General features: G+C 54.7%; 1 protein-coding gene across 4 annotated transcripts; it reads left to right on the forward strand.

Annotated features, from left to right (window-relative positions):
* The first annotated feature begins 10,221 nt into the window (after positions 1 to 10,221).
* On the forward strand, positions 10,222 to 102,121 carry SYNE3 (spectrin repeat containing nuclear envelope family member 3). Of its 4 annotated transcripts, none has more exons than XM_066344395.1 (18): positions 10,222 to 10,239; positions 51,851 to 52,008; positions 59,500 to 59,672; positions 60,976 to 61,285; positions 67,688 to 67,849; positions 69,691 to 70,038; positions 73,043 to 73,179; positions 74,512 to 74,686; positions 77,482 to 77,664; positions 80,075 to 80,218; positions 81,064 to 81,198; positions 84,568 to 84,729; positions 84,858 to 85,030; positions 86,093 to 86,282; positions 87,721 to 87,882; positions 89,501 to 89,650; positions 90,693 to 90,731; positions 100,929 to 102,121. In XM_066344395.1, the coding sequence occupies exons 2-18, from the start codon at positions 51,865 to 51,867 to the stop codon at positions 101,127 to 101,129; spliced, it is 2,988 nt and encodes a 995-aa protein (XP_066200492.1). In that variant the 5' UTR covers positions 10,222 to 10,239; positions 51,851 to 51,864; the 3' UTR covers positions 101,130 to 102,121. The 4 variants fall into 4 exon arrangements, with proteins under 4 accessions (XP_066200492.1, XP_066200491.1, XP_066200493.1 ...); XM_066344394.1 differs by lacking the exon at positions 10,222 to 10,239 and adding an exon at positions 11,088 to 11,162 and having other exon boundaries at positions 100,929 to 102,120; XM_066344396.1 differs by lacking the exon at positions 10,222 to 10,239 and adding an exon at positions 11,088 to 11,162 and having other exon boundaries at positions 86,093 to 86,222; positions 100,929 to 102,117.
* The last annotated feature ends 19,378 nt before the right edge of the window (positions 102,122 to 121,499 follow it).

The following is a 121,499-nucleotide window of genomic DNA, read 5'->3' on the forward strand; positions in this document are numbered from 1 at the left end:
TTATCCAATCTCAGTGAGCCAGAGTTTCAAAGAGTTTTAATAAAACACTTACAAACTAATGATACTGTTTTAAAAAAAAGTAAGAGGGTCACTTTGCATAGACCTCACTTGCTAAATTGGGTGACCACGAGAATTCTGTATTAAAGGCCTTGAAGAGAAGGTGCCATGTCGGCTGGCCTCCCCTCCGAGACAGACACGTGCGTTGTCCTGTGGCACATTTTAGTGCGGTGACGTGTGTATGTCAGTTCAGCTGGTGGAATGCTCCCATTGGTTCCTCTTCCTCAGACCACGCAGCTGCAGCTCCAATATTCACACGTACTGCTGGCTGGCTGGGGACAGAGCCAGTAATATCCTCTGGAAAGGATTTTTTGCTTGTGTTAAAAATTAACATCGTATTTCAAAACCATTGTGTCTTGAGAAATGGAGTATTTCATCATGAGCCTCTGCTTTACCCTGCAAGACAGGTAGGGGGCACTAGTCGATTTCACTTAGGAAGCAGGGGCAGCGAGAGCCAATAACTGCTGTCCCTGTCATGACAGACAGTGTCTGGGAACTAATCAGTGTGCCACATTCTCACAAGACCCTCAGTTCTCATCCGAGGCCTGTTCATAGCGTAGTTTCCTAATGTTACAGCCACAACAGATTAGAAAAAGTAAATTTTAAAAGTTTAACATTAAAAGCAGGAAAAAGCAATGACTAATAAGTTAATAGGAGATTTTAAAAATTAAGAAGACACTCTGGGCATTTTTTTTTTTTTGAAAAGCAGCATTCCGGGAGCATTTGCTACAAGCAGGGGCCAAGGGCCCTCACAAGACATATTCCATGAGCATTAGAGCCTTGTGTAATAAAATGGAGTCACCAAGAAAAGGAAATGACAGCCCATGTGCTCTGAGTAAGATGTCAAAGAAATATATATATATATATTGATTGCCAACAAAAATTATACACACTCGTGGCTTAAAGAGATTATGTTTAAAAATAAATAAGTAAACCAGAGGAATACATTCTTCCCTCATTAGGCCAGATAAACAGTTTTATTCTGCTTCTGTTACAGACTTTGAATTAGTCCAAGGTAAACACCTTAGAAATAATTAGGTGGTGAGGAACTGAATGACTTTGGCATAAAGTTGGGTTTTTGAAGCTGTGTGAACCCAGTGCTGGGCTTGAGAGAGATCAGCCCTGGAGACAGCCACCCACCCATAGAGCAGTCCTCTGAACGCTGACGTACTATCCAAACCGGACGCACAATTAGAGGGGCAGAGAATATACCCAGCCCCATTTCAAGGCTGTTGGTGACCAAAACCCTTCAGGGGCTTGTACATGTCATAGTTTCTTTTTCCTTTTTGTTTTGTTTTGTTTTGTTACCACCCTACCCCCCCACCACTAGACCGGCAGCTTAGAGTCTGACTGAATTCTTCTTTGCCCCCTGGGTCCTTAGCGCTATTCCTGGCACTTAGCATGTGCTCAATGCATGATTCCTGAATGGAGAGCATGTAACATGGTGACAGTGCAGGACAGTGTCCCAGAAACCCCACATTGAGTGGAACTCATAGGCCTGTGCTGTAGGAGGGAAAGGAACACCCCGTCCCTCCCCCAACTCTGTGTTGAGTGCATAAGACACCCCCTCCCAAGGTCCCTCCAGGCATGACAGGGACAGGTGCACAAACAAACGGCACTGGTACTGGAGAAGGGTGGGCGTGGGCTCGGGCACAGCAGGCTGCAGCTTTAACTAGATGTTGACAAGGGTATGAAGTTGCTATTTAAAAGGGAAGTACTTTCAAGCAAGAGGAAACAGCCAAGGCAGAGGCCCACGAGGCAGACCTGCAGACAGTGCTTAGGATTTTGTCTTTGGGATGAGAGGGGGGTCACAGAAAGGGCACAAGCCGCAGAGTTCCTGGGAGAGGAGCTTGCAGGACAGATGAGGATGAACTGGAGATGGCAAGACCGCGGGGAGGCCGGTCAGGAGACCAGGACCCAACCACCGCCAGCCTCTGGCTGGCACGGTGCAGGGGTGCAGGCGTTCCCGACAAAAGGTAGGAATGGCAGCATTTGGCAATGGCTGGATGTGAGGAGAGGGCCAAGAAGAAGAGAGAGGGACTCGGGCTTGTCCCCAGGTTCCTGGCTCAGACCCTGGTGGCTCCTACCTGCTGAGGCAGGGCTGACAGGGAGGGGGATGGAAGGGGTGAGTCAGGATTTACTTTTGGATATTGAGTTTTGAGGAATCTGAGGCACCTGAGTCATCGGGTTGTATCTGAAACATAGGGAAGGAGTGTTCAGGTCACTGAATTGCATCTACAGGTCTGGAGCTAATGATGAAAGAGGTTTGGGCAGGAGGAGCAGGAAAAAGAAGAAGATAGGGAAGGACTCTGGGGAACGTGTGCAGTTGGGGAGGGACAGGCCCGCAGACGGAAAGGGGCAGGACGGGGCACAGGGTAAAGGGGTCCCAGGAGAGGCCCCGATCTCGGCTGTCAGAAGCCACAGAGGGGCCAGGCAAGGACGCGAGTGTCTCCTGGATTCGGCCATGCAGGTAAGCATGGCTGTGGGCTGGCGCAGTCAGACCTCCCTGAACCTCTCACGGTCTCTGGGGTAGGAAGGAGTGGCCCCCAGAATTTGCCCAGTGCCTTTCGGCTGGTGTGTGTTTGCGTGCATATGTGTCTGTGTGTGTGCGGGTACCTTTGTTTTAGGCCGTCTTAGAGTGGAAACCCAGCAGGCAGGGCCCAGTCCTTTTGCCCAGATTCACCAGTGATGCAAACAAACATTTCAGTTTGGATTGATGCAACCGCCTGGATTGCTGGCACGGGAACTGATCCCAGGGCCCCGCGCCAGCAAGGACCTTTTAAACACCCAAGGACACGGGGCTGGGCATGCTGCCTTCTCTCCTGCCTGTTCGTGGGGCCGCTTCTGTCTGCTGAATCTGGCTTTTTAATTGGACGCGAGGTGCCCTTACAGCACCTGCAGTTTTTTGGTTTTTGTTTGTTTTTTTTTTTTCTTTTTGCACACCAACTCTACAATATCAAGACATTCAGGATGAGCGTTATTTAAAATCTCAGGCCAGGTCCAGCGGCTCTGCAAGGACCTGTAGCCGGCCCTTGGAAAGCGTTTGCTCTGCCTGTGTCTGGGGCCCGTTGTCGGCAGCACGAGTCTCAGGTTTTGTGGAAGGAGACTCCATCAGTGAAGCAGACTTCTCTGCTGCAGAAGCACGCGGAGCCACCAGAGCCACACATTGCGCACAGACGCAGGGACCTATCTGATGTATCCCCTGCCACTCCAATAAAGGGCTCGGCTGTGTGCCAGGTGTGGGTTTCTCCAAAGAGCAGAGCCCACCTGCTCGCAGGGCGATGGTGGGGGTGGCAGAGATGCCCGACGTGGGCTCCGTTGCCCTAACACAGGTGCCAAGGCCGGGCTTCTGCCAGTCTGCTGGGCAGGGCTCAGAGCCTCCCCCGGCTTCCTGGGCACACTGCCTATCACACAGCTCTGCTAATATTATCCCATGTGCAGGATGACCAAGTTTGCCCAGAGCAAGGCGAGAACACTCTGGCAGCTTTCAAAAACATGTCTCCAGGGAGCAAAACAACGCAAGGCTCCTCTCCTTCCTGGGGGGGTCTCACCCACAGCCTTGTCCTGCGGTGGGTTCTGTGGCGAAGTTTTGTTTGAAAGCACTGTAAGCGATTGGAGGGTTTCTTTTTTTTTTCTGTATTTTTCTGAAGCTGGAAACGGGGAGAGACAGACAGACTCCCGCATGCGCCCGACCGGGATCCACCCGGCACGCCCACCAGGGGCAACGCTCTGCCCACCAGGGGGCGATGCTCTGCCCCTCCGGGGCGTCGTCGCTCTGCCGCGACCAGAGCCACTCTAGCGCCTGGGGCAGAGGCCAAGGAGCCATCCCCAGCGCCCGGGCCATCTTTGCTCCAATGGAGCCTTGGCTGCGGGAGGGGAAGAGAGAGACAGAGAGGAAGGAGGGGGAGGGGTGGAGAAGCAAATGGGCGCTTCTCCTGTGTGCCCTGGCCGGGAATCGAACCCAGGTCCCCCGCACACCAGGCCGACGCTCTACAGCTGAGCCAACCGGCCAGGGCCTGGAGGGTTTCTTTTCCAACAACAGCACACATTTGCTCACAACTGCAAGTTTGTCTGGACCACATGGTCCTTATTCCCTGAGCCTCACGACTGCTCCTCCAGAGAGGACAGGGCACGAAGTGGCCCCATCTTCTAGACATGGAGACATGGAGACATGAGGAGGGGATGCTGCGCACCCAGCCCAGCCAGCCGAGGAACACGCCCGCGGGGAGAGAGAGGCCCTGAGCAGACTCCCACCCACGGCGCGGCTGTGCCAGCCCACAGCAAGGTTGGCAACACTGGCATCATCGAGGCTGCATTTAGGCTTCTAAACAAAAACAAGCCAGGCTCCTAAAGGGCTACTTGTTTAAACCAAAATGATGATGCTGGAAGGGCGAGCAGCAGTCAAGGCTGTGATGCAAGAGTAATCGTGCAGCTCACGTGTTTAGTAACCAAGGAGATAGCTGAGCGTGGACGCGACCTCCCTGGTACCGTACACAGCACTTCAGAGGACACAAAACCACCCTCATTATCTGACGTGGCTCAGCCAGCCCTTGTGCGTTAGGGCTCAGATAAAGCTGCAACTCTGACGCTGTTCCTGCAGCAGACCCAGGTCCTCAGCATAACCGGAGGGCTCAGCCCCGCCGCTGCTTACACACACACACACACGCACACACGCACGCACACACACTCACACACGCACGCACACACACGCACGCACACACACGCACGCACACACACGCACGCACACACACACACTCATACACACACACACACTCACACACACACGCACACGCACACACGCACACACACGCACACACACACACGCACACACACACACGCACACACACACTCACACACACACGCACACACACACGCACACACACACACACACACACTCACACACACACACACTCACACACACACACATACACACACTACCACCAGCCTTCTGAGCTGCTGCTCTCTCTCTCACAACAGCTGTCTCACCTATTATTACTAAAGCTGGTGCTGTTCTTTGCGAAGTACATTTATTTTTCATCATAACCTTGACCATAAAGAACTCATCACATTAACGAAGCCAGAGGTTAACATGTTGGGTTCCGTGTAACTCTGTGTAAAAATATAACCTAAGAAACGGGCTGGAATTTCATCAGGACCAGAAAACGGCCCTCCACAATTCCGCCATTGCTACCAGACAGACAGGGTGCATGGTGATTAAGAGCGTGGGCTGAGGCCGAGTGCCTGGGTTTGCGCCCTAGGTCAGCCACGTGATAGCTGTGTGGCAATAGGCAAGTAATTACCCTCTCTGTTCCCTCATTTGTAAAATGAGATGATAATTATAACTAACCTGTAGGTGGTGATGAGGATTAAATGAGTTCATATAAGGCTTAGGATAGTAAGTACTTGGCACTACTAACCCTTTAATAGATGTTAAATATTATTATCACTCTCCATCATTCAAAACGTAGTTCACATCTCACCTTACTCAGGACCCTTTTTCCCAAACACTTGCCTTTACTCCTGCCTCCCATTCCTGGGTTCCTAGGAGAGTCCCTTCTTACCATGCAGTCTTGCATTTGATGACTTGCATTATTGTCTTATTATTTCAGTCTGTCAGGCTTAGTGTTGCTTCCCCAGTAGATTGGAAGTTCCTAATGGTAGGAACCATGTAGTTTGCTTTTGTTGGACTGCCAAAGCTCCTGGCCCAATCCCAGGCAATCACTGGACACTTAAGCAACCTTGGGGCATGTTCATCATTCTGAGTCAGCAGGTATAAATCTGGTGGTGTGGTATTGTGTATGGGGACTCTGAGAGTTAACATGTACAGTGGCAAAACTCATGTCGACACTAAAATCCAGTATCAAATGTTTCTAGCAGCTTTATTCATAATAGCCCCAGGCTGGAAAGAACCCAGGTGTTCTTCAACAAGTGCATGGCTGAACTGTGTGTGGTCCATCCATCCTGTGGACCCGACTGGCAGTAAAGAGGCACGAACTCTGGATACGCAAACAGTCTGGTGGGCTCTCTAGTGAATGACGCCGGGCAGACACAGCCAATCCCCAAACTTTACGTACTTTAGGATTCCATTTATTCTTGAACTGGCAAAAATATAGACATGAGAACAAACTAACCGTTGCCAGAGGTTATGGAAGGGCTGAGAGCAGGAGGGAGGAGCAGCATGAGGACCGATGGTGATGGAAACGCTCTGGATCCTGATGTTGCCCGTGTCAATATCCTCATTGTGACATTGTACACACAGTTTTGAAAGATGCTGCCATTGGAGAAGACTAGGTGAAAGGTACAGGGGATTGCTCTGTATCATTTATTATAACTGTATAATCTACAATTATCTCAAAATCAAATGTTCAGTTAAAAAGACAACCACTTAAGGTATTCCCAACAGAAGCAGAGAGAGTAGATTGCCCACTCACAGAAGGAATATGGCAAACCTCTTTTAGAAGTATTTTACTTTCTAGGAATAAAGTCTGCCAGTTGCACTTTGCCATTTTTGAGTTTATTGTACTTATTCCTTGGAGTATAATATAGCAGTGTTTTAGTCATACTAAATGATGTTATTGTCTAATACAGCGATTTTAACCAGTGTGCCCTAAAAATTTTAAAACATGCAACACCTGACTATTTAGTCAGGGGTACTGACCTGTCTTTCCTTAAATTGTCCAATAAAAAGATGACAACAACCTGACCTGTGGTGGCTCAGTGGATAAATTGTTGATCTGGAATGCTGAGGTCGCTGGTTAGAAACCCTGGGCTTGTCTGGTCAAGGCACATATGGGAGTTGATGCTTCCTGCTCCTCCTCCTGTTCTCTCTTTCCTCTCTCTCAAATAAAAAATGAATAATAAATAAATAAATAAAGATGACAACAGCCAACATAACAGGAGCCATCCAGTGTGAATGAATCAAAATTATACTCATTTTTTTTGTCAGATCAGCAAAAAATATATTTCTGGTGTGCCGCAGCAATTTAGTAATTAGTTTGCATGTGCCACGAGATGAAACAGATGGAAAATTGCATTAAGATTCATATCGTTTTTTTGTTTTGTTTTGTTTTGTTTTTTTAACTGGGAGAAGTAACTTAGAGGTGACCTTTTTCCATTGTCATCTCACAGAATCAGGGACTTGGAGGTGACCCACAGTTACACAGCTGAGACCAGCACTAACAAGAGGAGAGCCCAGCCATCCCCAGGCCTCGACCTGTGCTTCCGACACACTTTATACTTTTATTTTACAAAAGCAGCATAACTAGTGTGGGTAGAAGAACAGCCCCAATTACTCTGGTTCTCAAGCTTGGTGCCTGAGCTGACTCACTGCGTCCAGCCCGGCTGCCCCTGCGCTGTTACTGGGTGGCAGCTGCTGGCGGCAGAGGCCACCCATCCGGAGAAGTCCAGGCACCAGCCTGGGGGACCGGCTCCCCCTGCAAGCAGGTCATAGGACCACAGTGGGGAAGGGCACCCTGGTACTTGGAGAATTGGCAAACAAAACAAAACGAAGAAAGAAGCTGAGAGCAGAACCAGCTCTCCCGCTCAGACGAGGACGCCCCTGATGGGGGCCCCCAGAAACGGCGCCCAGGGTGAGATGCTCATTTCCGGTTAGCCAACGGCTCTTACTTATTTCCTCACTAAGGGGGATGCCAGGCTAGGACAGAGAAATGGGAACATAATTTTCCAGAATACGAATTACCACCCTGGGACTCTGGGCGGGGTCCCTCCTTCCGGCTCTCTTGCCTCAGTTTACCCATTCATGCAACAACAGGTTGGATTCCAGTAGAGCTAACCCCGCTTTTGTCCTCATCTTCCTGTGGAGACTGAACACACAGGCAGCTGAAATCAGGTTTACAAAATGTTTCTGCCGAACCGCTGTTGGAGCTAGCTAACCAACTGCAAATGGGAAACAGACCCGGATGATTTCCCCAGCTTTATTAAATTGGCCCTGCTTCCGCGAGCGGTGGCGGAGGTGCCGGCGGGGGACACGGCGTGGGGAACGCGCAGTAGAAACTCCGCTTTGGGGGAGACGATCTGCACGTTGCACAAACAGCTCCCACTGCCAAATGAGTCAGAGTTTCCGAATGGCATAATTTTAGGGCCTTTTTGTGGTTCCCCCTCCGGGCCACTTTTGAAAGGGAGGCCTTGGGGCGGGGTTTCCTGTGCTCGATTCCAGAGATGACAAAGGGGCTCTCCCCCACACTCTGCCAGAATTTTCTTTCAGATAAGTTTTCATTTCCACTCCTTTCTGTAGCAGCGGGGGATGCGGAAGTCGAGCTGAAGTTTTTGCGGTCTTCTTAGGTGCCAACCCCGTTCTCCTGCACCGCACTCGCTCGGCTTTCTTTCCCTCCCGCGGACTGTTTTGCAATGGCACGAAGCTGCCATGTAATTGACGAAAAATAAGGTCCTGTTTTTATGTCAGGCTTGAGGAAAACGATGGGAGAGTGTTCTGAAAAGCATCAAGCCTTGTAAAACTAAAGATAACAATAGCAAGAAAGCTACTAATATCTGCATGCTGTTTTGTGGTATATATACATATACTGTATACATTTACCACATGTAGTCTTACCTATGAAATAGTATGGCTACCCCCATTTAACAGATGAGAAGACCAAGGTTCTAAGAGGTCGCATGGCTTGCGCTGTAGTTACGTAGCAGAGCTGGGCCTGGTATTTGGGTCTCTCAGCTCTGACACCGGTGCTCTGGGCCACATGAACAGTGAGAGTGACAGTCATCTCTGTGTACCAACACTGCCCTGTTCAGGTTCCAGCCTCATGGACACAGAATCATTGCACTATGTGACCTGCCTAAGGGTGGCAGTCTGTGCCATGCTCTTCTCTGTGTTCCCAAGAACTAGCACATAGTAGGTGCTCAGGACATGTCTGAGGAAAGACTGGATTGCTAGCTGTAGGCCAGAAACTGTAGTGATCACGCTCTACCCAGAACAGCTCACAACACCAACCACAAAACCAGGGGAGGTAGGTTCCTACCATTAGACCCATTTCGCGAAAGAGGAAACCAAGGATGAGTCATGTGCTCACAGCTGCAAACTTCAGCCTTTTGACACCAGAGCTGGAGCTCCTCACTCCCAACTGCACCAAACCTAGAGCCAGTCAGGGGCAAGGATGGGAGAGGCCCTCTGTGTATAACGCCTATAACCCTGTGAGTAATTTTAACTTAATACATAGGTTCTAAGTTTGAAGGTCTGGCTGAGATTGGCATTTTAACTCAAGCTAGGTCTACCCAGTGTTAACTCTAGGCTTGGGCATCCTTCTGCTTTCCCCCACTGTGTAAAAGACACGCCTGCCCACGCACACATACACCATCACTATGTGGTTCTGTTTTGCAATCTAATCTTTCTTTTTTTTTTTTTTGTATTTTTCTGAAGCTAGAAACCGGGAGAGACAGACAGACTCCCGCATGCGCCCGACCAGGATCCACCGGCACGCCCACCAGGGGCGATGCTCTGCCCACCAGGGGCGATGCTCTGCCCACCAGGGGCGATGCTCTGCCCACCAGGGGGCGATGCTCTGCCCCTCCGGGGCGTCGCTCTGCCGCGACCAGAGCCACTCTAGCGCCTGGGGCAGAGGCCAAGGAGCCATCCCCAGCGCCCAGGCCATCTTTGCTCCAATGGAGCCTCGCTGCCGGGAGGGGAAGAGAGAAACAGAGAGGAAGGAGAGGGGGAGGGGTGGAGAAGCAAATGGGCGCTTCTCCTGTGTGCCCTGGCCGAGAATCGAACCCGGGACTTCTACACGCCAGGCCGACGCTCTACCACTGAGCCAACCGGCCAGGGCCCAATTTAATCTTTCTTTTAAGACATTGATTTCTACTCTGATGTATTCAACACACCTTGATAGAGGGCCTGCCAGCCTCGCTAAAAATCGAAACAGGAAAGCACCTTGAGGGTAGCAATAGATCTGGGCCAGTGACTTCACGCCTCAAGCCCAGCCTCCTTTTCCCCACCTGCAAAATGGGCGTAGCCACACCTGATCTGTGAAGACAAGCCCACCTGGCACAGAGTTCTACAACCTGTATGGGGTTGGCAGCTGCTGTCCTTCCCATCCAAAGGAGGCAGAGCCGTTCGTGGAAACTTGTTATTACTGGGACCAAGATCAGGGCTGGGGCAAGGACAGAGACAGGGCTTGCACGCGCTGGGAGCGCCGAAGCCCAGAGGCAGATAAGGTGAAGGAGTGGGAGTCGGAGTCCCTGGATGGAGCTAGCGGACTGCAGGGAGGATGTGTCCGCGGGGGGAGTGGACGCAGGAAGAGAGAGGGAGGCATAGTCCTGGGCCTTGCGCTTGTGGGAGGTTTGGACTAGGCGTGGGATTCGCACTCCTTGTGGCCCGTTCCTAGCTGCCTTCGTTTCTCAGCAGCCGGAGGAGTCCCACTCGAGCCTGGGGCCCGGAGATCCCGTGCGTGGTGGCTCCGGGGACCGCGTGGTGCGAGGGGCCGGACGGTGCGCGCCCTCTATTTGGATTTTGCGCTTCCGGGAGGGGTACCCCTGCCTTCGCCCCACCTCGGCTTTGAGGGGGCAGTCCTGCCAGTCCCCCAGCCTTCTCCCCAAGTCTGGACGCGCTGAGGAACTCACTCCCCTGATTCAACTTTTCCGGGAGAGAGACAGCTCTGCGCCATCCCCGAGGGTCAGACCCGGGAGGACGCAGGCGGGTGCGGGGCAGGGGGCGGCTCCCGGGCGGGACAGGGCCACCTAGGGGCTGAGTATGGGGAGCAGCCCCGCGCGCTCCCTCCGCCGGGGGGTCTAAGACAGGGAGCCCCCGGGCCCCCGCAGAGCGCACGGAGCCGGGCGGGCGAGGGGCGGCTCCGGCGGGGCGGGGGCGGGTGCCAGTGTCCGGGCCCCGCCCCGGCCCCACCCCGGCCCCGCCCCGGACCGGCCCCGCCCCCGCCCCGCCCCCGGCCCCGCCCCCGGCCCCGGCCCCGCCCCGGCCCCGGCCCCGGCCCCGCCCCGGCCCCGCCCCGCCCCCGGCCCCGCCCCCCGCCCCGGCCCCGCCCCCCGCCCCGCCCCGCTCCGGAGCCGCCCGGACGCCGGGAAGAGGAGGGCGGCTCTGCCTGGACTGCCCGCGGCGCCCGCTCCTGCACGCTCCGAGCCGGGTGAGTGGTGCGCGGCCCGGAGGCCCGGCCGGGGGGTCCGTGGGGTCGGGACCTCAGCGCCTGGCCCAGCCCTGACGCGTCCGCTCGGGGTCAGGGTCGCAGAAAGTCGCGGGGACCCGGAGAAGAGCGCCCGGCGCGGGGGCGGGGGCCCTGGCGTGACAGCTGCGGGCGGGCAGATATTTTTAGTTTAAACCCAGCGGGTCCCCGCCGCCTGCGAGATCCCGAGTCCTTCCGCTCCCCAGCCCCGGGAGTTGGGCACCCCGAGAAAGCCCTGAAGCCGTGGGCAGCGCGTCCGTGGCGGGCCACGCGCCGCCCCCGGTCTTCGCTGTAGCCTCCGCGTGGGGCAGGCGGACCTGTCACCGCGGGCCCGCATGTCCGGGCCTGGGCAGTAAGCGCAGGCAGAAACACCCGCTCCGGGCGACCGCGAGCTGGCTCCACGGTGCCTGGCGGAGCCCAGAGCTAGGTAGGGAGACGGAGTCCGTCCGGCGGGCTGTTTCATTCTGACATCTCCTGGCTGTGCAGCGTTGGGCAAGCCGCTCACCCTTTCTGAGCCTCATCCGACAGTTCCAAAGGAAGTGGTAGTGAGGCCAAAGATCTCCCGTGCGGCCTGAGGGATCCCCCCCAATGGATGCTGACACCTCTTAGGGTCTTCACAGCATCGCTGCAAACAGTGGACCTGGTGGATGTGACCCCCTGGTCGGTCCGGGAGCAGTGGGCACCACCAGCAGCCCAGCTGACCTCTGCTTCAAAACTCTAAGGCAGGGGACTTCAGCTGGGGTGGGGGGATAATGACCATTACTATTTTCTCACTTTGGCCTGGAAGCTCTGGCCCAAGGCCGCCTGGGGACCCTCTCCCAGGTTCCTGGTCCCTTTCACCTCTGAAAGGTTAACTTCCTCAGGTGCGACTTAGGGCTGCCAGCAGGGCATCCTGACATGCCCGGGGACATGCCTCACTCCACCTGAACGAGGGCAGGAGGAGACAGTGGGGAGAAGTGACTGCCCTCCCAGGAAAGGGAGCATGCCACGAAATCCCTGCCCTTCTCAACTTGGCGGGACAGCCTCCTTCAACCACTGGGCGGAGAGGAAGCAGGCCCAGAGAGGGGGAGTGATTTGCCCAGAGCCACACAGCCAAGAGCAGAACCTGGCTCTCCTGAAGGAGAGGCCCTGCCTCCTGCACTGGCTCAGGAACTGAAAGGCGGGAGGGGCGCGTCGGTGCCAACAGGCTGTTTTTGCTCCGCTTCCTGTAACCGTGCCCCAGTGGGGCTCTCTGACACGTGTGGGTCTGTGCATTCCTCAGCCAGGACCGCACTGGGCAGGCCAAGAGCCACAGCTGCCAAGCCTGCAGGCCCCGAGCAGAGCGCTATTGTCGGCCAGAGAGGCCCCTCTGAGGGCAGCTGGAGCAGGGAGTGGGTGGGAAGGCTTATTTCAGGAACTTGTGCCTTGTTGGGGTCCTAAGGAGAAGTCTCCTGAGGATTTACTGGTGGCACCAAGCAGAGTGGTGAGGATCTGAGTCCAGGTTTCTGCCTCAGGGTGGCCTCCGCCCTCTGCAGGCCCCCTTCAGGGTGAGTTAGAGCACCTTCCGTCTCCATGGGAACAACTCTCTAGCCTAGGTGCTTTGCATATTCTGCTGGAGCTGAGGACTCACCCGTGCCTGGGCAGCTGGGCAGTCCCTCCACCTCATGATGCAGGGACCCGGGCGAGGGCTGTTGGGAGATCCTGGCTCGCCTGTAGGGTGACCTCCCCTCTGGGGAGGGAAGGCTGGGCAGGTCAGCACAGCGCCAAAGCATCTTGGAGCCCCTGGCAGCCCGGAGGGCAGTGGGCCTCCCTAGCCACCAGCTGTTGGATGGGCGTGGCCAAGGCAGAATACCTGGGTCCAGTCCTACCATAGCCTTTCCTAGCTGCGTGACTCTGGGGACCACACTTCACCTTTCAGAGCTTCGGTTTCCTTCCCCACACGAGGGGGATAACCATGGCACCTGTATCGTAGGGCACATTAAATGAGTCATCCCGCCAACAGCTTTTGTATGGTGTCAGACACTGCACATGCAAGCAGTTGTCACAGTTTGGGGTGACGGAGCCTGTTCGGGACACCTGTGTTCCCTCCCTTGCAGAGCTCTGCCCTTTCCCTCTCTGCTGTGATGTTCCCATGTCTCTCAAATGGTGGGTGGCCTTCAGTTACCTCCCCCAGAGCCCTTCCAGCGCTGAGAGCTGGCCCTGCCCCGAGCTGAGAGATCTGGGGCCTGCAGGGGGCCCCATGTGTCTGTGGGCCCTTTAGCAGCATTTCCCGTCTCTCACCTGCTGTGGCTCTGACAGCAGAAGGGCTGCCATCGTGGGCCCGTTTAGAGATGAGGAGAGCAATTCAGAGCAGGAGAGCTGGAGTAGTGCAAGGATAGTGTCATGCACTAATCATCGGGAGAGAGTACTGACAGGCAGGCTCCTGGTCATCAGTAACACAGTGACATTTGCTGGAAAATGTGGATTCCAAACATTTTTCCCCTGTAACATCTGAAAGTAGTTCAGGAGTCACCAAGAGAGCAACCTGGGTAAAGCAGTTGGAAGTTAGGGAAGTACCCGGCAGAGCAGGTGGATGTTAGGGAAGTACCCAGGCAGAGCAGGTGGACGTTAGGGAAGTACCCGGCAGAGCAGGTGGAAGTTAGGGAGGTACCCGGGCAGAGCAGGTGGAAGTTAGGGAGGTACCCGGGCAGAGCAGGTGGAAGTTAGGGAGGTACCCGGGCAGAGCAGGTGGAAGTTAGGGAGGTACCCGGGCAGAGCAGGTGGAAGTTAGGGAGGTACCTGGGCAGAGCAGGTGGACATTATAGAGGTACCTGGGCAGAGCAGGTGGAAGTTAGGGAAGTATCCGGGCAGAGCAGGTGGATGTTAGAGAGGTACTCAGGCAAAGCAGGTGGAAGTTAGGGAGGTACCTGGGCAGAGCAGGTGGAAGTTAGGGAGGTACCCGGCAGAGCAGGCGGAAGTTAGGGAAGTACTCAGGCAGAGCAGGTGGACATTACGGAGGTACCCGGGCAGAGCAGGTGGAAGTTAGGGAGGTACCCGGCAGAGCAGGTGGAAGTTAGGGAGGTACCCGGGCAGAGCAGGTGGAAGTTAGGGAGGTACCTGGGCAGAGCAGGTGGACGTTAGGGAGTTACCTGGGCAGAGCAGGGGGGGACATTAGGGAGTTACCTGGGCAGAGCAGGTGGAAGTCAGGGAGGTACCCGGCAGAGCAGGTGGAAGTTAGGGAGGTACCTGGGCAGAGCAGGTGGAACTTAGGGAGGTACCCGGCAGAGCAGGCGGAAGTTAGGGAAGTACTCAGGCAGAGCAGGTGGACATTACGGAGGTACCCGGGCAGAGCAGGTGGAAGTTAGGGAGGTACCCGGCAGAGCAGGTGGAAGTTAGGGAGGTACCCGGCAGAGCAGGTGGACGTTACGGAGGTACCCGGGCAGAGCAGGTGGAAGTTAGGGAGGTACCTGGGCAGAGCAGGTGGACGTTAGGGAGTTACCTGGGCAGAGCAGGGGGACATTAGGGAGTTACCTGGGCAGAGCAGGTGGAAGTCAGGGAGGTACCCGGCAGAGCAGGTGGAAGTTAGGGAGGTACCTGGGCAGAGCAGGTGGAAGTCAGGGAGGTACCCGGCAGAGCAGGTGGAAGTTAGGGAGGTACCCGGGCAGAGCAGGTGGATGTTAGGGAGGTACCCAGGCAGAGCAGGTGGACGTTACGGAGGTACCCGGGCAGAGCAGGTGGAAGTTAGGGAGGTACCTGGGCAGAGCAGGTGGATATTAGGGAGGTACCCAGGCAGAGCAGGTGGACGTTACGGAGGTACCCGGGCAGAGCAGGTGGAAGTTAGGGAGGTACCCGGGCAGAGCAGGTGGAAGTTAAGGAGGTACCTGGGCAGAGCAGGTGGAAGTTAGGGAGGTACCTGGGCAGAGCAGGTGGACGTTAGGGAAGTACCCGGGCAGAGCAGGTGGAAGTTAGGGAAGTATCCGGGCAGAGCAGGTGGAAGTTAATGAAGTGTCTGCTGACTGCCCCCCACCCCCACCAGCACCCCTGAGTATCTATACTTCAGGACTTAGGGATGATGTTCCTGGGGTAAACAGCTGGAAAACAAATGCAGCAGAGTCCTGGCAGCTGAAGCCTCAATTTTGTCACCTCTACAATAGAGATAAGAGGCCCAACACCTCCCTGTGTGTTGTTGAGAGGATCAATAAGACAATTGGGGACAGTGCTCAGCAGAATGCCCAGCATGGCAGTGACATCCCATATGTAGATGGCCGTCATCATGCCTTTTATTATTACTAATCCTCCTAGTGGATCGTAACAATGTGGTGCAGCCTGTGTCTTTCTTGCCTGGATTTCCAGTCTGCAGTTAGCAAGGGGAGTCCCAGCATCTCCAGAATGCTTGGGAAGATGCGGCAGAGACCAGCGAAGGAAACCTTGATACTGTGTTGTTTAGTGATACATACATGGGAAATAAAGGGATGACAAAAAGCCAGAAGGGGTTGCCTTAAATAAAAGTCAGATATCACCTTGGTTGGGGGTGGGGAAGGATTGGGATTGAGAGGCTCACGGGGGCCATCACTAAGGAATTCACCTTGTAATTATTTACAAGTACACCTATGTTTTATGCATACCTCTATACATAGACACTGTTTCACAAATTTAAGCGGGATTAAAAAGGGTAAAGGAATGATATTGTAGAATCAGGGTGGTTATCTTCAATGGACAAGAGGGTACAGGATCGGGGTGAGGGGAGCCTGGGCCACGTTAGTGCGCTCCATTATGCTCTGCTTCTGCGAGTGGTGGGCTCCTGGACCTTAGTTTAAAATAACTTCATGCTTCATTATTTATAAATATATACATTATATACTATATACAATGTATAAAAATACTGTATTTTATATATACATATTATATACAGTATATGTAAACATTGTATATATTTCTTTATATTATATATATCAAATCTTATGTAGCCCTGGCCGGTTGGCTCAGCGGTAGAGCGTCGGCCTAGCGTGCGGAGGACCCGGGTTCGATTCCCGGCCAGGGCACACAGGAGAAGCACCCATTTGCTTCTCCACCCCTCCGCCGCGCTTTCCTCTCTGTCTCTCTCTTCCCCTCCCGCAGCCAAGGCTCCATTGGAGCAAAGATGGCCCGGGCGCTGGGGATGGCTCTGTGGCCTCTGCCCCAGGCGCTAGAGTGGCTCTGGTCGCAACATGGCGACGCCCAGGATGGGCAGAGCATCGCCCCCTGGTGGGCAGAGCGTCGCCCCATGGTGGGCGTGCCGGGTGGATCCCGGTCGGGCGCATGCGGGAGTCTGTCTGACTGTCTCTCCCTGTTTCCAGCTTCAGAAAAACGTAAAAAAAAAAAAAAAAAAAAAAAAAAAAAAAAAAAAAATCTTATGTACAAATTAAATTAAAAGATAATGTGAAACATTTTCACAAAGGTCTCTTAGAAAATAAGACTCTACCCACAGATTCAAACATTAATCTGGCAGGATTCTAGAAAATCAAATAAACAAATCCTGTTGTATAACAGACACATGATTTTTCATTCAGCAGGAGTAATCTCCCTCTTCTCTCGCAGTCATACAACAGGAGGATATTAACACTCGAGAGCTCAGGTTCTCAGCGGGATTACTTCAATTCCCAGCCTAATGATTTATGCTTGTGAATCAGACGAGTCTGGCATTTTTGCGTTGGGAGGAACCGCAGGGCTCCTGGACCAATCTGATGGTTTTATGGAGAGGGAAGTGCCTTGGCCAAGGACAACATTAGCCACAGAAGTAGGGAAGATGGCTCCTTCTGGGTGCCACACCTGCATGATTCTCATCGGGGCACCGCCCAGCACAGCCGTGCCACTGCTGTGACGGGGACTACGGCCTCCCCCTTGGGACAGGCAGGAAAATAGGTGAGATGCCTGAGATTAAACCGATGTGATCATTTTAATTTTAAAAACTCAGATGAGAGCTACAACCTGTGATGGCCGCACAGGTCTAGAAGGCACATGAACAGAAGCATTGTGAACGGAGCTATAAAGACAGTGCCTAGACTCTCCTGTCCCGCACGGAGCCCCTCAGGATGGTGGCTGCGCTCGGAGCCCCTTAGGACGGTGGCCGGCACGCCTCCTCTTTGCTGGGCTGGCTCAATACATTTATAGGTTATCAAAATGGTCATAGTCGTTTTTCAGGTGGGGAAACAGGTTCAGAGAGGTTATATGCCTTGCCCCAAATCACACAGCAGGTAAGGGATGGGATGGAGGGGGATGCTCACCCAGAGGGGGACTGTTGTCTAAGTGAGCTGTGTTGGGAACACACCCTTCCCTCCCCAGAAGCTGCAGCTCTGGAGGGTCGGCCCAGCGTGGCGGGCCACGGGGACACGCTGATGCTGAGGGTAACAGTGCTCTCAGCTGTCAGATCCTAGCAGGCCCTCAGGGCTCCCGGGGCCATGCTTCCCTCCTGACCGGGCTTGCTCTGTGACCAGCGCAGCGGTGGGCTGAGAACTGGGGGGGTCTGTCCCCTTCGGGGCTCTGGTACATTCAGGACTCACTTCTATTGCCGGCCACCTCCTGTTAGCCCAAATCAGAAGTGTTCTTCAGGCTCTCCCTCTGCGGAGGTGCCTGTCAGGGGCTCAGAGGGCGGGCGTCCCAGGACTGATGCCGCAGGTGGTGGTTTTACTGATGCGAGGTGGGCACGGAGGCAGCCGTTGTACCCGGGCATGCATGCTCACCTGGGCAGTGGAGCCCTGGGACCAGGTCCCTGCTCTGTGTCCTGGGGCCAGTCACAGTGCTGTGCACCGTCCCCTATCTGTCTGATGAGGCCGGGGATATGGCTACTGCAGGGCTGGGCTTATGTGAGAAGCTGATGGGAGAGAACTTCCCGCAAGAACTCTCAGAGACTGGGAAACGTACCCTCACCGCGTGCCCCGGGGCGGGGTGTGCGGTGTTCGGTGTTGGAGGAGCATTTAGATGTGGCAGCTGCCGTGGGGGGTGAGAATGCTGGAAGCAGCAGGAGCCCTCGGCCGAGCCTGTAACTTCACCCGTGGGGACACTGAGTCTCTGCAAGCCGCCGTGACTGGCCTCAGTCTCTCAGGAGCCTTTGGCCTGTCTGGGATTTGAGACTGTGTCTTCTGGTCCCTGGGCCAGTATCTTTTCCCTTACAGTCCCCTCCCCAAAAGCCTGTGCGTCATCAGCATTCACAGCACAGCAGGCTCAGGATGGTTACACGGTGAAAATGGGGAGGCCGATGGGGTCGGACCCACCGGGCTGGCACCAAAGCGGAGGTGGGATAGGGTAGGCTGCTGTCGCTGGAGAAACTCTGATGGAGCCAAGTGTTTCATCTGAGCTCTGAACAGGGCCGGGCCCCTCCTGAGTGACATTGCTGAAATAAAATAATACAGCACGCTGACTCACTGGGGGAGCCTCTTTCCTTGTTGTTTCAAAGAGCTTGGCCCTTCTGCGGCGATGGGAGGGGCTCGGAGTTTCACAGCCACCTTTGACCTTCACCTGGGCCAGTCTGTTTCCTGCCCTTTAAAATGGGAGGTGGAAATGAGATCTCTCAAGGTGCCTTGAAGTCTGAATGTTCTCCAGTCCCAGAGCCACAGCCTCCACATAGGTGTGATCTGCCAGTCCCCCTGTCCCCAGGAGGAGCCAAGTCACTGAGGCAGGTGACTCCCTGCCTATCTGCCCCCACTTGCTCCCTCTTGCGCTGAGGATTGAATCCCAAGCCCCCTGTCAGCCCACCTGGTCTTTCATGCTTTTCACCACCTGGGCTACCTCCAGGTCCCCCCACTCCCAGGTCCCAAACTCTTCCTGATCTCTGCCACCCCCAGACCTGTGCTCCAGACCTCTGCCATTATCCTCCCTGCTCCTCCCACCAACACCTCGCTGTACTACACCTCCTCCTAGAAGCCTTCCTAATCTCCCCCCAAAAGGTTGGTGATTTGCATCTTCATGTTCCCGCTGCACTTCACACATGATATTTAATGTTGAGTTTTTGTGTCCGAGTCCCCACTAGACTGTGATCTTGAGGGAGGAGACACAAGCTTATGCATTCTCTCGTCCCAGCCAGAGAGAGGTGGTTATTATCATCATCATTGTCATTGTTTAATTAAAAGCCTTTGTACTTTCAAATAGGTTTTTACAAAGTTTACGGGTTGCTGGTGCTCACAACCCCTGAGGGAAGTGGGCAGAGCAGATCCTAATGGCTCCCAGGACACAGAGGAGGGAGGTGGGCTTCGAAGGCCGGGCAGAGAAGGGGTGACACCTCCCTTTGTGGTCTCTGGGAGAACTCCATTTCCCTGGGCTCTCCGGGGGCTGGCCCTGGAACTTGGGACACATCTCCTGGCCTCATAGGGACTCATGTCTGACATTTGTTCTCACCCTGAGCTCCTGTGCTTCCTTTCCCCCCTCGAGTCTTCCTCTCTGCTCTCCCCTCTGCTTCACCCAGATCTCAGCTCACAGTCACAGCGTCCCGGGGACCGTCCTGCCCCCGCAGCAGCCCCCCCGCCCCGTCCCATCCCTGCCACAGGTCCCCTGTCTCATTGTCTCTCTAGCATTCACCACTACCTGAAATTACCTTATTGATTTGCAGTCGAGTGGCTTGTCTGTCTCCTCCTACTAGAACATAAACTCCACAAGGGCAGGGATTTTCTTCCCGTCCCCTTAGCCTAGCCGGAGTAGCTGCTCAGTACATATGGATGGATGGACAAATGAGTGAATGTATAAACGCAGGTGCCACCTGCGATTCCTGGCCCCGTCGACCGTACCAGCTGGCGCCTGTTGTGCCTTGATCGGACGCCAGCACCTCTCCAAGCACCCCCTGCCTTCTCTGCCTGTATCCTCACAACTGCTCAGGGGGTATGCTCTGATGCTCGCGTTTGACCGAGCGCTTAAATAACCTGCCCTCTGCTACTCAGCCATGGAGTGGGGAGCCGAACTCGGATTATCTGACCCCGGAGCTCAAGCAGGTGACACCACCTACACTGGCCTCCGCATGCGGGGCGTGCGCTGGGCAGGACGTGGTGAGTCAGACGTAGAACTCGGCCCCCTCCCCAGGCATCTAGTTCTTTCTTTGCAACCCCCAGTGGCCATTCCTCAGAGGAAATCCTTTCTGTGTGGCTGGCGTCACGGGCTCACTCAGAAGCACCCCGCCCTGTCCACACCCTGTTGTCACTTGTTTCCAAGGAGCTGAGTCGATGGCTTGCTCACTAGCTGTCAAGAACTTGATGACCACAAGCCAGCGGTTGGAGGTTGGGTGTGAGCCAGGTGGGGTTGCCAGGTTAAATTCCTTTGTTCAGGATACTGGGTGGTGATCGAACCCGGCCTGCTTACCTTGCCTATTTACCTGTCGGCTGATTTCAAGCACAACTTTGCTCAGAAATAATTTTAGAAAACCGATTTTTTAAAAAATGCCATCTTGTGCTGTCTTTTGTCCTCACTTCCTTCTGGGTAAAACCACTTCAGCGCCTGGTGGTGTGCCAGGTGGCCGGGCTCAGGCTTTGCCTGTCTGACTGTTCCTCTGCTGGGGTCTGGGGGTGGCCCTGAAGTTCCTACGTTTGTGCCCGACAGGAAGCAGGGGCGTGAGTCACACAGCTCCTGGCCGCAGCCAGCTCTGGATTGGGAGCCAGAGAGGCGCATGCTTGCGGCCGGGCCCCTGGGCTCTTCCGCCCGAGAAGCTGCCAGCCTTGGGCAGCCGCATTCCTTCACCGGCTGACATTGACCCTGATGGGCAGGAAGGAGGACACAGAGGCACGTCCCTGCCCAGCGGGTGGGAGGACTCTGGGGGGTGAGGTGGGTGCTTTAAACAGACTGACCCGTCCTGGGGGACAGTGACTCAGGAAGAGGGAAGTTTAGGGGAGGGACAGGGGGGGGGCAGGAAGGACTCTTTAGTTTTGACAGAGAGCAGTTTTCCTGGGCCTCAACCCCCGTCCCTGTGAGGCGGGGGACTGTGCCACACGCCCGCCAATCCGTGACAACGTGCAAACTGCACGCCCTCCTGGAGCTGAAGGGGCCCTGTTCAGTTAGCCCACAGAGCGTGGTGTCACCTGTCTTCCTGTGTGAGGGACAGTGAGTCTGTCCAGTGTGGTCGGGTTCCTCTCTGCTCCTGATGCGGATGCTGGGGTCAGACAGACGTGGGCTGGGACCCTGGTGCTGCCAGCTGGGCTGCCATCTCGGCAAGCCCCAGGACCTCCGTGGGCCTGGCCACCGCACCCGTTTGGTGGGGCTGGTCACACCTTCCCCTGCGGAGTCGGTGTGAGCAGCAGATGGGATGTCAGATGTATTAGTTCCCACCTGCGACTGGGTGCTTGGTCCCAGAAATTCTGGCTCCTCCATTCCCAGCTGCTCCGGGTACTCCTCACTTTCCCGAGGCGCTCACTGGCTGCGGAGGGGACGTGGTGACAATGTAGGTCACCCTTCCGCCTGCCTCTGCCCCTAGCGCTCTCAGTACTTGGATCCGACCCAGCTGTGGGTGAGGTGGCCTTGGCTCCGGTGTTCCTGGCAGAGAGGCGCCCGTGCTCAGGAAGGTCCAGGCGGGCGATGGGCTGGAATCAACCCAGCCCGGCCCTTCCCCACTGCAGAACTCTTCTGATGGGTGTACAGGGTGCAGACCCCACACCTGGCTCACTCATTTCCCTCCCAGCGCCCAGCCATCCCTAATGACCGATGCGACTTTCCTCTTTTATTGACAACGCTGTCACCACACCGTGCCACCACGCCAGGCCCTCACGACTTACTCCCGCCCTGCTCCGCAGGGTCGTCCTGTGCAGTGCAGGATCACAGGGTCAGATCTCTGAGTTTGGACGGGAGCCGCTAGTGATTGACAGGATGAACGGGGTGGCACAAGGTCAAGGGCTGGAGGTAGGGACAGAAACTTCCTTCTCCATCGTGCTTTTGACTTTTAATCCTTCTGATTATGTGATGTCCTCACAATCACGGGGGATTCAGCTTAGGCCAGTGGGGGGATGCTGCCCCTGGGGCCACTTATCCCGTGTTTTAGTCTCCCCCGGGGACGGGTGCGCAGGGCTGGCTGTGAACCACCGTGATTCGTCGGGAGACCATCTCCGTGTGGTCCTGGTCTGGTTCCCACAGCCCCGCAACGCTCCCGGTCTTTATCTGAGAGCTCGGGCGCGAGCGAGCAACAGCCCCTGGGAGAGTTAAGCGTACATTGTTGTCTTTATTCTTTGTGACGTTCTATACACGGCAATTGAACCTGACCCTGGTTTTCTATGTAAGGTCAAGATAAGAAGTTTCCTTTGAAAATAACCTTAAGTTTAAATGGTCGAATTAGAAAAAAAAAAAAAAAACGAAAAAGGAAAAATAACAGTGCAGGTGTCCGCACATGTGGCCAAAATCGGGGATGCGAATCCCAAATGGCCAAAGTGTGTGAAAACATGAACTGGGTGACCTCTCAGTGCCCCTCCAGGCCCGGCATCCTGGGGGGTCAAGGGGCGCTCGCCCTGGGCTGCCTAACAAGATGAACAGAGAACCAGGACTGTTTGTACCAGCGTCGGGACCCAGGGCCAAGCCGGGGCTGGCAGGTTCCAGGTGACTGTGCATGACAGAGGTTTCCCCACCCTGCTTTCCTCCGTGACACCCCCTACCCCCGCCCCCACACATGGGCAGTCCAGCTGGTTCTCTCTGTTGCCACACACTTGCCTGTCTCCCCCCACCCCATCAGGTCACAGCGGCAGCCTGGGGGGCTCCCTATCCAGCGTTCAGGGATATTGTTTCAGAGATGTTGCTGCATAAATTCAGGGGATGCAAAGTTACAGGACCTCAGCACCTACCGGGCCTCAGCACCCCCAGGGGCACACGGGTAAACCAGGCCCCACCGAGAAGTGAGGAGCCTGCCGTCTTGGGCAGCGCCCAGCAGGGCTGGCCCTGAGCCGGACGTCTCAGACCGAGAAGGGCCCCCATCCCCTGTCCCCTGTCCCCTGTCCCCGGACCTTAAACTCTCCAGAAGGGAAACAGAGGCAGAATTTCAGGCGAACAGACGCTGCCCGGCCCTGGCTGGCTGTCTGGTGGCACCGTCCTGTAGTCCCCGGAGAGGGGACCCGCGCGCCTGCTTTCTGCGTGACTGTGGGAGGTTCCTGCTGCCTTCTCACCAGCGACGCCTCTTCACTCGGATTCACAGCAGGGCCCCCTGGGGAGGCGGGGAGCCCGATCCGGGATCCAGACACTGTCTCGGAGGCCACGGGTAGGTGTCTGCGAGGAAGTCCTCGCCGGTCGGGGAAGACCTCGGCTACTTGGCAAACACCACGTAAAAGTCCGTCCGTAAGGAAAAGTGCAGAGGGCAAGCACGATGCAGCCACAGCCCTCAGCACCGGGAAAACTGCCTGCCCAGCCCATTCCGTGTACCAGGGACTGGGTGCTGTTTGCTGAAAGGAATCGGGTGGGATTTCCTGGATCCCCAGGCCCAGCCCATTCCGTGTACCAGGGACCGGGTGCTGTTTGCTGAAAGGAATCGGGTGGGATTTCCTGGATCCCCAGGCCCAGCCCATTCCGTGTACCAGGGACCGGGTGCTGTTTGCTGAAAGGAATCGGGTGGGATTTCCTGGATCCCCAGGCCCAGCCCATTCCGTGTACCAGGGACCGGGTGCTGTTTGCTGAAAGGAATCGGGTGGGATTTCCTGGATCCCCAGGCCCAGCCCATTCCGTGTACCAGGGACCGGGTGCTGTTTGCTGAAAGGAATCGGGTGGGATTTCCTGGCTCCCCAGACCTGGAGGAATGTGCCGTGCTGATATTTTCCTCGAGCTGATTAGTTGCCTTTGGTCCCTGGCACTTCTAGAACAAAGGTCAGCAATGTTTCTTCTGTAAAGGGACAGGTAGTGAATATTCTGGCTTTGTGAGCCACACAGGCTGCGCTGCGTTACCCAGTCCTTCCACGATATCTGGCAAACAGTCGTGGGCACCGTGTAAATGAACGGGCGTGACTGCATTCCAACAGAGCTTTCCTGCGGACACTGGAATTTGAATTTCATGCATAAATGGTTTGCAGGTCCCCTATTCTAGAAGCCCTCTCCGTGGTGGAGGGGTGGGCTTGGCAGATTTGAGCAAGTCATTGTTCTTACCATGTTCGGTTCTTCAAAACGGGGTTCCGAAACAGGTCTCTGCCTGTGTGTGCTGGTTAAATGAGAAGCTGGCGTCAATGAATGAGTCCATTCACTTAGCAACTATTAACAGTCTAGAGGCAAAGAGGGGAGGACACAGGAGGGAGGACACTTGTCCTGTGCTGGCTGGGGAACCGTGGGCAGGTGGCTTAGCCTCTCTGAGCCTCAGTTCTTTTATCCATGGAGGCAATAATCATGGCACCTGCCCTATCAACAGAATAATCCATGCAAGACTTAGTGTACTCTTGGCACGTGGCGCGCTCTCCACGAAGGTTAGCTGTTTCCCCTCTCCTCTATAAAGAGTTCAAGAGTGAGGACGATGGCTGTGCTTTGTCCCTTTCTCCAGCGCCCCTGTTCCGGTCTTACTTGGCACTTCATAGACCAAAAGGCCCCACAAGTTATAGAACTTGTCCAAGGTCATGAGATGATAATAAAGGGCGGAGCTAGAAGACTGTGTGACTTTCCCTGTGACGCCCCTGCCGGGGACCTGAGGGGAGATGCCACCTAGTTTATTTCTAGGTGCTTATGGGAAGGCAGGGGCAGTAATTCAATCATTAGCTTCTTTATCGCTGGAGCACAGCTCTTGTAACTCCTCCGTGCCATGCCTCAAATTCTTGGGGAGACCAGCACTATTTGGGTGACCTCACAGACCTCAGGCATCTCAGGGAGGTGCTGAGCTGAGTGAGGGGTTTCTGTGAATAGCCCAGTGGGAAATTTGGTGCACTGCATGGAGCTCTGGCTAGAAGTCCCAGCCTAGAAACAGCCACCTGGGGAGGACTTTTCCAGAGGCCCCTTGGGAGAGCACGTCTGTGGTGTCAGTCTCTGCAGTGCTACTGGGAAAGGCTCTAGAAGGTTTGAGAAAACAGGATTCAGGGTAGCTGCATTTAAAGAATAGAATCATCAGGGTCTTGGGGGAAAAATGACCAGAGATGAGTTCAGTTTTTTTTTTTTTTTAATTTCTTTTCCATTGATATGAGAGAGAGAAAGAGAAGCATCAACTCATTGTTCCACTTAATTATGCACTCATTGATTGCTTCTGGTATGTGCCCTGACTGGGGATTGAACCTGCGACCTCAGTGCACAGGGACAATGCTCCACCCATTAAGCCACCCAGCCGGGGCCTGACCAGTCTTATGCATTAGTTTCCCCTTCTGTGAAACAGGAGTAAAATGGCCTAGCTAGTTGCCTGTTGCCTGAGCCCAGCTCCTGCTCATTTGGTGCCTACAATGGGCCTCCCTCTGAATGCACAGAGCAAGGCCGGGGAGGAAGGTGACCTTGGATGGTGGCGGCCTTGGGAGATACAGCTCAGACAGGGACACGATGGAGGGATCAGAGTCTACAGCCGCTGCGATCAGTTGACCAGCAGGGACAGTGGGCTGAGCACCCCTCGCACTGCGTGAAGACCAGACCAGAGCAGGGAAGACACCCAGGGATTGCACTCACCGGCCTGCTGTCCCTCGTAACCTGCAGCATCTCCTTCTCGGTTACCCAAGGAAAAGCTGCTCTTGGCACAGGCCGCTGGACACCCAGCTCCCACCTATGAGTGGCTGAGAGGTTGGGGTTGCAGGTGCCAGGAGTGGGGGGTGAGTAATTGAGGAGAGTACATGCAGGTGGAAGTGGGTGTGACCAGCTGTCCTTATTTGCCTAGACTGAGGGGTTTCCTGGGACATGGGACTGTCAGGGCTAAAGCCAGGAAAGTCTTGGGTATAGCAGGGCGAGTTGGTCAGCTTAGATCAGTCAGTCACACCACTGTGACCGTGGTGTTGGGCAGTCTGAGTCATGGCTGGACAGTGCAGCAGGGGTCATCTGTCCCCAGAGCCTCGTGCTCCCTCAGACCTGGCTGCCCCTCCTCCCTCCTCCCAGAGCCCCTGTGCACAGAGAGTCACTGCTCTGCTGTCCCCAGTCTGTGAGCAACCTGAGGCAGAAACCGTGCCTGTCCTCAGGCCAGCCCCTGCCTGTCCCCGAGCGCAGAGCCTTTAATAAATGCTGTTGGAGGAATGGATGACATTTTCCACCTTCAGCTCCATGCTGGAACACTTACTCGGGTGCTAATTCTTGCTTTGCCCCTTTGCACATGCTGTTCCTTCTCTTGCATGCCCTTCCCTCCCTTGGCCGCCTCTAATGTGACTCTTCCCACCTCTGCCTTGTCCCTCTGAGCTGAACCTTGCTCATCTCCCTAATTGGACTTTGTTTATGCATCCACCCACTGTGAGCTCATCGGGGGAGGTTGCCAGCCTAGTGCTTTCTCTGCCCCCCTTGGCACCAGGAGTCGCTCTGGATGTTGTTGAAGGAATGAATGATTGAACACGTAGAGCAGAGATCCACTCATTCACTCACTGACCACCTCCTTGCGGTGGACCTATTGTGTGCTAGGCAGTGAGATGGGAGCAGTGAACACGACAGGCCAAGTCTTTGCTCTGAGGGAACTTACATTCTAGAACAGGGGTCTCAAACTCACGGCCCACGGGCCGCATGCGGCCCGCCGAACAATTTTGTGCGGCCCGCAGACTAATCCACGAAGTTCAAAATATTTTGGATAAAATTAAGTAAGCCTAGGGGCCTACTTGTATTTTTCATTTCTCTAGCATCCTAGCTAGATATTAGCTTAGTTAACAGCAGTTGTGATGGGAACTACAGTTTCTGGTCCTTTTGTGACACTGAGTAAACTGCATGTACGATTGTGCTTGTTGTACTGATTTTTTTTTGTTTTCAACTGCAGTGAGGAAAGTGTTGCATAACAGTTGCCTTTTGTAGACCTAGTGCGGCCCGCTGAACGGCTGTGATCTTGCTCTGCGGCCCACATGCTGAGTTGAGTTTGAGACCCCTGTTCTAGAAGGTTCTAGAGTCATGTACATTCAACAAGGTCTCCTGTGCTCTGAGGAGAATGCCAAGGAGAAGGCAGGGGCTTGGTTGCTCATAGGCTGAGGGTGGAGGCTTTCCCTGCACGGAGGGAGATGGCTCAGGCATCCTTCCTATGGAGGGTGAAAGAATGCCCCAATGCCCCTTCCCCGGGGTGGGGCAGCCCTCCTGGAGTGCGGTCAGCTCAGGGGGGGGGGGGGCTTTGCTGTTCACGCACAGCCTGTGAGCTGTCAGTCCCTTCAAGGAAAGCCCTCAAAGCCAGCGTAGTGTGTGAGGAGGGGAAGCACACTTTAGAAAGTCCAGCGTGTTTTGTGCCTGGCGTGGGAGGCTGAGCACGTGTTGCCCCCACACCCCCTGGCTGGGAGTACAAAGACCAGGCTCATGCTCATGTGCTGGCCTCTCTCGTTTCTCTCCCCCAGCTGCGTGGGTGGCCTCTCTGGGGCAGCAGCAGTAAGGGACATGGGCTCTACTAAGGGACTGTTGGGGAGACCCAGGAACCCAGGGTCCTCCCGTGGGACAGAGATTAAGCTCCGTACTGGCCCTGGCGGGGGCGCTGCAAGGGACAAGGTCAAGCGGGATAATGAGGGTAACAGTGCTCGGTCAGCTGCCAAGTGCTGCACACAACAGTGGAGTATTGTCCTCGGGACTGACGGGGAGCTCAGCCCCAGACACGCTCCCCTCCAGGAGGGAGGATGTAGGCTGCGCTTGGGAAACACGCCCCTCCCCGGAGCTCCAGCGGACGGCTTCTCCCTGCCGCCTGCTGCAGGCTGCCTCTGTGCGGAGGCTGGGAGTTTAGGGTGGCGCCTCTGAGTCTACACTCACCCCTTGCTGGTAACACCCTCATGTTTTGACCCCAGAGAGCCTGGCCAAACAGCTCCTTTGGTTAGAGCATTGTCTGGACACCCCAAGGTTGTGGGTTCGATTCCCAGTTAGGGCTCATACAAGAATCAACCAATGAGTGCATAAGTAAGTGGAACAACAAATTGATGTTTCTTTCCCTCTCTCTCTCTCTCTCTCTCTCTCTCTCTCAAATCAATCAATCAATCAATCAAGTGTTAAGAAGTTAAAAGCAAAGATCAGCCTCAGGCTGGGTGCCCTCGTCTTTACACAGACACATCGTAGACCTGGCGTCTCCAAGCCCTGGCAGGAATGGGCGTGTACTAATTATAATCTGCACAGCCTGTTAACAAGTGACCTTAGACTTCAGAGAGGTGAAAGTTCCTGGAGGGAGGGGGTGTCTCAGAGGTACTCTAAGGCTTTCAGGTACATTTAAAGCAGGAGTTAGTGACGCAGAGGACGGGACTCTTTTAGATAGATAGATCAGTGGACATCACCTTGCACCAGCAAAATGGGGATGATCTTAACCTCTCGGGCTCTGCTAAGGGACTGCTGGGGAAGACAAGCAGGGTTATTTGCAATGTAACCTTGGGCAGTTTACTTAACCACTTTGAACCTTGATTTCTTTATCTGTAAAAAGAAGACAAGCATTCGCACTAAACAGTGGCCACAGACCTCAGTTAGCTGATATGTGTAAACACCTAACACAATGCTTGTACTTAGCATTGTTATTTCCCAGGGGCTACCCCTGAAAAATCCTGGAGGGCTTCCTGGAAGCAGTGATGCCAGAACTGATGGTGAATGTAGCCAGGTGAAGAAGAGCATCAGGGGGAAAAGCCCCAGGGAGCTCATGCTGCAGGGAGAGGCTGCAGAGATGGATGAAGGCCTTCGACTTCAGCTGTCTCACTAAGCATCTAAACATCGTGGACTTTCTTGGGTGGGGACTATGGAACACTGGAGGGTTTAAGTCAGAAAGTATCTTGACCCTGACCCCTTGAATGCTCCTTTCTGCCAAAAAGAGAGGCTTTTGGTCCCTCTGCCTCCTGCAAGACTGGCGGGATCCCGGGGAAGGAGTTGACGAAGGCTGGCGCCTGGGCCTCCAGAGCCGGGCTGGATTTGGCTCTTGCAGGGCTGTGGGTCTCCCCAGGGGTTAGTCCAGCCACGAGAACTCACTCCACCCAAGAACGCCCACATGGAATGGACCCGGCCTTTCTCGGGCTGTTCTTCCTACATACAGCTGGAGTGCCTTTTATTAACTGAAAAGCAAGGTTCAAATTGTTCTGTGTCATTTTATAAACCAAACCGGAAAACTGTGTGAGGGCATTTTTCTTAGCTGGAAAGTACAGCGTGCTGGAGATTTTCTAGTCTGCCTGGTTTCTGGTGACAACATCGGCCCAGCGTCTGCAGGATCTGGCCCATGTGGGTCCATGTGGGTCTGAGAGGCAGCTTCTTTGCATTGGGGCCTACTGTGCCCCAGGCCCAGTGCTAGAGGGTACCACTGTGTGCTTGTGAGGACCACTGCCATCCTCACTTTATAAACAAGGGAACTGAGGAACAGAGAGGTTAATATACTTTCACAAGATTACACAGCTAATAGACGAAGAAGCCAGATTCAGTCCCAGACTGGCCATACTTCAAAGTCTCTACTTTTTCTGTATAGAATAATATGAACACTAGGCTTTGTTAGCATAATTATATTCATTTAAAAAAATTTTTTAATTTATTAATTTGAGAGAGAGAGAGAAAGAGAGAGGGAAACATAGATCTGTTTCTGTCTGTGCCCTGACCAGGGATTGAACCAGCAACCTTTGCATATCAGGACGATGTTCTAACTAACTGAGCTATCCAGCCAGGGCTCATTTTAATTTATTTTGAAAGTCTAATAGAACGGCGAAATCTCTTAATTTGTTATTAGAATGTATGTAATGTTAAAGTTCTTTTTTTTTTTTTTAAGAAAAACTGTTACTACCACCTGAAGGAAATTGAAAATTTAAAATTGTACCTACGATTCTATTGCTTTAAGAGAACTCTTTTTCCAAACTCCTTTAGATCGTCGTCTTTTTTGACAGTTTGTGTGTAATTTGCACAGTGGGTTGGGGGTTGGCAAACTACAACCCACTGGCCAGATGCCCATGTGTTTGTAAAAAAGTTTCTGGCACATAGCCAAGTTCATCATTTACATATTGTCTCTGTTTTCGCACCCCAAGTGCAAATCCGAGTAGCTGTGACACAGACCATATGGCTGCAAAACCTAAAATACTCCGATCCTTTCCAGGAAAGGCTTGCCGACTTCCGGCTGAGTGCTCACAGAATTTTGCAACATACTTTTTTACTTTTCCTCTCATTAGCCATCATGTTAGTCCATGGTGTTGCCACATTTCTCACTGGGAATGCCCAGAATATTCCACGGAGTGGATATCACAAGATTTTCCTTTTTGCTGGACTGTTATATCACATCTTTATTTTTTTTTACTCAGAACCAGAGGCGGATTAAGGTTGGTTGAGGCCCCAGGTGCAGAAGAAAATATTGGGCCCCTTAAAAAAAAAGAGAGAGAGACAGGGAAAATAAAAATATCTGTTAACTATATTTTTAAATAAATAAAAAATATTATGTGCTATTAATGTTAAAATTGCACATATGAAACCAAACTGGGTGTCATTAGAAAAAAGTGTAAAGTTGGGGTTACAGAAGTCGGGGCCCAGAGCGCGCGCCTGGTGTGCCCGCCATTAAATCCACTTCTGCTCTGAACAGTCACCTTGGCAAGGTGATTATTTATTTGAAACACTTAAAGAACGCCTACTCTAAGCACTTGACCACTGTAACTCAGTGCGCAGGTCAGCGGTAAGAAGTGCATGTTATTACGACCCCGTTTTACAGAAGAGAAGGAGAAGTCAGAGGCGTTACATCCACCTGGCTCTGCCTCTGCCTGGCAAGCTGCATCCTGGCGTCAGCCCCTCTTTAGGATGCGTCCCAGAAGAGGCAGCACTTTGTAAAGACTCTGGGGTAGGGTGGGAGTTCAGGGCAGTGACTCACCAGGAGGGAGCCCCTCCGTGCCTGGCCCCACCCAGCCACCCCACGTGACCATCACCCAGATCTGGTTAAATCTACGGGCCTCCTTGGTCCAAGCTAGGCAGCGAGGGCCGCAGGACCACAAACTTTGTTTCTTTGTGGATAACGGCACAGGGAAGCAGGCTGGCGGCTGACACTGATGAGAACACGCAGGGCCCGAGAAAATGCTGGCCCTGGTCGGGAAATCCCGCCTGGGCGTGACACTGCACGAGCAGACCGGGGGCGCGACTTGGTGGGCGGAGGGGTCCAAGGCTGCTAGGCTGTTAGAAGTAACAGGTGCAGGCCCTGGCCGGTTGGCTCAGCGGTAGAGCGTCGGCCTGGCGTGCGGGGGACCCGGGTTCGATTCCCGGCCAAGGCACACAGGAGAAGTGCCCATCTGCTTCTCCACCCCCACCCCCTCCTTCCTCTCTGTCTCTCTCTTCCCCTCCCGCAGCCAAGGCTCCATTGGAGCAAAGATGGCCCGGGCGCTGGAGATGGCTCCTTGGCCTCTGCCCCAGGCGCTAGAGTGGCTCTGGTCTCGACAGAGCGACGCCCCAGAGGGGCAGAGCATCGCCCCCTGGTGGGCAGAGCGTCGCCCCTGGTGGGCGTGCTGGGTGGATCCCGGTCGGGCGCATGCGGGAGTCTGTCTGACTGTCTCTCCCCGTTTCCAGCTTCAGAAAAAAAAAAAAAAAAAAATTCAACCTAACTGTCTAGCAAAATGGAAAGGACTAAGGAAGGAAGGACACTCAACCCATGGAATTTTCTGGGTCATTTACAATGAGAAATTTTTTAAATTTTCTTTTTTTTATTAATTTTAATGGGGTGACATTGATAAATCAGGGTACATATGTTCAGATAAAACATCTCCAGGTTATTTTGACATTTGATTACATTGCATACCCATCACCCAAAGTCAAATTGTCTTCTGTCACCTTCTATCTGGTTTTCTTTGTGTCCCTCCCCTCCCCTCACTCCCTCTCTCCTTCCCCCCTCCCCGCGGTAACCACCACACCTTTGTCCATGTCTCTGAGTCTCATTTTTATGTCCCACCTATGTATGGAGTCATATAGTTCTTAGTTTTTTCTGATTTACTTATTTCACTCAATATAGTGTTATCAAGGTCCATCCATGTTGTTGTAAATGATCTGATATCATCATTTCTTATGGCTGAGTAGTATTCCATAGTGTATATATGTACCACATCTTCTTTATCCAGTCATCTATTGAAGGGCTTTTTGGTTGTTTCCATGTCTTGGCCACTGTGAACAATGCTGCAATGAACATGTACCTCAAAAAATTAAAAATAGAACTACCATATGACCCAGCAATCCCTCTACTGCAGTGGTTCTCAACCTTTCTAATGCCGTGACCCGCAATACAGTTCCTCATGTTGCGGTGACCCCAAACCAAAAAATAATTTTGGTGGCTACTTCATAACTGTAATTTTGCTACAGTTATGATTCAGAATGTAAATACCTGATATGCATTATGTATTTTCCGATGGCTTTAGGCGACCCCGCTGGGGGCGCGACCCACAGGTTGAGAACCGCTGCAGTCTACTGGGTATGTACCCCCAAAACTCAAAAACATTGGTACATAAAGACACATGCAGAGAAATTTTCTTTTAATGTTTATTTTATTGACTTCCGAGAGAGAGGGAGGGAAAGAGAGAGACAGGAACATCGATCCGCTCCTGCATGTGCCCCGACCGCGGATCAAACCGTCCACCTCTGTGCTTCGGATGATGCTCCAACCAACGCAGCTATCCGGCCAGGGCTGCAGTGAGAAATACTGACGAGTAACAGCACCATGGGTCGCCCGTGGCAAGCTCGTTTGCAGTCTTCTCGGAGTCAGGGGGCCTCTGGGAAGCTGATGAGACCCGTGGCCTCCCTGGGGGGCTGAGCACACACAGGGTTCCGGGGGCTCGTGGAGCCCTCCTGCCAGTCCAGGGCCGTGCACACATCAGGGAAGGCGGGTTTAAGTCGTTGGTCCGCAGAGACGATCTGAAAAGTGAATTTAGTGAGTGCTGCCCATGGAACGTCTGTGACCTGTGGATGCCGGCAGACCTCAGGTTGAGAAATGCCACGGTGTAGAGATTGGGGGGGGGGGGGGCTGCTCTGAACGCCGGGCCCATCTTCCAAAAGAGGAGAGGGAGGCTGAGGGGTCGAGTCACCCAGGAGCACCCGATTTGACCCGATTTATTCATCGCTATGATCTCCGGCACCAACCTCAGGGTCCAGCGTAGAGTAGCTGCTGAGACAAGATGTGTCGGAAAGGAATGAAGCGTCTCCCAAGCTTTGGAAGGGAAGGAAATCGGACCTGGTGTGGTTCTGAGTGGAAAGATGAGATGAGCCCAGTCCACCTCTCTGCCTGCTCACTTGAGGTCTTGGAGGGACGCGCCCTCCACGTGGGTGGGATGAGAGGGCACCCAGCGGCAGAGAGTCAGAGCGAGCTGGGTTTTTCTCAGCCGTCAGTTCTGTAAACCCCAGGCCCAGGGCCCCCTGCAGCTGGGATGGGTGTGGCTGTCCAGCCTGATTCACCCCGGAGACCTGGCTGGAGGCATCGCCAGGCCCGTCAGCAGTGACCCCAAGCCGTGCTGGCCTCGTGGGCTTGTCCCCATATCAGGCCTGCTCACCGTGGAGGGAACAGCCTGGCCGGGCTCCCTGTGAGTCTGAGCCACTGGGGTTTACCCCCCACCCCACCTGCCTCTGCTGTCAGTCGGGTGTGTGATGGGAAATCCTGTCTGACTCAAAGAGGAAGCCTCTTCTTTTGCCTTCCTGACTGACTTCCTCATTCTGCTGGCCACCCTGTGGTGTGTTACAGGACTGGGGCCCGATGGGACCGCACTTGTGCCCGGCTGTGCACCTCAGTGGCAGGAGAGTGGGCCCCTCTGAGCCTCAGTTTCCCCACCTGTACGGTGGTGCAGCCCCCTCCACCTTGGTGGTTGGCGGGTCAGGAATACACAGCCTTTGCCCAGTGCCTGGTCCAGGGCAGGTGGCCTCACATGAAAGAGCTTTTGGTGACATTTTTCCCCAACCCACAGGAGTCTCCTTTGGCACTTGAAGGTCAGAGACCCAGAGTGACCTTGACACCCATGCAGGGTCTGATGAGCCTGGTGGGGACAGGGTAGGAGCAGACGGGACATTTATTACCCACCAAACAAACAGCATTGGCCGTGCTGCAGGCTGGGTGTTTGCTGGGAGCGGGCGGGGCCATGCGGACAAGCTTCCAGGACAGAGACTACCGTGTGTGTGTGTGTGTGTGTGTGTGCGTGTGTGTGTGTGTGTGTGTGTGTGTGTGTGTGTGTGGTCAGGGGGGCCGCTCTGCACAGCTCATCAGATGTTTGCAGGTTCAGTCAGTTGTTGAGAAAAGATCCTCTGATTTGACCTCCTGGCCCTTTCTCTTCCTTTTTGTTCCTTCCTTTCTTCCTTCCTTCCTTCCTTCCTTCCTTCCTTCCTTCCTTCCTTCCTTCCTTCCTTCCTTCCTTCTTTCCTTCTTTCCTTCTTTCCTTCTTTCCTTCCTTCCTTCCTTCCTTCCTTCCTTCCTTCCTTCCTTCCTTCCTTCCTTCCTTCCTTCCTTCCTCCCTCCCTCCCTCCCTCCCTCCCTCCCTCCCTCCCTCCCTCTTTCTTTCTTTCTTTCTTCTAATTTCTTCCTTTCTTTCCTTTATTATTATTATTATTTTTTTATGGGGTAGGTTTTCAATAAGAAGGATGCCTTATGGATGATGGATGGCACTTTACAAGGCATTTCCTAGCATGCGACCTAAGGTGTCATGTTGCAAGGAGCCAGCTTGGTCCAGTGTGTTCCCAGGTTGATCAGATGCTGCTTCGGGCTGCTTGTGCGTGTGTCACTGACTAGAACATGCCACTCCCTTGCTCCCAGACCCTCACTGGCTCCCTGCTGCCCACAGACCGAAGCCTTGCACCCCTCTGAACCCCCTGCAGTGCAGGCCTCCCTGCCCACCACTCCAACGCTGCTTCCTCCGGCTCCCTTCGGCAGTTCCCCGAACTGGGGCTTTGCACTTTCTCACCTCCCAGCTTTTGCTCATGCTGGTCCATCCACTTGTCATGCCCTTTCCCACTTCTCATGTTATCCAGACCCTGCTCATCCTCCACCTCTCGGCCAGGGTGTCCCCTCCGCTATGAGCTCCATTCTCTGGGTCCCCTGATCAACATCACCGCTCCATTCTCTGGGCTCTCAGAGCTTGGGCGTGTCTCTGCGTTTGCACACCCATCACAGGAACCTCATTTAGAGTCACGCAGGCCAGGAGCTTTGTCACCCGCAGGCGCCTGGCTCGGCACCCGCGCATCTATGTTGAAGTCAGAGGGTCTTAGATTTGACTCTTTGTCTCTCAACCACGAGCTTGAGCAAACCATGAAACTTCTCTAGTCTCGGGTTCCTCCTCTGTAAAATGCAAGTGAATATTAACACCTCTCTGTCAAGTATAAAACATGTTTTTATCATTAACTCGGAAAATGCTGCTGAGTTGAATTAAAGAGCATCTCCCAGGGATTCCGAATACCAAAGGCGGCTTCCCTGGGCTGGGAGCCTGTCGCCCAAGGCCACCTCATGCTTCTGAGGGCCTCCCTGAGCTTAATTTCCTCTGAAGCCGCCCAAGGTCAGTGGGCTTCCCGTGGTCAAGGTCGTCTTTGGAGGCCACGCCTCCCGCTCCCAAGCCAGCACTTGGTCTGTCTGTCCTATCCGGCTTCCTTCTGCCTCTCTTCTGAGAAGTAGAGTTTGCTTTCTGTTTAATCCATTGCTTGATCTGAACCTTTCATGCCGTTTATATACTGCCTGTAAGGCCTGTCCGGGCCCCAGGACAGTGTCAGGCTCTCCGAATCAGCCTGGCTAAAAGCAGCTGGGTCAGCTGTAGCTGGAGTCCAACGGTCCCAAGTTCAGTCCCAGCTCTGCCTCTGGAGCAGTCACAGTGACCAGCTCTGAAACCTCAAAGTCAAGTCGTTTCACCCCCCTGAGCCTCGGTTTCCTCATCTCTGCAATGAGGACAGGGACCAGGACCTTCCAAGCTGCCTTGAGGATCAGGCGAGGCAGCGAGTGCCTGGAAGGGGAGGAGCGTGTTGACTGGCACTTAATCCAGGCTCAGTGAGTGGAAGGCCTGCTCTCTGTTCTGAGAAAGATCTCAGGTTGCCCCTTAGCCCCCGGCGTGCCAGCTCACCATCGGTAAGGTACGGAACAGGCCGCCTGGGGTGGGTAGCACACCTGCTCGTGCACATCACTGGGGTGTGCGAGTGTCTCGGAAGCCTTTCGGTGGGTATATTTTTAAGGAAATCCAAGCAAAGATGGTTGGTTAAAGTAGGTCACTTTGCATGGGCTTCGGTTTTAGGATTCTGATTTTTTTTTTTTTTTTTTAAGAAAAACAGCCTTATTGGGCTATAGCTCACATAACATACAATTCCCCCATTTAAAGTGTGTAATCCTATGCCTAGTTTATTCATAGAGTTATACAACTATCACCACTATCATTTTTAGAACATTTTTATTACCCCTAACAGAAACTCTGCACAGCCCTGGCTGGGAAGCTCAGTTGGTTGGAGTGTCATCTCAATATGCCAAGGTTGTAGGTTCAATCCCTGGTCAGGGCACATACGAGAGTCAACCAATGAATGCATGAATAGGTGCACCAAGCTGATGTTTCCTTTTCTCTCTCACATGCTCTCTTCCCCCCTTCCTCTCTCTATAAAATCAATAAATAAATTAAAAACAGAAAGAAACCCTGCACAACCCCTGCCCTAGGCAACCACTGACCTACTTTCTGTCTCTACCAATTTCCTGTTATGTGGAATAATTTCCTGTAAATGGAATCATAAAATGTGGTCTTTTGTGGTCGACTTTTTCCTTTTAATATAATGTTGGCAAGGTTCATCCATGTTGTAGCATTCATCAATATTTCGTTCCTTTTTATGGCTGGATAACATTCTATGGTATGGTTATAACACATTGTATTTGTCCATTTATCAGTTGATGGACATTTGGGATTTTTTTCCAGTGTGTGTGTGTGTGTGTGTGTGTATGTGTGTTTTGGTCTTTTTCCCCCCTTTTTTTGATTAGCATGAATATTTGTGTACAAGTTCTTTGTGTGAGCATACGCTTTCATTTCTCTGGTAGACACCTAGGAGTAGGATTGCTGGGTCCTATGGTAACTATGTGTTTAATCATTTGAGGAACTACCAGGCTGTTTTCCAAAGTGGCTGCACCATTTTATATTCTCACCAGCAGAGTTGAAGAGTTGCAATTCTTCTCCTCCTCACCAACAGTTTGTTGTTATCTGCCTATTTCTCAGAACCATCCCAATGGGTGTAAAAGAGTATCTCATTTTAGTTTTGATTTGCATTTCCCTGAAGGCTAGCGACACTGAGCATCTTGTCATGTGCTTATTGGCTGTTTGTATGTATGTCCACTGAAGAAATGTCTATTCAGATTTTTTTTTTCTCATTTTATAATTAGGTTATTTGTCTTTTTCTGGATGCAAGTTCTTCATTAGTTATATGAGTTGCAAAAATTGTCTCCCGTTCTATGAGCTCTCTTTTCACTTTCTGGTGTCCTTAGAAACACAAAAGTTTTACATGTGATGAAGTCTTTTTTCTCTGTTTTTTTCTTTAGTTGCTTGACCTTTTGGTGTCACAGCTCAGAAACCATCGCCTAGCCCAAGGCCGCAGAATCTGCGCCTATGCTTTCTTCTAAGGTTTTTATAGTTTCAGCTCTTACAGGTTGGTTTGGATCAATTTAGAGTTCATTTTTTGTACTTGGTGTGAGGTAGGGGTCTATCTTTATTCTTTTACATGTGGCCATCCTGTGGTCTCAGCACCATTTTTTGAAAAGACTATTCTTTTAGTCTTTAAGACTAAATGACAACTTTAAGTTTTATATTGGCACCCTTGTAAAAAATTAATTGTCTACAAATAAGAGACTGGTTTTTTAAAATATGTGGGTCACTTTGAAGAAATATAATGTTCCCCATTAGAGGCACGGGATATCTTTATACTAAGATGAGTCCTGGCCACAGGTCTGGCCCTGAGCTGCTACCGGAGCTTGTGTGGGTCTTTTTTCTTCTCTGAGCCTCAATCTCTCCATTGATAAGACGGCAGAGCTAGATAAAAGGATTTCTAAGAAGTGCTCTAATTGTGACATGCTGAGACTCGACTCAGGGAGGTTTCTACAGGACATTTCATTGGGCTCCTTGAGGTGTTCCATCACCCCATGAGGGTCAGCCTGAGATAGGGAGGCAGTCTCAAAGCTGGGGGCACTTCCAGCAACTCCCTACCCTGGCCTGGCGCAGTGAGAGCCAGCCCTGCCTCTCCAAGAATGTTGGCATTGTTGAGCATGGTTAGTGAGCAGCACTGTCGTCCTCCACACTAGCTGTGCTCCCGGCCAGGGTATAGGGAGCAGATGACACACAGCCTCCGCCCTTGGGGTGACCATCTAATGAGAGGACAAACACATCAACAACAGTCAGGGAGCTGAGTGGGGGGGCGTGGGGGCTGGCTGCAGCTGCAGTGGGTGGATCCAAAACACAGCTGTGCAGATGAGGCCACCTGTGGACACTGGCCCGAGTGTTAACACTTATCTTCACAGCTGTGTTAACACTCGGACCAATCTGAAGACTGCCAGGTTGAGCTGAGGGGTATCACCACTGTAGGGAACCGTCCACAGCTCTTGCTTCCGCCATCCAAGCGGCAACAAGACCTTCCCCACTCTAGCTCCCCAACCAGCCCTGACATGCTGGTCAGACCAGGTGGGTGCTGACCACCTGTCTGCAGCCATGCTGCTGTGGTCACAGGGAAGCCTCGTGAGCCAGACTAGCCGAGTTTCCGTCCCAGTTCTGCATGCTTTGGGGAAAGTTATTTAACATCTCTGCTTTGCTTCCTTATCTGTAATATGGGGTTAATAATAGCCCCTACCTTATAGGACATCTGTTTCCAAAGCACTGTAAAGTTGGAAGTGTAGCTTGGAACAATGTAGCATTGACTCCAGCATGCTGTATGCCCCACTGTGGGTTATTATAGCCCAGGGCTCTTGCATGTTGTAATAATTGCCTTTAAGTTGGCAGAACAGAAGATGATCATTACAGTCCTATGCATCTGATAGAGCTCCGAGTTGCCCCTGCTAACAGGAAGCGCTTGTTGGGAGCTTAGAAAGCCCCACCCACCCCCTGCACACAGGAGGGACTCCATTCATGTACCTGTTTTTACAAGCTCTTGGCTGTTGGTCCACGGTGCCTGGTTTTGTTTTCAGAGAACCACCTATTTAAGGAGTCCTCTGGCAGTGTCCTTGCGATTGGAGCAAGTTCCTGTGGCCTGTGCGGTCTCCCTGTCACTCAGTATCTCCCAGCTTAGCCTCCCGTTGGAGCTGAGCACACCAATAGCGTGACAGTAGGAGGAGCCTGGGAAGTGATTATAGCACAGAGCCTGGGAGCTCAGTTAAGGGTGTCCTGACTTACCTGCGCCAAAAGTCAATCAGACAGTTCTCCACCCGGGACAGCAAGTGAAAACCACAGTGAGATATCACTGCCCTCTGATTCGAAGGGCTGAGATTAAAAAGACACCACAGGGGAACGTGCCGGAACCAGAACTCCCACACTGCTGGTGGGGGTGTGAAGGCGGCATGGCCACTTTGGAAAACAGTCTGGCAGTTTCTTAAAAATGTAAACATCCTCCTATGGGTGACTCAGCCCCGCCACTCCTAGGCTTTCTGCAGGAGCAAGGAAAAGCTATGTCCACACACGAGTGTTCAGAGCAGCTGTATCTGGGATAACCCCAAACAGCCCATCAGTGGGTGAGTGAATAAACAGCATGCAGTCTGTGTACACTGCGGAATATGGTTCGGCAACAGAAGGCAGCACACCATTGATACAAGCAACAGCATGTCTGAGTCTCAAAGTAATTATGCTAAGCGAAAGAAGCCAGAAAAAACAGTGCGTACCGTATCACCCCGTGTGCGTCCAACCTCCAGAAAATGCAGACTAATCCCTAGAGGCGGGGGGCACGTCAGCGGGTGCCTGGGGCAGGGTGCGGGCAGGCGGGACGGATTAGAAATGGGTTCAGGGAACTTTTGGGGTGGTGGACGTGTTCTCTGTTTTGATTGAGGTGATGCTTTTAGGGGTGTATATTATGCCAAAACCTGTCAACTTGTACAGTTTAAATGTGTATATTGTTTCTCAAAATTATACCCCAATAAAGCGGTTAGAAGTAAAAGCCACCCATCGCTAGTCCATCAGTCACTACGATGAGTCTGACTGTGCCCTCCTTCAGAGAACCTGCGGGTTTGTGCCAACAACAGGCAGAGTGAAGTCCAGACAGTGCAGTCAAAGTGCAGCGTCCCGTCCTGGGTCCGTGCTTATGGACCGCTATGCCCCTCCCCCCGGGGCACCAGGCTTCTCACCGTGAGGGGGGACCAGTCATTGTACCTGCCTCCTGTGGCTGTCGTGAGGAGAACGTGGGGGAATCCACGTAAGGTGCTCGGTAAACATGGGAGAAACGGCAGCTGCACAGCCCCATGGGGACCCAAGGAAGGGAGGCGCTGTTTCTTTGGTGGTGGGGAGCGGGAAACGGTCCCCCTCTGAGTGGCTGCATCTTGAAAGGGGGACAGGGAGGCGTCTTCCGGAAGGAGGTGTGGAGGGGTGGGGTGGGGGAGGACTTACCAGGCAGAACTAAGCTGCGGGGGCAGCACCCAGATTCCAAGCATCTGGAAACATCGTCAGCGTGGTGCAGCTGGTGCACGGGGACCAGGAGCACCCTGGCGAGCTAGGGCCGTGGGATTAGGTGGGCACTCCATCCTTGAGGGTCCCGGGTTTACAAGTGAAAACCACAGTGAGATATCACTGCCCTCTGATTCGAAGGGCTGAGATTAAAAAGACACCACAGGGGAACGTGCCGGAACCAGAAGTCCCACACGGCTGGTGGGGGTGTGAAGGCGGCATGGCCACTTCGGAAAACACTGGCTTCAGCCTCCAGGACGGGGTTTCTCCAGCTGGGGTCTGAGGAAGATTTCTCCAGAGAAGTTTTGAAATTGTCATCCAGTAAAAACAAACTAAATATTAAAAAGCCCTATATGATGGTGCAGTGCTTTTGAGTAAAAAGACAAGTCATGTAGTTGAAAGCTCTCATTTCCAGGGTCTTCCTTGAGAAGAGTGAGACTGAGAATATATTGTTTCAGCCATAGTCTTATTTTATTATTAGTAGTAGTATTATTATTATTTTTAAATTTTTTCAAAGTTAGAAGTGGAGAGACAGACAGACTCCCGCATGCGCCCGGCTGGGATCCACCCGGCATGCCCACCAGGGGGTGATGCTCTGCCCATCTGGGGCCATTCTAACACCTGAGGCGGAGGCCATGGAGCCGTCCTCAGCAGCCAGGCCAACTTTGCTCCAATGGAGCCTTGGCTGCAGGAGGGGAAGAGAGAGATAGAGAGGAAGGAGAGGGGGAGGGGTGGAGAAGCAGATGGGCGCTTCTCCTGTGTGCCCTGACTGGGAATCAAACCTGGGACTTCCACATGCCAGGCCGATGCTCTACTGCTGAGCCAACTGGCTAGGGCAGCCATAGTCGTCATCGTTTTTTGTTGTTTTTTTTTGTATTTTTCTGAAGCTGGAAACGGGGAGAGACAGTCAGACAAACTCCCGCATGCGCCCGACCAGGATCCACCTGGCACGCCCACCAGGGGCGACGCTCTGCCCACCAGGGGGCGATGCTCTGCCCCTCTGGGGCGTCACTCTGCCGCGACCAGAGCCACTCTAGCGCCTGGGGCAGAGGCCAAGGAGCCATCCCCAGCGCCCGGGCCATCTTTGCTCCAATGGAGCCTTGGCTGCGGGAGGGGAAGAGAGAGACAGAGAGGAAGGGGGGGGGGTGGAGAAGCAACTGGGTGCCTCTCCTGTGTGCCCTGGCCGGGAATCGAACCCGGGTCCCCCGCACGCCAGGCCGATGCTCCACCGCCGAGCCAACCGGCCAGGGCCCATTGTCTTCTTTTAACAAGGGCCGTTCACATGTTGGATTCAAGGGCCACAGGAGTGTGGTGAGGTGTGTGTGGTCAGACCTGCTTCCTTGGGCTGCGGCCCAGACGTCCAGGGCGGGGGGCGCTGGTTCCACGGAAGATGCCAGGCGGCCAGGCAGGTCTGGTGGGTTCAGGGATGACTGGCTGTCCCGTGTTGAGGATTTCTACCTGAGAGAAGGTGTGAGGCACTGAGGCTTGGCAGGTGGCTCTGATTTTTAGAGCTAGTAACAGGTATGGAGAGGGACATGTGGGGACTTCTGTCACTGCCATGCTGTCACGGACACTGCTGTGGGTCACTAGGGAAGGAAGGTGAGGGCAGGTGCAGGGACAAGGCGCTGACATGCTGGAGGCTCAATCTGATTATCTCAGGAGCAGACTCAGGGCTGGAGTGGGACCTGAACTAGCTGAGTCACAGGCCAGGGGAGCGCTCGGTACAGGTGCCGAGTGCAGGTGCCGGTGTTCTTGCTGAGTCACAGGCCAGGGGAGCGCTCGGTACAGGTGCCCGAGTGCAGGTGCCGGTGTTCTTGCTGAGCGCGGAGCTGGGCCACCACCCACAGTACAGAAACCCAACACCAGCCTAATGCTCGCTTTTCTGAGTCAGAGGCCGGCAGGTGCTGTGACTGGACCGCCCAACCTCACACCTGCGGTCAGAGGCACTCAGTGTCCCGCCAGGCCCAGACCGGTTCCCTGATGTCTGTCCAGAGCTCTCTGACCTGCAGCTGATGGCCAGTCCCTGCCTCCCAGACTCTGACTGCCCCCACCCACACTGCCAGCTGCCGGCTGTGACCTGTGGCCAGTACCCCCCCACACACTGCCAGCTGCCGGCTGTGACCTGTGGCCAGCCCCCCCCACCTCCAAAGCACAGCAGGGAGCCCTAGAGCTGAGGGCCCCTCCCTTTGGTGCCTCTCCTTTCTGGGCAGCCTGGCCTCCACTCCCCTTGCTGACCAGCCTCCGTGTCACCCCCTTCTCTTAGCTGTCCTGTGTCTTTTCTCCCCTCCCAGACTTCTGGACTTGACCATGCATTGCTGGGCACAGCATTTCCCGGGCAGAAATCTTGTCCCTCAGACTCCGCCCTTTGATGGAGAGGGTGGGTTTAGCTGATTTCAGTGTAATTGGAAATGGTGTTGTATGGTCAAGGGACACGGGGAAGTCGCTGGGCCAGGGAGTAGCTGGCCCTCCCCGCCCAGTATCGTTTATCAGCGGCAAAGAGCGGATTGAAAACCCCCGTCAGCCCTTGTCGTGAGAGCAGCCACTGGCCCACCCCCTTTGTGGTGGACTGTCACGTGGCCTGTGTTTACAACCCTGTTCCAAAGCAGGGTTTCTGCTGGTTGCAAGCCAGTGGACAGTGGGTGGGTTGTGGCGCCCAGCCATCTGTGTGCCAGGTGCAGCCTGTGGTCACTTCTAAGATGGGATACACCCTGGTCATTGTCCCCAAGTCTGGATTCAGCTACCTTGGAGGGTTGTTGTAAGATTAGAAAAGACGGTGTCAGCTCCTGGTCTGTTGATGCATCTGGATGCTGCTGCCACAAGTTCTTGACTTGCCTTTTTATACACTTTGCTCTCAGAGTCTCCTTCCGTAGACACCACGTGACGGAGAACCACCCAGGACCGTCCTGTGCTCTGAGCGATGGTCTGAGCGGTGGCCTCTCCAGAACATGGTCTGCTACGAGTAAACAGAAACGACCGGCCCCAGAATGCACTTGGAGTGACTGTTGGGATTAAAGCCAGCTGCGCGCTCAGCTCCTGAAATTCCATCTGCGCGTGTGGGAGCGTGGGGACGGGAAGCATGGAAACTGTGTGGCATGGCAGGGCTGAGTCACGGGAAAGCCGAGTGAGTCATGGGATGGGGAGGACACCCGGGCCTGGCCAGGGGGCCAGTGTGCGGTGGGGGCCCCTGGCCAGGTCGGCGGAGCAGGCACACCAGGCTGCCGCTGCCTACGGGGCCTGCCACGGGAGCTGGGGTTTGTGTGGCTCTGACTCCTGAAGACTTCTGGGCCCCGGGACAAAATGCCACTGAGCAGCAGGGTTGGCACAGGGCCTCCTGGCCAAGGTACCGTGTGACCGAGGCTGCCTGGCAGCTGGGAACTCAGTTATTGTCTCCAACTCTGGATTCGTAAGCGAGGCCCCGAGTTATGCCCAGAAGATGGCTTTCTGGAACTTAGATGCTCGTGGATGGGAGACAACCACAGAGGGGTGGCTGTCCCAGGCTCCCCACACGGTGTGGGCAGCTCCCAGGGGGTCCTGGGGCATGCAGGCAGGAGTGTGGAAGCCAGGTGGTGCCATGGTATTTAAGAGCAGGGCCTCTGGACTCGGGCTGCCCTGAGTTCAAGTCCTGCCCCTGCTATTCAACATCCCTCTGACTCTGGGAAGGCTTCTTATATGGTTGATCCTCAGCTTTCTCAGCGGTGAAGTAGAGATAATAATAAGCATCTCGCTGGGTCTTTACAGGATGAATGAGTTAAACCTTTATCATGGGTTCAGGCGCACACAGAATGCCAGGTACACGCTGGCCGTTAGGGTTAGTTTGGTTAATCCGGGACCCGCCCCTTTTGGCAGGAGGCTACTGGCTTCACTGAGTCTCGGTCTCCATCTTTATAAAGAAGAACCGGTGACACCGACCACGTAACAGCCACTCTCTGAACCTGGCATGCCCCCCTCTCTTTGCTGGGGGGGGGGGCGGTTTCTGTGTCCTGTGTTAGGACTGTTCCTTAGTGGGATTTGTTTGGGTCCTAAGCAGGATTCTTGGAGTGTCTGGATCACCAAATGGCAAGGTGGCATTGTGGTATTTGCACATTCCCCAGACTGGGTTAGAGGGATTGAGGGAGGGGCAGTTTCAGCCTGCCCTTGTGGGGTGTCTGCCCTTACTGGTGACACTGCTGTGCCAGGGGGGACCTCCAGCCTGCAGCCTCAGCGTCACAGGCCCAGGAAGGAGAAGGGGTGGGGGAAGCGGCCGACCCCCAGGGTGCAGTGTCCTGAGCCTCAGCTGGCAACCGTGGCGGCTCCAGCCTGTGATGGTCAATGTCAGGAGTGTTTTGTTGGTGCCAGATCCCTGTTGTTTTTCCTGCAAAGCTGGTTCCCCAGAGACCAAATTGCAGCTCAGCCAGTTGCTCAGGGGGCCCAGAATCAGGGCAAAAGGAGCTGCTTCCTTTGTAGTTTCCAGATGGACCGCCTGTGTGGTCCTGGCCCAGGGGCCCTCACATCCACTGCTGCTGTCCCTCTCCCTGCTCTGGTCCTGGGAGGGTCAGCCCCTGGGGACGCGGAGCCCAGGCTCCTTGTGCTGGCCCAGGGGTTTCTCCCACAGCCGGACAGCCAGCAGCCTCCCTCCCACACCCCGGGCCAGGGCTGTGTCTTCTGTGGGGCCCCAGCTCCTGCTGCTCCATGGCTTGCAGCCTGAGTCTGGTAACACCACCTCTGCTCACCATCCCTCCAGCCTAGAGGGGGACATGGCTGACCTCTGGGTTCCTTTTTTTCTCCTGTCAGCTTTACAGCTGGACTCAGCCTGGTTGGACCCTGACCTTGTCCTCCCAGCTCTTCTCGGTGCCCCGTGGGCAGCAGAGTGGGACCTGGTTTGGGAGTCACTGTGGTCAGTGAGACGAACATGGGCTTGGGAACCCAAGAGAACCAGGTTCAAATCTTAGTGCCGCCACGATGGCTCTGTGTCCCCTGGCCGGCAACGCCACGGTCAGTGTTCTTGTCTGCGGTCGGGAAGGGGACGGCAGCCCTGCCCCCTGCACACCTGTGCCTGACCAGGTGCCCCACCAGGCCCCGCAGCATTCTGAAAGGACGGCGCTGGTGGAGAGGAGGAGGCGCTGCGGGGTCCCCCACTCCCACGCACCTGCTCACCCGACAGGAAACGCCCCCGGCCCCCTCTGCCGCCTCCTTCCTGACCGCGGCCCGCCTCTCAGACCCTGGACGCCGAGGACTGAGTGGGCGACGTGTAGACCAGTGCCAGCCCCGGGCGGGCTGCCCGTCATCGTCTTGGAAATGCCAGCGCCTCCTCTTCCCTGGCGGCTTTTCGGTTTAGGTCCATGTCACGTTTTCCCGCACCTTTCCACACACTGCACTTTTTAAGTGACATTCCCGCCGCTTTATCCACCCTGAGCCTTCCCTGTGACTCAAACTAAACTCTCCCCCTTTGAGGCGATGACTCAGGCTGGGAGCTCAGATTCTGGAAACTTCTCAGCCTCCCCCAAAGGTCACTCGCACCATCCGTTCCTGGGGAAGCCGTGTCCCCAGCCGCGCCTGGGGGTCTTGCCCGCCTTCTCTGAGTGTGTCAGTCCCAGAGGCTGATGGCTTTCGACCCAGGTTTCACCAGAGGGCGTGCTCTATATTGACCGTGCCATCGTCTGCCCTGACCCAACTTCTCTGTTATCAGGAAAAATAAAATCATTGCTCTTCTGGCTGTCATTTGTTATAACTTCACGGCTGCTGAAAACCAAGGCTGTTTCCTTTCTAACCGTCTCCTCCATCAGCCCGATGCCAGCCTCGACCAGAGCGGGCTGCGTCTTCCTGCCCGGCCCTGGCTGACTCCGCCGGGACACCCCAGAGACACGCCTGCAGCCACACCCAGGGCTTCTTCTAGAACTTGGAAATGGAAATAGCCTTTTTTTTTTTTTTTTTATTAAGCCTTGGAACATATTTTTTTCTTTTTGCTGAAATGGTTGGGACCCAGACCAGCAGGAACAATACAAGGTCCTCTGGCTTCAACGCCTGCCCTTGCTCCCTGCAGGCCTGGTTGTGGCCTTGGACCATCTATAGCGAGGGCCGTGGCCGGGCCGTGGACGACAGCCCGTAGGCCACATTCAGCCAGCAATCTGTTTGGGTGAATATAGAACGATTTTTGCGTTTTTAAAGGGTTATAAAATCAAAGAAGAATACGCAACAGAGACCATATGTGGCCTGCAAAGTCTAAAAATATTTACAATCTGACTCTTAACCAAAACAGTGCAGCCCCCTGCTAATGTGAATGGTCCCCGGGGGCTGCTTCCGTGGAGGGGACCTTGGCCTGCCTTAGAGGGGGGCAGGTGCTGGCTGACAGGGGGCTTCCTGAGGAGAGGGGGGCCAGGGACAGATCAGGCTGACAGTCGGAAGGCAGAACCCACTCGCCCGGCCCAGCCCAGGGACAGGCTTGGCTTGGTGCTCAGAGCTCAACCCACAAGCCGGGCGGTCCCTGGGAGACCCTGGGCTCACTGCTCACAGGGTACAGCTGGGAACGCTGAGGCCCAGAGAGGCCAAGGCGCTTGCTGCGAGTCCAGGCTCCCTCCTCCTTTCCCTGTCTGATTCTGGAAGGCTCTCCACCCTGCTCAACCCAGGACTGCACGTTGTTTGCTTTGCTCGCTCCTTTCCTTAGTTGAGATTCCCAAAGGGCTGATCACTCTGCTCACTAGCTCAGGGTGCAAATGGAGGAAGGCACCTCAGGGCACAGAGGAGGGTGGGTGGTGGCCCCAGGTGCGCTGGGGAGCCTCACTGGAGTGCAGTGGCCTGGGGAGGGAGCTGCTGCCAGTAGCCAAGGGACAGATCCTGCAAGGTCCTGGCCGTGTCAGTGAGGAGGCTGCTGGCTGAGACCTGTCGTGGGCGTGGTGGTGGCGAGCTGGAAACCGGGTTGCGCTGGGGGTAGCAGAGGGACAGATCCTGCAAGGTCCTGGCCGTGTCGGTGAGGAGGCTGCTGGCTGAGACCTGTCGTGGGCGTGGTGCTGGCGAGCTGGAAACCGGGTTGCGCTGGGGGTAGCAGAGGGACAGATCCTGCAAGGTCCTGGCCGTGTCGGTGAGGAGGCTGCTGGCTGAGACCTGTCGTGGGCGTGGTGCTGGCGAGCTGGAAACCGGGTTGCGCTGGGGGTAGCAGAGGGACAGATCCTGCAAGGTCCTGGCCGTGTCAGTGAGGAGGCTGCTGGCTGAGACCTGTCGTGGGCGTGGTGGTGGCGAGCTGGAAACCGGGTTGCGCTGGGGGTAGCAGCCGGTCAGCAGACCGCGCCACCACCGGTCATTGCAGCAGGGCAGTGGCCAGCTGGATTTGTGTTCTAGAAGCCCCATCTGGCTGCCACCTGGAGGAGGCATGGGGAGAGGGCCAGAGGCTGACTTGAGTTCACTGAGGACCAGGTGTCTTTCATCAGAGAAGGCGCTGGCTGTCCTCTCTTTGTGGGAGGGTCCGGCACCACCCGGCTCACCTGGCCATGGAGAGATCTGTCCCCTCGAGCCACGCCCGGGCTCTTCCAGAGTTCCCTGGTGAGTTTCAGGACGGGACCTCGGGAGGAATGCCTTCCTGTTCCTTAAATCAGTTGCGGATGGGTATTTTCATGAGTTGCTCCTTTGGTTTTTCATTTCACCTTCTCACCGCATGTAATGGAGCAGGCTCTCCTTTCTATTGGCTGTCAGAAGGCTTTAGAGCAGGGGTCCCCAAACTTTTTACACAGGGGGCCAGTTCACTGTCCCTCAGACTGTTGGAGGGCCAGACTATAAAAAAAACTATGAACAAATCCCTATGCATACTGCACATATCTTATTTTAAAGTAAAAAAACAAAATGGGAACAAATACAATATTTAAAATAAAAAACAAGTAAATTTAAATCAACAAACTGACCAGTATTTCAATGGGAACTATGGGCCTGCTTTTGGCTAATGAGATGGTCAATATCCAGTTCCATATTTGTCACTGCTAGCCGTAACAAATGATATGACGCACTTCCGGAGTCGTGACGCGTGCATTCCGCAGCACTGGAAGTAGTACTGTATGTGAGCAACGCTGTGCTTTGTGATGCATCCTATGCTCCTCTCACTGACCACCAATGAAAGAGGTGCCCCTTCTGGAAATGCGGCGGGGGCCAGATAAATGGCCTCAGGTGGCCACATGTGGCCCGCGGGCCGTAGTTTGGGGACCCCTGCTTTAGAGCGTGGTTCTTACCCAGGTTCTGACAGGGAGCCACGGCGAGGACGCAGGGGCCTGTGAACTCAGGTAGGAAACTAACTACATCCTTACTGCTTCTCGCCTTTATCGGTTAGCAATCCCTTGAATTACGCCCGCGACAGAACCAAGCACAGTGCGCTCTGGCGTGGCCCGTGCCGGCGCTGGGTCAGTTGCGTGTTTGAATTGCCGTGCAGTTGCAGATCTCCTGAAACTCCACGGAGACCCGTCACTGTTTCAAAGTCGGTAGACCCATTGTTAGATCTTGCAATGTAATGTGTTAATAAAAAAGTGTGTGCATGTGTGGAGGGGCCTCGGGGATTCGATGTTCAGTATTTCGATAGCTCCATATCCATGCGGTCAGTTTCCTTTGTCATCCTTTGCATTTTATTCTCGGCATTTCAGGCTCTTACTCCGAGAAGGAGTATACAGAAACAGTGAGGAGTCCGTCCCACTCCACTTAAAACCCCCGTCCGGCTTGCAGCTCATCCACCTGCAGCCGCCACTCATGTTCCACGGGAAATTCCTCTCCTGGCTGCGTCTCACACCGGGGTGGGCCGGGGTGGGGCCGCCCTGGCTGCGGCGGTTGTGGGATCAGGCCAAGCCAGGAGCACGCGCTTCCCTCCTTCCTGTGTGTTTGGTTGAGCGGGTGAGAAATGGTTCGGCAGAACAGGCCAAGAAGCCTGTCTCTTGAACTCTGCCTGCAGCCCCACCAAGCCCACAGTTGGCATGTCCGTCAGCCGGGACTGATCCGTGGGTCCGAGGCCCACCTGAGCCCGTGGCACCCGTTGGACCCGTGTGTTCCATTTGCTGTACCTCAGGGGGTCCCCAAGCCACCACACCTCACAGGCCCCGGACATTCCCAGCCGGGAGGGAGGGTCGGCCGACCCGTGCTGCCTCATGGTAATTAGAGCCTCCCCGTGGCTGTGCTCTCTGAAGCTGGGAGCCCCGATCCGCCTCTCCCATTTCTCACTTTTATAAAAATAAAAGCTGAGCTTTTGGAAGCCAATCAAGTCACACACTAAACAAGAGATTAAAGCCACAATGAACCAATTTAAAGGCCTGCACATTCTAATGGGCTTTTTCAAATGCAGCATTCAAAGCCTGGGAGTGGCTCTGGGCAACATATTAAATTGTTAGAAGAAAAAAAAAAGAAAAATCAAAACAGCTCTGAAAGGAAAACCACAGGTTGGAGCCTGGGCTCTGAAGGGGGGGTGGGCCCGGGGAGCCGAGCAGAGCCTCCCACCCCAGGTCATCTGCTCCCCCTCACTGGCTGGGGGCACCCTTCCACCGGGGTCTGATGGCAGAGCCTGCCCCGCACGGGCTCAGGGAGGGTGCCCAGACTCCCCATCAGCGCTCGTTGAACAACCAACTGATGACTGAGAAGAACGGCCAGCACACAATCCAGCCAGTGTTAAGAACTGTTTGTTTTTACCGTAACGATAGTCCTTCCTGGGAAATTCACAAAACACCTAACCAGAAAAACAGGGACACCAACCACAGACAGTTGTCCGAAACCAAGCGGCCTCCTGGGACGCCGTGCCAGGGAAAGAGAGGCCTGAGGCCACGTGGGAGGCGGCGTCGCTCATTCTGCCCACACACCCTCACTCCAGTTTGGTCACATGAGCGCTTTAATGGCAAGACTGCCCAACCCTTTTCTATGAGCATAGTTTTCTGGTGGTTGTTGTTTTGTGATTGCTTTTTGTTGGTTGTAGAGTTGTAACTACTAAATTTTGTCTCCTTTTTTGGTATGATCATGATACTCTTAAGAACTCTCCACCACAGATTCCTTTAAAACATACCTTTGTTGGATGCAGAACATTCGGAAGTGTATGTGTAGCATGCTTTATTTATTTACGTCACCACCTGTTACTGGGCATTTGGATTATTTCTACTTTTGTTTTGTTCCGCCATTTTAACTAACGCTGTGGTCGTTTTTTGGTGCATTAAAACTTTATACCAACTCTGGACAATTTCAGTGACATTTGCAGAGGGTTTACTCTGTGCAAGGCATTATGGGAGGTTGGAAGATAAGCTAATCCTTCCCATAAGATGCAGATATAAATAACTTCAATCCAAAGTAGTTTAGCGTTCCCGTAAACAGACAACAAGGATGGCACACAGAAAGAGTCCTGCCTGGGCTTCAAGGGGCGTTTGAGAAAGTTGCACAAGAAACTCCGAAACCTTGCCATGCACAGCTGGAAGGTCAGGGCGAGGGAGGAGCGGGCGTTCCGCAGAAGGGCTGGTTTCGCTGGGAGACCGAAGGCAGGCGTAGCGAGCGGGTCTCATCTCCGGTGCTTGGTCAACGGACGGTCGGCAGCTGCCAGGGTAGATAGTGTGTGGCTCAGTGGAATTGGTGTCTGCTCTGGACCCCCAACGGTGGGTAAGCAGGGACAGGACACCTAGTTAACATGCCCCTTCCCAGTCTGAGACGTTCATTTCACGTAAGTTTCAGGGGCTGGTGTTGGCTGGGCCTTGGCCAAAGATTGTGTTTCTTAGGTTAAGGCTTTTCATTTGTTTCGATCAAGATCGATTATCCGTCGCTGACGTCTCAGGCTGTATGTGTGTTTCAGGATCCTCGTTGGGAAGGGCTTCAACCCAAAGACACAGAGGGAGGTGCCCCTGTGTCCCAGGGTAGGGTGAGCACAGAGCAGGGAAGCTGAGAGATCAAAGAGAAACTTTGCCAACCTGGCACCCTGGGCCGCAGTCCGGGCTCAGTCACAGGAGAGCCCACACCTCTTTTTCTTTCCTGCCCGATTCCTGTCCTTTGGCTCTTTGACAAACACAGTCACCCCCGACTGTGTTGCCCCAGTCCAGGCCCAGGGTGGGGGCGGACCTGTGCACAGTGTCAGTCTCCCACACCCTTGCTGGCCGCCCCGTCCGTCAGCCGGCCCGGGGCGCCCGCATTCTCGCTCACCTGCCTGGTCTCACGTGGTCCTGTCTTCAGCCCCTGCAGGTGTCATGACTCAGCAGCCCCAGGAGGGCTTCGACAGGAGCGCGGATGATGCCCAGGCGTGGATGAAGGCCGTGCAGGAGCGGCTGCAGATCAACGACAACACCCAGGGGCCCCGTGCCGCCCTGGAGGCCAGGCTGCGGGAGACTGAGGTAGGCAGAGGCCCTGGCCTCCATGCCCTGTGGCCTTGGCCCTGTCCTTCCCTCTTAGGCCTCAGGCTTCCGGGCTGTTAAATGGCAGGGGTGGGAAAGACCAGTGTTTCCCAGACTCCGATCTGTTTGAATCTCCTGGGGATTTTGGTTTGAGTGCAGATTTTGATCCTGGAGGTCATGGGGGGGCCAAGATGTGGCATTTCTGACACGCCGCAGCTGACGCCATTGCTTCCGGCCCTTGGGCTACACTTTCATAGCAAGGGTCTAGAGCCCGCCCCCTGGCCGTCCTGTCCTGGCAGGGCGCCATGCAGTCAGGTGGGTCCCCAGTCCAGGTGGCCCAGGCCTGGCTTCCTAACCCCGTTCCCTGTGGCTAGGTCTGGATTGGCCCAGGTTGGCCTTCAGGGGAATGGGGAGAGGGCTATGCCCAGTGAGGAGTGACTCCTCTGGCTCCTCCAGGGCCAGGGTTCAGCCCTCCCCACACCTGGCACAAAGCTGAGTTCAGTGCAGGTGGAGCTACGGTGACCGGAAGTGCTGGTGCTCAGTGCCGGGCCCCGCGTGGTGGTGCGAAAGAGCGCTGGACTGACAGTCAGAGAGCTGAGTCATGGTCCCCATGCTGATGCTAATGCTGTGTGACCTTGGCCAAGACCCTGTCTGTCTCTGGGCCTCAGTTTCCCATCTGTGAGCAAAGCAGCTGACCTGCACATCTCTCGAGTTACACCTAGCGGGATATTACACAATTATAATTTATCGCCAAACAATGGTTTTAAGGGGAGTCTTACCTTCTCCTGCACAAGCGGATCCCCAGACCAGGCTAGAAAAGATGCTGCCCGCCGTCGGTTGGGGATCTGTCCAGAAACAATGCTTGGTGAACCGGTTAGAGCCCTGCCCAGTTGTCACGGCAGAAAGGAGGGCGACCACTCTTGAGTGACCCGGTCACAGTCTTCCCATCCGGATGGTGAAGTGAGCACAGATCCCAGGACAGTCAGGGAGTCCAGAGGGGGCCACGTCCCCTGGCCTAGGTGGGGGTCAAGAGAGACCTCTGGGAGAAAGTGACTTTGCTGCTTAGGCGTAAAGGAGGAGCTGGTCAGGTCAGGGGATGCAGGGGAGGCTGGGAGGGAGGGTGCTCCAGGCTGAGGGGACAGCGAAGAAGTGCCCTGGGGGTGGGGACAGCTGGGAGCACATGCCAGGAGCCCTGCCAGGGTTGGTGTTAGGGCAGCGCTGATTGTCAGGCAGAAGCAGGGGACAGGGCCAGAGAGGCGGGCAGGGGTCGGAGGGTGACAACCTGGAACACCCAGCCAAGGAGCTCGGACCCCTGTTCTGTAAGGGGAGGGAGGGGATTGGGAATGAGGAGAGTCAGGGACTGAAGGGGCAGGACCCTGTTCTGTAAGGGGAGAGAGGGGATTGGGAATGAGGAGAGTCAGGGACTGAAGGAGCAGGACCCTGTTCTGTAAGGGGAGGGAGGGGATTGGGAATGAGGAGAGTCAGGGGTTGAAGGAGCAGGACCCTGTTCTGTAAGGGGAGGGAGGGGATTGGGAATGAGGAGAGTCAGGGACTGAAGGAGCAGGACCCCTGTTCTGTAAGGGGAGGGAGGGGATTGGGAATGAGGAGAGTCAGGGACTGAAGGAGCAGGACCCTGTTCTGTAAGGGGAGGGAGGGGATTGGGAATGAGGAGAGTCAGGGACTGAAGGAGCAGGACCCCTGTTCTGTAAGGGGAGGGGGGGGGATTGGGAATGAGGAGAGTCAGGGACTGAAGGGGCAGGACCCTGTTCTGTAAGGGGAGGGAGGGGATTGGGAATGAGGAGAGTCAGGGACTGAAGGAGCAGGACCCTGTTCTGTAAGGGGAGGGGATTGGGAATGAGGAGAGTCAGGGACTGAAGGAGCAGGACCCTGTTCTGTAAGGGGAGGGAGGGGATTGGGAATGAGGAGAGTCAGGGACTGAAGGAGCAGGACCCTGTTCTGTAAGGGGAGGGAGGGGATTGGGAATGAGGAGAGTCAGGGGTTGAAGGAGCAGGACCCTGTTCTGTAAGGGAAGGGAGGGGATTAGGAATGAGGAGAGTCAGGGACTGAAGGAGCAGGACCCTGTTCTGTAAGGGGAGGGAGGGGATTGGGAATGAGGAAAGTCAGGGACTGAAGGAGCAGGACCCTGTTCTGTAAGGGGAGGGAGGGGATTGGGAATGAGGAGAGTCAGGGACTGAAGGGGCAGGACCCTGTTCTGTAAGGGGAGGGAGGGGATTGGGAATGAGGAGAGTCAGGGACTGAAGGGGCAGGACCCTGTTCTGTAAGGGGAGGGAGGGGATTGGGAATGAGGAGAGTCAGGGACTGAAGGAGCAGGACCCTGTTCTGTAAGGGGAGGGAGGGGATTGGGAATGAGGAGAGTCAGGGACTGAAGGGGCAGGACCCTGTTCTGTAAGGGGAGGGGAGGGGACTGGGAATGAGGAGAGTCAGGGACTGAAGGAGCAGGACCCTGTTCTGTAAGGGGAGGGAGGGGACTGGGAATGAGGAGAGTCAGGGACTGAAGGAGCAGGACCCTGTTCTGTAAGGGGAGGGAGGGGATTGGGAATGAGGAGAGTCAGGGACTGAAGGAGCAGGACCCTGTTCTGTAAGGGGAGGGGGGGGATTGGGAATGAGGAGAGTCAGGGACTGTAGGAGCAGGCCAGCCCGGAGGAGGAGAGGAGTCGGCAGCCCGAAGCCCCTTCCCTTGTCAGACTTGTCATTGGTATTGTCACCAGTGGGCATTTATCAAATGACTATTCTGCCCGGGTCACTGGGAGAGGGGAGCAGATGTTCATCCCACACCCATTTTTTTTAAAATTTTTTTAAAATTTTTTATTCATTTTTTTTAGAGAGGAGAGGGAGAGACAGAGAGAGAGAGAGAGAGAGAGAGGAGACAGAGAAGGGGGGAGGAGCTGGAAGCATCAACTCCCATATGTGCCTTGACCAGGCAAGCCCAGGATTTTGAACCGGCGACCTCGGCATTTCCAGGTCAATGCTTTATCCACTGCGCCACCACAGGTCAGGCCATCCCACACCCATTTTGTGCTCGAGACGCACTAGCGGCTTTCCTGTTTCCTCTCACCGAAGCCTGGGAGTGTGGTGTTATTGTCCCCTCTCTCAACAGCGAAGTGCATTCTGAGACACAGGGACGGGCCAGAATTCAAAGCCTTGATCTGGTTAAGGCTTGAACCCAGGGCTGAGTTCAAAGTGTCACTGGCTATTTCCATGAGGGGACCTGGGCAGTGGAGGTGGAGGAGACACTCCCTGCTCTGGGGTTCAAAGCATAACAGGTGGCAGCCCTGCACATCATCCGGGCGTGTCTGAGGAACACCCATAGCGTGGGTCTCATGATGTTCTTCTTCTCCTCTAAATCTTTCCGTGGCTCCCTATTGCCCTCCAAAGAAATACCAAACTTTACCTGGCACCAAAAGTCATTCACTATCTGCACAGCCATGTGATCCAACTTCACTCCCTACCCCCACCCCCAAATCTCACCTTCCAAGTACGTACCCCTCCCACTGGCAGCGCACTTCCTCGATTTTCTGTCACCAAGCCTTTGTCTGTGCTGTTGTTTCTGGGTGGCACGCCTTGTGGATTGGGTCTGGGCGTGCATGTGAAACGAAACGCTCCCTTGTCCACGAGTCTCTGCTGCCCCCTGCCCTGCCCGGCTCCTGGCACTCTCGGCACGGAGACACCACCGCCCTGCGTGTGTTCTCGCCGTGTTAGGGGGCGAGTCCCTTCGGAACTGGCACCCCTGGCTGGTGGGTCTGGCGTAAGCGCAGGCAAGGGTGGTCCTTAGGAAGAGCCGCTGGCGAGGCAAGGGGGAGTGGGCCCTGGAAGCTGGAGAGAGCCTTCCATCGGGGGGCCCCCAAGAACTTGACCAGGAGCCTGGGACAGGGGGGTCGTGTCCTGGGTGCTCCACCCCTCAGCTCTCCTATGGGGCTCGATCAAGCACACTGATTTTTTATTTGCTTTGACATTTCAAAGCTAATGTCACCATAAGAAAACATTTCCCTCCTGGCATCTGGTGAAAGGGAGGGAGCAGCTGGTACCTCCTCCTCGGTCCTGATCTGGGGTCCCCCTTGTGGTCTGTCCACCAGCTGAGTGACGCACCTCCCGAGCGCCTGTTTGTTAGGGTGACCGGGATGGGAGTTCCCATCCAGCTGTGGTGCTGTGTGGGCAGGAGCAAGTCCCATGCCCTCCCACGACCTCATTTCCCATCGGTGAAATGGGGAGGAACCCTCCCCCGTATGCCGAGATGCAAGGACCCTCATGGGGGTGGAAGCCATCTGTGGAGGGGGACTGGAGAGGGGGCTGCTCCTGGAAAGCGGGACTCCCAGAGGTTGAGAGCTTGGGTCTGGGGCCACAGGCCTGGGTCCGAATCCCTGCTCTGGCCGCGGCACCTTGGAGGAGCGTTTCGGACTCCAGCGCTTCAGGCCCCTCCAGGGGAAAGTGAGAGTTGCTGTCTGGCAGGACTGAGGGCTAGAATTTACTGGCGTGCTTGGCACAGCGCAGGGCACGCTGGCAGAGCCGGCCCAACGAAGGGGGTTGTTTCTTGTGGCTTTGATGTGGGGCTACAGGCGTGCCAACTGTCCCTGCCCACGTCCCAAGCCTCAGGAGCTGCTCTCCTAGTCCCAGCATCTCATCTCTTCGTCCTCTGGTTCCCAGCCTCCTGGCCGGGACTCGCTCGGGGCCTGGTCACAGCTGGGCTGCCTCCTAGGAGGCCGGGACTCGCTCGGGGCCTGGTCACAGCTGGGCTGCCTCCTAGGAGACTGGGACTCGCTCGGGGCCTGGTCGCAGCTGGGCGGCCTCCTGACCAGCTTCCGGGCCCCTCTGTGGTCAGGGCCATGCTGGAACTTCCGGGGCCTGGCTTCTAAAGCCAGATGCGCTGTCACCTTTGCTCAAACCCTTCTCAACTGTCCGCACATCCCTGAGGTTCGGAGCCAGTGCCACCTGCTTAGGAAGCCTTCCTGGATTTCCCCACATCCCTCCTTGGGGCTCCAATAATCCTTTGTGGTCTCGTGGCTCTTTCAGAGTCGCCTGTGCCCCTGTCTGCAGACCCCACCGCAGCCTGCAAGCGCCTGGCCATGTCTCTTTGTCCTGGACTCCAGTGCCCAGAACAGTTCCCCCCTTAGGCCCCAGCACGGTGCCCAGCACAGTGCCCTCCTGGTCTCGCTGCCTCAGGGAAGCCCTGACTACCCCATTCCTCCAGCTTCTCCCCCTAGAGGTCTGCCCTCCTCCCACCGCCCCCTGACGGACGCCTTCATTGGCTTCTTCGCAGAAGCAGTCGTATTGCAGCTGCGGCTCAGATGCCCTCCCGGCTGCCAAGCAGTCCTGGATGACAGCCTTCCTGCGATGGGCTATACAAGAGCCTGGCAGCAGCCAGAGGGCGCAGTCACTGGGGCAGTGGGGAAGGGTGGGATCTGCTTCTCCAAAGCTGGCTTTGCCAGCCCAGCCACTGCCTCCCACACTCGGGGCCCGTGCCCACGCAGATCTCCCACTGGCTGGTATCTGGGGCCAGGTGTTCCTGCTCCGGGCCAGGTGCTCCGCCCGCCTGTGGGACTAGCCAGTCTTCCTCTCATTGGCAGGAAAGCAACACTCAGTCCCCTGCGAAGGGCAGAGGGTCCTGGGTCTTCCGTGTCTCTCTGTCTACCAGGGGTCTCAAACTCACGGCCCGCCCACCAATTTTGTGTGGCCCGCAGACTAATCAAACTTTGTGGAGTAGTCTGCGGGCCAGTCTGCGGGCCGCACAAAATTGGTGGGCGGGCCGCATGCGAGTTTGAGACCCCTGGTCTAGCCTGTGTCTCCCTGGCCTGCAATCAGGAGGGCAAAGTCCAGAAGCCTGGAGGAGGTGACCAGATCCGGACACTGGGCTTTGGGGAAGGGCCATTGCCCCCACAGGGATGTTCTGTGCCTGGCTGGCTCCTTCTGGGTGTGGCAGAGAGAAATCAGACTTTTCGGAAACTGTTGGCTGCCTTGGTTTGCGGAGCGGGAGTCTGCCCAAGCTTCAGTCGGGCCGCCTGGGAGAGGGAGGCTCTCTGACTGCCGCAGGGGATCGTTCTGCAGAGCTCGGGGTTTCTGTCAGTCCCTGGCACCCTCGTTTGTAAAACTGGAATTACTGTGGTGCCCACCTTGCCAGTTGGGCAGTGGGCACGCAGTACAGTGTACTCCACAGCTTGGCATCAGAAATATTTAGGCAGGGTAGTTAGAAGCCAGGAAAACCCCTTGGTAAGTGGAATGGGGAAAACGAGACACATAGTTGATTAAAACGGTTCGGCAATTTCCAGCCAGATACAGAAGGTCACCGCCCATCCAGAGACAACATCTAAGCTTCAGTTGTATTTTAGCTCCGGGCCCAGAAAAGCAGCTGAGCTAGGTGCCGATGCCAGATCCAGCTGCAGTGACTAATAACCCCCTCCTGAAAGGGCACGCCTGGAGAGCTAATGACTATTCTACTGAAGTCCTCCCCCACGCTCGCTCGTGCTCCCAGCTTGTAGAAACCTCCAAACAAAGGACCCAGTCCGGTGCTCCCCCTCCTGGGAGCAAGCCTGGCCCTTCCCTCCCCACTCCCCATCTTCCCCCGTGGGCACGCATGTTCTAAGAGCTAAGGGTCCCCACAAGACGTGCGACCAGGGGAGCAGTGGGTGGCGGCAGCTCGTCCCGAGCTAACCCCCTGAGCCTGGCTCCAAGGCCCCCTTTATCTGAGTTCTCAGGGAGCCGAGAGCAGCTCCACCTGGACTCACTTTCCTATAACATTTAGAGAGCCAGAGAGCAGCTCCACCTGGACTCACTGTCCTATAACATTTAGAGAGCCAGAGAGCAGCTCCACCTGGACTCACTTTCCTATAACATTTAGAGAGCCAAAGCAACCCCCTTAGGCTCTGCTGCTGCTTCTCTCTGAGGCCCTTGTTTCCCTGTCCCCAGCTTTAATAAACGTCCCCTCCAAATCACCTGGACTCGCGTTAGGACAGCTTTCCGGCAGGAAGTCGAGAACCCACACGCTACCAGCTGGCCCCAGGCTGGCCCGAAGGGCAGGTCCCCTTTCCCGTAACAGCCCTAGGTCAATCCCCCTCCCCACAGAGAACTGAGGCCCCACACTGTGGCACATACCTTATGTGCGTTTTCTCACTTAATTCTGCCAAAAAAAAGAGTTTGAGAGCAAAGTGCTATGAGCATCCCTATTTCACAGATGATTAAACAACATCCATGGAGGTAATGAAACCTGTCTGAGTTCACGGAGCTAAAAATGGGCCACATGGGGAAGGGAGGGAACTCTAATCACTGGGCGACGGCGTTGGTCCCTCTGTGCTTATTCGAGGCGCCTTGCTCCCACCCGTTAGCAGGCTGCCACGGCCACCGGAGGAGGGGGCAGGGGCCACTGCTTGAACCTGGGCAACCTGGGCTCCGAGTCCTGGCTCTTTTCATCAGGCCCTGCTGTGGCTCTGCACTTTGGCACTTTGTCTTACCCCCGGAACCTGGCTTGTGTGCCCGTAACAGAAAATATGCCAACTGGAGCCAGAGGGGAGCATGAAGGTGGAGCTGGTGCTGCGCGCGGCGGAAGCGCTCCTGGCGTGCTGCCGCCAGGACCAGAAGCCCGAGATCCTGGCCCGGCTGAGGGACATCAAGGCCCAGTGGGAGGAGACCGTCACCTACATGACCCACTGTCACAGGTAGGGCCGCTGAGGTCTGGCCAGGGCTTTCGTCTGCAGTTGCCCCTGGCCCTGCTTGTCCCCTACCAGGCTGGCGTGGGGCCTCTGCCAGGGGTCACTTCTCCGGTGCTAGGATTTCGGAGAACAGGATGTTCTCTTGGGATTTCAGCCAGCCCTGCCTGCTTCCTTCTAATTATAATCAGCCCAATGTTGATAGACAGTTTGAGCCATCTTGTTTTGCCAACAATTAATTCTTGGTCAACTTTCATGTGCACATCCGGCAGCGGAATCGGCAGGTGTCCCCGGAGTAAGCAGGCCTGTCGCCTTGCTAGCACGTTAGCCCAGATTCTCTGCCCTGTAGTGGGGAGCCAGGCGGGGGCGGGATGAGGGTCAGACAGAGGGACCCCTCTGGCTCTGACGGCTACTTGCTGTATGGCCTTGGGGAAATTACTTGACCTCTCTGAGCCTCAGGCTTCTCACCTAGACAATGGGTATAATCAAGTGTTCCCTGAAGGCTGTTAGGATAGAAGGGGGAGATAGCAAATGTTAAGAGCAGGGCACACAGTAGGCCCTCAGTAAACAGGAGCGGCCACCTCCTCTCTGTCCTGGTAAAGCCAGAACGTTGAATAGGCACGGGGTGCGGGGGTGGGGGTGGGGGTGGGTTGCTGTGCTCAGTGCTTTCACTTTTCACCACTTTTCACTTGGAATTGCAAATGCTGGATGTGCCCGGACAAATAGGGCCGTGCCCATGTTACAGATGGGGAGACCGAGGTAAGGGAGGAGGCAGCGTTATGCAGTGAGTTTAGGGAGCCCTGGAGCCCCCATACATAGGCCCCCGCCTTCTGTCCCTACTATGCAGTGACAAGTCCACCGATACTGTTGTACCCTGCAAATTATTAGACACACTCCCAGTGGCATTTTTGGCGTCTGTTTGTGGACATGGTAAGAGTCCGGGTGACTGTGCCAAGTCTCGCCACTAGAGAGATATGACTGGGGACCCCTGTACATTAACAATGGGGGTTTAGGGCAGGACTTTGGGGTGCTGGTAGCTAGAGCTCCATACACTACATCAGCAAGGCTGGTGGTGCTCAGAGCAATCTGCAGTCTGAGCCCCCTGCTCCTCAGCCCACCGAGGAGCTGCTTTAATGGACACAGGATCTTGTCCAGCAGGACTAAGGCAGGCCCCAGGGTCCTTACTGTCACCGAGCTGCCCGGGTGGCTCTGAGGGCCAGAGCGGGATCAGCATGTTCCTCTCCCACAGCCCCGCAGTAGCAGGGGCCAGGTGGGCGGCCCGCTCACGGCCCCGTGGCCTCTGTGCCCACAGCCGCATCGAGTGGGTGTGGCTGCACTGGAGCGAATACCTCTTGGCCCGGGATGAGTTCTACCGCTGGTTCCAGAAGATGATGGTGGTGCTGGAGCCGCCCGTGGAGCTGCAGCTGGGCCTGAAGGAGAAGCAGTGGCAGCTGGGCCACGCCCGGGTCCTGCTGCACAACGTGGGCAACCAGGCCGTGCTCCTGGACCGCCTGCTGGAGGAGGCGGCCTCGCTCTTCAACAGGATCGGCGACCCCAGCGTGGACGACGCCGCCCAGAAGAGGATGAAGGCTGACTATGACGCTGTGAAGGCCAGAGCCCAGGTGGGTGAGCGGTGGGGGGCAGGCCGTCTCCTGTCCATCCGTTTGTCCACTTTATGCCTTGATTTTTACACCCATCCAGGCACCTACCCATCTGCTAACTAACCATCTCTCTATCCATCGACTCACCACCCAGCACCCACCCACCAGCATTCAGTCATCTGTCCACCCTGCTGTCCACTCACCCATTCATGTCCCCACTATACTACCAAATCTCCCACTCACTGTCCACCCATTCACCACCTCCTCCCCTTAGCCACCCAACCATCTCCCCAAATACCCACCCTTCTATACGTTTGTGTATTCACCCATCTACCTCCCACCAACCTAGCTAATCTGTTCATCTATTACAGTGGTTCTCAAAGTGTGTGCCAGGGCGCACTGGTGCTCCCTAGAAGATTTCCAGGTGTGCCCTATGGTATTCCAGAGAAATATGTGCCTGTTGGGGACCAAAATACCAACAGGGTTGTTGGAGTTTAGATTTTTGGGGGACAGAGGTGTCAGGAATTGGCTGTAAGCTGACAGTCTGCCCAACCCCCCACCTCACTTGCCTGATTAGGTTGCAAAAGGCTGTTAAGCTGTGGTGGTGGACTGTTTACACTACCCCCCACATTCCCCAGAAAGACTGGAGACAAGTTTCTTCTATCCTTTGTTTGGTGTAAAGTTAAGATGATATGTATGGTGGGGGTTTTCTGCACTTGGTAAAATTCTTGGGTTGCCTTGGAAATGTGATCAGAGACCATTGATTTGCTAATGGCCCACTTTGCCCTATAAATAAAGCAAGATGCAGTTTTTGGGTGCACTTTGTTCTTGCCAGCAGCAATCACAGGGCCCTCCTGACCCCGTATTTTCTTAAGTCCGCACCATTCCAACTCTGGACTTGGAATTATGTATACTAGCTGCGCTGGTTCGTGGCATGTGCCCAGATATAAAAATAAATATAGTTACTCTATTATACCATTTCATTTCGGAAATACTACTCTTTTTGTTAACATATCATTATTATATTTATTATTAACACATCATTATATTATTTATGTTTCTTATAAACACAAGAATGAGAAAACTTAACACATTCGAGCCGGGACCTGCCGAACTTACTAAATCTTACTAAGAATGTATCTATATATATAAAAAGATAATTTTTTTTATTTTTAAATCCCTCTTTTTTACAAATTCTGAAAAGCATAACTCAAAAATGTAACATAAAAATGTTTTTTAATGTCAGAATAAATTTAATTTTGTCATATTTATTTTGTTTAATTACCATAAAAGCACTCTTGGACTTTATATTTTTTCTTTAATATTTGACTTAGTTATTGTAACATATTTCTCATAAATTTGTATATAGTGTGCCTACAATTATTTGTAGGATTTTAAATGCATCCCGAGTTCAAAAAGTTTGAGAACCACTGATCTAGACAACCACTCCATCACCCACCCAGCCATCTAGCTTCTCCTTCACCTACTTATCAACCCGCCCACCTCTTCACCCACCCAACCATCCATCTCTCTAGTATCGACTACCCACTACTGTCCACCCCTTCAACTGCCTATCTACTCACTCACTGTCTACCTGTCACCCATCTGTTCATCTACCCATTCACTGCCTCACCCCCTACCCACCCATCTTCCATCTACCCACCCACCCACCCCTCCCCCACCCTTCCGCCCTCGACCCGTTGTCTACCATCTGTACACGCAGTGTCACTCAGTGCTCTCTGTGCATGGGTGTGGCTGACCTGCTGACGGACAGGCTAAGGCTCCCCTCGGCTGGCGCCCCTCCCCTCCCCCTCTCCTTCCTCTCCCCTCCTCCTGCCCTTTAGCCCCTCCCCTCCCCCTCTCCTTCCTCTCCCCCCCTCCTGCCCTTTAGCCCCTCCTCTCCTGCTCTCCCTTGCCCCCCCTTTGTCCCTAGGCCCTCACCTCATTCTTGCCTCGATGTTTACACTGTCCATTGAGTGATTAAGTTCAATTTTTTATTTTTAAAGAAACCCTGTTTCGTTCTTTCTTAGGTCCACCATTCTTTTCATTGGCTCTTTTCGCCCTTATGTTTGGGACCCCATCCAGACACGGGTTATATCCGTAATCCTTCCAAGCACACGTGTTTTACAGTCTCCATCAGAGGTGGCCGGTGGCCAGGGACCAGGGCCCTCGGACGTTCAATTCAAACTGTCGCGGGAGTGGGCTTCTGGCTGGGAGAGGAGCCGTAGCTTCCATCAGATTCCAGAAGGTGCCGTGACCCTCAGAAGACTGAGGAGCTACTGAGAGGGGCGGACTTCTTCATTGCCCAGCCCCCGAGGTCCCCATTAGTAAAATGGGTCCACGTCCTGGGCACACGCCAGCCTCCCTGCTCTGCCCTCCTCCACTCTGAACAGAGGAACACGCTCTGGCTGCATCCTGAGCAGGGTGCTTACCACCACTGTCCAGTAGCCCCTCTGGTCCCCTGCTCTGTACATGTGACAAAGGCCTCACCTGGTACAAAAGGCAGATGGCCGAAATCCTCCCCAGTGAGGGGACCCAGGCCATGTAGAAGTCCCCAGAGGGCCAGCCTCTCCTCAGAGTGGGGATAGACTCCAAGAGGTTGTCTTAGTCTGCCTGGGCTCCCATACAGAGTCCCCAGACCAGTGGCTTTGGCATCAGGAACTTATTTCCCACAGTCTGGAGGCTGGCGGTCTGAGGTCAAGGTGCTGCTGGCTGATTGGCACCGGCTGACTCAGTGTCTGGTGAGCGGCCTCTCCCTGGCTTGCGGACAGCTGCTTTCTCACTGGTCCTCACAGTGCAGAGAGTTCAAGGGACAGCAAACACTCTGGTGTCTCTTCTTTTCAGGGCTCTAATCCCATCATAGGGATCCTCCCTTCCGGACCTCACTTAACCCAAGTGCCCCTGCTAAAGCTCCATTCCCTCGGGGCTTCACACAGGAACTTGGGGAGACACAGTTCAGTTTGTGGCAACACTGTAGGTATTTCAGCAGTTCTCAGGATAGCTAACAGGCTGTTGTTTTCACCTCTGAATAGCCATCTTTGCCTTCCAGTATATATTAATTAGCAAAGTCTCTGGTGTCCCTGGGGCCAGGACCACAGAAGCACTGTGGGGGCCACCTCTGGATTAGTGGCCTTTGTGGCCAACCCCTGGAGGGAGATGCGTGCTTAGGACACCTGGCCCAGCCGTGGGGTGAGCAATAGCACACTGTCAACCCAACGCATTTGAAAGTCAAGGGGAGACCGAGCAGGCTGCTGGACAGTAGGTCTGGCTTGTTTATTTTGTCTGAGTGTTCTTAATCCGTTTTCTGAAGGGCCCCGGGAACAGTAGAGTCCTCCTCCCCCCCTACTTCCCGCCCTCAAAGGAGGCGTGTTTGCCCCGCCCCCCAGCGGGCTGTGGACCAAAGTCCTCCGCGCAGGGCTGCCCGGCAGAGCGCAGATCCGCGCCGCCTCGGTTCCTTGCTTGGATTTTGACAGTCCTGACAGCTCTGCCGGCCACAGATGGTTTAATTGCTCGGTCTAAGGAGAGAAGGTTGAGCACCCTCCCATTTGTCACCCTGTCACTCCGCCCTGCCTGGCCTGGCAGCGGCTGAGCGGTGCTCTGAGATTGCTGCGCCTGGCACAGCGCTCGTCTGGACGGCTGCCCCGCTCAGCCGCGGGCCTGGCCGAGGCCTGCTCCCTGTCACCGAAGCTTCTGTTTACTCTGGGTTTCCCCGGGTGCCAGCACCTCATCGCTCACGCACGGAGCAGCCGGCGGCGTGCTCGTTGGAGAGGCCGCTTCCCTACGATGACATTTATAACCATCAGGATCAACCGGGGCCCGCATTTATTCTCTGCTCATTAGTCCTGACCCACTTGGATTCATAAATGAGCCTTTCCTGTAGATGGAGGAGGCTCTGGGCGAACACAGATTATGCTGAAGGAAGAGGGAGCCGGCCAGGGCGACGGGAAGGAACCGGTCACCGTCCCTTGGCCCACTGCTGGGGTTTAAACAGCAGTGTCTTTATCTCCTGGGCCGCCGTTGAAGCCCTGAGCCTCGCTTCCGTTAGTGAGAGGGTTCTCGGGTCTTCACTCCAGGACTTGCTCCTGTACCTTGGTTTCCCCATCTCTAAAATGGGGATATTTTCTCCTATGTGCCATGGTTGTAGCAAAGGTTTCAATGAATTCATTGGTATTTCTAGATTGGGCCAGGAGCTTCTCAAACAGAAGGGCAGGCTTGTGCAAATAGCAAGGAAGTGTTTGACTCGGGGTCTGTCCACCCTTCCCAGCCGAGAACTTGTGACTTTGTCTTGCACACACTCAGGGCCCTCCTGGGCGTGGCCTGGCTCCGTGGCTGAGAGCAGAGGTCGGCAAACAGTGGCCCTCAGGCCAGCTCCAGCCCCCTCTTGACTTTGCATGGCCTGTGAGCTGAAAATGATGTTTATATTTTTGACTGATTGTGGGGAAAATGAAAACCAGAACATTCCACAACATGTGAAATTGAAATCTGAGTGTCCCCATTTTGGCTTTATTAGAATACAGCCAACCTCTGTGTGTTTGCCTGCGGGTGCCTGTCTGAGCTGCTGCCGCGGGCTGGTGCTTGGGAGATGGAGCCGCCCACCGGAGGTGGAGAAGCTGTAGCAGGAAGCACAGGGCAGGCCAAGCCGAACCGACCTCAGCTGGGCTGGCCGACCCCTGGTCGAGCGCTGTGACTTGGAGTCCGACTCATGACATTTAAGTCCCGTCTCTAAGGCTCTGCAAGAGTTATGCGACCTCCTCACATCAAATTTGGACATTTGCATAACGGGAGGGTTTTGTGACTGTGGTGAAGACGAAATAAGATGTTTGTCAAGTTCCAGGCCCACAGTCAGTGCTTGCTAAATGGAAATCCCCTCTTTCCCACTCCTTGACTCTCCTTGACCCCCTCCCCTACAGACTCTCGATGTGCACTCTTCCTGCCCTTCAGGAAGCATTCACAGAGCCTGGCCTGGGCAACAGACAAGAAGGGGCCGCCAGCCTGTGGGGAGCCCTTGTTCCCGGGCCAGTATGTGGGGAGCCCTTGTTCCCGGGCCAGTCTGTGGGGAGCCCTTGTTCCCCGGCCAGTCTGTGGGGAGCCCTTGTTCCCCGGCAGCAGCCACAATCAGAGGGAAGGGAAGGCCGTCCCTGCAGCCCAGGCAGCGGGCAGTTCTTCAGGAAAGGAGGGTGCTGGTCAGCACTGCCAGAGCGCAGAGGACAGCAGGTGTCAGTAAACCACAGCACACAGTTATTGAGGGCCACCAGGCTGCCTGGTGCTGTTCTGGGGTTATGTGAGCTCTGACTCACTTAGTCCCACTGTACCCCAATGGGGCAGGCTCTGTTATTAGCCACACCATACAGACGGGGGCACAAGGGCAAGGAGGTGGTTAATGACATGCCCAAGGCAGGACAGGGCTCAAGTCACAGGCGATGGGCTCCGAAGCCCAGGGTAGACCCCTGGGCCACAGTGCCCAATCATGGCATCTGCCCTTGACCTGAGTGGGGGCAGTGGGGAGCCATGGAGGGGTTTTAAGAGATGGTGCTATCAGCAGAGGTGTGCTTTGAAAAACAGAGCCCCTAGGCACACAGTAGGTCTTATGCTGGGAACAGTGTTATTTTCCTAGATGAACTTGTCCGATATGTACCCAAACCCATGCAGATGACATCACCTCCCTCGTGAGGAAACGGGGCAGCTTGCTGAGTATTTGCGTGCCCTGTGGGCACCACTGAAATGGGGCAGGAACCCTGTCTACCCAGCCTCACCACCTGGGTTTGAATCTTAGTGCTTTCCAAGGCAGGTGATGACCTTGGACAAGTCAGCTCACCTCTCTGGGCCTCAGTTTCCTTGTCTGTCAAACTGGGTTAACAATATCGCCATGGGATCGGGTGGCTAGGGGCGTACAATGATGTGATGATGTCCATGACGTTATTGGAGCAGCCTGGCACTGTGGCGAGTGCTCAGACAATAGTGTTAGGTAGCAGTCGTTGTTGTTACCAGGCCCCTGTCTTAAGTGCCATGCCCGGGACATGGTAGGAGAGAGAGCCAGATGCATAGTTGGCAGGCCCAGCACTGACATGTGCTGGTCTCCAAAGTCAAGGGTTGCTTGGCTTCTTGCTAATAAGGTGGAGAAGAATGTCTGGGGTCTTATTTCCAGCAAAAGGATTGAAGGGTTGGTTGCATTCTACACCCCTACACACACACACACACATACACACGCACGCACACACACATGTGTGCACACACATGCACACAACACATACGTGTGTGCACTGCATGTGCGCATACATGCACACAACACACATATGCACGTGCATGTGCACACACATGCATGCATGCACTCACACACACGCACACACACAGGCGCAGGCCTCCAAGGCCAGGGCAGACAGGCTGGGGCCCCTCACGGTTTGTGACTATCCTCCTCTCCCACAGGACAGAGTCGGCCTGCTGGAGCAGGTGACACGGGAGCACGAGCACTTCCAGGCGAACATGGATGAGCTCCAGCTGTGGCTGCAGGCGGTGGTGGAGAAGGTGAACGGTTGCATGGGGCGGAGCTGCAAGCTGTCCGCCAAGCAGCGTCTGTCTGCGCTGCAGGTAACCCGCGTGTCTCCGCCCGGGAGGGGGGGCCGCCACGGGAGCCGCACCTATGGCGGGTCCCATGACCGAATTTGTTTAATAGGGTGGAGCTGGGGCCAAAGAAGGAACAGACACCCATGCCCACAGATCCCACAGGAGGAGAGGCTTGAAATCGCATGATAAACGGGGACTTGGTTGCCTTGGGGAAATCTCTGAGCCAGCAAGGCATTGGGGAACCCAGGGCCACAGCAGCATGGCCTCACTGGTGGGTCTCACATGGGGCACATATAGCGATGCCTGGGGACATTTTTGGTTGTTACAGCTGGGGGTGTGTGGGTGCTACTGGCATCTAGTGGGCAGGGACCAGAGATGCTGCTAAGCATCTTACAACACACAGCACAGTGCTCACAACATAGAGCAGTGGTTCTCAACCTGTGGGTCGCGACCCCGGCGAGGGTTGGAACGACCAAAACACAGGGGTCGCCTAAAGCCATCGGGAAATACATATTTTATTTAAAAATGTATTGTATAATAAATATGTATTTCTGATGGCTTTAGGCGACCCCTGTGTTTTGGTCGTTCGACCCCCGCCGGGGTTGCGACCCACAGGTTGAGAACCGCTGACATAGAGATCTAGCCGGCCTCAAACGTCAACAGGGCTGAGGGTGAGAAGGCCCATATAGGCGCCAGGCCTGCAGTGGGAGGAAGCTGGGTCCTCTCCCGCCTTCCTGACTTGCCGTGACCTTGAATGAACTTGTGACACCCTCTGTAAAGTGGGTAGGTTGTCATCAGGAATTCAAGAACCACTCATAATTTTTGCTGCTGCTGTACAGCCCCTGTGCCATTTATTTAATATTTGTATTGAAATGAACTCACTTAAAAAAAAAAAAAGATCCCATAGTTGTATAGGACTTATATAAGAATATTCAGCACAACCTTGTTCACAACAGTGCTATCCTGAAAACAACTCAGGTTTTCAACAGAGTATTGGATAAACAATCCATAGATGGTGTATCTAGTAGATAAATGTAATGTTATATATATGAAGAAATACAATGAAAAGGAATGAAGTACTGATATACACAATAGCATGGGAGAATCTATCATTCTGCTGAGTGACAGAAGCCATTTTCAAAAGATAACATATTCTGTGGTTTTAAATAACTTCTAGAATCTTCTAGGATATTAGAAATGCTCTGTGTGTGTGTGTGTTGCTGTTTTTAGTTTTTTGATAACAATGTGGACTACAGGAGTACACATATTTCTCAAAACCCTTTGAACATGAACACCTAAGGTCTGTAAATTTAACTCCATGGAAATTACACTTCAATAAAAAAGTTTTAAAAAATGTTTCAAGGCATTTTTAAATAAAATAGACGTGAAGGTGTAAATTAAAAAAAATAATTGAAAACCCATGTCCGTTTATTTAAAAAAGAAACTTGATATCATTGTCATAATGGATCACCAGTACTTATTCATAATTTAACCAATGGAGTCACATGGTTCTATTTGGCTCCATTAGGGCTGCAGCTGAAGACTTCGCCCCCAGGCGAGGTTGGGGCTGTCTTTGTTTGAGAGGCAGATTAACAGATGGCAGAGAGTGTTAATGACGGAGGAGCACCCAACAGAGACTTTCTCCCGGATGTAGTGACACATTGAGTATTGGGGAGTGAGGGTGTGGGCGGGCGGAGTCACAGCCTCCTGCTGGGAGTCAGGGTTTTAAGGCAGACAGTCCACCCCTTGGAGAGCGGCCTCGGCCTCTACCCCAGGAGGCTAGGAATCCGTGTGTAGCATGACATTTACAGCTTTTCTCCCCCCCCCCCCTTTCTGTTTTGTTCCCCACCCACCCTCCCCTTCAGGATATCGCCAAAGAATTTCCCAGGGGTGAGGAGTCTTTGAAGAGGCTGGAGGAGCAGTCGGTGGGAGTCATCCAAAATACCTCTCCTTTGGGCGCAGAGAGGATCACCACAGAGCTGGAGAAGATGCGGAACGTTCTGGATAAACTTCGCGTGCTCTGGGAGGAGGAGGAGGGGCGGCTGCGGGGCCTGCTCAAGTCCAAGGGCGCCTTTGAGCAGCAGAGGAAGCAGCTGGAGGCCGAGCTGGCAGAGTTCCGGAAGGGCCTGCGGAGGCTGGCCGAGGGGGGCCTGGAGCCCGCGGCGAAGGCGGGCACTGAGGACGAGCTGGTGGCCCGCTGGAGGCTCTACTCGGTAAGCAGTGTTTGGCCAGGCCATGGCAGCCCGGGTGCCGCGTGTGCCCTGAGCTGTCGCCACTTGGAGCTTCTCTGTGGTGGGAGAATCGCAGTAAGCCTTAAGCACAGCCACTCCGGTTTTCCTGGGTCTTTGGGTGTTTGCACCTATTTCTAGATGAGGAAACTGAGGCCTGGATATGTTTCCCCCCAACATCTCTAGAATCACATGACAAGTCAGTGAGTAAATAAAGCCAGAGGTGGATTGTCTCCAGGTTTGCCATGTCCTTGCCTGGTGGTGGGACGGGGGTCGGGGTAGACTTTCCAAGCACAGAGCAGAGAATTAGGTCAGAGGGAAAGCTCTTAGTGTCGAGATGATGACCAACATACACAGGGGGAGATCTAGGGAGGCCAGGCTGACGTGCCCATCCTGGGGGGGCACACAGGGGGAGATCTAGGGAGACTGGGCTGACGTGCCCATCCTGGGGGGGCACACAGGGGGAGATCTAAGGAGGCCAGGCTGACGTGCCCATCCTGGGGGGGCACACAGGGGGAGATCTAGGGAGACTGGGCTGACGTGCCCATCCTGGGGGGGCACACAGGGGGAGATCTAGGGAGACTGGGCTGATGTGCCCATCCTGGGGGGGCACACAGGGAGATCTAGGGAGGACGGGCTGACGTGCCCATCCTGGGGGGGCACACAGGGGGAGATCTAGGGAGACTGGGCTGACGTGCCCATCCTGGGGGGGCACACAGGGGGAGATCTAGGGAGGACGGGCTGACGTGCCCATCCTGGGGGGGCACACAGGGGGAGATCTAGGGAGACTGGGCTGACGTGCCCATCCTGGGGGGGCACACAGGGGGAGATCTAAGGAGGACGGGCTGACGTGCCCATCCTGAGGGGGGCACACAGGGGGAGATCTAGGGAGACTGGGCTGACGTGCCCATCCTGGGGGGGCACACAGGGGGAGATCTAGGGAGGACGGGCTGACGTGCCCATCCTGGGGGGGCACACAGGGGGAGATCTAGGGAGGCCAGGCTGACGTGCCCATCCTGGGGGGGCACACAGGGGGAGATCTAGGGAGACTGGGCTGACGTGCCCATCCTGGGGGTGGGGGTGGGTTCCAACCCTGATGTGATGCTCAGTCAGAGCACCCTCCCCTTCCACTCCTCCTTAATGCACACTCACAGGAGGTTTGACTTGTGGATAGAGAGATATTTTTAAAAATGAAGATTAGCAGTCTCCCCACTCCTATCATCATGTATTAACTCAGTGGGTTCACTCAGCGTCAGTTCCATTAGGGAAACTGTCTGGAAGAAAAGCCACCCAGACCCACCTCCACTCTGCGTTGGTCTATTTATTTTTCTCTCTGCCTTCTAATGTTTGCCCATTCGCAAAAATATTTTTGTGTAGGTAGGAGCAAGGCACACGCCCTCTTTAGGGCCCACTCTGCCCGGTCTTATAGAGCATATTCCACTGGGGTGATCAGTGTCGTGCACAGGGATTCATTTCCCCTTCAGCACTGCCTGCCTTGGCACGAGGTGGCAGTGTGGTGCAGTGGTTAAGGGTGGGGACTTTGGGATCAGACCGCTGGGCTCCAGTTCTGGCTCCTCGCCTGGCCAACTGGATGACTTTGAGAGAATGACTTTTACCTTAACTGTCAAATGGGGATCTTAATATTAGGACCCACATGCGGGTGCGCACATACACACAAACACACACACACACACAATTAACACACACAATTATTTATAAACATGTGGAAACAAAAAGTGCTTACAAAAGCACCAGCCAGAAAGGGAGAGGTCAAAGGGTACGAGCCTGGGAGGGAGGGCCAGGGGAGCCCTGCCACGCCCCCCTGACGCCACAGGCAGGTGTCCATGCAGGCTGTGGTTCAGGAAGCTGACCACACCCCTTCTGAGGCTCCCTGCCACACCTGATGCAGGTGTCACCTCACCTCTGATCGAGACATGACTAAGAGGAAATCAATAAGAGGGAATTGCAGAATTTATTACTAGAGACTTTTGTCCATCAACCAGTGCTCACATACTCAGTATTTGCACTTCTTATGACATGTTCTGTGGCAAGGAGCCCCCACACCTGACCTGTTCAACCCAGCCGTCTGGGTGCCTGGGCGCCGGGCCCGGTGTGTGGCCGCAAGGCAGGGGACAGGTTGGGTGCACGGACCCTCCTTTGCACCAAGAAAGAAGTGTGAACTGCTTTCCACCTTTTGGGAAACTCGAGGGGACAGGTGTGTCAGGGCCTCGGTTGGCAGAGCATCCTGTACAGAGAGCAGCCGTGGGGGAGGGGCTCATCTTCAGAAGGTCACAGTGAGGCCATGACTTCCCCAGCACGTGCTGCTTGGAGTGCTGCACAGCCCAGTGCGGGGGCACTGCCATGACCCCCTTTCACAGACGGGGAGACGAGGCTCTGAGAGGCTCCACGACTCTCCGAGGACCGGGGGTCAGGGCCATTCTGAAGTCAGGACGCAGTCGCGTGGCGCATTTCGGGAGTGCTCCCCGGAACTATCCTCACAGCCTGCCAATAACACCGTTAGGTCTCTGTTTCCTTTGGTGCCGAGAGACAGATGACCAGTCGGAGGGCCCGGCTTCAATGTCGGATCAACTTTTTACTGGCCCCGGCAACTGTCAGAAAACACTTAGAGGGAGCTCCCTCGCATATGGAAATGGGGACACAGAGACTCACGGGCCGGAATCCTTGAGAGGCTTAAATGAATGAGACACCCAGCGTACTCGGCACAGTGGCAGTGTTCCTAGATATTAGTTATTTGTGTTGTTAGGTGCTAGGGTTCGTGACAACACTGTGAGGCAGGTGATATCAAGAGAAAAAAAACAGCGTGAGAGTCACCAATGGGAGGTGGGGGAGCAGGGCCTTCGTCCCTGCCCCTGGTGACCGTTTTCTCCCTGGCTGGCCCACTCCTCTCAGCCGTGCTCGTCCCCTGAACACACACCCTGCTCTGTCCTGAAACTTCACTTTTCCACCTCGGGCGTCATTTGTGTTGCAGGCGACCAGGGCAGCGCTGGCCACAGAGGAGCCCCGGGTGGACCGGCTGCAGGCCCAGCTGAAGGAGCTCATCGTCTCCCCCCACGACCTGCAGCAGCTCCCCGACAGCGTCCTTGCTGCTGTCCAGGAGTTCCAGAGGTACTGGCGGTGGGAGGGGCGTTACTGAGGGGGCGGGGCTTAGGGGCGGGGCTCTGGGGCCTTCTTTCCCCACCGAATGCCATGCGGTCTCCAGGAGGTGGGCTTGCTTTCTCTGGCACCCTGGTGGCTTAAGTAATTCTTGCCCCTCTCAATGACTGGCTGTCACTGGCTTACTCAGTTTAGTCACTATCCATTTTGACAGTATTTTACAGTTTGCTCTCAAAAAGAGGCCTGAAGTTTGCAGTTTCCCAGGCTAGGTGGCTCATTCACCCATTTCCATCAAGCCTCTGGGCAACCTAGCACTGGAGCTGGGTCCACCGTGTAATGGCCAAAGTGGGGGTGGGGGGCCCTTCGGCAGACCGACATTCTCCCTGCCTGCTGATGGCGCTGACGGAGTGTCTGAGGCCGTCTCCATGCCAGCACGCCTCCCCTCGCCGGTGGGCCCAGGCACCGCGGGTCTCCACTCCCCTAGCTCAGCGCACACCGGGAGATCAAACAGCCACCCTCTGGGGAACTAAACACAGGGCTAACTTGGAATCTGTAGCTGTTTCACTATGTGAGCCTCAGAGGTGTTAGAACACAGATGAACCATCCACACATCTGTAGTGCCTCATCCCTCTGCCTGATCCTGGGGTTCCTACAGGATGACCTTGGGGAGCTCTGGGGCGGGGCGGGTGCCACTAGCATGGTGCCTGAGGGGTGGGGGCTGCTAGCATACTCTGCATGCAGCAGGCCATGGGCCAGGGGGGGTGCCACTAGCATGGTGCCTGAGGGGTGGGGGCTGCTAGCATACTCTGTGCACGCAGCAGGCCGTGGGCCGGGGGGGGGGGGTGCCACTAGCATGGTGCTGAGGGGTGGGGGCTGCTAGCATACTCTGTGCATGCAGCAGGCCGTGGGCCAGGGCGGCCTTCCAGATGCTCTCGTAGAGGTAGCAGGTGCTGGACACTGCATTTGGAAAATTATCTGTAGAAATCATTTGGGCCCAGGATGACGGTCTCTAACTCAAGAAAGGATTTGGTGTGCTTCTGCAAGGTCCCTAGGGGCGAGTGGTACCAGTCGTGGGAAACTCCCTCACTCCCCTTTAGAGCAGCATGTGCCCTGGCCGTGAAGCTGGGCTACGGGTCAGTTTGAGGGCTGGCTTTCCTCCGGTGCCCTTTATCCAGGGGGCACAGACCCCCTGAGGATCCACAGACACTCCCATCAGCCTGTGCGATGGCAGAGATACCCCCCTGGGAGCAGCGCACGCCAGGCTCCCTGGGGTCTGGGCAGCGGCCGCACTCCCGGGCTGACCCCGCTCTGTCCTCTCTGGGTTCTCCCCTCCGTGCCCGGCAGCATGAAAGGGAAGAGCACCCGGCTGCGCAACGCCACGGGAGCGGAGCTGTGGCAGTGTTTCCAGCGGCCCCTGCGGGATCTGCAGCTGTGGCGGGCCCTGGCCCAGCAGCTCCTGGATGTCACCGCCAGCCTTCCCGACCTGCCCTCCATTCACACCTTTCTGCCCCAGATCGAGGTAACCATGGTTCTGTAAAAGGGCTGACCCAGGCCACGGGGGGTGGCCACTAGCCAAGCCTGGCATTTTCATCACTGTCACAGGGAAAGGTGTGTCCCTGGGTCCTGTGGCTATCAGGGTGGACCTCATCGCACCATGTCGGACAGGGGGGGTCCTCTGTGCCCAGGAAATAGCAACAGTTGTTATCAGAGACCAAGGTCATCAGAAGGCAAAGCCTGGCAGATGGGGTGACCCCAGGACTCTGCCCTGACCCCTCGACGCTCTTTTCCTGCACCACCCACTGCAGGCAGTCCTCTGGGAGAGCATGTCTGGCTGCCACCTTTATCATGTTAGGACACATGGGATAAGGGACAGAAAACCTGATCTCCAGGCAGTCCCAGGGCTGGCTTGATAGCTGGACAGTGTGGTCAGGACCCAGGCTTCTCTAGCTCTAAGCCATGTCCCCCTTCAGGGCCCCACGATGGCTGCCACCACTGTAAACATGCCCCCTCATGTGAACAGCAACATCTTGTGCAGGTGGGAACAGCATGGGAGCTAGAGGGCTCTCCACCTGCCATTTTCATCAGGGCGGCAAATCCTGCTTCTCAGAATCCCCAGCAGACTCCCCCCTTACCTCCCATTGACCAAACGGGTCCCGTGACCGTCCCTGGACCAATCACTGGCTGAGGATGATGGGATTACCATGACTGGCTTGTACCAATTAGAGTCATACACCTAGAACCTGGAACCCAGCATTTTGCCACCCAAACAAAATCCCGGTTGTTCGGTGAGGAAGGAGGAATGGCTGTGGGGTGAACAGCACAGTGTCTGCCATGAATGCCTGTCAACCCAAGGACTCTGATTTGCCTGTAAACACTGTCTTAGGCCATCCAGACCTCTGACGTCCACAAAACGCTTTCAGGTCTAACGCGTCTTAGACACACAGAGTGGAAACAGACACAAGAGAGTACCAGGAGCATCAGGCCCACTGTCTGTTCATTTTCATTCTGACTCTAAAAGCCATGCCTCCTTGGAGGTGGTAAAGGTTTGAGATGAAAACAGAGAGCCCACACTCGCGTTCCACAAGCCGCAGGACCGCTGGCCACGTGCCAGGCACTTCCTCCATCACTGTCTGTGTCAGGGGTCCCCAAACTTTTTACACAGGGGGCCAGTTCACTGTCCCTCAGACTGTTGGAGGGCCGGACTATAAAAAAAACTATGAACAAATCCCTATGCACACTGCACATATCTTATTTTAAAGTAAAAAAACAAAACAGGAACAAATACAATATTTAAAATAAAGAACAAGTACATTTAAATCAACAAACTGACCAGTATTTCAATGGGAACTATGGGCCTGCTTTTGGCTAATGAGATGGTCAATGTCCGGTTCCATATTTGCTACTGCTAGCAGTAACAAGTGATATGACGCGTTCCTGGAGCTGTGACGCGTGCATCCTGCGACACCGGAAGTAGTACTGTATGTGAGCGACGCCAGGCTTTGCGGCACCGCCACATACAGTACTTCTAGCATCCTGTGCTCCTCTCACTGATCAGTAATGAAAGAGGTGGCCCTTCTGGAAGTGCGGCGGGGCCGGATAAATGGCCTCAGGGGGCCGCATGCGGCCCGCGGGCCGTAGTTTGGGGACCCCTGGTCTGTGTCCAGCCTGGTGTGGGCCAGGGTTTGCCCTCCTCGCTCTGAGCACACTGCTCAGCCACGGACCAGTGCCTGCATTTGGAGTGTCTACCCTCGTGGTTTTCGCTTGAGGCTCTGGTTGGAACAAGTGTTTTCTCTCTCCACATTTCTTAAGCTGCAGAGCGTGGCCTTCCCTTCCCGAGCCCTGTGGGCTCCCTTCCCCTCATGCTCTGAAGGGTGATGGTCTATCTTTCTGAGGTTCTCAGGGATCCCCAAAGTGAATGTCATGTGAGCCACAAACCTCAATTTTAGGCCACACAATCCTAAATATACCTTTTGTATTTGATGAAAAATCCATCCAGCCGTTTCCGTGAGATATGGCCACCAGCAGACAGAACCTTTAATTAATTAATTGTAATTTCTGTGTATTGGAGATTGTATTATATAGTTATATCTGCTGATATTCCCACACTACACATTTGTGCTTTTTATCAGCATTATTTAAGGTTATTCTGAAAAAGGCCTCATTTTTAATGGTTGCATCATATTCCATAAGTTATTTAATGTGTTCAGAGATTTTTAGGTTGTCTCTGATTTTCATTGTTATAATTAATATATGTTGAATATCTAGGTGCATGTATGTTTGTTTCCATTCTTACCATTCTCCTCCTCATCTTGCTGAGGGATTTGGACCAGAGAGCAGTTAGGGAACCTGTTCAAGGTCAGGCCACTCAAGAGGGACAGAGCTTGGCCCAGAATGGTGGGCTCTAGCCTTCCATCTAATGTTCTTGTCCCTGTTGTCACATCGGCTCCTGCAAACAGCTTTGTGAGGCAAGCAGAACCATTTTGTTATTATTTGACTGTTGAGAGGAAACCAAGTCTCAGAGAGGGGAGGACACTTGCTCAGGGTCACCCAGGCATTAGGGCTTTGACCCAGGCCTGTCTGACTCCACGCCAGCGCATGTCTGTGCTGTCCTTCCCGCTGGGGCTGAAAGCAGACCGGGACCTCCTGGGGAAGGAGGCAGAGGGCCTGCCCTTCCAGAGGGTGAGCCGGACTGCCAGAGCAGGCGTCTCACACGTCCACCAGGCAGTCGCCACAGGACAGGTGTGCTGCTGGCGCAGCTTCCAAGCCCCGTCCTGCCCTGTCCTGCTCTGTGGCTCAGAGGCCCTGTCTCCACAGGCGGCCCTGGCGGAGAGCTCTCGCCTGAAGCAGCAGCTGACCACACTGCAGCTGAAGCGAGACCTGCTGGCCAGCGTCTTCGGCCAGGAGAGAGCCGCGGCCCTCCTGGAGCAGGCGGCAGGTTCCGTGAGGGACAGAGACCTGCTGCACAACAGCCTGCTGCAGAGGAAAAGCAAACTGCAGGTGAGCCTGCCACTGTCCGCCGGGGACCGGGGTCCAGACGGAGGGCGGGGCCGCCCTGCATGCCGAGCTGGACTCCGCCGTGTGCCACTGTGTGGCCTGGGGACCTGTTCCTAAATGACTACGCTAAATTGAAGGTGTAGCATGGCATGCCATGGACCATTCATTCTTCATGTTACAAATGTTTGCTAAGCATCTGATGGTGATGGTGGTGGTGATGATGGTGATGGTCATGGTGATGGTGATGATGATGGTGATGGTGGTGATGATGATGGTGATGGTGGTGATAGTGATGGTGGTGATGGTGGTGATGATCGTGGTGGTGATGATGATGGTGATGGTGATGGTGATGATGGTGATGATGATGGTGATGGTGATGATGATGGTGGTGGTGATGATGGTGATGGTGATGATGATGGTGGTGGTGATGGTGGTGGCGATGATGATGGTGATGGTGATGGTGGTGATGGTGATGATGATGATGGTGATGGTGATGATGATGGTGGTAGTGATGGTGGTGGTGATGATGGTGATGGTGATGATGGTGGTGATGGTGGTGATGGTGGTGATGATGGTGGTGGTGGTGATGATGGTGATGGTGGTGATGATGGTGATGGTGGTGATGATGGTGATGGTCATGGTGATGGTGATGATGATGGTGATGGTAGTGATGGTGGTGATGATGATAGTGATGGTGGTGATAGTGATGGTGGTGATGATCGTGGTGGTGATGATGGTGATGGTGGTGATGATGATGGTGATGGTGATGGTGATGGTGATGATGGTGGTGATGGTGGTGATGATGATGGTGATGGTGGTGATAGTGATGGTGGTGATGATCGTGGTGGTGATGATGATGGTGATGGTGATGATGATGGTGGTGGTGATGATGGTGATGGTGATGATGATGGTGGTGGTGATGGTGGTGGTGATAATGATGGTGATGGTGATGGTGATGATGATGATGGTGATGGTGGTGATGATGGTGGTGGTGATGGTGATGATGATAATGGTGATGGTGATGATGATGGTGGTGGTGATGGTGGTGGTGATGATGATGGTGATGGTGATAATGGTGGTGATGGTGGTGATAGTGGTAATGATGGTGGTGGTGGTGATGATGGTGATGGTGGTGATGATGATGGTGATGGTGATGGTGATGATGGTGATGATGATGGTGATGGTGATGATGATGGTGGTGGTGATGATGGTGATGGTGATGATGATGGTGGTGGTGATGGTGGTGGCGATGATGATGGTGATGGTGATGGTGGTGATGGTGATGATGATGGTGATGGTGATGATGGTGGTGATGGTGGTGGTGATGATGGTGATGGTGATGATGGTGGTGATGGTGGTGATGGTGGTGATGATGGTGGTGGTGGTGATGATGGTGATGGTGGTGATGATGGTGATGGTGGTGATGATGATGGTGATGGTCATGGTGATGGTGATGATGATGGTGATGGTGGTGATGGTGGTGATGATGATGGTGATGGTGGTGATAGTGATGGTGGTGATGATCGTGGTGGTGATGATGGTGATGGTGGTGATGATGATGGTGATGGTGATGGTGATGGTGGTGATGATGATGGTGATGGTGGTGATAGTGATGGTGGTGATGATCATGGTGGTGATGATGATGGTGATGGTGATGATGATGGTGGTGGTGATGATGGTGATGGTGATGATGATGGTGGTGGTGATGGTGGTGGTGATGATGATGGTGATGGTGATGGTGATGATGATGATGGTGATGGTGGTGATGATGGTGGTGGTGATGGTGATGATGATGATGGTGATGGTGATGATGATGGTGGTGGTGATGATGATGGTGATGGTGATAATGGTGGTGATGGTGGTGATAGTGGTAATGATGGTGGTGGTGGTGATGATGGTGATGGTGGTGATGATGATGGTGATGGTGATGATGGTGATGATGATGATGATGATGGTGATAACGGTGAGAAGGCACTGATGAGGGGCCAGGCGCTTGCTGAGAGCTTCATGTCCTTGACCTCACTGATCCAAGCAGCAACCGCTGTAGGGCTGGCAGGGAGATGCTCTCTGCTGTAGCTCCTCAGCTCCACTATTGGAGCAGGAGGACAGCTGCCAGTGAGTGGACTCTGTTCCAATAAAACTTTATTAGCAGAAACTGGCCTCTGGGGAGACTTGAAGTGTGTGGTACAGAGGTCACCTGCCGGCCCCTGCTCTAGTGGACAGGACAGCTGCATGTGAGAACACTGTGGCGACTCGGAGGAGGGGCGTTCAGCCCCCTCAAAGGCTCTGGGAAGTCTTCCTGGAGGCGGTGATGCCTGACCGAGCCTGAGTGGGCCAGGGGAAGGCTGGAGAGAGCAGCTGGGTTGTGAGGAGAGGTCTTAATTTTGGTGCCACCCATTCTGTGTCTTCCCAGAGCTTGCTTGCTCAGCACAAAGACTTCGGGGCAGCCTTCGAGCCCCTGCAGAGGAAGCTTGCAGACCTCCAAACCAGAGTCCAAGCCGAGAACGGGCTTCAGCAGGACATTCCTGGGAAACAGGCCCAGCTTTCAAGGTTGCAGGTAAGGGGTCCATGGGGCCCGAGCCACGTCTGCTCGGGGGCTCTGCTGCACCTAGAAGCCGCATCCCCCTCAGCAGTGACCAGCAGAGCAGCTGCCGGCCCCGGCCGGGCACTTGGACCCTCGCCGGAGAGCTGAGCTTTCGTCTCAGTCGCACCTCTGCTGAGTTACTCGATGGATCCTGGCCTCGGCAGGGCTTCTAGTGCCTCCGGACTGCCCATTCTCAAGCTTAAAAAGTGATAAACTGTCTTTTTGCATACTCTGTGGTTCCAAAGTCTCACACCGACCTTGGTTTTAAAGTTGCTTTGCTAAGTGTGCCTAAGGAGTCCAGAAGCCTTCGGTTAGATAAGCCTGTTCGGGTGTTGAGAATCAGTGTCGTGCAACACGCGTGGGCTGCACGCCGGCTGCGTGTCGGTGATTGCCGGCTGGATGAGGAGCTTGCCGGTGTTGAACGATGATCTTTTAAAACTCAAGCACAGTTGATACCAAAGTTGAGAGTGTCCTTCGGAAGACATTAAAAATGGTGCATTGGGAGCTTTAAAACTAAAGCTGGGATGTGATTCTTCAGAGCAAGAGGTGGCCATCAAGTAGGAGTCCAGATATAAGTTTTATTTCCCCCAGTTTATTCTCATGGCATCTCAGAATATTTTTACCTCATTTAAAAAACTCTCACCGTCCCTGAGAGGGGGCCCATGAGACAGCCGTGGGAGGCAGCCCTGGAGTCGGGGAGCCCGCCACCCCAGGGCCCTCCCGGTCTCCCACTCAGCTGCCTCCACCCCAGGGCGAGATCAGCACCCTGGGCAAGAGGCAGAAAGGACAGCCCCGCTGACTGCTTCCTCTGCTTCCAGGGGCTGCAGGAAGAGGGGCTGGACCTGGGGGTGCAGGTGGAGGCCGCCAGGCCATTGATCCAGGGGAACCCTGGCAACCAGCACAGAATGGACCAGCTCTCCGCCGACTGCCAGGCCCTGCAGAGGTCGCTGGAGGTAAGGGGCCCGGACCTGAGGCCCTGGTGTCTGCCTCCTACACCCTTCCCTTCTTTTCTTCTTTCATTCCTGCCATCTCTCTCTCTCTCTCTCTCTCTCTCTCTCTCTCTCTCTCTCTCTTCCTTTTCTTTTTCCCTCCTCATTTACTCAGCAGACAGTTATTGAGCACCTCTTGTATGCCAGGCAGTGCTCTGGGCCCGGCGGACGGGCAGCAGGAACAAGAGAGCCGAGTCCCCTGCTCTCCCTGGGGTTACTAGTGAGTAGATGAGCAGCAAGTCAGCAGCCGACAAGTAAATATACGCTATTCCAGCTGGGCTGGGGGCCAAAGAACAGTACAGACTGCTCAGACCCCAACAAAAGCCCAGCAGGCCGCAGGCCCCTTCCCGTCCGCTTCCTGTCCGCTGTTCTAAGGTGAGGCTGAAAGGTGAGTCCTACAGGACGCGAGCCTCATCTGCAGTGCCCTCTAGTGGCCACCTGGCTCTGTCTGGAGTTCACCTACGATTGCACGACTCCGGATTGAGGACAAGCACAAGAGCAGGCTCCAGCCTCCACCCGACCCTGATTCAGAGAGCGAGTCCTGGGTCCGCATTTTAACACGGGCCCAGGAGCGCAGAGCCAGCCCCCGGCTGCTGCACTTCCAGAAAACCCAGTCTATGGCAGGGGGCTCCCCACCCTGCCGGGCCCTGCCTGCCCCATTTAATCACAAATATTCCTAACACCCTCTTTGGTTTGCAGTCCTGAAATTCATCGACAGTATAAGTACCCACACTGTTACAAAAATCTAATGTACTGCCCTTTCTGTAGTAGAAAAGATAAACAAGAGGAAAGTAGTTATAAGGAAATAATGTCTTTCCAAATATATAAGTGCTCCAAGGTGGCCCCAGGAAAGGCAGGAGGAGGTCACCCACCGTGCACCCTCGTGATGGGACAGCCTCAGGTGCCCCAGAGATGACACGCCCCGTCGCGTGAGCAACCTGGATGCAGTCCCCGTCAGTTCACACAACAGCTGCACTCCTGGAGAGGCGGGGTGTTTATGGAACCTGCCCACGGCCCTTTGTGTTTGCATGTCAACTGCAGTGCGGTTCTAAGCTCAGGCCCCGACAAGCACTATGTGGATGTCGGTGGGGCATGAGAGAACCCTGTGGAATGTGGACTGTCCTCCCCAGCGCGGGGTGGGCGTCCCCCTCACTCCCACCCGTGTCTGTCTGCTGACATCACCCCTACTCCACCATTAGCGTAGCAATTCAAACCCGCAGAAGTTTCCAGGAAACACAGCTCTATACACAGAGACCCACTGGTCTGAGTGAGGTCTAAGGTCTAGATGACGTCCCTTCCTTCAGTTTAACAAATTAGCAGCTGGTGGTGGTCCCCAGGCTGAGGCCGGGGCCATAGAGAAATAGGAGTCACCGTCCCTGCCCTTCAGGGACCCTGGAGCCCGTAGACGTAGCAAACTTCAGCTCTAATGCCTACAGCCAACAATGACCCAGATTGATCATTAAAATAATTAGAATAATTAGAAGCATTCACTGAGCATCATTAGGGGCTGCAAATGGTGATTTCCAATTCTGTCATACTTCTTTATCGTTAAGTATCTCTCTAAAGAGGTATGTTGCCCTCTTTCATTATGTTGGTTGGTACTCAGTGTTTTCTAAGTCTAATAAGTTCTAATGAGCCTTTCCGCCACTGCCCAGGTGATTTTCCTGCCCCCGAGGGGGGCATGTTCCGCACTAAGCAAGGGGCACTATCGCTGAGGGCACTGGGGCTGACATTGGTACACAGGGGACAAGAGGGGACAGTATTAGGGAGAGTGCAGGGAAGTGGACTTTTGGGTCATTTTTCAGGCCCTCATCCATGGTTGGTTGAAGACAGATCACTGTAACCTCTGTGAGTCCCAGCTCCTGGTGGGCCTGGCATTGGGGGGTGTCAGCCAGTGTCTGCGGAATGCAGGAAGGCAGGGCCCGTAGAGAGTCACGAGGATTTAGGGCAGGGTCAGAGCATGAGAGGGCAGTGACGGGCCCGGGGGTCTGACTGGCCTGCAGTGGGCTGACGGGGGGCTCCCAGGCTGGGTGCCCAGGCTGGAGAATGTCTGCTCGGTTGGAGACAGTGCCCACCTTTCACGGAGACAGAGAAGAGCCAGGCAAGAGCCGGGCAATGGTTGCCCAGGGCAGCGGAAGAAAAGCAAGATGATTTGTAAAGAACTTGTATACCAGAGAATAATCACATATAGAAAAGTGAGATCCACATATGCAGCTTGACAACCTTTTAGAAGCTGAACATATCCATGTTACCAGCACCCAGATCATAACACAGAATAATACCAGCACCCCCCGCCCCCCACAAAATCCCCCGGGCCCCTACAGCAGCTGCCCACCGCTCCCGGTAGCTGAAGACAACCCGGGCCTCGGGCTTGGCAGAGTCAGTTGGGTTTACCTGATTGTCTGTGTTACTCAAGTTGAGTCAGACAGAATGTTTTCCAATGTTGTGGCTTCTAGCTCTCACGGTGGCTGTAAATCTATCCACAATGTTGCCTTAGATTGTCGTTGTAGGTTGTTAATTCTCTCGGCTGTGAGACATTCCATTGGATGACTGTAGCTCCATGTGTTTGTCCGTTCCGCTGTTGATGGGCACTTGGGTGGGTTCCAGCTTGGGGCTATTACAAGCAATGCCACTCTCCTGCCTCTTGGTGGAGATGTGTTTGCATCGTTGGGCATACACCCAGAGGTCAGGGGGTTGGGTCCCAGGGCTGCCCACGTTCAGTGTTAGGAGACATCGACCTACTATTTATTTTCACAAGTGGTTGTGCCAGTTTACACCCACGCTGATGGTGGATGGGAGGTTCGATTGTTCGATTGCTCCAGACTTTGTACTTCCTGTGAAAGTAAGACAGGCTTCGAGGCATTTTACAGCAGAGTTGGTCTTTCCTGGGTAAAATCCTTGTGCTGTGTGGAGGGATACACCGATGTCTCTTGTTCTTGCTCAAGACTCTTGGGGAGTCTTGATTGGGAGCCCTGGGGGCCATTGTACCCCAGGGCCCTCGCAGTCGGGGACCCTGCAGGGTAGGGTGGCCCAGAGTCTCAGCTTCAGCCAGCCCCCGGGGCTGTACCCCAGGACCTCGCAGTCTGGGACCCTGCAGGGTAGGGTGGCCCTCGCAGTCTGGGGACCCTGCAGGGTAGGGTGGCCCAGAGTCTCAGCCTCAGCCAGCACTCAGGGCGCCGGGCCCCCGGGGCTGTACCCCAGGGCCCCCGCAGGTCTGGGGACCCTGCAGGGTAGGGTGGCCCTCGCAGTCTGGGGACCCTGCAGGGTAGGGTGGCCCAGAGTCTCAGCTTCAGCCAGCACTCAGGGCGCCGGGCCCCCCGGGCTGTGCCGCAGGACCTCGTGGATGCATCCCAACGGAGCCTGCATGAACACTGCGCCTTCAGCCACGGGTTGCAGGAGTTGCGACAGTGGATAGCTGTGGTCACACGGAAGCTGAAGTTGTACCTGGAGGACACAGGCCCGTGGGATGCCCAGTCTCGAGAGGCTGAAATCGAGGTGAGATGGCTTTCCCTGCAGAGATGCTTCATCCCCCCAAAAGCAGGCTCAAGGTCCAAAGTCCCCACACGGCGGGGGGGGGGGGGAGACCCTCCCCAGGGACCTCACTGTGTGTGTGTGTCCTTCAGGGGCTGCTGGCTGAGTTCCCGGAGAAGGAGGCCCAGCTGCCCCTGATCGAAGCGCACGGCCAGCTGGTGATGGAGCGGTCCTCCCCGGAAGGGGCTGCTGTGGTCCAGGAGGAGCTGGCGGGGCTGGCGGCGGCGTGGCGGGCCCTCGGGCTGCTGCAGGAAAGCCTGCTGAGGTGAGAGGGCTCCCGGCACTGAGCCGGGTCCGGGCCGCACCCCTCCCGCCCCGGGGAGGGCTCGCTGGGGCTGCGGAGCAGTCGTCCGGGACAGCACCCCTCCCGCCCCGGGGAGGGCTCGCTGGGGCTGCGGAGCAGTCGTGCGGCAGACATGGGACAGGACAGCACCCCTCCCGCCCCGGGGAGGGCTCGCTGGGGCTGCGGAGCAGTCGTGCGGCAGGCATGGGTCCGGGCAGCACCCCTCCCGCCCCGGGGAGAGCTGGCTGGGGCTGCGGAGCAGTCGTGCGGCAGGCATGGGTCCGGGCAGCACCCATTCCCGCCCCGGGGAGGGCTCGCTGGGGCTGCGGAGCAGTCGTCCGGGACAGCACCCCTCCCGCCCCGGGGAGGGCTCGCTGGGGCTGCGGAGCAGTGGTCGCGGCAGACATGGGACAGGACAGCACCCCTCCCACCCCGGGGAGGGCTGGCTGGGGCTGCGGAGCAGTGGTCGCGGCAGGCATGGGACAGGACAGCACCCCTCCCACCCCGGGGAGGGCTCGCTGGGGCTGCGGAGCAGTGGTCGCGGCAGGCATGGGACAGGACAGCACCCCTCCCGCCCCGGGGAGGGCTGGCTGGGGCTGCGGAGCAGTGGTCGCGGCAGGCATGGGACAGGACAGCACCCCTCCCGCCCCGGGGAGGGCTGGCTGGGGCTGTGGAGCAGTGGTCGGGTTCTGCCGTGTGGCAGGCAGGGGTCAGGTGTCTGCGGGCGTCTCCTGTCTGGTCTAATTGGCATCCAGGGGCAGAAGGAGCAGGGCGATGTCCCAGCTTGAGAGTTAGTCCGTTCAGACTTGGGCCACACGGACATCAGTGGGTACCTGCACCTTCATGACCAGGGTGTGGGTCTCAAGTAGGAAACCAGAAATGCGTGCGCCTTGGGGATGTTCCGACCTGAAGGACAGGCATGGACTTGGGGAGACTGGAAGTAGCCTCCACCGCAAAGACCCCGTCATTCTAATACTTCTCCCCTTCCCGGGGAGTTCCCGTCCTGTCGTCCCCACATTGATGGGGCTGAATTTGTCTTCTCAGCCTCGTCAGAAACCGGCAGCTGCAGAGGCCGGAAGTGGACTCAGAGAAGAAGATGATTTTCACCAACAACATCCCTAAGTCTGGGTTTCTCATCACCCCCACGGGTCCCCTTTCCAGGCGTCACCGTCAGGTGAGTCTGTCTGGAGGGGAGTCTGTCTGGAGGGGCTTCCAGGAGGGGCCAGATCCTGAGGTGAGTGATTGGGGGGGAGAGGAGAGTCGCCAACAACCTTCCACTCCCACCCCCGCCTGAGGCCACATGCTCAGCTCAGGGCGTGGCCGTGCCCTGGCTCCTGTGAGCTGGTTCTGCTGTGTCACGAGCCTTCCTGTGTCACTGGACAGAGGGACCCAGAGACCCCATGTCCCTGAGGAAGGCCCAGGGCATCCCTTTGATGGACAGGCCCCCACCCCACGGACACACGGCCCCCTGCAGGGAGGAGAGGGGCAGGGTAAAAGCTTCCTGCTGGCTCCAGGTTGCAAACTGAAACCACAGAAGATGGGTCTTTTTTGTGTGTGTGCCCTAAGAGTTGTGTTTTGTGAAAAGAACCGAGCTAACTACATTGTATCATCCACCCTGTCCCCCGACTGCCTTTAAAAGAAGGAAGCAGGCTGCAAAGAAATTCACCCCTTGTTCTTCAAAGACAGGAGTCACTCCATTCATTCTCCCATTTTTCCATCCGAAAGGCACTTATGAAGTGTTACTGTGTTCTGAGAACTGTGCTCAGAGCTGGGACACAGCTGTGAATGAAACAGAATACACTTCCCTCCGGCAGAGATGCCAGAACCCAGAGTGTTCACATTGTGACATGACCCCCTGCCCCGCCCTGCACACGCCCCCCCCCCCAACTCAGATTGAAATGCAGACCCTGGTTTCAGTAGGACTGGGGTGGGGCCCAGGAATCTGCATTTCTACAAGCCCCACCGATGGGCCTCGGGTGCATTTTGACAGACAAGGAAGTGGGAACTGCAGGCAATTAAATAAGGGTTTACAGAAGGCCTGGTGCGCTGTGGCAGAGGGGCCACATGCCGCTGGGAGCCTGCTGCAGAGGGACCGTGCCCAGTTCTGGGGAAGCCCTCCCGGAAGAAAGGAGGTGGGAGGGAAACCCTCATGGCAGAGTGGGGAGTGCAGAGGAGTGGAGGGAGTGCGTTCCCTGCAGAGGGACAGACTGGGCAAAGGCCCCAGGAGAGAGCACAGTGCCGGGGCCCACGCGTGTTCGTGGGCTCGGGCTTAGGGACCGACCGGGACGAGCGGCAGAGCCAGGCAGAGCCGGAAACTCTGTGGGCTCTCGGGCCACACCGGGCTCTGTAAGAGAGGGGGCTTCGCTGAGTGGGCGTGCCAGTCAGGTCCCTCTGGCTGCAGGGCTGCAGGGGACACAGTGCGAGGAGGATAACCATGTTCACAGCCACCCTGGTCAGGGGTGAGGGGCTGCCCCTGGGAGAGCAGGGAGGCGGCCCCTAAACACTGGGGCCACATTGAACAGAGACAGTCCTCCTGGCCCCAGGCCCCTCTCATCCCCTCTGGGATATCCTCATCCCCACCCTCGGCGTGAGACGGAATGCCGAATGCGGGGACACGCGGCCCGTGGCTGTCTTCCCAGAGGATGCTTTACTCACACTGTGCGTTCCTGCAGGCAGATCCGCTCCGGGAAGCAGAAGGCGGCCGCGAGGGTTTCCCACAGCTCCTGAGGAACTTCGCGCAGTGGCTGCAGGTGGAGAACACTAAGCTGGTTAGAATCATTGCCACGCGGACGGCCACGGCCAAGGACGCGCGGACCCGAGAAACGAAGCTGCAGGTTTGTTCCCAAGGACAGGCCCCTTTCTGTAGGGCTTATACCCTATCGAGGTATTTACCACCAGGGAGTTCTTCCAAAAAAAAAAAAAGAAAAGGCAGGGGGGTGGGGGGAGCACATGCCTAGCTCATGAGCGGTTCTTGCTTGTGTATAAAGAATCCTTTTTAAACTTGTCTGGTTCAAATACTTGAGCAGAACCATTCATTCAAGTATTCCTTTATTCAGCCTACTTCTGTATTTCCCAGCTTGGAAAGAGCACTTGTAATCATGACTGTTACATCACTTAGCTGCTGCTGTGTAACAAACCATCCCAATGGTTTGTGGCTCTGCACAGCAACTATCCATTTAACACACGATTCTGAAGGTTGGCGCGTTGGCGGAGCTCAGCGGGGCAGTCTATCCCCACTCCACAGTCTTTCTCTCACTCCTGTGTGGAATTAGCCACCAAGCCTTCCTGGATTCCGCCTCCTGGGTATTTTTTGTTTCTGTTCCCCTCTCACTACCACTGTCTAATCTGAGCACTTACCACTTTTGACCTTAACTATGGAGACTTAGGAGTCTCAGCTAAAGGGGAAATAGTTTTCAGAGTCTGCCCCTCTGCAGGGCGCGGACTCTGACCTTTGCCTCCGTGGCCCCGAGAGGCTGCCAAGAGCATCTTCTGTTTCCTGTGATTTCTCCGGACTGGCCCTTGTCCTGCTGGCCAAGCAGGCCTGAGCACTGGGCTCACTTCTCTGGGTTTCATCCTTGCCCTGGTTTGAGCCTGATGTCCCTCACGCTCTTGTTAACTTTTTAATGCTTTTTATTTCATTTTATTTTATTTTTGTCATCAAGCCTCATGTTTCTGTTTTTTGCTTATGTTTACTACATAGTTCTGCACCTATAATGCCTTTTAAATGTTGTTAATACTCTGTCCTCAGTGAGAGGTTTGGTCCAATCACCTAGCTGACCATGACCAGGAAACCCTTCCTGCCCACCTCCCACCTGACCGTTCCTCCCACTTCCTGCCACCACCCCCCAGTTCCAGCCACGTCAGGGACGACTGGCAGTGCCCCCGGCGAAACCTCCTCGCCTTAGCTAAGCTCACGTTTCAGGGGGCTCGGAGACGAAGCAGCTTACCCTCATCACACAGCTGGTCTGATGGGGCAGCACCAGGATCTTGGATCTAGAGCCTGGCGCAAAGCCCTCATCTCAGCACCTCTCAGGAACCCTGAGGATAGAAGGCGCCACCCTTGGGGGACACTGGGCTATATTGTGGTAGAAAAATCCCAGTGCCAGCATCGCTCTACCAGGCTGAGACATGCCCACAGGGAGACAGTCGATGATGGTAGCTGTGATAATGGTAACTCTACGTCAAGCCCTCTGCAGGACTTGGTTCTAGGGTGTCAGAGTTGGATATGACCATGGAGGTTATGAGCGCAGCCGACCCGTCTGCCGGGGCCCGTTCTCTTGCACTGCAGAGAGCAGCGGCCTGGCTTTGGCCTGAACTGGCACGGATGGGATTTGCACTGAGTAGCTTCTGTCGGCTCCTCCCAAGTGAAATTCGATTGGCTCCTCCTCACCAGCCAGGCAGGGTGGTGGGGCCATGTGGGAGGTGCACATGACATGGCCGTTCCCTCCACAGGAACTGGAGGCCCGGGTGCCAGAAGGTCAGCAGCTCTTCGAGAACCTCCTTCGTCTTGGGCCAGCGAGGGGGACCTCGGAGGAGCTGGAGGACCTGCGCTACCGGTGGATGCTCTACAAGTCCAAGCTCAAGGACTCCAGCCAGCTGCTGGTAGGCGCCAAGGACACATGGCTCCCAGGCCCCGGGGGTGGGACAGCAGCTGAGCCCACGCTCGCCTGGGAATGCTGGCTGGGCCCGTGCCCGCTCTGCCCTGTGCCTCCGCAGACCAGACCGAGGGGGCCCCTCCGAGAGGAGAGGCAGAACCCTGGGGCCTAGGCCCTGGAAGGCAAGTGCCCTTTATCCATCCCAGCGCCCTGTGAGGCTGGGGCTCCGACAGCAGCGGCGGTGACCAGCACAGATGACGCCTGAGGGGGCTCTGCTGCCTCCTGAGCTGCAGCCTTTGTGGGCATCACCCGTTCGGTCCTCAGCAGCCCTCTGCCAGTAATTGTAGCTCTCGTCCCGGGAGGGGGACTGAGACTCTTGAGAAGTCACACTGGCCCCAGGCCCCAGGGCTGGTAAGCAGAGAGCCAGCACTGACACACGCTCTGCTGCTGGAGGCGTGGGAGACGGACCCGTGGGGGCTGCCCCGCTCCTGCGTGAGCTTGCTTTGTGGCTCCAGGCAAGCATCGTCCCCTGTGGGCCCCGTGTCTCCTCACACAGGACAGGGATAGCTAAGTAAGAGCCTTTATTAAGTGCTCTGTTCTCGTACCTATAGAGGAGGTACTGTTGTTATTCCCTGAGAAGCTGTGGGGAAACTGAGGCTGGGAGGTTAGCCCGAGCAGGAAGGGGGTTGTTGAGATGGTCTCTGAGGGCCCTGCAGCCCTCGGATGGCAGACTCCGAGCTCCGGAGTCCTTCTTTGCTGGCCCTGCAATGGCCTAGCTGGCCACTAGATGTCAGCCCAGTCCCAGCCAGGCGGCCGTGCCCCACGGGCCTTGGCCCAAGCCTTCCCAGACAGAGTCCCACCTGGGTCTGAAGTGCGTTAAAAAGCTCATTAAATCGAATCACCTGCTGGTTCAGCCTGTCCAGATGACCAGAAGTTTTAAAGAAATGCTCCCCTGACAAAATGAATATTCCATTACAGGCTCTGCTGGGACTTAAGTTTCACTCACTTAACTTTTGTTTCCCTTTTCCTTCCCTTCCCTAAAATAACAGACACGGAGTTCTCCAGGGCTGCCGACTGGATTCCAGAAGGTATGGAGTCTGCCATCTGCTCCGCACGGCTGGAGGGCAGGGTGTCTGGAGGGTCGCTGGGTCTGCGACGCTGGGGTGGGACTCCTGGGCTTTCTGGAAGGTTCCATGAGGTCTGAGGACCATTGATGCAGTATCAGCTCTGGGCTGCATGGTGCTGGGCCCCAGGCCCTCTCTCTCAGGAAGCCCCTGGGGGCGTGCAGAGTGAACTTGAGTGTGACAGGGCCATAAGAGAGGGTGACACCAGAATTTTCATCCAAAACCAGGGCAAGGTGAAGAGTGAACAAGGATGCTCTTAATAATCATGCTGTGAAGACAGGTGTAAATCAGGACTGTCCCAGGAAGCCTTGGCCATTGCACACGGGGTGGTGTGGCTACCTGAGTGGTAGACATATGGGGCTCGGAGGGGGACAGAAGAGGAAGGGGCGGGTGCCTTTTGTGTTCTACCAGGCAGGTGTTACCACCGGCGCCCCAAGGCATGCTCAGAGCCACTCCCGAGGGGCTTGCAGGCCAAAGCAACAACAGTAATGGCAGTCATAATAATGAGTAATAATAACAATGAGTAATACTGAGTATTGTTACTCTACGTGCTAATACTGACCAACTGCTGTGTCTTGGGAATGGTACTCAATCATGGCTAGGGTGTTTCATTTAACTGTCCCGGTGATGCCCATGGGCATTGTCACCTCCATTTTCAGCATGAGGAAACTGAATGTGGCCCATTGGAATGACTTGTAGCACAAAGGCTCCTGTGTGGCCTCTGGCCTCTGACTGCAAAGCCCACATCTGAACCTTTCGCATATGCCTTGGTGAAAGCACCCCTGGGGCCTGGTGGATCTACCTGCTTCTGAAAAAGCGCAGTGTAAATTCATGTCCCCAGGGCCCCCTTTTCCAAGGGAACACATTTGTTTTCTCGCCCAGCGCTTTGGTAAGAGAAGAGCCTCCAGCCCGCTCTGCTCCCACGTGCCCTGGCTCCTCGCGGTCTCCCTTTCCAGCTGCTTGGTACACCACGATGTCTCCTTGGTGTCCAGCTGGTGTTCTTGTCTCGCGTTCTTGGGAGAGAGGGTGTCCCCTGGGCTAGGCAGGGCAGTGGCGAGACCAAGGTTGTGCTCTGGGCCCCATGCCTCATGTTCTAGCTTTGTGGCCTGGAACAAGTCGCTTTGTCTGTTGGGGCTCACTTTCCCCATCTGTAAAATGGGACTATTAATGCTGCCCTTACTTCATGAATTAGTTTGAAGATCATGTGAACCACCGTCTACAAGAGTTCTTTAAAGAGCCCAAGGCCCTGGTTCCCCCCCCCCCACCATCCAACACGAATTTAGAATAACAAAGAGATTCCTTGTGAAACAGGGAACATCACTGGGAAGATTCCTTGTAAAACAGGGAAGGACCTTGTGGCCCCCACAGTCCAGTCTGGTGGCTCCTGGTGGGACATGGGAGACCTAGGGCCAGGTGTCCAGGCTGCCTCTAGCTCTCATACTTCAAGCCTGTCACTGATTGGGAGTCCTCATTGATACAGCTCTCAGGCTGGAGTCCAAGGGACCAAGTTCTGGGACCCTTGGTTCCCAAAACATAGTAAGTGCTCACTAAATATTTCTAAGTATGGCTGGCTGACAGCAGCCTTCCAGCACAGCTCAGATCCCCTGCAGTCTGTGATCGGGTTAATGTGGAATATGCACAGTCTATGTGTATCTGCTGTCTCCTCATTCACCCATCCACTCATCCATCCCACAATTATTTCCTGGGTGCTGACTTTGTCCCAAGCACTGTTTTAGGCATTCAGATACATCAGTGCACACAAGAGCAAAGCTTAGCCCTGGCCATCTGTGCATCCTGACTGGGTGGGGAGGGAGACCGGGAGAGGGCTTCCATATCCAGATGGTCTTGTTGAGCACAGTGGCGCAGCTCTGGGTCAGGAAACTTCAAAAGGCAGTAGCAGCTGAGGGGGGGGGGTCTTTATAGCTGCAGCTTTCTCTTATCTGTGGCTGGCAGATGTTGGGCACAGTTTATGGGGTACGCCAAGGCCGCAGGCTCTACATCGCCCCAAACTCCACTTATCTGGGTTATGTTTAGAACAGTTGGATGTGTGAATGTTTGAGCCTGGTGCTGGCTGGCTTTTGAGCTAACAGGCCTCAGCCCACTATGGAGTAAGAACCCGGAGGCTCATATACAGAAGCCGTCGTGGGCTCACTAAATGACAGCTCGTTTAAGCCCAGGTTTTTGTGGCCCTCCCCCAGAGTTATGGACATGGGAGGCGTGGGGTGACCCAAGAATCTGCATTTCTAACAACTTCCCAGGCGATGCTCGTGCTGCTGGCCTGTGAGAAGCACTGCTGCGTGCTCTGTATGGGAATCCAGGGTCCACCGTTAGTGCGTAGGATCGCTGGGGAGTCGCTGAGCCACAGTGTTCCGATGCACAAAAGGAGCGTCCGCCCAGCTCATGGTGGGCAGATTTCTTGCAGTGGCTGGCACACAGTAGGTTCTTAACTGCCGTGTAAATGTCGACCCTGGAGACTGCTGCAGACACTGGCCCGCTTCTGTGGCTGAGAACAAAGGGATCGGCGCCACTTCAGTTGGGGCGCCTCCCTTTGGCTTGGTCCCGGTGTTCATTTTGTTGGTCGGGGTGTGCGCATGCGTGGTGTGTAGGGGTGCGCACGCACACGCCGGCCTGACAGGTAGTAAGTAGGCCCTCTTTTCAGAGATGGTAATCTTGCCAACCTAAAAACATTTCCTATATTATTTTTATTCCAAAGGCAGGGGTGGAGGAGGGGAAACCTGCCCTGCAGCTCATTATTTACGAGCCGTTGCTTTTGCATACTTTTTATCTTTTCTCTCTGCGCACCAAGTCTTCGAAGGCTCCCGCCACGTGAGGGACTTCAGCCTGCTTGTTTGTGGGAACAGAGTAATTGAGACTTATTAAATTTGCAGCTGCCCACGCACTTGCCAACTCAGTGCCACGAGATAGGTTTGTCTGCAGCATGCAGACACATGAAATGTAATTGCTTTTCAAGTTGCAACTGGGCTGTGAGTCATCTAGATTCCTGTCCGGGCCCGGGGAGCGAGGCTTTCTGACCCGAGTGCAGACCGTTAGCCGCCGAAGAGTCGGCCCGTGTTCCGGTCTGCCTGGGTGGCCAGGGCGGGGTCTGTGCGCCAGTCCACAGGCAGGCGTGGAGAGCAAACCCAGTGTCCCATGCATTGGGTACTGTGGCCTCTGGGATGTAGATTCAAATGCTGAGCAGCCCGAGGGTGGCATTTTATTTACTTGACCATATTTCATAAGTTTTAAGGCTCATAATTTTTCCACATTTTCCCGTCTCTGGAACTGGGGTGTTTTATTACAATCCAGTTCTTCCGGTGAGGGTGTGGACTGGCTTCCCTCCACCCCCAGGACCCCACTCACCTGAGATTTCTTTACATTAAAATCTCTGCTTGTGCATTCTGTTTTGTTTTGATTTCCTTTGGACCACACTGGCTGTGTGAAATTTAGACGGCCAACCCCTGGGAGCTGCAGCCTGTGGTTCCAGTTCTTCGGGAAAGGTTCTGCTTCCTGCCCTTCACCCGGTGCTGAGATAGGACCTCGCATTTCTGTGCTTCCTCTCTCCATGCGGCGGGATCAGTGCTCGCCTCCCCACTACTAAGGGGCCGCCCCTGGCTGCCTCTGATCAGATGCTCCATCCTGGCTCTTGGGTTCTCTTCTCTCTTACTGAGATGTAAAATAACGCCAGCATCTTGGATCGGATGTAATACTATAACACCAAAGCTCAGAGCATCAGTGAATTGTCCATGGTGGATGATTCATTTCTCTCACACTATGGTTTTTTTCAACAGTCCCTACTTTGTGCTAGGGACCATGCTGAAACTCTCACATGCCTGGACTCTGACACTCACAACCAGCTTCTCGATTCTGGTGGGAGGGGCGTGGTCTCTTGGCCTCTTGTGGCAATGGCCCTCTCAGGGTAGGGCAGAGGGAGTGTAGCTTGACTTATCCCCCTGTGACTAACTGTCCAACTTTGGGGATGGATCAAATTGGGCTTTTCCTTGGTCCAATGCCATGCTGTCTCTGACCTCTAAAAGGAGAGAGCCAGGGACATACCTCCAACCACGTGCTACACCACCCCTGGGGCCTACCCATACCTCTGCTGAGCCCAGCGGCAGCTGGCCATTGCTGACTTAGACAGCGTCTGTGCTCAGTTTCTGCCCCTGTGGGGGGGGGGGCACGGGGAGGCCCCCCTCGCAGGGATGTGCAGGAGCTCAGGAAGCCGTGAGTGAGGAAGAGTGCTGAGCACAGGGTCCAGCGGGGCATGTTGGATGCGCTTGTTAACAAGTGGAGCCCAGATGTTCTGGGGGAAGCACTGAGCAGCGAGAGCAGCTCATAGCCAGTGGCCAGGCTGCATGGTCACACCGCAGGTACTGGGGGAGAGGGGGAAGTGGCCAGAGGCACAGGAAGAGAAGAAGCCTTTTATTCATTATTTTAGTCATTCAGCAAATATTTATTGAGCAGGGCGGGGGACCCAGCAGTGAACCAAACTAATGTGAGCCCTGCCTCCAAGGTGTTGAGAGGGAGCACAGACTTGAATCAGGATTGCAAAGGAAAGGTCTGGGTGCCATGGGAAGGCGTGATGGAGCTTGCTTTGGTCTAGGGGCCTGGGATGCCTCCTTGAGGAAGCAATCCCCCCCCCCCTAGCTGAGATTAGAATGATCAGGAGGAGTTAACCAGGTATATTGGAGGAAGGAGGGAAATAAATATTCCAGATGGAAGAGATAGCCTGTGCAAAGGCCCTGTGGCAGGAGGTTGTGAGGGCCTTTTGGGACCAAGAGATGGCATTAAAGGAGAGTGGTGCTTTTCTCTCTGATGTGGCTGGAGAGGTTGGTGGTGTCTGATCCTTGGCATCTGGTGGAGGCGGGAGCTTGTGGGAGTAGTAGGAACTGCCCATCTGCCCCAGTGGCCATCAGTTAGAGGAGGAGGGTAAAGAGCATGGACTGAGCACCAACTGTGCCTGTTGACATAGCATGTGCTGCCTTGTTATCCTAATCCCTTTGATAGGCAGGTATCATTCTCCCATTTTCCCAACAGACGAAGGAACTGGGTCTCAGAGAGGTTAAGTGGCCTGTCCTAGGTCACACAGAGCCAGGGTTAGAACCCAGAATTCCAAACCTTCTCCCCCACCCCGCACCATCTTTCATCAATGGCAGATTAGTTCCTGTTTACCATGATAAACTCATCTTTCTGAACTCTTCAAAACTCTGGAGTCTCAGCTTCCTGTGAAAGCTTGAAGGAGTCTGGAGCATGTGATGACCCCACACAGTGTCTCCTGCTTTGTCCCCACCACCATGTGCTCAGACCCTCTGCTTCCATACCCTAATGGGTGGGGAGCTTGTCACTTCCAGGAAACCCCTTTGCTCCTGGTGTCGTTCCAGCTGGGCAGGACTGACCGGGCCTTTCTGCGGGGACTGAAGGACGGGGACGCTCCCAGCTCTGGGAAGAGCCGAGGGTGCTGGTTCCTTTGTTGGCTTCTTGGACCATAGCTTATGCCTGTGTGTGTGTATGAATGTGTGTGTGTGTGTGTGTTTGTGTGTGTGTGTTTTCTGAGCATCTGAGAATCATATAAAAATGTGTCTTTTAGTTTAAAGAACATTTTAGAATTCAGGTCCCTCAGAGTGAGGATGTGAACCCTAAGTAAACAGCCGTGGGGCAGGCAGCGGGAGTCCTTTGAAAAAGACCACCCTTGTCAACACTTCTTAATGCAAACACACTTGAGACCTTCCAAAACGTTTTCCCCAGAGGATCATGGCCAAGACACACACAGCTCCTCACTTCAATAAGCTAAGTGTGAGCTCTGAGCGTGGAGGAGCAAACAGAAACGGAACACTGTAAACAGAGCCTGCGTTTGGGTGACCATTAATTACAGGTCTGTAGTTGTGGTGGAAGCCCACGTTAAGGAAGGCCTACAGCATGTCGCCTCACCCTCTCTGCTGCTCCCAGATGGGTTGGAGGTTTGGAATCAAGCAAAGATAACAGGAAACGTCAAGGAGTCAGGTTAGAGCCCCACAGACTGAGGCAGCCAGCCCCATGTGAGCCGAGCGGGTGGGCAGGAGCCCACACACCGGCCAGGTCTGCCCAGCCCAGTGGCTGTGGAAGAACCTTCTCAGTGCACTGATGTTCAGTGGCTTTCCAGCCCCCACCCCTGCTCCTGAAGTCACTGCGGACATAGTGCAGCCAGCAGTGCTTCTCTCTTCTGGAGGACTTTTGAGGCTGGAGGCATGGAGCCAGGTGTTATCAGCCTGGAGGACAGACAGAGTTGGGGCAGGAGAGTGGGTGAGATGACTCAGGTGTGAGAGGTGGAGATACAAAAGTCCCCAGGAGAGAACCTCCCAGGAACACCTGCATTTAGCTATGTTTTCTCATCACCATCATCATCCCCACCACCACCACCATCATCATTCCTACTACCACCACCATCATCCCTACCACCACCACCACCACCACCATCATCCCTACTACCACCACCACCATCATCATCATCCCTACCACCATCACCATCATCATCATCATCACTACCACCACCATCATCATCATCTCTACTACCATCACCATCATCATCATCCCTACCACCACCACATCATCATCCCCACCACCACCACCATCATCATCCCTACCACTACTATCATCATCATCCCCACCACCACCACCATCATCATCTCTACTACCACCACCATCATCATCATCCCCACCACTACCACATCATCATCCCCACCACCACCATCATCATCCCTACCACCACCACCATCATCATCCCCACCACCACCATCATCATCCCCACCACTACCACCATCATCATCCCCACCACCACCATCATCATCCCCACCACCACCACATCATCATCCCCACCACCACCACATCATCATCCCTACCACCACCACCATCATCATCCCCACCACCACCATCATCATCCCTACCACCACCACCATCATCATCCCTACCACCACCACCATCATCCCCACCACCACCATCATCATCCCCACCACCACCACCATCATCATCCCCACCACCACATCATCATCCCCACCACCACATCATCATCCCCACCACCACCACCATCATCCCCACCACCACCATCATCATCCCCACCACTACCACCACCATCATCATCCCCACCACCACCATCATCATCCCCACCACTACCACCATCATCATCCCCACCACCACCATCATCATCCCCACCACTACCACCATCATCATCCCCACCACCACCATCATCATCCCTACCACCACCACATCATCATCCCTACCACCACCACCATCATCATCCCCACCACCACCATCATCATCCCCACCACTACCACCATCATCATCCCCACCACCACCATCATCATCCCCACCACCACCACATCATCATCCCCACCACCACCACATCATCATCCCTACCACCACCATCATCATCCCTACCACCACCATCATCATCCCTACCACCACCACCATCATCATCCCCACCACCACCATCATCATCCCCACCACCACCACATCATCATCCCTACCACCACCACCATCATCATCCCCACCACCACCACATCACCATCCCTACCACCACCACCATCATCATCCCTACCACCACCACATCACCATCCCTACCACCACCACCATCATCATCCCTACCACCACCACCATCATCATCCCTACCACCACCACCATCATCATCCCCACCACCACCACCATCATCATCCCCACCACCAACACCATCATCATCCCCACCACCACCACCATCATCATCCCCACCACCACCACCATCATCATCCCTACCACCACCACATCACCATCCCTACCACCACCACCACCATCATCCCCACCACCACCACCATCATCATCCCTACCACCACCACCATCATCATCCCTACCACCACCACCATCATCCCCACCACCAACACCATCATCATCCCCACCACCACCACCATCATCATCCCCACCACCACCACCACCATCATTCCCACTACCACCACCACCATCATCATCATCCCTACCACCATCACCATTATCATCACTACCACCACCATCATCATCACTACCACCACCACCATCATCCCCACCGCCACCACCATCATCATTCCCACCACCACCACCATCATCCCCACCACCATCACCATCATCATCACTACCACCACCACCACCACCATCATCTCCACCACCACCACCACCACCACCATCATCCCTACCACCACCACCATCATCATCATCCCCACTACCACCACCACCACCATCATCATCCCTACCACCACCACCACCACCATCATCTCCACCACCACCACCACCACCACCACCACCATCATCCCTACCACCACCACCATCATCATCATCCCTACCACCACCACCACCACCATCATCCCCACTACCACCACCACCACCATCATCATCCCTACCACCACCACCACCACCATCATCCCTACCACCACCACCACCACCATCATCCCCACCACCACCACCATCATCATTCCTACCACCACCACCACCACCACCATCATCATCATCCCTACCACCACCATCATTCCCACCACCATCACCACCATCATTATATCCCTACCACCACCACCACCATTATATCCCTACCACCACCACCACCACCACCATCATTATATCCCTACCACCACCATCATCATCATCTCTACCACCACCATCATCATCCCCCCACCACCACCACCATCCCCACTGCCAACATCATCCCCACTACCGACACCATCATCATCCCCATACCCACCATCATCATCCCCATACCCACCATCATCATCCCTACCACCATCATCATCCCCACCACCATCATCATCCCCATACCCACCATCATCATCCCCACCACCATCATCATCTCTACCACCACCATCATCATCCCCACCATCATCATCATCCCCACCACCACCATCATCATCCCCACCACCACCACCATCATCATTCCCACCACCATCATCATCCCCACCACCAACACCATCATCATCCTCACTACAATCATTATCTCTACCATTGTCTTTATCATTAGCACCACCATCATCATCACCATCCTCATTATTCCCACTACCATCATCACCATCATTATTATCTCCACCACCATTGTTATCATTACCACCATCAACAGCATCCCCACCACCATCATCCTTACCAGCATCATCATCATCATCATCATCATCGCCCTCATCACTTGATTGTAACCTTTGGTGCCTCAGCAATGGAATCTTTGGCTCTGTAGGGAGCTAGAAAATATATTCTATAAAGATAGTTCTACTAAGAGATTGTTTACTTTTTAAATTGAGTCCTCACCACAACCCAGCCAATAGGGAGTAGTTGTTTTAGCCCAGTTTTGCATAGAAGGAAACAGATGCTCAGAGAAGTTACTAACTTGCCTAAGATCACATCTATAGTGTGTGATAGAATCTGCATTGAAACCCAGTGAGCCAGGTTTCCAAGAGAGGGGCCCTGACCCCAGCATGCTGCACCGTGACTGTGGGCCCCCGATTTCCTGAGCAGCCAGCCCTGGGCCCTGCACTTCCATGACCACACTACCCAGCCAGGCCCTCTAGAGTTTAAGAAAGTGTCCACGAGTCATTTGGGCTGGAGAGACCGACCTTCCTGTGGTATTGATGGTGTTGATGAAGATGGTGATGGAGGAGGAGGAGGGTAAAGGGATGGTGAAGACCATGATGATGAGCATGGTGGGGATGAAGATAATGGTGATGGCGGTGGTGACTGTGATTACACCATGACGATATTCATGACGCATAATAATAATAATAATAATGACAGCAGTTTTGAGTACTACTGTGTTGCAGGCCCTGTCTCATTTATTTCTCACAACAACCCTATTGGGTAGGTAATATTATTACCCCTTTTTGTAGATGAGAAATTTGAAGTTTAGAGAGAAGCTGACTGACCTCAAAATTTACACCTAGGACACATAATCAGGCACAGATTTACATAATAACTGGCAGAACTTACCACTTTCTATATTTGTTCTTCCTTTTGTGCCTTGACTGGTTTGAGAAAACTAGAAAGATATTTGTTTCTGGCAAAAACGTCAGGAGGTCCATTTCCCAGATGGGAAGACTGAGACCTGTGCAGTCAGATAGTCAGCCCAGTGCCGCTGCTGCCCCTAGCAACCCCCTCGCCCCTCCCTCTCCGGCTTGGAGCCCCCGCCCCCTCACACCTCCCGCTCTGGTTCTGCAGACCCAGTGGTGGCGCCGACCCGGCGCCCTGTTCCGGAAGGTGTGCTGCGTGGCTCTGCCCCTGCAGCTGCTGCTGCTACTCCTGCTGCTGCTGCTCCTGCTGCTGCCCGTGGGCAAGGAAGACCGCAGCTGCACGCTGGCCAACAATTTCGCCCGCTCCTTCAGGCTCATGCTCCGCTACGACGGCCCCCCGCCCACCTAGCCCACTGCGGGCACGCAGGTGACTTTCCTCTCCAGCCTTCCATCAGCCCCGGGCTCCTCCTGAGGACTCTGGGGACACTGCAAACGGGCAGGCCCCACGGCAGGGCTGCCCAGTGTAAATACTGGATCCATGCTCCCTGCACAGAACTACTTTTTATACCGTGTGGTCTTCGTCTATTTATACTAAATGTGTACTCTGTGTGACCGGGGAATCATGTATAGAATTTTCATATGCTCTGTATATAGATGCGCTGTGTGTGCGGTTCCACAGGTGACATGTACACTGCTCACAAAAATTAGGGGATATGTTATTGCTTCATATTCATTTTGAAATCTCCCCTAATTTTTGTGAGCAGTATATTTGTGGCTGGGGAGAAGTTGTGGCATTTTTGGCTCGGTCTGCAGTCAGTCCTGGTGACCGTAATGTGTCACTTGGATGGTGACCGCTTATCCAGCAATGACCCAGTCCAACCCGCTGTGACTGGAAAGCCCTCGTGGCTGTCACACAGACGGGCACCCGAGCCCCCCCCCCCCCCCCCCAGTGCCCAGGGACTCCTCTGTGTGTGCGATGAGAACAAACGTGCTTGTCTGGTCTTAGAGTCAGCCGATTAGGCGCTAGGGGTCAGAGGCAGAATGGGGGTGGTCAGTGGCAGGCCCAGTGACAAGTGATTTGGTGACATCAAGGGAAGGAAAGAACTACAAAGAGCAGACCCAGGAAGAACTAGAAGGCACAGCAGAATGAGGGCGCCCTGATGGCCCGGACCGGCGACGAGTGTCAGTGACCACGCAGTGCGCCTTCAAGAAGTGGCTAGAGCGTGCCCCAGTGGCTAGAGCGTGCCCCAGTGGCTAGAGCATGCCCCAGTGGCTAGAGCGTGCCCCAGTGGCTAGAGCGTGCCCCAGTGGCTAGAGCGTGCCCCAGTGGCTGGAGCGTGCCCCAGTGGCTAGAGCGTGCCCCAGTGGTTAGAGCGTGCCCCAGCGGTTAGAGCGTGCCCCAGCGGCTAGAGCGTGCCCCAGCGGCTAGAGCGTTCCCCAGCGGTTAGAGCGTGCCCCAGCGGCTAGAGCGTGCCCCAGCGGCTAGAGCGTGGCCCAGCGGTTAGAGCGTGCCCCAGCGGCTAGAGCGTACCCCAGTGGTTAGAGCGTGCCCCAGCGGTTAGAGCGTGCCCCAGTGGCTAGAGCGTGCCCCAGTGGTTAGAGCGTGCCCCAGTGGTTAGAGCATGCCCCAGTGGCTAGAGCGTGCCCCAGTGGTTAGAGCGTAACCCAGTGGCTAGAGCGTGCCCCATGTGTTCTATTCAGGGAGAAAGTCGAGTTCTCCACGGAGCGAGGGGAGCACGCTCTGTGTAGCCACCACCTGACGGTACTGGGGAAGGTGTGCTACCCCCGTCACTCTCAGGCTGTTTGTCATTGTCTCTGATTTAAATTGAAGGGACAGAAGGGGAGCCCCTGGCATTGAAGGGCAGAGGGATCAGGGGTCCAAGACAGAGACGAGAGATCAGTCTTGGAGCTCAGTCCATCTGAAGGGCTCTCCCTCCCACTCCCGGCCAGTCCTCTGGACCAAGAATGTCCCCCACGTGTCCCCACACCCGCCCCCGAGGGAGCCAGGTTCCAGGTGCTCCAGACCAGGCCCTCTCCGGCCAGGGCGAGGCAGTTGGGCTCCATGCGCCACGTGGGAAGGGACCAGGCTGACTCTGTGCTGGGCCCTGAGGCCAGAACATGCCCCCTTCCTCCCTAGGGGATTCTGGAGTTGTGCCCAAGTGCTTTATAACTCCATCATGTTCTCCCTAAATCAACACTAGGTTTTCCTTTTTAAAAAATGCTTAGCGCCCACTCTTTACACACCAATTTTGTCTGTTCACTTACAAACAGACCAAGAGGCCTTTGGAACCATCAAGTGTTACAGACCCAGGAAGGCCCTTTAAGCAGAGAGGACCTGAGGATCCCAGAGGCCCCTGACCCCAGCACTACGCCCCGCCCCCCGCACTACGCCCCCATCCGCACTACGCCCCCCCCCCCCCCCCCCCCCCCCCCCACACACACCAACCCCTCTCTTTCTGGAGCAGGCGCAGCCCGCATAGCTCTCACCGCTGCGCTGGGAATCGGGCCTCCCGGAACCGTTGGGAACTAGACGTTCATGGCGCAGGGAAACGGTGTTGCTAAGGAAAGCATTTGGCGCTGACTCAGAAAGCACGATTTTTTCCAGACACTTAGAAGCTGAGCCTCAAGGCCATACCCCCAGGTGACCGCTCTACTGGAAAGTCAGGGACGGCGTGCCCCAAGACCTCAGGCCCGGGCACTCAGGCCCAGATGCTTGGGTTGTGTGGGTCCCATCCCCGAAGGTCCGAGCTGTGGCAGGGACATTCAAATGTCTCCATGCCTACTCCCCCACTTTATAGGTGAGAAGGATGAGGCCCAGAGAGGGGAAGTAACTTGCCCATGGGCACACATCGAGGAGGCAATGTCAACCACTGCCGCTAGAGGGAGCCCTGCTCACTATAGCACATGGCGGGATCTCCCCACCCCACGCCACCATGTCCGCAACTTCAAAAGCTAAAGCCACTTAACATGAATTGGGGGAGAGACACACCACAGTGTGTGGGCTGGTGGGTGGGAATGTTTGTATATTTTTTTAAACTTTGATAATGATGCCATGGAGACCGCTTGTTTTCATAACTTTTTAAAAAAAAAAGAGAACTGATATTTTCATGATTTTCATATAAATGCCATTGTGATATGCTTTGTCAACCCAGTTCCCGGTGCTTTTCAAGTGTAATCTCCTTTGTGTCAAGTGCGGGCAGACAACTATGATCTTTATAACTTTCTAGCTTCCCCAACAAGAGCCGCGGAGAGCTGTAAAGTGCCCTTCGAGAGAGGTGCCCGCTGGGGCCCGAGTGTTTGTTTCTTCTGTCCCCAGGGTGTGCGGAGTGGGAAGAAAGCTGAACGTCACGGCTTGGCCGATGTGTGTGTGTGTGTGTGTGTGTGTGTGTGTGTGTGTGTGTGTGTGTGTGTGTGTGTAAGAGAGAGAGAGAGAGAAAGAGAGAGAAAGAGAGAAGAAGAGAGATAAAGAGGGAGGGGAGAGAGGAGAGAGGAGAGGGAGAAGGAGAGAGGGGTAGAAGGTAGAGAAGAAGAAAAGGAAGGAGAGGAGGAGGGAAAGGAGAAGGAGGAGGAAAAGGAGGGGAAGGAGGAGGAGAGGTGGGAGAAAAGCACGAGTGAGCTGGTCGAAGCTGCCGGTCGCTTGGCCGTCTCCCATCCCCCGCCCCGGTCCTCTTAGCCAGCTCTGTGAGCGCAGAAAGACACATGTGGAATCTGGAGGGTGTTTATCAAGAAAAGATGGGAGGTGTGGGCAGCAGATGAGGCCAGGAGACCCCGGGGACTCGGATGCAGGGGCCAGAGGGAGCGATGACATCAGAAACAGTGCCTTCCCCGTGGTGCCGTGGCTGCCTGTCCCTCGGCACACACTCCACGAGCCATGTTTGACTGAATTCCCTTACCCTTGGGGTTTGCTGTTACTGCACTCCATTTCTGAGATGAGACAGCTGCCGCTGAAGGATACGAAGACGCATGGCCCTGCAGAAGTGGGCTTTGAGCCCAGGTTTGTCTGTCCCCGGAGCCCATGCTGGGAGGAGGCGTCTGCCAGGTCGTCCTGGGTTCTCCAGGGTGGAGCCTCTGCAGACCCCAGGGATGCGTGTCACAGACCAGCACCTCCGCTCCTCTGCTCGGCGGGGACGGGACAGCCTCCCTGCTGGACCGTCCCTCTGCTCTGGGAAGAGTCACTGCCCGTCGTAGCGCCGTACACCAGCCACTGCTCACGCTCAGTGGAAGGTGAGCACCCCTCCCTCCTCCTCCTAGGACATGGCTGCTGTCACTGTAACCAGCGCCTGCCCAGGGAACTGCAGGCCACCCCCAGCAGTGAGTGTGTTTGCTGACACCCTGCTTCCCTCCTGGGAAACGGGTCCTGGGCCCTGGCTCCCCTTCCATCTCTCAGGGCCCCTCTGCCTGGGGCTGCTGGCTGGAGCTCCCAGCAGGGAGCCGGGGGTGGGGATGCCTGTCCCAGGCAGTGTGCTTGCTGGCTGGCCGAGGCCCCTGGTGTGCTGCTGCTGCCCACACACCGGGCGCAAGCCCTCAAATGCTGCACGCTTATTGTTATTTTTATTACTGGCACACTTAGTAACCCACAGTCACGGTTCGTGGTAAAAATCGGTGGCTGGAAATATCAACCTGAGAACCCGCAGTGTCTGTTCCAGCAATCCATCTGGCCATGAGTTAACATGAGCTCTTGCCTGTCTCCACCCCTTGCCTGCTCTGCTCCCCAGAGCCAGGGAGGTGCGGGACCCCCAGGGAGGCTGTGCCTGAGGTCTCTGCCTGCTCTGTGAACCCTGAGACGGCCATCTGTGGCTTCCTCTGCAGTATGTCATCTCCCGGTGGCAGCCCAGTGACCTCGAGGTAGCCTCTGTGTCCCTAGCCCAGTCAGTTAGGCCCTAATTTCCACTCTCACAAGAACTCAGCTAAGACAGTGGGGGCTCCCCTCGCTCCCCTCACCCCAGCCTGGTTGTCACCAGTCGGGTCAGCAACCGAATGAAGAGAGGTGGTGAGGCCGTGAGCAGGGGCCCAGCAGGAACTGAGTGAACATCCACGTCCCCTGCTGAGTCCGTGGCAGACATCACTAGCTGATCACCGAGCTCTTCCCCTCCCCCTCGCCAGCCTGAATGGACCTCACAGTCTTTGCCAAACCCCTGCCAGGCTGCTGCTGCCACGCACCTTGGGCACCTGAGAAAATTCTGTTTGATACCCTTGTACCCAGTACCATGCCCATCAGAAAACTCTCAATTCTGGCCTCCTCCTTGTTTAAAAAAAGTCGTTGTTGTTTTTAAATTAGGATGTTTTTAATCAAAAAATCACTTTCCTTAGTCTAGTACCTTTGGGGTGAGACGAGCCAACCCCAAAGGCTGGCGTTAGGGTGAATTACCGGCTATGACTTGTAGGGGAAGCGAAATGGAGGAGGAAATACTAAACTACCAGCTGTTTCAGGCTGTCAGAGTGGGGAGGGCTCTTATAGACTGCCTTGTTCCAACGTGGACCCATTTTACAGGTGAGAAAACTGAGGTCCTAGCAGCTCCTGTTCACCCAGGGAATCCAGGGAGTCAGGTCCAGAAGTGGGGGTGCATGTCTGCACCTGTCCGGTGCCAGTTACACAACTCAGTGCTGGACAGGATGGGGAGGGAGCTTTGCTAATAGTGGGGTGAGGTCCCCACCACCACCCCCCGAACTGTGGGCAAAGGGGGAAATCGGTCCTGGAGCCTCCTGTGCTCCTTGAAATGCTCGATGTTTTAGGAAGATGCTGGTGCGCTCCTGTCTGGAAAGGAAATTCCTAGATCCAGCTCCCCCACCCCATCCCAACTGGGACTTAAATAAATGAGGCGCTTTGAGAAGCCCGGAGCTGAGCCCTTGCATCTTTTCCCCAGCTCAGGGGTGCCAGGGCCCCGGTTTCTACAGCTCTTTCCCCTTTTCCTCATGCTCACCCTCATGGCCCAAGATGCTTGCTCTGCCTCCGATTTTTCTTCTGGGTTCCAGGTAGGAAGAAGGGGGTGAACCAGCTGATTCTGCCCTCCTTTTTAGGAGCTTTCCTGGAGGCCCCCCCAGACTTCTATGTCATCTTGTCGGCCAGGACTGTGTCCCATGGGTCCCCCACATCAGCATGGAGTCTGGGAACACGGCACCCCAACAACATAGGGTTCTGTTAGTAAGAAAGAAGGGTAGACTGGATTGGGGAGGCCCTGGGGTGTCTGCCTCAGTCATCCTGACACTCTGTGTCCTGGTCTCACGCTCGATCAGCAGAACTTGGCATTCACGGTTGAAGTGTGAGAACAGCCTTCTGCCACCGCCCGCCACCTGCCTCGCCAGGGGTCCCCGAGTCCTGCGCATCCCTTCCCCTGGCCGAGGTATTGCGGACGTTCCTTCCCCACTCCGGACACCTCCAGGCCTACCTGCTTGGTGCTGGGATTCAGCCCAGGGAATTCCTATTTGGTTTAACTTCTTCTAGAACATGAGGAACTTCTGGGTGCAAATCCTGGGGAAAGAGGCCCTCAGCTTTCCCAGGCTGCCCTGCTCTGTCTCACGGACCACTGAGGGCTGGGAAGCGAAAGCTGGAGGGCACCCCCGCGGGTGGCTCCCTCTCGTCATCTGGTTGGCAGAGCCCACGGGGACTCCAGATGCCAAGGGCTTACGGCAGCCACCATTTCTGCCTCGGTTCCAATTACAAGAGCAGTGCCTCTGTCTGTCAAAGTAAGAAGAAGGGCACCACCTGGGTGATGGGCCCGGGGGTGGAGGCTGGTGCTGACCTTCCCCTGGAGAGCAGAGGCAGGCCACCTCTGCGGGGCAGGTGGAGGCCACAGCAGGCTTCATGATGTCACTGCCTGTAAAGCAGCTCTGATTTCTTCCACTGGAGCAACAAAAGGGGCATTTTCTCTCCAGAGGCAGTGGCGTGTTCTAAAAGTTTGATCGGCAAGGATACAGTGGACAGAGGAAGTTGTGTGTGTGTGTGTGCGTGTGCATGTGCGTGTGTGCATGCTGTATGCACAGTTCCACCTAGAAGCACAGATGGGCAGCACTGTGGCTTCCAGACAAGAGATACCACCCACCCCATGGTCTCTGGGAGCCTCAGATGACCACGCTGGGCCCAGGGTGTTTCCCCTGACCCCAGCGTGTTATGCCTCAGATGGGATGGACCCCTGGGATCTCTGCCTCTGGACACCCCCTCGGGCTGGTCTAGAACTGACGCTTTCTCTTTTTCTTGTATTGCATATAACCTGCTCGTGAGCGAGAACTCGGCTCCCACACCTGCCCCTGTCTCTCTTGCTCTGTCTGTGCATCTTTGTGTTCTAGACACCAGTAATGTCCATCAAATGTGTCGAGCACCTAAGGTACCAGAAGCAGGAAAAATATCAGGTGTCCAGGATCAGCTTTGGAGGAATGAGTACTTTTCATTTCAAGCCCCAAGCCTAGCTCTAGCTCACATGGCTGCACTGCTCTGGTTAATGAGCCAGGCCGTGGCGTGGTACAATGTGCATGCGTGTGTGTGTGTGCGTGCACATGTGTGTGTACGCGCGCATGCGTGCACGTGTGTGCATGTGCGCGCGTGTGTGTGCGTGTGTGCATGCATGTGCGTGTGTGCATGCATGCATGTGTGTGTGTGTGCATGCATGTGTGTGTGCGTGCGTGCGTGTGTGTGTGTGTGTGTAGACGCTGGGTAAGTGCGTTTTGGCGTCAAAAGCAAATTACCTTCAGTGTTTCAAATGTTCTGTTATGTAAACAGTATGCACAAGGACCATATCCACTCCCATCCTCCTCTCTGTGACTGGAAAACATGCATTTGCAGTAAATTAAGCTTTCTGGGAGGACAAGCAGGGTCGCAGCCACACAGCTGTCCAGGGCACGGGCGTGCCATCTCGGTTCACATCAAGCCCAGCGCCCAGAGCCCTCCCTGCCCGGGAGGGGCGTGCTGCCCTTCCAGCTGCTCGGGGCTGCGTCCCGATGTCACGTCGCACGTTCCCGCCCCTCCCTGTGGTCTGAATGGGAAGGGACGGTGTTCGCAAACATGCCCTGATGTTTTTGTTAAAGCTTCATGTTCTGTTTTTGTTTTGTTTTGTTTTTTAATGTATGTGCTTTACATTTGGAAATAAAAATCTCTATTTTGGGCTATGAAAGATTGTGTGACTTGGAAATTCTTTTTCTGAAGTAAAGAAAGGGGTTTGTCCAAAGAGGTTACGAGGAGAAGGATGACATGTGACGGAGGCCGGCGGGTCTTTAAAGTCCGGCTTCCGAGGCAGAGACAGTGCCCGGTATACGCGAAGGCTGAACTCAAGTCAACAGGCATGGTACAGTGTGCATGTGTGTGCGTGTGTGTGCATGCGTGTGTGTGTGTTACGCTGGGTAAGCGCGTTTTGGCGTCAAAAGCCAAAGCCAAAGGCCCAGCGTAAACATCAGCGCCACACGGGACGTGTCTTTCACAACATTGTCAGCCTCCCTGAGACCTCCTGGGTCGCAGTCACGGGGGTGGAGGGCAGGCCAAGTGAATTTTGAAAATTCCAAATGTGCTCTGGGTAGAAAGAGATGGCCCGAGCAGATCCAGGCCCCAGGCAGATAACAGTGGCCCTTCAGGCCTGCACTTCCACCCCTGGATCAAAGCCCCGCTGCGATGGTTGGTTTGACTAACAATTCCTAGGTTCCGATATCTGGCTTCCCGGCCCACAGTGCATGATGCTGCAGACAGAGGGGACATGACTAGATTCAGGGGACGTGGGCGACGCTGTACCCATGACAGAGGGGACACGGCTAGATTCAGGGGCCGTGGGCCATGCTGTACCCATGACAGAGGGGACAGGACTAGATTCAGGGGCCGTGGGCGATGCTGTACCCATGACAGAGGGGACACGACTAGATTCAGGGGACGTGGGCGATGCTGTACCCATGACAGAGGGGACAGGACTAGATTCAGGGGACGTGGGCGATGCTGTACCCATGACAGAGGGGACAGGACTAGATTCAGGGGACGTGGACAATACTGTACCCATGACAGAGGGGACAGGACTAGACTCAGGGGACGTGGGCGATGCTGTACCCATGACAGAGGGGACACGACTAGATTCAGGGGACGTGGGCGATGCTGTACCCATGACAGAGGGGACACGACTAGATTCAGGGGACGTGGGCGATGCTGTGCCCATGACAGAGGGGACAGGACTAGACTCGGGACGTGGGCGACGCTGTGCCCATGACAGAGGGGACAGGACTAGATTCAGGGGACGTGGGCGATGCTGTGCCCATGACAGAGGGGACAGGACTAGACTCAGGGGCCGTGGGCGACGCTGTACCCATGACAGAGGGGACAGGACTAGATTCAGGGGACGTGGACAATACTGTACCCATGACAGAGGGGACAGGACTAGATTCAGGGGACGTGGGCGATGCTGTACCCATGACAGAGGGGACACGACTAGATTCAGGGGACGTGGGCGATGCTGTACCCATGACAGAGGGGACACGACTAGATTCAGGGGACGTGGACAATACTGTACCCATGACAGAGGGGACAGGACTAGATTCAGGGGACGTGGGCGATGCTGTACCCATGACAGAGGGGACAGGACTAGATTCAGGGGACATGGGCGATGCTGTGCCCATGACAGAGGGGACACGACTAGATTCAGGGGACGTGGACAATACTGTACCCATGACAGAGGGGACAGGACTAGATTCAGGGGACGTGGGCGACGCTGTACCCATGACAGAGGGGACACGACTAGATTCAGGGGACGTGGGCGATGCTGTACCCATGACAGAGGGGACAGGACTAGATTCAGGGGACGTGGGCGATGCTGTACCCATGACAGAGGGGACACGACTAGATTCAGGGGACGTGGGCGATGCTGTACCCATATGCCAGGAGAGGTCTGAGAAACGGGAAAATGAGCCGGGACCCACCACTCATGAAAGCAGGCTCCTAACAGTGACCCTAGCTCACCGAGGAAAGGACAATCTGTGTCCAGAATCTGCTGCCAGAGGCATGATGTGGACAGGGTTGTAGGGAGCCCTCTCTGTGAGCAGGATGTAAAATTGAAAGGCTTTGCTGCTTGCATAATTTATGCCCCCTCTCCGAACTGAAAGAAAACTGCTCTCTTTTAAATAATGCATGTAATTCATTTCCTAATCTGTTAGTTTAAGAAATCCTTCTCACCTTTTGGGAGAAGAGAGAAGAACCCCTCAGGGGAGAAGCAGTAGGTCTGTAATTCTGCCTCTTTAAGTAGCAGGTAAAAGGCAGAGATGAGGTTTTAGACTTTACCCTCATTTCAGTGAGAAAGACTCTGAACCTTTTCTATTCAGGACTCAGTTCCTCAGCACATGCCCTGGAGTTCAACACCATTCAAATCGCTTTGTTGTTGTTTTTTTAAGGGAGAGGAGGGGAGATAGTGAGACAGACTCCCGCATGCGCCCTGACCAGAATCCACGCGGCAACTCCCATCTGGGGCTGATTCTCAAATCAACCGAGCTATCCTCAGTGCCAGGGCCGACACTCAGAACAACTGAGCCACTGGCTGTGAGAGGAAAAGAGAGGGAGAAGGGGAAGAGGGAGGAGGAGAGAAGCAGATGGTCGCTTCTCATGTGTGTGTGCCTGATCGGGGAGTGAACCTGGGATGTCTACACACTGGCTGATGCTCTATCCACTGAACCAAATGGCCAGGGCCAAGTCGCTCTGAGTTTTTGACCTAGTGGACGGCTGTGCAGGTGAAGAGCAAAGGGTGGAAAGTCTGTCCCGTCATGAAGGGTGTGGGAGTCTTGGTGTTCGCTGGTGCACCTCGCTGTACGGCAAGCGAGGTGATATCGTCCTGGACGCCCCAGCGCACACAGCTGCTGCATGCACAGGGCGGAGGAACAGTGAGACAAACCTTCGTTTGCTACAAGGAATTTACAACTGGAAGAAGTGTGTCCATCCGGCCTCTGAGGGACCCACAGTCTAAAGTCCTCAAGAAATGCCAAACGCCTCTGAAGTAAGCCCTGTGCCCTCATGGCCTGAGATCCAGAGGTCCCCCGCCTTGAGTGGGTTGTGCAAAGAATAAAGCACATGCTGTGAAGGAGGACAGAACTTGGCCTCCTGGGATTCTCTGCCCTTTCTGCGTGTACGGAATTGGACGAGGAGTTGCCCTGTTTCGCTGATATTTTTAAAAGCCTTAATCTGTCTAACATGAACGTGCCCTGTGTATCCGTTAGAGTAGCCAAACGTGGTGTGGGTGCTATTTCCACAGCGGCGGCCCCAACCCTCGGGTCGGGAACTGGGTGTGAAAGCCCGGCTTCAGTGGGAAAACTGGAGTCAGCCCCCCTTGTTTTTATTTCACGCCTTTTTGGGAACCCAACCCATTGTGAAAGTGACATTAACTACACACGCACGGTTTTTAAACCTTCACGGAGCCCTCTCGCCGATTCCTGGCTAGGTGATTAACTCGCTTTTATGCTGAGGTGATTTTTTTTTATTTTTATTTAGCCAGGCATGTTATGGAAGTAATTATCTTACCTCTAGTTCTCACCTGTGGCTTCCGAGCCCAGCTGGGACGTGCCTAACTGGGGAGCTTCATCATTCCACCTGGAGAGCTCTCGGTGCGAACTTTATTCAGCGTGCTTACTTAGCCTTGTCGGCCCCTTCGGTCACCGCCTGGCCAGCGCTGGCTCCCACTGTCCCCTGCAGGGACCTTTCTCCCCCTGCTGCTCAATTACGCTTCCAGTGGGGCCACCCCGGCTGCCTCGGGCCTCCTTTGCTGGGACTTCACGTTGCACTGCATGCTGCACACACCCCGGTCCCTGCTCCCGGCTCCCAGCTCCCTGCTCCCAGCTCCCCATGGTCCTTCGCTGTGGCCTTCTGCTGCCAGTTTCCAGCAGGAGGGCTCCTCGACCGATGGACATCAACGGAAATTGTTTCAAATTGTCCTCTCTCACGCGGCCAGTGCGTGTTTCCCGTCTCGGGGCATGTGCAAATAATCGAGGCGCCTTTTGCCTTGGAAGGAGGTGATGGGATGACAGAAAGAAAAGCGAGATGAAAAGGAAAAGGCCGAGCACAATGTGGTACCAGCCCGCGTCCTGGAACAGCAAAGGGACGTCGGCAAAAGGCCAGATGAGACGCAAACACAGTCTGCAGTTGCGTTAATAATACCATACCGTGTTCCTGTCTTGCTTTGGACGTGGTTATGTAGATGTGCGCATGAGAGGAGCCTGGGTCCAGGGCATGTACAGAAAACAGCCGGGTCGGGCTTGCTCGCTTGTTCGGCTGCAAGCATGTTGCATGACTAGTGCGTGAGCACGTGGCAGAAAGCCACGCGTGTGTGAACTCTATAAGAAGCGATGGGTGCTGCCTTCGGGGACGATCTTCCCAGATCGCTCTCCTGCCACCACAGGTGCGGTGCCCTGACTTCCCTCAGCTGCCCCGCGAGGGGCGGTGTTCCTGACCCCTTGCCCTCCACTGTGAAAAGCGATTTTCCTCTGCTAATTTGCTCACCCATCTCTGCGAGCCTCCAGTAAACGAGGACGGACTGACGCTTTCCGGCCCCACAGCTCCTCTGCCGCCCGCCCGAACCCACTGTGCACCTGCCCGGCCTCGGCCGCCGGCATGACAGTAGATGGAAACATGGTGCTGTTTCTGCACTTTTCTAACATGCTCCAAGTGAAATTTTAATTTTTAAAAATAAGTTGTTTTATGGCCTTGGAAAAAAAAAATGTAAGGGTTCTCTTTGCCCTTAACTTGCTTCCTTAGAAATGAGAATGAGGCCCTGGCTGGTTGGCTCAGTGGTAAAGCATTGGCCTGGCATATGGAAGTCCCAGGTTCGATTCCCGGCCAGGGCACACAGGAGAAGCGCCCATCTGCTTCTCCACCCCTCCCCCTCTCCTTCCTCTCTGTCTCTCTATTCCCCTCCCACAGCCAGGGCTCCATTGGAGCAAAGATGGCCCAGGTGCTGAGGATGGCTCTGTGGCCTCTGCCTCAGGCACTAGAATGGCTCTGGTTGCAACAGAGCGACACCCCAGATGGGCAGAGCATCGCCCCCTGGTGGGCGTGCCGGGTGGATCCTGTGGATCCCGTGGATCCCGGTCTGGCACATGCAGGAGTCTGCCTCTGCCCCCCCCCCAACCCCCCTGCTTCTCACTCGGAAAAATAAAACAAAAAAGCAATAGGGATGAGGCCATTCTAGTAGCAGGCTCGGGGTCAGCCTCATCTGTGTTTGGCTCCCAGAACCCTGCATCTCCGAGGTGTCTGACCGTGGGAGAGGTCTCCAATCCTCCTGAATGACCCTCACCTCGGAGGACTGTGCTGGCGAGGCTCAATGGGACAGTGTGGCCACAGGACCTGCACCACACCTGACACGTAGTAGACGTTCAACAAGTGAGAGCTAGTTGTTGACCTCCCGTCCCAGCCGCCTCCTCGGTCATGCAGGTTCAGGAGAAGCGTCTGGTGTCGGCCATCCGCGTGCAGAGTTCCCAGGACGCTTCGTTTGACCCCAGAGTTCTGCCCTGCAACTGCTGCTGGGCCTCGGGGGTTGTGAGTCCCCCACAGCCTTACGGGTGTCTTGGGAATGAATACTTGTGGAGGGAAAATTCTAGAATCGGTCAGGGTTCAGTTGCAGACAACAGAATGTACTCTCCCAGTTGACAGAGAAAAGGGTTTGCTTTGAGGTGGCTCACAGCACTGTTGGAAGGGCTGAAGGAGAAGATTCTGGCCTGAGCCTCCAGGAAGAACTCCAGCCCGGGGACACTCTGCCTTTTCCACAGGAGAGAGGTGGCCAGCCCTGCGAGGCGCTGTTGACCGGGAATCCGCCGTCAGTGCCCACGTCCGCCCACAGCGCAGGACAGGCGCCCTACAGCGTGCTGCCTCCCTGCCCTACTGAGGGTCACTCAGGACTGAGTGGGCGAGAACGAGGTCTTATTCAGAACGTGGCAGCCAAGATGTCCAGATGTCATTTTAGCGTCAATGTTTCTACGTGACAGGAAGGCATCGTGCCAGGAGTTCAATGGGTGGTGAAGAGCAAACCCACACCACCCTCCACGGTTCACACGTTTGGAGACTTCTTATCCGTGCAGGCCCGTTTCCATGTCTGAGCTTCCAGATAAAAAAACAGCGGGAGCAAGGAGCTCCCCCTCCTGCTGCAGCGACTCCCGTGCAGACAGAGCACGTCCGGTCTCATGTCACGCTGGGCAGTGTGGCCATGTCTGTGCTCTGTCGTTATTCCTCCGGTCCACTCACAGTCTTTGCTTGCTTTCCCGACGTCTGCAAACTAAATCATAAGGTTATTTAAGTACCAACATAGTATTTTCAAATTTGTCTCTTAGCAAGACCTAAACTACACTGCTCATAAAAACTAGGGGACCAGGGAACGTGCAGAAGCTCCAGGACTTCCAGCCTTTTGTACAGTGCATTCTCACCAATGAAATAAAGGTTGGTTTTGCATCTCATTTGCATAATTGAACAACTTTCTTTGACTTGTCATTTATTTTTCTGATTTTCTTGTTTAATAAAAAAAATCAAATGCTTCTATTTTTTTTATCGCTTCATATTCATTTTGAAATATTCCCTAATTTTTGTGAGCAGTGTATTTCCTATTTGGCCCTTGAGAGAAATGTTTGTCAGCCCTGCGCACGGGTGTGCTTACACACTTTCCCACCTCGCCACCCCGACCCCAGCCACGTCCCAGATCCCACATACCGGCCAGGTCCTTCTGTAAGACCAGCTCCCTGGCAGGCTGGCCCTGACCCCCTTGAAGGGGACCAGGGACAAAGCACGTGGATTGGGCATCAGGAGAAATTTGTTCCAGCCCCAGTGATGGCCACCCACTTGCTTTGTGACTTTGGTAACTTAAGTCCCCTCTCTGCTCCTTGGATACCCTCTCCATGAACTGGGGAGTTCAAACGTGCATCACTTTAGAGATCTCCACCAGCAGCGGCACAGAGATCTCTTCAAACCATCATCCTGACCAGCACGAGGAACCCGCGGAGAGGACCACGCAGGGGGCAGCGCCCGGGAGCCCCAGGAGGACCGCGCAGGGGGCGGCGCCCGGGAGCCTCAGGGGGACCGTGCAGGGGGCCAAGAGCCCCAGGAGGACCGCAGCAGGGGGCGGAGCCCGGGAGCCCCAGGAGGACCGTGCAGGGGGCCAAGAGCCCCAGGAGGACCGCGCAGGGGGCGGAGCCCGGGAGCCCCAGGAGGACCGAGCAGGGGGGCGGCGCCCGGGAGCCCCAGGAGGACCGCGCAGGGGGCGGCGCCCGGGAGCCCCAGGAGGACCGCGCAGGGGGCATCTCCCGGGAGCCCCAGGATCGAGACCGTGAGGAATCCCTTCGCACCAGGGCCATGGCTGATGAGCCATGCAGATGCATGTACACACACACACATAAACCACATACTGCAGACCCATGAACATACTTGCACATACGCACCACACACACCTATGTTCATGTACATACACATCAAACACACACCACATGCAGACACACTTCACAGACACATGGCACTCTCACACATGGACTCTGTGTGCACCTGCATGCATGCACACAGGCACACCACAGACACACAGACCCACACAGACACACACACGTGGCCCTCTGTGGCCAGCCTTTGGGGCTGTGCTGCATGGGTCGTTAGACTAGAAGCCCATCAGAGTTCTGGGGCACCACCCTGGGGGTCACTCCTTGACTCTCACATGGATTGAGTCAGCTCTTCAAAGACCAGAAAATGAAATCCAGGGCCATGTCTCTGTTCTGGACAGTGGGATCATTTGAGGGTTACTCTGGGCAAGAAAGAGAGGATGGAGCATTCTCTCTTTTTTAAAAAAACTGGGCTTGAGCCTGACCAGGCGGTGGCGCAGTGGATAGAGCATCAGACTGGGATGTGGAGGACCCAGGTTCAAGACCCCAAGGTCGCCAGCTTGAGCGCAGGCTCATCTGGTTTGAGCAAAGCTCACCAGCTTGAACCCAAGGTCGCTGGCTTGAGCAAGGGGTTACTTGGTCTGCTGTAGCCCCATGGTCAAGGCTCATATGAGAAATCAATCAATGAACAACTAAGGTGTCGCAACGAAAAACTGATGATTGATGTTTCTCATCTCTCTCCATTCCTGTCTGTCTGTCCCTATCTATCCCTCTCTCTGACTCTCTCTCTGTCTCTGTAAAAACAAACAAACAAACAAACAAAAACCTGGGCTTGAAAAGAACACCTGTGTTGTGGGTTGTGGGTTAAGGAACATTTTGGTGGAGCAGATCCGGAGGAGGTGGGCGGGGCCCGGAGCCATCCCAGCCGCATCTGGGCAGCAGCAAGCCTTGCCTTTGGTGGCCAAGGAGGGGTCAGTGATGCAGGGGCTATAAAGAGAGAGATTGCATTTAATTAAAGATAATACTTTCTTACAATCATGTTTTTGCTGACAGGCATGTTCGTTCCTGACCAAAGGCCCAGCAGCCAAACAAAAAGTGTATAGTCAGGGTTGCCAGAACACCTCCCAGCAACTACATTTTAACGTGTATCAAAACCCGAATTTAGCCCTGGCCGGTTGGCTCAGTAGTAGAGCATCGGCCTGGCGTGCAGAAGTCCCGGGTTCGATTCCCGGCCAGGGCACACAGGAGAAGCGCCCATCTGCTTCTCCACCCCTCCCCCTCTCCTTCCTCTATATCTCTCTCTTCCCCTCCCGCAGCCGAAGCTCCATTGGAGCAAAGATGGCCCGGGCGCTGGGAATGGCTCCTTGGCCTCTGCCCCAGGCGCTAGAGTGGCTCTGGTCGCAACAGAGCGACGCCCCGGAGGGGCAGAGCATCGCCCCCTGGTGGGCGTGCCGGGTGGATCCCGGTCGGGCGCATGCGGGAGTCTGTCTGACTGTCTCTCCCCATTTCCAGCTTCAGAAAAAATACAAAAACAAAACAAAACCAAAAAACCCAAATTTACCCAGGAGTTGGGCGAAATCAGGGAGGGAGCTCTTTATTTTATGGGCAATGCATTCGAGGCGTAATAAAATGATAATGCAGTATTCACAATTTGCTGGGTGCTTCCACCCACGGCCTTCCATTTGGTCTTTATCATAGACTTCAAAGGTATTGTTGTATCTAATCCCCAAGGCCATTAGGTACAGAAGAGAGAGCAAGGCCTCAAGGTTGGCAGAGCAGAGCTGGAGAATCTTGAACACAAACTCTCTCAGCCGGAGGCCCCTGAGAGTTACCTGGACAACGGGCTGATGCGCTGTGTTTAGAAGGACTCTACGGTTACGCGCAGAGTCCAGAGATCTCTTGGTGATGCCCACCGTGGGGGCAGTGGGGAGCAGTAGGTTTGGATCCCTTTCTCTAGCTTTAGTTTCTTTATCTATTAAAGAAAGGGGATTGCTCTCCATGTGGGCCCGTATTGAATTCACGTGCTTCCAGAACCGATGGAACACAGTGCTCTGTGGGTTATGTCCCAAATGAGAGACTACACCACACAAAATATGATAATATAGTGAAGGAAGGTGTGGCACCTTGTCTAGCTGTTGCTATCACGTGTCCTTGGGGTTACTGAAGCTGATGGTTTAGAAATCATGCAAGAGTTCAAATGTTAGTGTCAAACAACTAATTTGAATACTTAAAAAAATACCTGTGCGAACTGTGTGTGTGTATGTGTGGGTGTTTGTGTTTGTTTATGTGTGGTGGGGGGGGCTGGATGTGGCCCATAGCACTTCCCTTTCCGTCCTTTGATCTAATTAATCCCCAGGATGCCTTTCAGCCCAAAATTTCTAAACTTCCACGTGGGATACAGACCCACAGACCGCGTGTATGCGATCTCTTTCTCAGCGGACCCATTAATCTAAACCCGGTCACTTACCGCTTGGCCTGAGACCAGTTTGAGCACTTACTCTGTACCCAGCAACCATTACTCACTCAGGCTTCACAGTGACTCTTCCAGCTGGCTCAGAGAGGTTACAGACTTGCCCAAGGGTGCACAGCACATAACCAAATCAAAATTTACTCCTTAATAATTTCTTCAAGCTTCTGGGCTTTGTAGGTGGAAATTCCATGACATAATCAGCACTAATGGGAAAACACTCTCCAAACATGGGTCACGGCATGAAACTGGTGAGGGCTTCAACCCACCCAACGTCACACCTAGACCCACGGTGGCATGTCCAGTGTTCACCAGGATTGTAACTTAATTCCTTTTCAGTGACTAACCAGCGGGGTCATCAGCGCTTGGCGGGTCCCCGAGGCCCCTGGGCAAGCAGCCCCTGGGCTGCCTTCCAGCCCATAAACTGTCCTAAATGGTGGCCTGGTTCGGGCTGTGGGTGGAAGATGGGAGAGATGGAGAGGCCCCGAAAGGCGGCATCTTTCCCATCTGTTCCGTATTACAATGCTGTTAAATATTTCATGATCTCCATTGTACCACAGACAAAAGCAGAACTAATCTCTTTGTTTAAGGTTAATAACTGGCATCGCTGGCAATTAAACAACATACTTATTTTCTCACAGAACTGGAGAAGACTGGTTCTGCGGGAGGCTTGTAAAGGAAATAGGCTCGTTGCCACCAAGCTGAAGTGTCCTGACGCTGATGGAGCAAGAGAAGATGACAGCTCTAAGGAATGGGGGTAGGAAAGAGAGATGTTTTGTAATAGTTTCAGCCATGAGATAAGAACCTAGAGAGGACAAAAGGCTTTGTGGATTTCCAGCCAGCCAGCCAGCCAGCCACCTATCCATCCATCCACCTATCCATCCATCCACCTATCTACCCACCTATCCATCCATCCATCCATCCATCCATCCATCATCTATCCATCCATCATCCATCCATCCACCCATCCATCCATCCATCCATCTACCCATCCATCCATCCATCCATCCATCCATCCATCCATCCATCCATTTACTATCCATCATCCATCCACTCATCCATCCATCCATCCATCCATCCACCATCCATCATCCATCCACTCATCCATCCATCCATCCATCCATCATCCATCATCCATCCATCTGTACCTTTATCCTCAGGGGACCACAAGCCAAGGGATTCACATGGCCTCTAGAAACTAGAAAAGACCAGGAATGGCTTTTCCCCTAGAGCCTCTAGAAGGACCACAGCTCTACTGTTACCTTGATGTTAGCCCCATTTTCAGACTTCTGACCTTCAAAACTGTAAGATAACAAATTTGTGTTATTTTAAGCCACCAAACATGTGGTAGCTTGTTATGACAGCAACAGAAACCTAATACCCGGCCTCATGTGAGCATAAAGAGAACTGTGTGGTCAAGGGCTGGCCCCACCCTCCGTGTGACATTTTGGGGGCCACCCCTGGTGACCAGTGATTAGTGTTGTGCTAGGCCTACCTGAGGGCAGGCCTGCTCCAGGCAGAGGTGAGACATGTCAGGAGATTGAAGTCAGTCTTTTTACTAAAATGGAATTGTTGTTAAACGAGAGTATAAATATTTAATCACACACAGTGGCTACACTTTGCATAACAATTTCAAGTCCAGATTCAATATGAAGCCAGCTTATACTAAACACAAGAGCCAGGTGCAGGTCCCACGCCTCCCGGACTGAGGTGGCTGTCACTCCGAGGCTGCCTTCCCTCCCGCGTTTGTCCCGAAGAGCAGCCTTTTATTTTGTTCTTGCCCGTGGTGTTTCCAGTTGATGAGACAGAAGTGCCAGGTACCTGTCCACAGCCTTCCGACACCACCAGTAGCCCAGACAGTGAAATGTCACCTCTTCGCTGTGAAAGTCCCTTCGAGCACAGGCCCCACCGTCTGAGGTGAGACAGGGTCATGACACGATTCCCTCACACATTGGCTCTTTGTCACTCCCAAACAGCAAGTTTCAGGGAACACTTTGACCCGGTCTCTCCATCACTTAACCCTTTCTTTGCCTGGAGTTTTCCTCTTCCACGTTCGAAGCAGAAAAGAGGCAGCCATTTTGCATTACACCCATCTCTGCGTGGCGGAGGAGAACTACACCTGCCCGCCATGATGCCTTCTCTGACCTGAGCTGTTCCCCTTCTCTTTGAGCGGCTCTCTTACCCATTGAATCATCGGAAGCAGTGACTCACTTCTCAGGAAGCTCTCTAACTTTTAACATTTCATCACCCCCTCTGAGAAATATTCTGGGGGGCCTGTCGGTGCCAGGCTCCGTCTTCATCTGAACCCATGGAAGACGACAACATCAGCAGAACCTTGACACAAATTCTGTGGCAGTGTCTTCATCTGCGTGGACATGCGGAGCAGCCCCAGGGTTCGAGAGCCCTGAAGTTGCTTTAGGATGGCTGGAGTGTGGGGGCAGGGGACAGGGTGACAGAAGATGAGATGGAAATAAGGACAGCAGCCAGGTCACAAGTAGGGAAGTCACAGAAATAAAACCACGGCGGTCATAGTTACAATAGCTAGTTCTGACACCGTGCTTCCTCTGTGTCAGGTGTGTATACTAACTCAGTGAATTCCTACAGTTCCTCCAGGAAGCAGGTGCTGTTATTGTTCCCATTATACAGATTCGGAAACTGAGGCTGCCTTGTTCCTGCCCATTTCTAAGCCAAATCTTCCAGCCTCTTGATATTTTCGAGGAATGCTTCTACCCCACTTCCTCTATTGTATCCTTCCTATGCCTTCCTTCTGGGAACATCAGGCAGACGGACTTCTGCCGTTTGCCACTGAAGGCCCTACCCAGTGTGGGGCGAGCTGAGGAGCTGCCATTTGTTCCAATAATTGGATTTTTGTTTGCTCGGCAGCACCTGAGTCTGTCACCAGATCCCATACCTATTCAGCCTCCAGATCCCTCTAAGCCTCAACCAGGGACAGTTTTGTCCTCTTGCCCTGGGGACAGCTGGCGATGTCTGGAGACACGTTTAGTTGTCACGTCTGGGGAG

The sequence above is a fragment of the Saccopteryx leptura genome, chromosome 6, assembly GCF_036850995.1.
Source record: "Saccopteryx leptura isolate mSacLep1 chromosome 6, mSacLep1_pri_phased_curated, whole genome shotgun sequence".
Classification (NCBI taxonomy): Eukaryota; Metazoa; Chordata; class Mammalia; order Chiroptera; family Emballonuridae; genus Saccopteryx; species Saccopteryx leptura.

What these genes read in the sequence shown, in the direction of transcription:
- SYNE3 (XM_066344395.1), top strand. Translation starts at nt 51,865, where the DNA reads ATGACTCAGCAGCCCCAGGAGGGCTTCGACAGGAGCGCGGATGATGCC. An exon ending in CCCTGCAGAGGTCGCTGGAG is followed by an intron (nt 81,199 to 84,567) that starts GTAAGGGGCCCG and finishes GCTGTGCCGCAG; the next exon opens with GACCTCGTGGATGCATCCCA. An exon ending in TGCCGACTGGATTCCAGAAG is followed by an intron (nt 90,732 to 100,928) that starts GTATGGAGTCTG and finishes CTGGTTCTGCAG; the next exon opens with ACCCAGTGGTGGCGCCGACC.